The 115,121-nt window shown below is 37.8% G+C and overlaps 1 long non-coding RNA gene across 1 annotated transcript; it reads left to right on the top strand.

Annotated features, from left to right (window-relative positions):
• The first annotated feature begins 2,105 nt into the window (after positions 1-2,105).
• LOC308066561 lies at positions 2,106-92,152 on the top strand. Its single transcript, XR_013929200.1, has 5 exons — positions 2,106-2,168; positions 5,789-10,989; positions 80,525-86,980; positions 88,322-88,375; positions 88,940-92,152. It is a non-coding gene; the product is annotated as an uncharacterized lncRNA (long non-coding RNA).
• Positions 92,153-115,121: the final 22,969 nt, after the last annotated feature.

A 115,121-nucleotide genomic window follows, 5' to 3' on the forward strand; every position in this document is an offset into this window, starting at 1 on the left:
CTGTGAATCTGTAATTGCTTTCTTAATTTACCAGAAACAAGGCCAATGAAAGTGGGAATGCCAAGAAAAAGCAAGTCATGTGAACTGCGTTACCTGGTGGTGCCAAATGTATTTTTGCATGAGAGGCTTGCAGTTTCATAATTTCTAACATGAAGCTGCCTCATTGTCCAGTTTATGTACGGAATAAACTGGAAATATTTTATCTGTGTTCCTCATGAAATTTCTCATTAAAATGTATGCATCTTCAAAGAAAAGTGCACTTTACACTTATTTCAAGGGGTCTGCATGTGAAATTGTCAGCTTGACGCTCACAATGCTCTCCTGAGAAACCAAAATCCCTGCCAAAAAAAACCCCTCAGAGCAATGTCAGCAAGATTTCCATCACTGAGGCCCCATAAACTTGGATTACCCATTTAGGGAGTTAAACAGGAGCAATTGTTGCTACATCTGTCTTAGAATGAGCGCTCCCCCCGCAGCGACTCTGACAGCATGAGAGCATTATTTCTCAGTGCCACCTTCTACCGTTGCCTTATGAAGAATTTATATGTTTTGAGTTTTCCTTCGTGGCAGACGTCCAGCGGTGCTGTACTATAAACCTGCCACAAAGAATGAAAAAAGTGCAGTTTTCAGTTCAATTGGGGGCCCAGACTGATGAGCTCAGACAGGCCAAACCTCTAAAGGTTAGTGAGTCTGAACCTCGGCTGATTCACTGAACACCATCAAATTATGTACTACTAAGAAGGTAGCAAACATTTTTAAAGACTAATTACTCGGGAAGGTTGTGGAGGGTGATTAATAGACCCAAATCCTTTATTGGAGTTCTCTTGAGGAACCCTAATGAAATAACAAATCCAGAGAGAGGACAAATTCTTTTCCTTTTTTGGCAAGTAGTTTTTTAAGCTGAACAATGCTGCCAGCTGAATGCATCATTAAAGGGATGGCTTTACCATGGCACACCAAACCCCCCACTGTGATAAATGGCAAATAAAACACGTCTTTCATCCACACATCAAGGCAGATGAAGATGAGCAGAGCAGGGCTACCAGGATCAGTCTGCTTAGAGTCATCGGGCGTTGATAGCCTGTAGAGGGCTCTCAAGGTCCTCTGCTGAAGTTCTTAACCCAGTTTCACGGGCTGCAGCTGGAGGTTTTCTAAGGTCACGGAGGTCTTTCTCAAAAAGGCTAAACAAAAGGATCCTTCAGCATAAGCGTGCATTTTTTTCCCTTTTCTATGGCCTTGCTGTTTCTATGCACTATCTCCAGCCACAACTTTGCCTACATTATTTGGTTTAGCAAACAGATGTTAGAAAGCCACTGTTAAATATAAGTCTCCCCTGTAGGGATCATTGTGAAGGGAGTGGGAAAAAAAAGAGAAAAAAACCAACCATCAAAAAACTCAACAAGCTTGGAATAGGAATGAACGCTTTCAGCATTTTCTGCCTACTGTCAACTTCGAGGCAATTGCACTCTAGGCAAAAAACACAGGTGATATATTTTTTATATATATATATATATATATATATATGTAAATATATAAATATATATATATGTAGTTAGCTCATTATCTTCAGTTCCTATAATGATTGGGGACATGATGGAAAAAAACCCAATGCATTGATTATATGATTTCTTTAAAGCAGACTATACTGCAGAATACATGTCATATTTGATACATAAAAATAATAGCAGAACCAGTTACACAGGTTACTTATCAAAATGTTCACATTAAAACCTAAAACCAACCTGCAAGTAAGTGCCATATGTGCATAAGGACACGAAGCCTGCAGCAAATTACATTTACATATATATTTCATGGCAATTAAACCCTTGTATTTGCGAGTTAACGACATATTTTAATTGCTTGTAGCCATGGTTTTCTTTCTTAAAAAACAGTACTTGAGGAAGGAAAATGCCCTTTCCCCTTTGACAATAGCTGTATTTTCAATTCCCAGTTCTTGCTGTGATTATCTGCGCATGAAGAGCTGAAAAATTCAGAAGAAATAGATTATTACAGCAACCTCAGTTCCTGTCTTTTCTTGTCTGGCTATACTGAAAGGAAGAACCCTCTAAAATTAGGATAATTAGGTTGTTTTTCATTTCTAGTAGGGTTCCTTTACGGAAGGACATATCCTGTAACAGTCCTTGACGGCACCTTCTGGCATTTGCCAAGTAAGTTTGTTTGCCTTTTCAGGAGGAAACGGTCTTTTCTTAATATTTTACTACCTTTACTTCATGTTCCTATTTCTTTTCCTTGTAGTACCAGGGTGGCTCTAGCTAGGACAAAAGTTACAGACGAAAACCTTACATCCTGTTTGTGTCTCAGTATGTAGCAGCACAGCTGTAGAAGTAGTGTTGTAATTTTTCTTTCTTACTGGGTCTCTGAATAAGCCATTGAAAGTACCAGTTGGTTCTATTCTCCTTAACTGTAGTGGCAGCTGCCATTGAGTTTCTGAAGCTGAGTTTGCTGTGACTGCAGTAAGTGATGGAAAGAAAATGTGCGATAATAACAGAGAGAATTGTAGGTAGGTGGTACAAACCGAAAATCTCGAGGATGCTGAATGACAGCCCCCCCCCCCCCCCCCCCCCATCTTCGCCCCCTGTGACAACTCCTCAAGTGCTCCCAGCTTCACAGGATTTAACCATTTTTTCTTGACTTTAGGTCAGGAAAACGTAGAGAACTATTGCTCTTCATATTCAACGGCTGTAGGCAGCGAAAGCTGTACATCATAGGAATGGGACTGTCAGGTACATGTACAAACATTATTCCTTTGGACTGCTATTTGGGCATCTGTAAGTACCTAGGAACTGGTGCCATTAAGTGGTTTTTCAGTCCTAAGTCTGCTATATTGCAGAAGATCCTGCAAAACCTCTAATCTCTTTACAGTGGGGGAAACCAAATTCCTTTAAGCTGGCAGGTTCTGTACACGTGAGGAGAAGTAAGAGACCTTCCCCATCTGCCATTCCTCAGAAGCCATACAGCACATGCCACTGCTGGATGCTGGAAGAGACAGAATCAGGCAGTGGCTAAAATTTTATGAAAATGTTACAGTGTATGTAAGTTTTCCTTGACATGTTCTGGTTTTTTGGGGCAGAGATTTTCTATACAAAGATTTTGAAGAATTTATGTTTTTTCCAGGATTCCTCACTGTCTCTGGCCCTAGCAGGTTATACTCCACCAACCAAAACATGTGGAATTCCTCAAAATATTACAAACCAGCTCCATGTGGATCAAACCATCCACAGATGTGCAATGTGGTTTGTTCTGTGCATGCCCAGGGGGTTCAACATGTCCTAAAAGTGTTGGATTTACTGTGCATGTGTAGAAGATATACGCATATAAACTTCGAGACCAGATGTACTGAGATGCAATACACTGACAGTGAGAAAGGTCACACAGGAAATTTTGACTCTGCAGAGCTTTGTTCCGAAGGGTGTTCTAGCCTTTGGTGCTTCAAGCACTTGTACCTCCATGTCATTTTCTCTAGGCATTTTCTTGAAATGTCAGTAGTCACCAGTGAGGTCCTAATACCAGTGAAGCTGCCTAACACCTGTACTATCACTATAATTTTGTGGAGTGTCGGAAGCAGAGAGATTCAAATTCCTGTTATTTCTACTTACATTCAATGCTCATTACCCAATACTTTATTGGGCATTAAGCCCCACTGTCCTTACTAAATCACAGGGAAATGAACATTGCTTCCTGGAGGCATTTGCTCAGGAGAATATAATCATGCAGGTTAGAAGAGGCTGTAGGAGATAGTCCACCCTGCTGCTCAAGGCCAAGCTGCTCAGTTTGGTCTTAATAATCTCTGAGAGACTGAACAGCTTCTCTTCCAATGCTCAGTAGTCTTCATGGAGAAAAAAATTCTGTTTATGTCAGGTCAAACCATCCCTATTTCATTTTATGGCTATTGTCTCATATCCTCTTGCTGTGCATCTCAGAAAAAAAACCCAAAAAACAAAAAACAGCCTTACCTTCTTGGCAACATCTTCTTTAGTACTTGCAGGATGCTCTTTGCTGCCCTGCAGTCACGTCTGCTCCAGGCTGAAAAGCCCAGCTCCTTCAGCCTCTCCTTATGGGGCAAGTGCTCCCACTCCACATCATCCTGGTGTCCCGCTACTCAATTCACTCCAGTTTACTGGTCTTTTGTGAAGTGGGAGACCCACGACTGGACACAGTTTTCTAGATACGTCTAAAGAATGTGGGGTAAGAGGGACGAGCCCTTCCCTTCATCTACTGCGTGTGCCCCTGCTAACACAGACCAGGAGGCAGCTGGTTTTCTTCGCTGCCAGGACACTGGTTCATGCTCAGCTGTCTGTTGTCAGAGTGCAGCAAGGGCTGGCTGCTCCCTGAGGGATGGGAGGCTGGGAGCTGAGCTCAATGCCAGGGCTCACAGGGCGGGACCTCTCCAGACAGTGTCCATGCCACACTGCTGGAGAGAGGTGAGCAGGGCAGGTCTGGAGACGTGTTTAAACTTCAGACACAGCCTGGTGGTGGCCACACAGGTCCGTGGTGAAAAGGTAAGTCCTAGGTCAAGCTGGAAAGTCAGTTGGGGCTTAGCTGGATTGTCTATCAGGTCAGGTTCAGCGGGGCCATGGGCAGGTGCAGGCAGGGCTGCAACGCGGCTGAGGCTGTAGGTCAGGCAGGGGCCAAGAGCGAGAGCCTCGGCTGAAAGCAGCTCCCAAGGGACAGAGGGGGGAAGCCCTGCCATGACTTCCTACAGCTCCTTCTCCACAACAGCTCTGCTCAGCCAGCTGGCCTTGAACTCAGCCACCTCTGGCAGCCAAACCCCAGGAGGGCTGGGGAGTACGTCCAGGGTGCTGACAACTGCCTGCTGAGGCCCCAGGTCCTTTTCAGCAGAGCTGTTCCCCAACCAGTCTTAGCCTGTACAGTTGCAGTACATTTTTCCATCCCACGCACAGGAGTTTGGATTTCTCCTTGTTGAATTTCATGGGGGTTTTGTTGTCTTATTCCTACAGCTTGGATAGGTACTTCTAGATGGTGACCCAATGATCCATGGAGTATCATCCACAGGCTGGATGAGGGTGAATTCCATCTCTTCCAGATCAGTGAAAATACCAGTATAAACTCTGAGGAGGTAAATTTGTAACCAGCCTTGAAGTGTGAACCATCAGCTCTTTGAACTCAGTGATCCACAGATCCTATCTGTCTGCAGATCCACACTACCTATCCATCCAGATCATAACATTCCAGCTTGGATAAAAGGGTACTGATGGAGACTATATCTAAAGCCTTGCTGAAGTCAGGTTAGTGACATCTCCCAGTTTCTCCTTAGCTACAGAACTAGTTATTTTATCACAACAGACTGTCTTCTCTGTTACTAATCCTGTGTCATGCTAAACACCTCTGCTTCATTCTTTACCTACTGTCCTCTTTGTACACTTGATAAAGGATTTAACTAATGTGTCCTTAGTAATTTTTAGCCAAGTTATGTGTATTTTATTCTTCTAATATCTTCTTCAGAAAAATACATAAGGGAAAAAAGGGAACAAGAGATAAAAAAGGAACATCTTGTGATAAGCTTTTTAAGCTTCTAAATTTAATAAAGAATACAACAACATGACTTTATGGATCTTGCCTTTGTAATTCACAGATTAAATGGGAACACTCTTTCAAAAAGGGTAGGATGCTGTTGTATATGGTCAAGTTTTGAATTTCATTTTAGAGACTGTGAAGAAAATTCCTCCTTCAGCCTGAACGGTTTTTAATTTCACTTTTCAAACCTTGAATTCTAAAAAGTGCATAACAACATCTCCATTTCTTGTAGATATTCAGTACTAACTTCATCACCAAAGTTGTGATGGAAAGCCCATTGAAGTCAGTAAAACTCTTCCTTTAACATCAATCATTTCTGGATCAAATGGTAACTGACAAGGCATGGTAAGTTCATTTTTAATTCTTTTACCTATGGCTTTTTGATGAGTATGTACAAAGCCGTGTATAGGATGCGAAAGAAAAATCTGCAGTGAATAGCAGCTTTCCTATATGTCCCAGATGCCTGAGCACAGATGAGTTTTCTTGAATTACTTGTAACTGGAATTTGACTTTAATGTTTGTATGATGAAGTTATTGCCTAATCGTTCTCTTGAATATGTGATACCTGATGTCTACAGACAGAAATCTTCTGCCTCGTTGTGAGTAGCCATGTTAGCCACATGTTGTTTCTGTTCTCTGATTAGAGTAGTACAGCTTACAGTCTACTAACACAATGAGTCAAGTGTGAGCCTGGGATATAATCAGGAAGATCATAGATATCTTACAGACAGCAGACAATAAAACAGCAAGGCATTAAAAAAAGTTAAGCTGCTTAGGGTTTGCCTTTGTAATCAGCTGCAGTTAGCTGTCTAGTGCTGTGCCTGAGCTAACAAGCCCTGTGTAGAAGAGGAACTTAGTTGTTTAAATGACACCAGCATCACTAATTGCACTAACAGAACGTGATTCTTGTCTGGTGAAATTGCAATAAGCGAATAGTATCTGCACATGGCCAAGAGAATGTCTATGGTGTGTTGACCATATAAAACAATGATAGATCCCCAAAATAATGTTCCAAGAAATATTGTGCTACTTCTGCCTCCAGTGATTTAGAAAGTGTTATGAGGAAATATACATTGCCACACAGATGGCAAAAAGGCAGGATTTCTGCTTTGCTGGGTTGTCTTCAGAACTAGAAACACGAACACCACCAGGTTCTCCCTAGCCTGGTACTCTTCCAGGAATTCAGGCAGGAATCCAGTGAGGTCTTGTCAAACTGCAGATGCATTGGATGAAGTGTTTGGGTTCAACAAATCATCACATTCCAATGCATTTTTTTTAAATTGAAAAATTCCCATCAGCTCTGTTGGTGAGCTCTACTAGTTCACAAGGGGTAAATTCCAACATTGTCAAAATTGCTAAATTATCATGGAGTTTCAGGAAACTACCATTTTATTTATATATATATTTTTAAGCAATGCCCAATACCATCAAAACATCATACTTTTGATACAAATATATGGAAGTACAAATTCGTATTTTTCTCTAACAAGCATTCTATGGACAAAAATTGGAGTGTGTCTGAAACTAAGTTAGTTAGAGTACTGAACATTTTTTTGGGTGCTAGCACAACTATAGCATATAAACACTGGGTTATTTTACTACAGTACAAGTCAGTTTAAAAAACAAAACAAAACAAAACACTAGGCATTCCTATCTGGATTTGGATTCATGTTTCAAATAAATACAAAGTGATCATGATTTCTGGAATTTATTATGCATAATTGCTACCAAAATATAGCAATGGCCCAAAACCCAAAGCTGTATGCCATTTCCAAATTTTAAGTCAGCTATGAGTTCAGCGCACTTTTCAAATGATGTTATAGCTTGGCACTGCCTTTGAATAGGGTTTTTTGGTTGTTTTTTTTGTTTTGTTTTGTTTTGTTTTTGTCCTATGGAAGCAACCACATAGCTCTCTTTTCATTTAAATTCAAATAGCAAGCTCTCTGTGACAGCTGCGTGTCCATGTGAATGCTGTTAACGCTGTCAATCTCAGTGCCATGAAGTTTTGCGTTTGTAGCACAGCACTGGATAAGAATTCCCTGATGGAGCTACTCCAGGTTGTTATGTGTGGGTCAGACCATATTAGGAGCCTTGGGAAATTCGTACATTTCCCTTGAGCTCAACAAATGGCAATATGACCTCTCCTTTTGAACTTGTTGAGATATGTTCAGTGGAGATTATTTGTTAATCTTCCTTTGAAATAGCATACCGACGCTTTCAACTTTTGCAGACTCGTGGAAAAATGGCTTCGTGTTTTTCAGGAAAAAAAAATTGGGGGAAGCACACAACTGCAGTAGATTTTGCAAAAGCTAATCAAAGCGTGTTTCTGCCTTACAATGAAACGTGGTGCTGAGTCTTGGGATAATCATTATATAAACCAGTATTTGTACACCTACTAATGTATCAGTTCAGATCCCGGAAACAATAGTTGAGCCCTGATGTTAATTGGCTATTTTAGGGTTGTGCTGCTACGATTACTGTCTTCTCCTCTCTGATTTACTTTGGGTCAGTGCTAGCTTAGGCACTACACATCATATGCATGTGTGGGTAAGTTCCTACATAAGTAATTTTTGTTTTAATTACTTCAAGGGATATAACTGATTTAGAACAATAAAACAAATAACCATTAGCCTCTGATTACTTTCCTCAGTTTTCTGACACACTGTGAGATTTGGACATAGTCCTGCAAGTCAGTATTTTCTTTTATTCTTTTACTTTTCTTTTCAACTTCTGGCCACGCCAGAAATGTTTTAGGGTATTTGTGAAATGAAGAATTTATATTTCCTGTGTTATCTTTTGGAAAGGTCCTAGAAATTCTCTTAGAAGTCCCCAGCTATAGGATGTATAGAAAATTTCCCCTTTGCCACATTTTTTCTTCTCCAGACCACACAGGTTTTTCTCCTTGCTTATACCTTTTCTCTCTTTTTGCTTGAGGTTTCCTCTCTCCTGGCTTCATGTGAACTTAGAATGCAAAATAATCTCTCTGTAAAAAAGCCTTTAAGCACTCCTCTCCCAGCTTCAATTTTTTAAGAGCTGCTATTACTATCCTCCTTCTTTCCCCAGCTCTATTGCTTCAAACCCAAATCTGCATTTCTCATTTCTTAAGTCCCTCTATATAAACAGTGTCCAGTGGTCCTCTTGCCTTGAGAAGACCGTAGCTGAAGATCTTTAGAAGATCTTTGCTGGCATGTGGCTTACTCCACAGCTAAATGGCCAGTCACTAACAGAAGAGTTTCATGCTAACACTGGAGTTTTTAAGTCCCACTAACCGATTTCTAAAACCATCATAGTTTCATGAACAAAGAAAATGACAAAGACAGGAACATTTCATAGCCTCAGAGTGAACAGCTAATGTCTAATAGTCATATATGACAGAGCACATATTTTTACAATCAACTTGAAATTACTGCATGCTTTTAATAGCAAATATCTGTATACAACAGTCAGCTAAAACATTCTAATGGACAGGACTGGAATGTTTCCTTCCCTGCTTTCATCAGATTGAAATGAATGAAAAAAGCAGAGAGAGAGAGAGAGAGAGATATTTTCTATCTAAGCAAAAGTGGAAGATCCCTTTCTAGATTGTTTTAAAACATTGAAAAAAGTCTTGTGACTAATCTAATTCCAGTGACAAACGTTAGGACAAACTGTCTTAGGCCTAATACCTTAACCTCCCCCTGACTTCATTGCTTATTGCCTGAGGGCGCCTTGGGTGGCTCTGTAAGGGAGCAGCCCGACTGCTGATTCACTGGGCGAGCCTCGGCATTAGCCTCTTCACCGCTCTTAGGACTTGTGTGTGAGTACTGGGAGAGAACAAAAGGCTGCGTGCGGCAGCTCTCACTCCTCTAAATCACACCATTTAAATCAATGGCCACTCCGTGTGAGCAGACCTCAGGGTGATGGGGGAGGATTGCAGTGGCAATACTGAGCTCAGGTATTTCGGTAAGAAAAGGTTGGCATTGATGAGCAAGTCAGTCCCTCATATTTTTTCTTGATTTCATCTCCAACTTGCTGGAGGTTTGAAGGAAATAAAAAAAATCCCTTAAAACAATCTTATTTTTATCTACCTTATGATTTTCATTTATTGACAATGGCTCCAAAACAAACAGTTTTCATGTCCTGTATAAATATATTTCTTCATTTATCTTTTATTTGCCATATTCACTTTATTACTGAAACAGCTGCTCTTGTTCAAAGTTATGGTAATTTCACCTCTATGGGGAAAAAGAAAAGATAAATATTTGGTATTTAAGCCTGAGTTTGTACTCAATTTCTACCATCATTTTGAAAGAAGTGTGAAGAAATCTTACTTTGGTGATTCTCAGTCAGCCAAACACACACAAAAAAAAAAAAACCCAACCCAACCAAAACATAAAAAAGGTGATCTGTGCACAATTATTAAGTATTATGACTTCAGAGTGCATCTTACAGCATCATCCTGTGCTGTGACAGGGAGATTCCAGGTAGTTCCAGGCCAACTAGTGTAGCTATCCAACATACAGCAGCACCTTGCAAAAAGACTAGCCCGTGCATGTGAGTCAGTATAGCTGATTTATCCTATCCTGCATACTTGGGTTAATTAGCCCAAATTAGAGCCAATTAGTGAGCTAGCTCAGGTGAAACAGTATCCTGCTGCAGCTATCTTGTTTCTGGTTCTGAACCAGGTTTGCTCTAAGCTGGCTCAGTGCTCTTTGCTGAGTTGCGTGGTGTGGGCTTGCCCTAAATAACTTGCTCCAGGTTCAGCTGAGTACATTTCAGAGCCAGGAATAGAACTGCCATCAGTTGACTTCATGACCTGCCTGAAACCATGCTATTGTTGGTTTTCTCAGAGTTCTTGATTTTATTTTTAAAAAACCTTCAATTTTACAGCTGAGCAGCTTGAGGCATAAAGAGGTCAGTCAATGGCACTACTGGGAGTAGCACCTGGTATCCTGAGAGCCTATTCCCAGCTCCTTGGCTCTACGCGGTAGAACATGCAACCTCCTTTAGACTTATTCCAGAAATGATCTATAAATACAACAGCGTCAGGTTTGTTTTGAGCCCACACATAAGGAGTTTATTTGAGGGCACCCTCGGGCAGCCGTTTCAGTTATAAAATAAATTCTGAAGTAACTGCTGTGTCTGAGGCTTTTCAGATATTCTCCAGGTTATACAGTGAGTAATATGCAGCATTAGTTGCCATTTAAGGGTCCAGAATGGGGCAGGTTTGAAGGTCTGTAGGACAACAAGGTGCGTTTTTCTTCACTGTATTTATGCATTCTGCCAATTCTCCAATTTTTTTTTTTTAATTTTTATTTATTTATTTTTTTTAAATTCTCCTCTTTCCTCCCTTCACCCTTTCAGGAAGGAGAGAACCAACAGAAAGCAAGGAGGGTTCTTGTGAGGTGCATCACAGCCAGTCCTGTTGATGTTTGCTGTTAAATGAAGTGTGAAGTGAGTTGTTAATGGACTTTTTTTTTTTCCCTCTTTTTTTTTTTTTTCTTCTGAAGGATTAGCTTGTCACCTTTGTGATAAAATAATTTGCATACATATCACTGTTGTGATCCAGAAACACACAGTTTTATATATTCTCTTTCTGATCTCAGTTGGACAAGTGAGACTTTTTTACGAGGTAAGGGTTAGCAAGATGCATAGCAAATAAGCTTTCATAACTTATTTCATTTTTCACTGGTTTCAGGGTAGCTGGTGGCTAAAGCCTTACATTTAGCTACATTACCTGAAGCACTGGCTAAGTAATCCTTTCACTGGTGCACTCAAGAAACATGTGGTCTTATTTGTCTTGGAAAAAATAATAGGAATGAAACTACATAATAGCCAAACATATTGTGCATTAAGTAGCAGGTAAGTTCTTGTGACGTCTGCATTGTGGATGAAATGTTACAATACTATTTCTAAGTAGAAATTTATTCAGTTTAAGGATGTTTTTGAATTTAGGTCTATGCACAAATCAGCTGAAAAGACATCGTTACCTATTTTAATACTTTGCTAAACAGAAATGGACTATAATTTTATGCCCCTTAAACTCCATATTTTATACTGAAGTTCTGCTTCTGGCTATTCCAGAACACTGACAGAGCACACAACATAGTGACTCAAGTGAATCTGACTGGAGGATAACAAATGTAGTATGCATAATTAATTAATAAGAGGAGGAAGGAAACAGTTTGGACAACTATAAAACAATTCGCCAAACCTGTTTTATGCAAGCTTGCAAAAAAGTTTGAGGGGAAAGAATAATGAAAGATGTGGAGTTTTGTGGAAAACTGAGCAAATACTAAATTAGATCGTTATAAGTAGATCGTGTTAATTTAGCCAGGTGTCGTTCATTTATAAGTGAGTTTTTACTTTTAGGCAAGGGAAACGGTAGATTTAATCTACCTCTAATTCAGCAAAGTGTATACTATGCTACCACCCAACAAAAGCGATTAGTACTAAAATGGGATTAGTACTAAGACTGGAAAATAAGCATGAGACTGGCTGAAAAGAATGTGACACCAAATTACAATTAAGAAAAACATGGAAAAAAATTATGACTGAAGTTCCTCAAGGATCAGTCTTAGAACCATCCTAACAATATTTTCATTGATTTTCTTTTTGTGCTGAAGTCACTATGGCCTGTTAAATATTGTTGAAAGTGCGAAGTTGGTAATTATCATCAAATCAGAGGTGGGCTGGGATATCTTGCAGGAAGAAGTAGATTACTGACATAAAAAGAAAATTATGGTAATAGAAATTAGAAAAAATATCAAAATACATAAAGAAGTATGTGTGCTGAAAAGCTAAAAAGAATTTCTGTTCAGGGATGATCAGTGAACTAGCAGGTACATATTACAATAGCAAATAAAAAGAATCTTAGCTTAGACTCACAGAATGAAGTCTGAGAAGAGATATGATTGCTCTCTGAAAATGCATCAGAATGGAATAAACATCAGGGAGGGAGAAGAACTAATTAATCTAAAGGACATTGTTGGCACAAACCCAAAGGGTCATTATAAAATTTAAGTTAGAAGTTAGAGGAACTATCATAGGAATGAGAAATGTCCTTCTGTTTAAAGAAATGCAATCAATTAATTTTAAGGTAAATTTTACTTAGTTTATAAAAGAGATTATATGATATGGTTGTCTGCAATAGCAGACTGCTAGACTGCGTGAGTCAGTAAGCCACTAAGAATTTTGCACCCAACCTCCTCTTCACCAAATATTGAACTTTCTAGAAGTTCACAGAGGTAAGACACAATGATCAGCCATCATTCACCAGATTTAACTTGTTTATAAAAAAAAAAAAGTACACAACTTTTTTCATATGCTGTTAAACATGTTCATGGACTTCCCTAGAGGGAGGATGGGATCAAGGCAGAACATTTCCTGGAAATAAATGAGAAAAAAAAAAGGCGGGGGGGGGGGGATCTAAATTTTAATTTGATGCAGAAGAGCCTCATGAAGTCAGTCAGTTATGGACATTAATATTTGAGAATATACACAAATTATATTAGAGGACATATAAAAGTGGAAATCAGGCTTGCAACTTGTGTAATATTTTTTTTCCATTCACAGAAACACATATTGTCTAGGACTCTGTCTGTTCTATTCTACTTATCCTTAAACCTTTTACTTTTTCTATCCCTTATTCCCAGTAGTCTTTTTTAAAAAGTTGGCTTTGATCTTCTATGGGTGGGATGAGGACATTAAAAACGGGTGTTTTTTGATTCGTTGTGCATTGAAAAGCCAGCACACAGAAAATCACAAAAACCATTGTCATGTTATGTGTCTTTGTCTAAGCTGTATCTGAACTGTTTATTGGTGTAACAGGTTGTTTGTTTTTAAATAATAAGATAGAAAGCAATAAACTCTTATTTTCCTTGGATGAAGTGGTTCTTTTCTGTAGAAATCAGAGATACTGTGCCAGTTCAAACTGGCAGGAAAAATCTGAACAAGCTCAGTAATTGCTGCTGAACAACATTTATTCTGTGGCTAAACAAGGTTTTGGTTTTCAGTGTGTCAATCTGACACTTTCTGCAAGTCATACATTGACCTTTACTGTAAAACTTTAATAATTTATTTCCTTTATTAACTGTAAAGATGTCCAGCCTTTGTCCCCAGTTTGATTCAGTGTTTAAAAAAGGAAAGCAAACAAAAAGAGTGTTGATCTGCCAGTCAGAGCACATGAACTGACCCTTGGATGCTCTCTTGATCTTTATGAGCTGGCACAATAACAAATCAGAGCTATGATACTACATAAACACTGGTAAATGCAAGACTTCTGAAATTATTTTTTATCTTCACCCCCTTCCTTCTCCTTTCATTCCTTATCCCATTCATGTAGTTTTGAATGATGCTGGTTTTGTGATTCCCATTACCATATTTTCTCTGACATATTTTTTATTGAAAGTAACATCCTAGATTGTGTAAATTTTCGTAAATATTCTATATTTCATTATAAACATATGAAAACTGTGTACATACAAATATTTTAAGATACACATATGTAAGAATAACAACTAAAACCAATTTAAGGTTTTTAAAATGTTTCAAGTTATTCAGAAATCTTATCTTGGAGATTCCAAAGAATTCATTCATCTTCCCGCCTCCCCAGACATAAATGAAAAATGGTGATGGGAGGAGAAAAATCTGAAACTATTGTTGCCATGCAGAGACACCTCTTAATTAACAATAAAGTATTTACTGGGTTGGGTGTTTCATTTTTCAGGGATTCTAGGTTAGTATCTTCAAAGGAAAAACCTGCATGAAACCCCCATTGTTCTGCCTAGGTTTTTTCCTACTTACGCTCTATATTTGCCCACTCTGTACAGTAATTTTCACAGAAAAGAATATTTTGATCACAGAGGTTTCACTGTGAGTGAGAGATGCAGACATTACTTTCAAAGGGAGTTCACATATTATTTGAAAAGTCCCGAATTAAAAAAGACAAAGATCAGCTTTCTGGTGTTCTGTTACTACAGCTGCTGGCTAGAGGATTACAAAAGCAAAAGGTCTGATTTTATCATGAGACCTGAATAGGAGGAAAAAAGTCCTAAATTATTTTACAAACTTGAATTATGATCAATCAGTTAAAATGGAAAGTTCTTTTAAAAAGTTCATATTGCTCTTTTTCACGTGTGTTCTCAGTACCCTTTAAACCAATTTTTGAAGGAGGCAGCCTCCAAGAAAGCTCAGTCCTAACACTGGACAAAGATGTGCACTGAGCTGTGCATGTGAACTCCTCTCTGCAGATCAAAACAAGTGTCAAAGAGCTGAGAAATTTTTGTGTTAATTTTGATTAACTTTTAAGAAAAAATAATTATACTATTCTCTATTATACATGCTCATTGTCCACATTTCAGTAGGTTGTGATCATACTTGAAACATAAAAAATATACTACATGGTATATAAGAGGTCCAATTGATAGTGTAATTGAAAGGTGTTTGATAAATGAATGCACTATCTTATGAATATTGTGTATTACGGGACTATTGGAGTAAATGCACTTGTAAAAAAAATAAATGTGAAAATAAACAAACTTAAGCTGACCTCAACTTGTGTTCTATACTATTCAGCCAAATAGTTGTACTGGCAGAAACCTTGCCATTATATAAACTTGGAATATTTGTGGATTCAATCAAGATTAAGACTCTGGCCAGAGTGCTTTTTGCTGGAATGTGAGAAGGTTCAATAGCTCTAGGAAAGGATTTGCAACAATGCTTAAAAGCACTTACTGATCTAGTATATAAATGAAAGTAGTAAAAATACTTAGAAAGTAGTAAAAGTACTGACATAATAGAGATGTGATACATAAATATTTGGAACACTGTGTTCGGGGACACTTGAGATTGCTGTGTGCTGACTTTTTAATAAAAGATGATATAACATGAGAGAATGCTGTTTCCAAACTGTGTATTAATGCAGCTGTTTAAGCTGATCATCTCACTATTAAAACCAAGTAGGAAAGTGGGGAAAAAAGCCTGATAAAAGCTTATGGTTTGTTGTTGTTATAGCTGTTCCAATATGTTTGGAATGCAGCAAAACTGACTTTTAGAGGTAGATTTGGGGTGGTTGGGTTGGTTTTTTTGGGTTTTTTTTGTTGTTATTTTTTTGTTTGTTTGTTTGTTTTGTTTCTTTTTGTTCTATTTTTCCATTACACAACAGAGGTCTGTGGTAGGCTTCCAGATATTGACATTCTAGAAAGGATAAATATGACCACTTTGGACAGAATGGTTGGCAGGTATTTGGGATATCCCAGATTATTCTCAGAGGAGAAAATATTCCTAGAGCCAGACATTTTTTCATGCATATTAGTGTATTAAGTAAGAGTGTAAAAAGTCCAGTTCCTTACACACAAGAAGACTCAAACATCAAGAGATCAGTCCCAGTTTTTCAGCATTCCATGTCATTTGTTCCTGGCCCACACAGGGCTTCCTTCCAAAATTACTCCGTCCTCTTGCTTCTCCCTGTTTTTCTTAGTGTCCTAGATATTTTACCATTGCTTTCATTTATGCAGTGACCTCAGAACATGTAAATGGATGGATACAGTTAGTTGAGTAATCCTCTAGGAGAGCGAAGGCTAGGACTTCATTCTCATTCCAGTTAAGGGAAGTGGTATAATTCCCCCAAATTTAACAGTACTGAAGCAGTGCATAATTGCCTCCCTTAGCCTTTGCAAAAATTTTATACAAAACAATGGGAGTAAGAAAAATAGAATTAATTACCAGGTTTGATCCAAGTCAAAAAACAGGGTTCACCTATTATAAGTGGGAAAGAGATAGACTGGCCGCAATTAGCCATCCTATTGCAATTTACATCATCAGGAGACTGGTCCAAATAAAAGGGCATGTTGGAGTACTAGGAGCAGGAGGCAGAGAGAGGAGCTCATAAGGTTAATTTTGATCATAACTTTTTCTGCAGTATTGTATGGAAAATTATATTTGTCTGAGGCAAAATGGGAAAGCACGCTTGTCTGCTTCACAAAGGTAAAGACTATTTTCACGCAGGTAAAGATTATTAAGGAATGTTTCTTCAGGCCTACAAAGATTTACAAACGTAGTAAAAGGCACTTCCATGTGCTTTCCATTACTCTAATTCTTCATGTTTTAATTAAGTCAATAATGTCTCTCTTAAATGATAGGTTAAGGATTTTGAGCTTGGTTTTGTAACTATTTAGCCATATGTATGCGTGATTAAAATGCAAATGCAATTGCACGCCTAATTTCTACATGTAGGCAATTACCTTAACGGATATACAGACAGGATAATTATATCTGCAAATGTGCATAATTCACTGTGTCTGTATATACAGTTATCTGATATGTTCATGCAACTGTAATAATTGTGCATGCATACACTTCTATGTCTGTCATCTGAAAAATTTAGCCTTATGGGTTTTTTGTGACTTCCTTTAATTTTATTATCTAATTAAAACAAGCATTGTGTAAAACAATGAATATGTGATAAAAATATCCTGCATTGTTAAATATCAATCCTTTCCATATGATTGTATTTTCCATACTCCAAGCATAATATTTGAGACCATTGTTAAAATGTTAGGTATAAACAATGGCAGGCTTTGCTTGTTCTTGAAACTGGACAGATCTCTATTGTCCTGGGCAGATGTTTGCTAAGGCACACCCACACAATATTTAGGTTTCTAAACATAATCTATGAAAACGATCAGGATTTCCTACACCTTGATGCTCTGCTAAAGAAACTGCAAATACTATTTTTGCCAATGTCTTTCTTATTGATTTTAATTTCAGCTGAATTCAATTGTGAGGAATAAATCATAAATAATTTCCAGTTAATTTGTGGTGGTATGAAAAGTCAGGTGCAAGCACTTTGGGGTCACTTTATTTTTTTCTTTTCCTGTGTGCATCCTAAATAACTATCTGGTAGAACTTTTACTTTGGTAGACAAGAAGTTTGAAATCATATCCACAAGGCTCATATTTGCTTTGCATACTTGCAGAGCAACCAAATGCATTCTCAGCATAACATCTTTAGGTAAAATTGCTAATTTTCTTTGCTAGGTGCTCTTCTCCTTTTAGCTAAACCTGAGGTACCCCTTACACATTGCAAACTCATTCAAGTGTAAAGTGATTCAAGTGTATCAGGCTAAAACTTTACGTGTGTTTAAAATTGTTTAGGAAGTGTGGCTAAAGGATTACTAGATATTTTGCTAAATAGTTAATATCCATTGTTTTGCAGTCAAGCTGTAGATTACTTAGAAGAATTTCCAGGCTGTTATTCACATATGTACTATTCATTAATAATTTATTTATTCTATTTTCTTTTTTAAAAGAAAATTATCAATATTGGGTGTGAGAAAGGAGTTGATAGACAGGTGCTGACACATTTATTTTAAATTCTTACCACACTCTCTCTTTCTTTTGGTATTATTGGTAATATAATGCACTGGACACAAATAAAAAATATTTATTCTAGAAAATCGCTTTTTTTTTTAAGCTTAAGAATATCTTTAATGTGTGAAAAAACTAAAGTGCATGGAAAAATAATATTAAAAATGGAGAATACAAAGCTGCATATGATTTTCTTGGTATGTTAACATAAGGGAGGAAGTAATTGATAGTTCTTTGCAGAGCCTAATTCCATCTATCATGCAGAAGATAAAAATCTACTAGCAGGCAGAGGCTGATGAAAATATATTGGTGGGTTGTAACTATGCATTTTTGTTGGTAAATATTTTTCTGTTTGTTCATTCCACTGAACACTGGAAAGGCAGTACAGAAATTCCTTGCATTCCACATCCTGGATGAGGTCCATGAACTATTTAACTCATATTAAAGCAACTATTGTTAAACCTTTCCTTTATTGTCCTATTTAGAGCCACAAATTAAGACCAGTAAGGAAGTTATCCAAAACATTTTTGAAATTATTAGCATTCCTTTATTGCATACAACCTTACATGCAGACAAAGAAATATGCATTGTATTATCACATCAATTGAGCACTTGAGGACCTCAGCAGATTGATGTTAAAGGAAAAATTATAAACTTGAAATTGCTTGTGCTTGCATATTTTAATGGCTAAAAAATCTTTAGCTACATCTACTTTAACTGCTGGCCAGTAGAAATTCCATTACAGTTTTCTTCAAGATCTGCATTCAGTTCACAAGTTTTAATTTGGTTGCCATTCAGTTCCCATCCTTGTTTTATGTATGTAAAGTTTTATGCCCGTTTTGCAAAGTATGTACATGAAGCCTTGACTAATTTCGTAGGTAAAGGTGCAAACTTGAAGGAAACAAACTCAGTGTCTGCAATCACATCTATAATGTTTTTTAAATAATTAAGAGATCTAATTTGTAGTGTCACCTCAACTATTTTGAAATATCTCCAAGGCAGGCATGTGTTAGATATCAGTATGTACATGCAACTGGGAATCTGAAAGACACTGTAACTTTGCACACCCGTGGAATTAAGGTGGGTCTACCTGAAAAACCAGTTCATGAATTATCAGTATTTAGCTATACATCTACAAAAAAGCAAAGCAGAAAAAACCCAAACCTGAATGGACAGTTCAAATGGCTTTAATCCAAGCAAAAGCTGCTCTCCATTTGTATCTGCACACTTTTTGCTTTGCAAATAACTTTTCCTGTTTTAATCTTTGCCACTAACCCTCCAGAATTCAAAGATTAGCTGCTATTTGAGTAAGTATGCAATCTGTGCAGTCTGTTTTCAAGTATTTTAATATTCCAAATGTCCATAAAAATGACTGAAGTTACAAGATAAGAAATTGGTTGCTAGTTTTTCAAAGCAAAATGGAAAGCATAAAAGAAATGAAATAACATCCCTAGTTGTTCTTCAGCTCAAGACTTGTGCCTCTGTGAAAGATAAGTGTTCGGTAGAACAGAAATTGTTGAAAACTGTACAAGAATAAGGAGCTGTAATTCAAAGATGTGTGTTATGCAAGACATCTAATGGGGCCTTTTGGCCTTGAAAATATGAATCCATAAGTATAAATCTCTGAAACATAAAATGAAGTGTTCTCAAGGCTTTGTCAAAGCAAAATATTTTGTCATTTTTGCACAATGTCAGCTGCAGCGTTTTTCTAGAATATAACTCTCAGGGAATTACCACTTTATTTGTGGAAAAAAAGTTCTCGCTTTAGCTGGTTAATGAAGCATTGTGTTTAGAAGCACTTCTTTTTCAGTAAGCTGCAAATCTCCTTTGCTTAAAGGGTTATAAAAACATTTATCCAGTGTGTGAATTCACGCTTCCAGGTATTTTTGAAATCTGTTTTCCTCATCACTATCTCGGAGAAAAAGAGGGAGGGAAAGGAGGCCTTGGGGACATTGCAGACACTCTGTGGTATGCTTATTCAAAGTGTGAATGGACATTGGCATGTCCTGGCCATTCTCATGTATCTCATTTGCCTTTTTGACAGTATGAGGTGGGCAAGAATGACAGAAATCTTTTCTGTAAATGCACATTACCCAGACAGCCTGCAGTCCTACTGGAACAATGGAGAGGTGTAACTAGGTTTTGGAAAGAGCTCTGGCTTAGACTGTAGCTGAAACTAAGCCATACAATTAAAAAAAAATTTAAAAAAAGGATGTGGCTTGCTGGGACACAAGTATAAGAACTATTCATAAGTTCTAGAATGCAGATTTTACTGTAGTGCCTGTCCAAAATATCTCATACTTCATGCTAGCATTTGTATTTCTAAACATATATTCCTCTGCTGAGCCCTCTTGACCAAGGTTTTTCCATGGCTGGTGGGCTCTGCAGTAGGAGGTGTCAGTGAACTTCCTATCTGAAATCTTGTGTTTCTCACTGCAGTGATAGAATTTCATCTGGATTGGTGGGTGGCATCAAACTTTGCAGTCTGAGTCAAGCAGGGCCACCTCCACCAGCTCCTCAGACAGCTGCCAAGGAGAAGGAGGCTGGTCATCCTGCCTGAGGAAAGGCTTGGACACATAGTTTCAGAGACAGCAGTCAGATAGAAAGCCCAGTCTTGTATGTACGCAAAAGTCCAGGAGAAGGGCAAAATTTCATTGTTCATACTTTCTAGTATTTTTTTTTTTTCTGATCAGCTTAGTCCTCTGCTCTGCTCTTAGGGCTGTCATGGTCCTGTTCCCAGCTTGTGTCCCACCCTGGTCTTCACGGCATGTGTTGAACAGCCTCTGCGGGATGAATTCCAGGACTAGAGCCACAATCCCAAATCTAACCATAGCCATACCCAAGACTATGCATCATTTTATGGCCCAAACTCTTTCCAAGGCTAATTTGAGAACTGTTTAACTGGAATTTTAATGACAGTTGGTTTCTAGAGCACAAATATTAAAGGCCTTGACTTATAATAGAGCTGTTTTAACATACACATTTATGTATTTGTACCATTTATAGTATATAATATTTAAATTATTGCATATAGCATATACACTATTTTCTGGAAATACTGACTTTTTAGGAAAATCTTACTCATTAGAAAAGATACTAATATTATGGGGACACAGAGTAGGGATAAATACCTGTGTGCCAAATCTGCCCTTCCCCACCCAAGGCAAGAAGAGTCTTTTGTAGAAAACTACATAACGCAAATGTTTGAAACTATGGTTTTATTAAAGACAAAAGGAAGTTACCACTTCGTGTTAAGAATAATATGCAGAGATCTTCTAAATCAGAGAAAATAATGAAAATACAAGCCTGAGAACAGACCAGCGCCTTTCTTTTGTCTACCAGCAACCTCTGATCCCCAGTATAGGAGGCTGCAGATGTTTCTCCTTAGTGAGAAATTGTTTAAGACCTGTACCTCGTTAAGAATAACACTGAAAACAATGTTAAGAATAACAGTTCAGTTACCACTGGACAATAGATTTTCTTGTGGTTAGGTGATGGCATGTAAAAGCCCCCAGGAGCTAAAAGCAGGCATTTTTACAATGTAAAGCAAAAAGGAGAGACTAGACTACATGTTTTACCTCAATATCACGGAGGAATTTCACCCAGCAGGGCATGCTCTGGGCTGACTCAGGGGTGTTGCTGAGCCATAGCTTGTTTTTTGGGTCAAACTTATTATCCAGAGACATGAGCAGTTACAGAATGCAACTTTTCCCTTGGTAGTTTCCTTCATTGACTTAGCACTGCCAAAGTTACAAGAGTGTTCATAATTTCTCATTTGAATTTGTATGGTTTCTGGTTTTTGCTCTTCAGTATATTTCTCCACAAGAACGTTTTGTACAATACATTTGAATCACCTTTCAGTCTGCTTTTTTATAAAGTAAACAGACAGATTTGTTGCAATCTCTCACAGTGAGGCATGTCCTTCTACCTTTAAATATCTTTATGGCTTGTTTTCTGGATGATTTGTCAATGTCATTTTTTAAAAATAGCAATAAGAAAATGTCATGCCATGTTTCAGTACTAGCCTCAACTGACTACGCAGTCTTATAAATATGCCTTTTTCTACCATCACAGAAGAATGTCAGGCAAACCACTAAGAATGCATGTCAAATTGCTCATCCAGCACTGCCCAGCTGAATCTCAGCTTTCCAGGATATAGTCCTTCATTCTGTAAATATAGTCTGCCTCTTTCTAGATTTTTCACTTTGCATTTAGCAGTGTTCAAATGTATTCTGTGAGTTTACCAGGCAATACAGGAATGCTTTATATGATTGTCTTGGTCCACTAATTATCCGTGTTCTTTCTGAATGACTTGCAAAATACATTAGAATCAATACTGTGTTTAATTCTTGATCAATGACAGAAGTGCTGAATAACAGAGTACTGATCATCACTAAACTGGGATCCCATACTGAGATCTACCTACAAACAATTCATAATCTCTTCAATGTGCATCTTGCTGATACCATATAAAGCTTTTTTTTTTTTAAAAAAAATATTTATGCAGTAATAAAGTTAAACCCCAATGCTCCTGACAGCTTATGTTATGCAATTCAGAGACAGATGGAAATAAAAACTGAATGAAAAAGATCTTTGTCAGGCACTTTGCCTCAAAATGAACAGCTGAAAAATCATGTTGATTTGATAAAACATACTTTCCAAATAACCATTCTGACTGACCCTAAGTAAATCCTTATCTTTCAGGTTGTTTTTTTTAGTTGATTCCCACACCAGCTTCCGTTACTCCTTTAGAATATCATAAAATACCTTAAATTGGGATTATGTACCTTAAATATAGGATTAAACCTTGTTTACTTTCTGGAATGCATGGCACACTTTTTGATCTCTATCAGTCATAAAGAAATATGGGATAATTGACACTTTCAGTCATACACTGCTGACTTAAAATAGAAGTTTCTAAAAGAAACATGAGAGGGATAAAATAGGGTTTATAACAAATGTTTTATGTTCCTTGTAAGAAAAGCTCTTCTATGCATTTCAGTTAACTTCTTAATTTTTTTGTTGCTGTTTTGCAGATTATTAGCAAATGTTCACTGTAGACAGTGCAAATCCAATTCCCATTGGCTACAATGACCAAAAATATAGTACTGTGGGAGACAGAGAATCATTAATGTGATACAATACTGGTTTCATATGGGAAAATACCATATACTGCTCTCCTCAAGCTGTAGCTTCACAATATGTCAGCTTCAGTGACAAGAAGAGTTTAAAACATTCCCAGCTCCTTCATCTCCTCAGCTGTGCCAACACAAGCTCTCATGAGGTTGGGCTGTTGGCTGAAACAATGATACAATGCAGGTCAAAATCACCACAAAGGAAAAAACCACCTTGTTTTCAAGCCAAGTAAGTTCAAAGATCATGGTGACAGTGCAGCCCCGCAAAGCATAGCATCAGCTCAGCTGTGCCTGGGGGTGCTGCGAGGGCACACACAGGAGCAGCTGGGACGGGGGTGCATGCTGGGAACCCCTTCCTCTGCCCACTTGGGTACTACAAAACCAGCAATATAGAAAGCTGTGTAACTTTTAGTGAAAGTCAGTTACCAGCCAGCAGCATGGCAAATGCCGGCCACGCACGTTTCAGAGCAGGATTTGCCTCAATTTCTGGGAGGGAAATTTGTGTTTCAATTACTATCAGAGCTGAGCTGCCATGCCTGGGTGCAAAATGTAGAGGTTTGCATTCAGCTGTGACGCAGCAAAGAAGCAGCACAAGTCTTTCCATCCATCTGTGTTATTTAAATCACTCAGGTCATATAAAGCATCTCAGGCAACATCCTCAGCTGTTTTTCTAAGTTAGCATTGTCATGCAGTGTAAATTCTAAGTGTGGTGTGAATTTGGCAGCATTGAATAAATGTAGCTTAAAATGGATATATATAAAGAAGTTAAGGTCTGATTCTGTATCTTTCTAAATTTCTGTGTAGGTATAAAAGAAAAAGTCCTTAGTTTAACTGAAGTAGTTATTCGTGTTTGTCTATAAACTAGCCCAAAATACATAATTTGTATATAAGACAGTGTAAAGGTATCACAGCATGCATTTCTACCTATTTTCTGTCTATCTTTTGCTAGATTGTAAGAAGGTGGTGTAGGTTTCAAAATGTAAAACCCCAGGATCAGAATTAATGTTGGCTCCAACGTGTCCAAACTATCCATCCCTGTTTCAAAACATTCACATATATTTAAAGTATTTTCTAATTAAGCGGCTTTTCAAATCCTTTTTCAGATTTCAACAACGTAAAACCTTTGTCCAAAAGATGCTGTACGTATTCCACCTAAATAGAGTGCACATGTATGTGTGGCAAGATAGGTTTTTACTCCTTCCTGTCATCTAACCAAAGAGATGGATTCATCTAGTAGGTGTCTTAACCTAAGAGGCCACGTTGTAGCCATCAGTTTACCATACTCCAATCGCCTGTTGATTGCTTTTTTTTTTTTTTTTTTTCAGTTGCTCAAAACAATTCTGTGAATTAGCATAAATATACATTTCCTTTATTTTGCCAGGCTTCATCACATAATTCTTCAGAGTGATGTTAACTACAGTGTCAGAGTGATTTATTATAACTAGTCTTCTCCCCCTGTCTTGATTTTTATATATTACTATTATGGTGCCCTTTTCCACAATGAAATAGCTTTGTCTCACCTTATGTGAATTCAGCCACCTATCCTTCTTTCAATTATGCAGTAAATATTAAAAATAAAATTGGAGGTTTGAAACAATATTTAAACCATGCATACTGCATTTATTCATATACAAAATAGAGCCACTTCAGTGATAACTGGCAGTGACATGTGTAGGATGAGCAAACTTTAGCAACATAGTTTTTTCACTTTGTAACACGTTTTGGTTTTTTTCTTCAGTTTAGGTAATTTAATGTCCATTTTCTTACTGTTGTTTGCCAACCTGTTTGCTTGTGTAAAACACTACAAATACTGTTTCAGCATATTGCTGTAGCAATTGTTTTGTTTTCATGCATGTAATAGAAGTATGGTAAGATTATGAACTACCATATAAACCGTTTTGAAGGACAAGGGTCTGAGATGTAGGATCAGAAATAAGAAAGGATTTGTGCATTCTACACTTCTATGCTGTTTTATTACACTACCGGTCCTGATTTTAACCACCTTTATGCTTAATAAGAGCCTCATTAAAATGCTGCCCGTTAGAAGAAGCAGAAAGCAGGCTGAATTTCACGATCGGCCCTAATGACACATATAATGGTTTGGTTTCCATCCTTACCCCTCTTCAAATCTGGGATCTGTGGGTTCAAAAGTGCTACATGCAAACGCTTGAATTCTTCTGCAGAAGTAGCTAGATAGGATGGTTGCTGTTTAAAGGTCTGACTGACACTGTGATGACTTATCTATGTGACAACTCTGCTACACTGGAAGTCAGGGGGAATACTCAAGTGTGTAAAGACAAATTGCAAATTCTTGCTCCATCACAAAGTAGTTTAACATAAAGAAAGGACTGCACTGTCAAGTGGAAAACACAAACACTAAAATGCTAGCATCCTGGAAAGAGCATCAACCAGAAACTACTCACTCAGTGCAGCTGATCATTATTTCAATAATTTTACCAAGTGAAAGGAATCTCAGCCAACAGTGAGTATGGAAATCCTAAGTAGGAATTCTAAACTGTGTACTTATTTATAATGTGAAATATGTGGATAAATTTATTTTTGTGCTTTTGGGTATTTTCCAGTTAGATGCTTGTAGGAAGATTATTATACTCTTCCTAGTCAAAGTGAGGCATCGGGGCTATTTTTACTATAGATCTAGGCAAGATCTACACCCACCTAGAGAAATGCAGTCCTGTGGGGTGTCACTGCACCTGAACTGAAGTCATGTGGGTATCAGTATATTTTGAGACAATAGTATGGACAAAATCATAGCAACACCTACTGTGAATTAAGGATGTGGAAACATTACACTTGCTCAAGAAGGATAAAACCAGTGGAGCTTAATCCAGCAGTTTGCTGGCCACCTCAGCATGAACTTTTGTCTTCATGTTGGTGCTGTGGAATTGGAGAAAGGATTTGAAGGCTTTGCCATTCATGCAGTGATAATCACTTTCTTGGACTTTAATGTAGAAGAGACCATTTAATCATCCAGCCATGCCGCCTGTACGAGACCATTGTATTTCCTCTGGATCTCCCTTCAAGAATAGTAGCTGTGGATTATCTAGCAAACACCTTTTGGAATTGCAGGCAATCTTGATTTTTAAAATTCTAGTAGAGAAAAACACACACATCTACTGGTGAATTCTTCATATCAAACATCCACATTTTCTTTCTGTTGATTGAATCTTACTTAAACTCCCCCCACCTGGATCTTGTAATGCCCGTTACTGTTCAGTCCTCTGAACAGTGGTCTTCATTGAGGCTAGAGGCTTCGGCTGCACCTCCACACTAGGCTGTTATAACTCACATTTTTGTGTTTCTATTTTTTTCTTTCAGTTGATCTGCCTCAAAATTTTATTTTTTGTGAAACTTTCCCTGCTTGAGTCATGGTCAGTGCTGCTCACTACACTGTATGCTTCTGTTTTTCAAGCAGGTCCCAGCTGTCACAATCAGTTTCGTATAGAAGTAAGAATATCCCTTGTAGAAATTTCAAGAATAGTCAATGCAGCAACGTTTCAGGTAGCAAATCCACTGCATCTCTCTGACAACAAATTTCTTTAAAATAATGTGTATATTTATTTTTTTCTTTTTTACACATACTTCATGTAATGATACAGACATGCTCATCTTGTTTTCTTATGTAAATGGGCAAGCGAAAGGAAGCGGTAAATCTGAGCCCATTTAACATTTTACCTATTTGAGCGTGACCTGTAAGCATCGCTCATGGGTTGTCAGTGACAAGTAATACCACTTCATGTTCTTCCCTCCTTTTGCCATCTGATCCCTTCTAAATAGCTGAAAGCAGATGTTTCTAACTTTTTAATCACGTGAAGCTTCCCAGCAGAATCAAATGATATTACGTGAAGTTACAGCAGTGAGTAAGCAATCCTACTGTCTTTCCTGTTCTTTATATTGGTAGATAGGCAGCTAGAACAGTTTGGGGATTTTGTTTCTTTGCCTGGGTGTTCTTGCAGTTCCTTTCGATGAACCTAACATTCGGGTAGAATGGTAGGGTTAAGAAGCTGACTGTGCAGCAAAGTGGACACCTTACTGATGGCAAAGAGGGCACAGCAGCTAATGTGCTAATGCTGGAGTCACTCACCTTCCAGGGAGGCTGAACACATGCCAGAGCTGCTGGAGTTGTGAAATCTTCCTGAAGTTGTCACTGAAACTCAGTAACACAAGCCAGCAAACACTCAAGCACCTGTTTCAAGCAGTTCTTTGCTTTTCCCTTGCAGACACACCTGAAGTCAGCCGTGGGAGGGACAGGTGAGCTTAATATACAGTATTTGGGTCAATGCATTGGAACGTGACAGCTGTGGAATTAGGAAATATGAAAAGCAAGACAAAAGGGATGAACAGCAGGATAGACGCCAGATTATCTCCTGGCATTTTGGTGATCATGTTCAGGACAAATTTCAGGAATCTTTCCTTAGCAGTAAAAGCCGAAGCCTTGAACGAATAGTTCTCAAAATACATTTCATAACAGTAAGGTATTGTACGGCAGGAGAACTTTCTGATTATAGGAACTGTGCTGAAAAATGCCTCACCGTGGACTGGCCAAGGATGGTTTAGGTGGTTTTATTGTCTTTCACTCACTAATGTGACATATCTATGTAAAACATTTACAGATTAAAATGTATTAAAAATCAGAAAACAGGAAACAGAAAACATTCTACAGTTCCTTTGAAATGTTTTCAGCTTGGGAAATAAATCTGAGTTAAAAAAAAAAAAAAAAAAGTATTCTGACTAAAACTGTTGAGGCTTTGTCCTTTTACCTTTCAACTCTCCAACCTCACTTAGAGACCAGCATTTATAAATTTGCAAGAAGGCAGCTTTTTATACCTGTTTCATGTAAAAATCAAATGACTTTCAAGATCACGTCATAACAAAGAGTTTTCAACTGTTACTGATCTCAGCTGTTTACCAAGTTATTGAAAGGGTTAAGTAGCATGTTATCAGTCATGCATATGAAATTTGAAGTGAGAGGACGCAAGTGGATTTGAGGTTGTTCTCCTTCAGTTCATTCAAGGTTCACTGAACAGGAAAGTGAATTTTTATTATCACTTCCTGTGAAAAGAACAGTTGACAGGACTCATCAGGGAACTGCCAGAAACCTCAAGAGTTTTGAGTATGAAGCCCAGAGTCCACTGTAAAGTTTCCATGACAACACACTCATTAAAATAAAAGGAAATAGTGCCTGATATTTACAGTTTTCAGCATACAGTTGAAAGCCTTGCATCTCAGATTTCCAAAGTATTTACACCTGGGACCCAAGAATGCAGGCTGTCAAGAAATAAAGGGTAGTTGTAACATTTAGCTGTGAATGTGGAAAGGTTGTTCACAGGTTAGATTTAGCATCCTTAGATTTCTTGAATTGTAGTGAACGATTCTTCTGTCTCTTCCTTGGTGTGCTAAAGGGTGAAAGGGACTTAATGCTAGGCTGGGAACAGTCTTAAGGGAGTCTTTTAGTGAGAGCGATTTTACTGAAGATAGAGATATTCTTCCAAGAAAAGGTAATTAGTTCTGAAAACAGTAAAATGAAATTAATTTAGTTACTACTATTTAAATTGCAAAAGATAAGTCATAACTGATACTTCCTGAGGCTTGGTAGCAGTCACCTATATTGTAGGAAAGAACCACAGTGATGAAGAGAGACAGTAATAGCAGAGGTGGTTTGCTTGAGTCTCCTTCAGCTCTTTCCTTTAGTATCCCCCACTCTTTAAACTGCCCTTTTTCACTCTCTCCCTTTGCAATTATGTTGGTTCCCTCCATGTGTTTTCTATGCTGAGTTGTTTTATTTTTACACAGGAGGTAAGAAGGCTTGAAAAGGGAATAAAATAACTCAGTGAAAGAGAACAGGGATGCCAGGGTAAGGTTGATAACAGAACTTGAATGTTTTGTTTGACCTGGGCCAAGAGCAGCTCTTGTTGGCCCTGATTTTTTCATTTCTGCAGCCATACAAGAGCTCAGGCTATATAATTACTGTGATTTATTTTGACCCTAAAATGGATGAACCTCAAACTGTTCAGTGAACAAAGCTTCAGGTCACTGTGCTGCACACTAGGGTAGTTGGGTACATTGCTCTTCATAGGTATCATCACAGTCAAAGAAAAACAAAACACCTTGCAAAAATGCACAAGCACATGTAAACGTACTTCATATTGCATCATTGCCCTGTATATTCCTTGGATATTGTACTGAGTCTTCACCTTCCCTGATTTTTCATGTATCTTTGGGCAGGCTGCTCACCCAAATGGGTATCAAATCGCACTGCGTGGATAATGCCTTAGATGGACAAAAGCATCAGTGAGGCATGTGTGTCAGCTGCCCGGGAGGATGTGTTTATTATGTTAGAAATAGCCTGTTTATAGGTACTGATCTGGTAAATTGCCTGTGAGTTCAGGCAGTTGGACTCCTGTCTTTCCCTTGGTCTCAGCACTTGGGCTTTGACTTCTTCCAGGACTGATCCGGTACAGCAGCTTTTTATTATTTCCTCTTTGCATCTGGTCAGTTGTATTATGACAGAGGTCAGCAAGTGATCACTGTCCCTGCCTCTGAGGTGTCACCAGTTATGTGCCTTCAGGGGAAGGGACAGTTTTTGCTGTCTTCCCGTTCATCAAATTTAGTAATTCCCACAAGCAGTCCTTGAAGGAAGCTTGCAGTTAGTTTCTCACTTCATGCCCACAGCTTGTAGTCTTCTCATGTTACCTGGAGCTGGTTTTGTTCATGCTAGAAGCAACTGCTTTCATTTCTGTGGCTTTCATATCCAGTCTTCTTTCCCTTGTATGCTGTCACAACCTTCTCTCTCTCCCGGCTTTGTAGAAAACGTAGCTTTAGTGTCTGGCCGTAGGGTTCATCAAACTTTTGTAAAATCAAAACAAGTTGTTGCGGTTTAGTCTGAGCAATGTGTTACTTACTGGAGGAAGGCAGAAGTCCTTCTAGTCTCAGGATGGCCTTTTCCTCACCAGTATACTGGTTCTGAAGGAAATTACTCTGGCAGGACCCCCATACAGGCGTGGTCCCCTGTAATTAGCCCATGGACCCATCAGGTCCTCTTGTCAAAGTGTGCTCCAGCATGGTCTTGCTAGCAACCTCCGTGGTTTTAGCTTGCTACTTTTCTGTAGGAAACAGCTGAGCAGGATCAGTGCTCTTCTGTTTTCAGTGGGCACTTCATCAGCCTGACTATATCTGTCCCTGGATATTTGTCCCTGGAGCTTGCACAGGTCTCCTTTCCTTGGTTTTCCCTGGAGAGGAGCACATTAGGAGTACCTGTAGGGTTCAGGTTGGTGTTCTTTCAGTTTCATTTCTTAGGCAAGTGTTTGCTTGTCCTTGGCAAATGGTAACTGCAATGTACCACCTTATCAGTGTCCTGCAATCTTGGCTGATCAGGAACAGTAAAAAAACATATAAATCTTCTTATTGTCTAAAGACAGTGCCTTCATTTCCTTCTCTTCCCTAAAGCTTGCTTTTACATTTTAAGCCCTTATTTCACTCCTAAGTTCCTTGGGTTTTATTCTGGCAATTTACTTTATCCTCTGTATATATGCGTGTAATGTTGGTCCAAGTAATTTTCTTGGTGTCACCACCTTCTTACTATTAGACCACAAACCGTATCCACTGTATCAACCAGACACACCTAACATGTGTGGCACACTTTCCTCCAGCATACAAGTGTGGCGCTCCGGTTCCTCAGACAGGAAATATGAGGCAAGAATACACTAAAAGCTGTTGTGATTGAGAAAAGAGTCAGCCAATTCCGAAAACCCAGCTGCAATCCCAAAGTGTCCCACAAATTGGATCTCACAAATCAGCAAATAACCAGTTCTCAGAGCAGACATTATTGGCAATGTTCTTCCATTTCGAGGCCCTGTGCACAACAGGTTGTATCTCACGACTCTCCTTTTCATTTCAAGACTTGGCTAATCTCTAACAGAGCTCCTGATAATAATTCTTATAGGAGCTAAAACCCCTGTAACCGTTTGCTTAATGCTGGCTTTTTTTCCCCACTGTATATGAAAAGCAGCATCATTCTCTCTACCCTTCAGTCATAAGAAATATATCCTTGAGATATGCCAGAAAAGAATAGGAACTGAGCTTGGAAAGACTAAAAAAAAAGTGATGAAAGGTAGAGCAGGAAATGAGCTAGTGGCCATCTGGAGATTATTAAGCATCAGAAGGATATTTAGAAGAAAATAACAAAAATATTTGGTAGGCTTTTTCAAAAATTCAAGTGGGGTTGAAAATAGCAGAAATACCGACTGTTTCTTTAAATGTTCTTTAAATGTTTTTCGACACACAAGCCATTGACTGTGTTGAGGGGAGAATAAAATATACAAAAGAATTAGCCATTATTTAGCAAGAGAAAGTGAACATTGGTACATGAGGCCTTTTAATACAGTTCAGTTGTTGTTTTTTTTAAATTACTATTGTCAGGTGAAACCATTAAGGAACCATTGGAAAATATTTTTGCAAGTAACATCAAGCAGAGCTAGTACTAAAATACCTATGTTTTCTTTTTACAGTGATTCCATTGTCTCGATGGTGTAACTCAGTGCAGACTGAGTTTCTGTTTTCCCAGCATTATACGTCAGTCTTGTGGAAGCGCTTTACACATTGGGGGAAAAAAAAATAATTAGAAAGCTTTAAAAGATGACAACATAGTGAAGGGATTCACTGGCTGTACCACTGTATTACAGATGTTGATAGCTCCTTGAGCTCCAGTGTCCGGCTTACTGTTCACTGTGTACTCTTGACTAGCATCACCCACTCCATCGCACTGGGCGAAAATCAGGAGTGCACAGAGAGTGGTTGAATAGTAACTTGAAAGATTAAGGGTTTATAAAGTTCCTGAATAAATTCTATTCTGAACACTATCACGGCGCTGGGGAGGTCAATAAATATTGTAAATATGTAACTTGTGGCAGTGGACCTGCCGTACTGGCTGTCAGCAGACTTAAAGGAAGAATGTAGTGGCTGTCTGCAAGGTCAGGCGTCCCTTTGCCAGCACCTTTGGAAGATTCCCTGTTTTTTCCACCAACACAGTCACCTAACTTCTCTGGGATTTGAGCTTTCTTTTCATCACAAGCACCATGTGCCAACACCTAGCCAGCAGCTTCTAATTAGCCCCTTCACATACTAAAGGCACACAAATCTCAAAGAGCATCCACCCGACTCACAGGTCCCGCTCTTGCCTTTGTGCACAGCAGGTTCTAATACAAATGTCTGCTCCTCTTCTTCTTTTCTCCCTTCTCTAGCAGAAAGCTGTCCACAGAAGTCTGAAGTGATTTGAGTTTGTGTTTTTGGACCACAGAGTAAACAAAAGCATAAAGGTGATGAGAATCAGAGGGGTCTCACCATCTGAAATGAGGTGACACACACTTCATGTATAGAAATCCATGCATACTGTCTTCAGTTGTCTTCTGTGTATGGTGGATGGTTCTTACAATATTTTCCTAGAATTTATTTTATAGAGCAATGATTAAGCTGATGGACAAATTATCTCCTTTGTTGGTAAGATCTGCCCATTTTAAACTGTAAATGGGCTAGGAATCCCATTTGGATACCCTTGTGGATAATGCATGATTATAAGCTGTAACAAAATCTTGATGTTACAGAGATATTAGTAAGGGAGACTTCTGCTAGGATTCCTAGAGCCTCAGCCCCTTCCCCAGACTGTGCATGTAAGGAGTAGGAGGCTGTGGATGTGCAGAGGTGTGTAAGTTCTAGAAACGCTGGGACAGCTTTTCTTTGGTGTCCTCTACCCATAGCTATACTGTGGTGCAGAATCCTTCCCGCTGTCCCCACAATTACACCGCAGTAGTTGCCATCTGATTCAGTTTACTGGTGCAGGAGTGGGTGACCTGTCTCCTATATGGCTGGGTCTGAAATGGAGGTGATGGTTGCAGGAGGGGGTGTGCTTAGCATCATTGCCTTCAGAGGGAAATTTTTGGGATGATATGCTGTGTCTAAGTGTTTAACATAAAAACTAAAATCTATTTTGTCATGAACTTATTTTTGAGTGTATAATGTTCTGGATGTGTTTTCAAAGGAAATTTTTGAAAGCTTTGATTAAAAAGTGGCAAACAACCTCTCAGCACCAGCCATCCAGTCCTGGTTCATGCTGAATGTGTCAGTGCAGCTTGGGAAAAGCACTGTTCAGAGGAATCAGAGAGATTGGAGCTGGACATTAAACCCCAATACATAATTCCAGAATTTCCATCATTATTATTTTGTATTAAAAGTACTAAAGCTACCAATTTTGTCTCTGGTTTCTCTATGCTTTTAAATAAACCCATAGAGATCCAAGCTTTGTTTGCTATTATTTTTCTTCTCTCTTTTTTATTTTTTTCTTCTCTTTGTGCATGAACTTAAGATCTAACTAAACATCTATTCACACATAAGGACTTATGCATGTCATTTTCAACACACACCACTGTGCAGGCACTGTGAAGAAAAGTAGTCCCTCTCCTTACATTATTTATGGCTTTCTCATGCAGAGAGGTGAGACACATTAAATGGTTCAATAACTGTCTTCTATTTAATTGTGTCAGCAAGAAGAGTCTGTTCTTTCCTGTACTTTCCATTCCCTGGTTCTCTAGTTTCCTTCTGGCTGTCTTTGATCTGTAAAGACACAGTCCTGTCTTACTGAAATTGTATCTTCAGCAGGGATAGCAGGTGAATTGAATCAGATAAAATAAAACCTGATCTGTACACAACACTAAAGCTCAAGCTGAATCAGAATGCAATAGCTCCAGCTGCCGACAGTAGCTCTTTGACCTTCAAGATCAATGCACTGAAGAAGTTATTACATACCTAAATTACATGGATGTCATTGTTACTTAAGCACATTTGAAACTATAAACATACACAAAGTAGTTTATTAAATTTCTTGCAGACCCGGGAGCTCAGAGTAAAACCAGCCATGGAAATGTACTGCTGATGAACCAGAATTCTCACGACTTGGGAGAAGGTCAACAGACACAGCAAAAGCATTAAAAATCTCCCGTGGTACTTTTGCTACTAGGGCCACAATCCTTAAAAAAATACACAGGAAAAAACATTTGTTCTCTTCCTAATGGAAGAACCTATTTCCTGGCCAGCATCACACTGCAGCCAGTAGCCTCCTCCCTGCCTTTATCCTCACCGTTCAGGGTACTACTGTAATCACTAATTATTGTCTTTTATTTGAGACAAAGTTATATTTTTCTATGAATAATTCCAGTGCTGTATCATCTGGGAAATCCTGCTGTAAGTGGTGTGTAACTTCACCCATTCCACTTTTTGCATAGTGAGGCAGTCCTGGAGGTGGGTCTGGCAGGTGGTGTGGCCTCCTGTGGTGCCCCACCGATGGGATTCCTCCAGCAGTGCCCATCGCAGGCGTCCTCACAGTGGGACAGAAGGAATAAGCTGACAGTCACTCGGTGACTCTGGCTTCACAGGAGCTGATGCGTGATTGCAAAAGCTGCCCTAAGCACCAGACACGATGGCAGCCACCTGCCTGCTGAACCTGGGGTGGCCGGCTGACTGCCCAGCCACCCTGGGGGCATGTGTCCGAGGTCTGCCTGCTACCTGGGTGCACTCGGGCATGTGGTCCTACACGTCCCCTGGGCTTGCTCTGCCACACCACAGGCAGCCTTGCAGACACAATGCATCACAGCAGGAGGACCAGGTCTGCAGGCAGCCTGAGGGCTTCTCTTGGCCAGAAGAGGAGAAGATGGGGTGTATGCCACGTGTTAAACCTCTAGTTTTGTGATAGACTTCTTGTTTGCTTTTCTTAGACTGGAGCTTAACGGCTGGTGAAAGCCATCGTAGTGCCCTGCCATTCAGTAAATCTCCATTCTGCCTATCTTACTCTATTTAACTGTACATCTTACTTTGTTTCACAGGAACAGACATATGTATTGCTAAATATTTCTTTTTCCAGCCGCCAAAAGCCACGGTGTTAGCTAAGTAAATTCATCAGTGTGTAGGATGCTTTTTTTTTTTTTTTTTTTTTTTTATGAATGAGAATGAGTAAGAGCACAACTAATAGATCATAAGAATAATTTGAAGAGAAAAATGTGTGATTTTATTTTGCTTCATTTGACAAATATTTAAACAAAAAACAAACATGTTTGTGTTTATAGAACCTGTTAACCAATCTGACATTCATAACAATAATTATAGTAATGATAATAACTATAATCACTGTAGTATGAAATTAACAGCAGGGAAAAAGGCTGTTCTAACAATAATCACTGGTATAGACAACCACCAGAGCACATAATCTAACAAATCACTAAAGAAATTACTGTAACACTATGTTTGGATCGATAACACAAATTGTTTGGTACTCACAGAAGTGAAAAGAATGAGAGCAATTAACATCATTGTTTCAAATCATTGATCAGCTACTTGAAAAAAAGTGTCAAATAATTTTAGAACCTCAAATGTGCCTTTGTATCATGGGTCCTTTGAACTTGTAATGAGTCACTAAAATTTGAGGTATATCTTCAACTGATTTGAATAAATATAACTCCACTGAAGTCAATGGCATCATGTCATTTTAGATCTAGGTCTAATTACCTTCAGTTTTGATAGTGGAGCCTAGAAGACACCACTAAGTAGATGTTTCACCTCATCTTTGCACGCAGCTGCTGTCTGAGTATTGTTTGTCTTGTTGGTTAACAGGGTGAGTTGGAAGATTCAGAAAGGCCTCTGAAATCAGGAAAAAAATGTGCTAAATGGATGCAACAAAGTGAAAAATAATAGAAAAGAGGTAGCATAAGTGAGGGAGAATGAGGGGCAGGGGGGAGTGAGAGGTCCCTTAGGGCAAGACTGTCAAAGGCAGATATCTTGGTTTATCTACTTACCACAACTAGGAGTGTGATTTTCAAAAAATGTATAGCTTTTGGGGTGGCCACATTAATAAGAACACCTAGGTGTCTGAACTCCGTGCTTGGGCATGGCGTGACAGAGGCTGGGGCTGGGTGGACTTTGACAAGTCACAGCAAGCCCACTGGTGGGTCAGCTTGGAGAGATGCTGTCTCTCTCTTCTCACTTGTTTTGTGGGCAGGGCAAAGTTTGGTAGCACTTGGCCTCAGGATGTAGCCGTGTCTGGGGCTCAAGCAGAATGGGAATGAGGCAGCACCTGGCATTTAAACAGCTGTGAAAATTCAACACTTTTCAAGTCTAAGCAGCACCTGAGCAGTGGCCTGTGGATTTAAAATCTGGGGTTATGTTCTGAAGTGCTAGCAAGGTGCACAAAGTCTCTGTGGATCGTATCCCCAAGGTCTTTGAAAATACTGCAAAGTGCTTAACATTGTACTCAGATTTGGTTTGGAGCTTTGAGACCCACATAATAAAAAATAAATGCCTTAGGGAAAGATCATTTGCTAACAAGTCCAATATGCTTATGTACATTATTTGAGTGAGAGTGATATTAAAAACAGTGTTTTGTTTTAAAGGAACATGTGTGCATAGATGTCTTACAGTACTTCAATATTTTCAGCTACTGGCTGTTATAGATCTTTAATGTAACTATCGATCAGGCCAAATTGGTAAAAAAGTTAAACTTAAATGGCAAGGGATTCAAGACCACTGATTGGGACAGCTGTTTTTTAACAAATTTTCACAATGAATGATGTGGTAAATGATAATGCATTATACCAACTACAAATCAGAACCTGTTTCAGTAATTTCTATGAGTTTTATAGTTTCTTAGATCCTATGTAAGTGTAATCACGCAGTGTTCAGTCCTGAATAGCTTTGTCAAGAAGAGCTCCTACTAGCAGGGTTCCCCTGCTATAAGAAATTCATCACAGTGGGAGGTGGATTAGATCTAAATTGAACGGGTCTTTCATCTATGTAAAAAGACGTCAGACCCTGTCACTGTGTTTCTGTAGTGTGGAAGACAGAAGAGGTAGAAGTCAATGGTACTTTTGCATCAGAGGGGACTTACCTATACACAAATTACCAAGGTAGCAAAATAAAGCTGTAGGAGAGTCTTTACAGTAATTCCGTTAGTTGTGTAATTATAGCAACGAGAAAAGAAAAACATAAACATTGTTACAACAGGGCCAAAAGCCTTATTCTTTCAGACATATTGGGTCCAAATATTTAACAGAAAAAGTGTTTCTTTTTTTAGCAGCTTTCATAAGCAACCAGGATTGACAAAGACTAGAATGGGAAGCAAAGGTAAAATGAGTTGTTCATGATTACAAAACAAATCAGTGGCACAAGCCAGGAATAAGACAGTCTTCTGGCTCACAGACTTCTTTTCATATTGTCTATCGTAACAATAGCATACAATGAATAAAACAAACTAGCAGAATGAAAATTAAGTTAATATTTGTAGGATGACCATTAGCAAATTGCGCATACTTTTTTGTCTAATACCTGTTACTTATTCTAAATGTAAAAAAACCTGCTTTTAATCTGCTTAATCTTAGAATCTTGATTCTGTGTATTGGAAGTGCTGAAAATAAGAAGACTGCTAAAGGCAGTTCTCAGCTGGTTAGATCAAAAATCATATTCATAGAACTTTTTTAGGTATTTATTAGCTAGGATTCTGAACTCTGACATCCACCTCTTACTGTTTTATTAGTAGAATGTGTCGGTAAATGAAGGAGAAAAGAAACAGCAGCAACAAAAAGTTTAGTGACTTGCTGATTTAGGGAGAAACAAATTGTTCTGTAAGCAGTCAGCCTAAAGAAATGTGGTTTCCTATTGATTTGTATCCTTTAATGTTCCTGCACTGAACTACTCCAAATCCCATTATGTTCCTATGTTATCCTCTCTTCCTCTTCCCTCCAGGCTCAGCTAAAACTATGCATCAGCTGATTAGGCTGCTGTTTAGTGGCAAACAAAATGTACAATAAGGAAGTGTTCTTTACCTTTTCCTTGGTGAAAGCTGAAATTGGGGTTTATTTCCCATACTTAGCAGTTTTCACAAAATTTTTTGAAGTGTGACTTTGTGACTTTTATCCCTCCCAACTAAAATTACCCAGAGGGTTCAAAAGCCGTTGTAGACAGTTGGACAGGTGTCTGCTCAAACCACATAATCACAGCAATATTATTTCTTTAGGAAAACATGGCAGAAAATAGGTCTAAGAGATCTTGGTTTATTTTGGCATTTTCACAGTTTATTTCTTAGTTTGATTTTGCAAGTGTGAATCACAAATGTGTGGTGATCACTATTCTCATGGAAGAGTTTGTTTCCATCTTATTCATGCACTGGAAGATCAAAGTGGTTTTGGTTTTGCAAAGTAATATCCAGGGTGATTCAAGTCCAGCTGTTGTTAGATTATACAAAACACTAAAACTGAATTAACTCATTATTACTGAAAAAATATGAAAGAAATAAATAACTTTATTTTGTAGAGGCAATGGCTTAACTGTACCATGAAGAGTTAAGTAACCAAGAATGGAAATAACTGTTTTTCAGCTCAGTTTTCTGCTTTTATTTAAAAAGAAATGTGGACCTTTTCTTAAAATATGGACCAAATATTTTTTTCAGTTCTTTCATTTTCATTCTTTTTTGAATGTCTGGAATTTATCTCAGGACCAAATGTGCTAAAATAATGAGGGGATGATACTTGACTGGTATTGAAGCCTGAGCCTTACAAGAACATTGCATGACACTTCCAGCCTCAATTTGCCAAACCAACACTTACTGGTCCCAAGTTTTAAAAACCATATAAAATACCTTTGGTTTCCTGAGGGCGGGGGGATGGGATGGGGACGGACGACACGACTCTTAATGGAGGTGGCATCCTGAAATTTAACTGTTTTTGGAAAAAATGGGATTTCACAGAACACAGGAAAATAGGGGCTGAGAAAATAGGATTTCACAGAACACAGGAAAATAGGGGCTGAGTACAATGTCATATTTACTAGCAATAGACCTATTTGGCAAAGTAATATTCTGTCAAGAAGAGTGGCAAAATTAGACTGGACGAAGCACTGAAGAAAGTATCAGAGGAAACAAGACTCTTTCAACAGGAAGGACACGATGATCTATCCAGTGGGCATTTCTAATTGTTACAATTCAAAGCAGAGTCTGCTGTTAACTTAAAATGTCTGGAGTCATTGTGTTCCTTTTAAAAAGACAGAGATGCTGCAATTATGCCAATTGTCCTTTCAAAGTACTATGTTCACCGAAAAACTGTAGCACTTCCTTTGATATCTTTGAATAGTAATACACATGTTTCTCCGTACAAGACATCATTTATTTTTCAGGTGAAAGGAAGGGAAAAAGCAGCGTGGAAGAGAGACATTTCTGTTCATGTACACCATATCTCTTAAAGGTGTGGACAGGGCAGGGAGACCCAGGAGAACAAATTCAGAAATAAGGGGTAGAATACGACATATATGATCAGTAGCTGATTCTGAACCTGCACAGGAGAGTTTCATTCTTGGCAAATCTTTCTTTATTGTTTAAATGCTGTCACCATTGAAGAACTGAGGTGAATGCCAGGCTCTTCAATGGGTAGTTTTAAATAGTGATCAAAGAGGTCAGTCCCATACAAAGACCTGTACAACTGGCCTTTCTTTACCCTCGTACTGCATTGCAACAAACTCACCAGCATTCCCCTGCCCCCAGCTCCCTAAGGCTCCTGTTCTTAAGTTCTCACCGGCAGCACAGTTGCTATCAGGTGGTTGCATAGCTTGCACAGCCTGATGGGTTCACAGAAGCTCTTTCTCACACAACGACAGATTAACCCCACTTTCTTTGCTCTGTGATAACTGCCCATGCACAAGATCTAGTGATGAGGTGCCTGTCATGAAACTTTCTCTGTCCATATGTCAGACACCTAAAGTGAGTCATTCTGGCTGTCACTATAATCCCTAAAGGTACAGGGACCAGCAGGGGACAATTCATTCCATTCAAAAATAAATGTTTAAATGAAGGGAACTGGCCTGAGGATGTGAACATCTCTGCTCCCCTGATTGTAGAAGAAATATCTGTGTCTGTTTGGCTGTCTCCATCTCCATCTTCATCTCTCTCCCCTCCCCCCGCAACCCGCATCCCACTCCCACAACTGAATTAGATGATAACAAAAAACTTTTGGAAAGTTAAAGCTACCTGAGATAAATCCAAGCCTTATTCCCATATCTTACCTTCCATGTAAAATAATTTGGGATCACTATAACAAGAGATGGGTCAAAATGGGAATTCAGAAGTCCTGGTATGGCAGTTTGGAAACCCTGGTTTGCCTCTTCTCTGTGCCATGTGGAAAAGGGGTCATATATTCTTTTGGGCATAAAGTGGCACAATGAGAAACTGGACCATTTCCACTGCTTCATGCAACACTCAGTTTCTAGGAATTGCATTGAAAAGACTTTCTAAAGGGCAAAATGATGGTGAAAAGCAGATTTGCTTTCACATAATCTTAGATAGGAAAGGAAATAGGTCCAAACTCCTCTCCAGTCAACTGGGAAATGAAAAACAGGAGCACAGAAATTAGGTTAGCAGGGTAAAGATATTCTGATCACAAAGAGACCTTTTACTTATAAAGTAAGGGCACTGCTGAAGCCTGAATCAAGGCTAAAGTAAATTTGACCAGTCTCTTGGCCACAGACATGCTAATAAAAGTGTAAAAGTCTCATGTTAGCAATCAAGAGACTGTAATTTTCAGTACAAAATAAATTCATGAAATCATAATGAAACTTCAAAACAAGATCTCATTCAGAGTTTCCAAATTGCCTTCAGTAACTTTATTTCCTTTACAAGGGATAGAAAACTGTAAGGCATTGAAGCAGAATAAAAATGATGAAGGTTTTTCAATGGACTCATTGTAGGAATAAAGAAAATAAACTATCAGACTGGTCTTTATTGTCAAGGTAAAGAGCCATTTCTGTGCTGGATGTTTCTACACTGATTTGTGAGACACACTGTCTCCATGTAAAGTTTACATCTATATACTATTCACATTTTGGTCCTGAAAGCAGCAAGAAAAAATAGGTTAAAATAACTGGGAATTATTCTCCAAAAAATTATGTCACCATTACCTCAGAGTAAATGTGTCTTTAGGTTTTTGTTGCTCCTTAAATAGCTGTTTTGTACTGCTAGAGTTTAAGCACTGCTGGAACTCTGTCAATTCTTGACCTTATTTTTTTTTCTTGCCTAAGTAAGGAAAACTCCCAGCTGATTGTGAGAGTGCTCTGTTGCCATCACAAAAGACCCTCTTCTTTGGGAGAAAAGCTGAATTTCCGGTGTGAGATCATCAGGTTCAAGAAAAGGAGAAAAAAATGCTCTTAAAAAAATAACTGAAGCAGACAGCATAGCAGGAATTGGTGATTATCTGGCACACAGTCAGATCGTCAGTCATGGCGAGGCACGAGGAATGCTGGTTCTGCAGCTGCAGGCTGAAAAAAATGGCTGAGACTAAACAGTGAGCATTTATCAACAACTGGAAGCATTTAGACAAAGAAACTAATTTTTCATTGTCCTCCTTTATAATCAGTTTTTGCTACATTTTTCTCCAGTCAGAAAGGCAATTAGCATACAGAGTTCTCATCAGTCCTGAAAACTTTCTCTCCTTTCCTGGGTTGACAAAGTAAAACTGATCGTATATAAGCAGGTTTTGGCCTGATTAAAAGATCTGGGGGCAAGACAGATACTCTGCATAATATATTTATTTTTGATGGGATGAAGCAGGCACTATTCCAAAGGAGCTGGATCCTAGTGATGGAGAGGGTGTTCCTCCCCAGTTACGCTCTGCACTCAAAGTACTCTGACTGTAAAACGCTCCACCTTGCAGAAGTTTAAGGCTTTGCCCAAAAGATGCTTGGTCCCTTTCAGCTGCTGCGGGCTATACTGCTGCAACAGTGAGAAGCAGTGCTCACAGATAGGCCTCTTTTCCACAGAAATTCAATTTACTGTCATGACAGACATTGCAAAGCTGAGAGAGGCAAAAAGCGGGGACAGATGCACCCCAGGCTTGCTCTCTCCTCTTACTGCTGTGGCTCCTCAGAAGGAGGTGTGCCGCGGAGCTGGTAAAAAATTGGGGTAGGAAGAAGCACACAAGTATTGGAAAGTAAGTTATAAGTGGTGGGATGTTGATACTAATGACAAAATGTTTTGCTTTTGATCTAGTCAAGAGTAAAAAGTCAGAGACGGGCTCACACTGTTACCATGGGATATCCCTGTCTTACACCTTTAGGAGCAGCTAATGATTTCTTTTGGCATGTGGGTAGCACAGGTATAATCCATCCCCATCCTCAGCATGCAATGGAGGACTTTTTCCTTTGTTTTCTTCATGAATTCAGAGACTGTACGTATAACATGGAGGCAAAAGGCTTTGAAAAGTGGGGTATCACTTGCAGGACAGAGGGAAAGCTCAGCATACATGTGAGTACATCTTAGGCAAGAGGGTAACCATCATTGGCAATATGTTCTCTGAGGCCTTTAAAAGAAGATTAGATAAACACCAAAAAAACATATAGCAGAAAACAAGTTTTCCCTAAGGGAAAAGGGAAGGCATGTCCTAACCATTTTTATTATCTCCTGTCAGATACATCAGCTGAGGACTTGGCCCTTCAATTCTACTGATTGTATATAACTCATTGCATGGAGAATTAACTAGGTGGCAGTAATCACTCAACCATCTCAGATGCACACATCATAAACCTTACAAGTTTTCCTGTCAGATTAAAATCGGGGGTGGGGGACAACAGATATGTTTCAGCTCTTAAAAGAATATTTTGTCTTAACTGCACTTTGCAGCAGCTTATATAGCAGATTTATGGCTAGCACAAAGAAAGCATTCATGGATCCTGGTTCATCACTGGTGTTGCGTGTGCACAGAACCTTTAATTCTATGTGCAACAAAGACCTGCTGAATTTAGAGAACTTTCTATTTAGTTCTCAAACTCTTAACAGAAAATACATGCTGTGCAGGGCATTATCTGCTGTTGTTTCATCCTCACTAGTGCATCAGCATCCAGCTATTCTGTACGTTAAACAGTTGCCACATAGGAATGTATGGGGAGAGAAAAATAAGAAGAACGAGGGGGAGTTCTGATGGAACTGAGAAAGGATAATTAAAAAAGAATGCAAAGATATGATGTAAACCTTCTGTGTGTTGAAACAAGCCTCTGTCTCTTAAAAAGCATTTATTATGAAATCACTATAGACATGAAGATTTTGCTCCAATCAGTGTCAGCAGCAGCAACTGAGAGGACGTGAGTAAAACTAAATGTGAGCTATTGCAGCTTATTGAGTGTGCAGCTCCTAGGAAAGAGGCTCAAGCAGAAATATAATTCTGTGAAGATCCCACTTCAAAACATTTTGGTGGGAAGATAGCCAGTGTCTGACTGTAAAAACTCTAGGGTTTGTTTGTCCCTCAGTCCTGAGTTTCCTCCTGAATTTCAGAGACTGATTGCAGTTACAGGCACATTTGAGGTCACTTGTTTTTCAGTGGTATGATTTTTTTTAGTTTTTCATATTTTGAACTGATGTGGTTCAGTCAGTATCTGCTAGTCTGGGACTAAATGTTTTCAAATGACACATACGGGTTCATGCTACAAAGCTCTTACTAGTTCTGTGGTGATGCTTAAGAATGTATAACTTGGCAGGTATGAAAAAAGAAAACAGAAATACAGTTCACCAGACAGAAAGATGGGCAAACATACACATTCCACCGAAGGAATGTGAAAAAAAAAAAACCCTACACTGATACGAGGGCAATGCCTTATATTCATGACCGCCTCTCATATGAATGGAAGGAAGCACAAAATGCAGATCTCAGTTAGGTCATTAATCATGAAAACTCTCTTATTAACTAAGTTATGATCATATTTTGGAACTGACTATACTCTTTCTGTAATATGAACCCATGAAATTATTTTTTTTTTAAAATAAGTGTATTTTGCTCTAAGTTCAATGGTACAATTCATCATTGGTTGTATCTGTACTAAAAAGTAGGAAGTTGTGCCCAGTCTCACTGGTAGTGGATTTCACCAGATATCTGTGGAATGAACATCCTCAGAGTTTTGGCTCAGAAACAGAGAAGGAAGAAGAGGGGAAATACGTTGACTCTTTGAGCTGGGGAAAATATAGCTGGTATGCACTTATGTGGAAGAGATAACAGCCAGAAGTAGAAACAGAATACTCACACAATTTGCGGCATGTTAAGTGCTTTTGGCTGATGCTATCAAAAAATCAAGTGTGATATCTAAGTAAATACATACTAAAATAATTCTTACTCCTAAGGACCTTCTGTGAAATTCACAATAAAACTCCAGAGTCAAAAGGGAAAGAATCAGAAGTAAAGGCATTTATGAAAGCTCTAAAAAGGGAAGGGAAAGGAAATGATATTGTTAATGTAGCGGATTCTTAAAATAGTGGGTGACTGCATAGAAATACTTCTATACAAGGACTGAAATGTAACAGAGACACCCACACCACTGTAATGCAGATTTCCCCCTCTCACGTTATTCTTGGTTGAGTTATTTTTTTTTTCTTTTTGTCATAACAAGATCATCAGAAGTTCTCTTTATTAAAAGGTATTTTTTTCTCCTTTATTCATACATGTGAGCCACCTATTTTCCCACTGATTATAAATGAAACACTGGTTGTGCTTCACCAATGCTACGTGGAAATTGAAAGAAGGATCTTTAGATTATTACTAAGAAATAAAAAAATATTTTAAAAAAGAAAAAGCTTACTAAATAAATATAAATATTGTATGTCAAAGGCTGTTTCACTTATTTATCCAAGGCCCCAAATTAGGGGAGAATTTACAAGGATCAGTACAGAACCATGGTGGTATAAAACTGACAGGGAAGAAGTGAATCTCAGCCAGTGCTAAAGCGAAGGGGGAGTAGGGCATGAGGGAAAAGCAAACTCTGTCCCATTCCCTTTGACTTTGCTTTCCACTTTATGCACACTGACTTATTTACCTCAGAGCATATCTGTAAATTATCAGGTGAATTTGGTTTCACCCCCAGTGGACATCAGTGTAGTTGACTGCACACAGTGTAAAGCAATGGAGAGGATTGCTACAGTCTTTTATTGTACCCCAGATCCTTATCAGTGTGCTACAATGCGTGACATCTTAGGCACTGGTTGAACACAGCAAAGATAAAACATGTATTTGGAGGAACATACATGATATATGTACGTATACAAACATATATTTGGAGGACAAGTGACGGGCTTTTTGCAGGTGTGAGAAGGTCTTGAAATCTGAAAAGATCTTTTGCTCCTTTTTTCTTCAGCTTTTGTTGTTTTCTTTTTAAAGCACTAAGATTCAGAATTTAGATTTGGAGTTCTATTTTTTTAAAATGTTGCAGTGTAAGTAATATACTTACCCAAGTGCTTGATTTATTTTTACCACACAAATCTTTTATATGCTTGAAGTGAAGCATTTTCCAAAGTATGTGGCTGAACAAACCCCTACATATTGCCTCCAACCTTGGAAAAAATCAAATGCCCTTACATTTTTACTTTTTGTCCTAATTTTGATATAAGGTTCATATATGACATTTATCATCTGTTTTCATCTTCCTTTTTCTTGAAATATCTCTGTCACAACCTTCCCTCTCTTGTCTAGCAATTGGCCAAGTTAATAGAAATCAACCCAGTATTTCCTTGTAGGATTTCTTCTTAATCGAACCATTTAATTTCTCTCATTTGCAAAATAGAGAGAATAATGTTCCTTTACTTATGGGAAGCTATATTGCTTAATTATGTTTAAAGTGTTTTGAAATCAATGGATTATCCATGATGCAAAATGTTAAGAATTTTAATTTTGGTAAAATCTTAATGGGCTTTATCAATAATTTTCTAGTGAATACTCTTCTACACTGCTGAAATCTTGAGATCATGTTTTAAGTACTCCAAAACTAATTGCTTCCTGTTTATATAGGTGCAGGTATATAATATGGAAAACACTATGTATAAATTCATGTGAAGTTTGGTATCTCCATTTGAAAAATCCAATAATGTGGTCTGATAAAAATGTATTGGAACTAAACCCTTATGTGAGAGGGAATTCAGGTAACCTAAATGATCAATGTAACAGCTGAAATAGAAAGCCAGAAAAGTAAGACGGTACCTTTTGATAAGATGGTACCTTTTGATTTCCATTCTCTCTCTCTTTCTGTCTTTCTTCTTTTTATTTTTATTTTTTTTTTCTTTTTCAGTCTATGCTAAATCACTTTTGTTCATTCAGTCTTCCACTGTGGATCATGGATTCATCAACCCCTAATAATTTCTTATTCCCTCAGTTTAGTTCTCTCCACTAGTTCTCATCTTTTAAGAGCAGCCAAGCAAATGCTGACGCGGAAAAAATATCTCCTCTAGATAAAATTACAAAATTTATTTCAATTGGCTAATTATTTCAGTCTCAAGTGGCCAGTGAATAAGTGAGATTGCATCTGAACATCTTTCCTTTTCAATGTGCATGTCGAGGACTCTTCAGATTGTATGGTGTCTTTCACCAGCAACAAAAACAGTGTCATAACATAGATAAAAGAAATAAAAGAAAGTAGCCTCCTGACAGTGTTTCTGCAATATATATTATTGCAAACAAAAACTTTAATAAAATGTTAGGATTAACATACTAATTTTATACAATTTAAGTATTCCAAAATGTCTCTTATGTCACTCTATTACAGTGAAAACCCAAAGATATTGCAATAACAAACCTTAATTATAGTCCTTCCACTAATTTCTATTATATATTTTAAGTCTATTCGTCCATTTGTGGCTTTTTTTTTTTTTTTTTTAATCATGAGACTTCCTGCAAGGAAAGAAAATTGGACTGGATTCTGGAGTCACCCCTGTTAGACACTGTTCTCTTCTGGATCTACTTTTCAGTATTTTGTTGTTAAAGCATTCAGAGATCCCTGGAGGGTCATCCATTTAGTATTAAGATCTCCATAATATCTGCAGAATTTTGAAGGCAATTTTATTGTCAGGAAATCCTACCAGGAGAGAGAGACACAGCAAAACTTCATTTTTCTTCTTGCTTTTTTTCTGAATCTAAAATAGACACTGTTCTGACTGAATGCTGAGTACCTCTTGCTCTGGAAAAATATTGCTGAGAGTCAAAGCTTCCCCTCTACACTCCATGGATCACTGCAAGGGTGTAGTATTACAGGAGAAAGGGAATTTGCTGAATCTTGAAGTCCAGCTTGCAACTGATTTTATGCCTACATTTTCCTTTTTAAGAGTTATTGCTTATTCATGAGTAACATGTTTTGCACTTTTAAGTGAAGTTTCCAAGTTGAAACAAGTAAACCAATAGAAGCAAATCAAGAAATCACCGAAACCTTCAAACCCTACACTTGAAGCCATCCATTTTTTGTTTATAGCGGTTAGTTTTGGGGCTGCTATATTATTAATTACTTATCATTTGGGGACCTTATTATGTGATTCTGTACCTTGGAATTAAAAAGTTGTTGCTGTAAAATGGATTGACAACTTCAGGCCTACATGGAATAAAATGTACCAGGAAAATCCTAGGATATACTGGATTATTTTCTTTGGTAATATTTCCAGATGAATTTTCCATGCTGATAAGAACTATCAGTAAAAATTAGCAAGTTATCTAATAATAGATTATTTTGTAGTTTCAGCTTAACATGAATGGATCTGAAAAAAAGGAACTGCTAAACTCAGCAAGTCACAGCCAACAGATTCATACTCTGCTAAAATCTAACCTGAATGAATAATTGCAGATTATCTGTATACCAAATTTTAATGCATTTATTGAATACATATCAGCATTTTTCAAGACAAAGAACAGTATGGTCATAAAGCACTCATTGTATTAGAGGTCCAGAAGTTATTCTTTGAAAGAAATAGTTGAATAAGTTAGTATTTATGATTTCTATGGGAGAAATTATGTTTGAGGAGGGATTTGGAAGAAAAATGGATGAATGCCAGTGGCACTAGTTTGGAAATTATTTGCAGTTTATTATTCTGATCTTTCTGCACCAAGATTATAAATTGTTAAGTTACTGAGATTCATATAAATTATATACAAAATCTCCAAACAAATCCTGCCACATTAAAACCCCATGAAAATTAAAAAAATGTAATTCATGAAACAGAAGAATGTTGCTACTTTAATTCTATCCTTGTGCACTAGCGTATTACAAAGAAGCCCTAAAATTACATGACCATTCACTAGTATAGCCACAAGACTTGGATTATTCAGCCCATTGGGTCAGGCTGCTAATTTACGTTCTTTATTTTCTCTCTGTGCTGTCTGATCCAGCTGCTGCTCCATGTAATGTACTTACCTGGTTCCATACTATGCTCATCCCCTGATTAACTGTTTGGTCTCATATCTCATGTTACCATCAGTTTGGTCTGACTTTCTTTTATGTTTACTACACTTCTGATTTTAGAACCATCTGCAGAAGTAATAACCATCTATCTCTACAGCAAGTATGTACGCACAAGTCAGCTTTTGAGCTGTTGGTGGAGAAGGAACTAGGCTTGTCTTAATGAATGGGTACAAAAAGCCTAATTATGTCCCTTACTCTGGAAAATGCAAGCAATAGAAATGTGTCTTTCTTATTATTGATAGATACTGCATCATTGTGAACAGAGCCAGTCTGGGAACCAGAAGAGACTTCATGAATAAACTTTGAATGGAGAACCATTATCTGGAACTCTTTGGACAAAAACAAACCAAACCAACCAAACAAACAAACAAAAAAAACCCCAAAATAAAGCAAACAATCCTGTGCTGAACTGTTTCTTTAATGAGGAAAATTCAGGAGAGAGCAAACACTTTTCCTTAAGCAGCAGGTCATGGTTCAGAAGTGTGCTTGGGAGGGTGATAGTTTGTTGCAGGCATCCACACACGTAGGTGCAAGTCTGGGCTGCCCGTCCTTCAGGAGTGCGGTTTGCTCTCCAGCTGGTTAGCATTTATGCAGCAATCAGCAGGAAGAACTAAGTGGAGCTGCAAAGTGTTCCTGTGCAGCTCAGCAGAAAAATGTTCTCTGCTCTGCATTCTTTTGGGCTGCTCAGATAAATTCTAATCGACAGGCTTCAGCAGCAGTGGCCATTACATGTGCACTCACCATTGCACTGGTCAGGGGAAGGCTGAGCTGTATGTAACGTTAGCAGTGAAAAAGGCCAGAAGTATCTTGTGGAGGTGCAATAGTGAGATTTCTCTTCGCAAAGAAGGATTATACTCTTTCACTGATTTCCATGAAATATTTAAATGATATTTTTTGTCAGAATAACCAGGAATGATCATCATAGTGCTTTTTTTTTGGGGGGGAATGGTATGGAAGCAGCTCTATTAATTATTGAATGTCACATTGTGGAATTCATAAAGGGCAAGATAATGTTCCTTTTTTTTTCTTGAAATAAAAAATAGAATCCCAATATTTAGTACTGTATGAAGTTAGAAACAAAGCAGCCAACAAGCACCAAGATGATAAAAAGGACAATGCCCTATGTCTTCTGACAGGAAATGTTTTTGGAAGTAACTTAAACAGTTCTGAAAACCTCCACTTTCTATATCCAAAGTTTATGTAGCAGAGACCTCTCTTTAAATGGTTTAGATCAGCTGTCTGTAAATCAAAGGTCTTCCAAGTCTAGTCATGTGCCCGATAGAAGTTAAGTTGCATGAAATGGTGCTTATATCTGCATGCAGGTCACAGAGAAAAAAAGTAGGAAACCGCAAACCTAGAAAATTAAATATGGAGGTTTTTCATAGTCCATGGAATTATAATTGGAATAAATACGTTCAATGACAGGAAAAAAGTGGAAATGGGCACAGCAAAGCAATAGCAGGATTTATACAACAGAGAAATTATTTGAAATATAAGGACAAAAGGGTCATTTAGACATTACTAACTACAGTATGAAATAACATTGGAGGGGAGAAGCAATGCACAATGTGAGGAATTTTCTTTTTGAAATAGAATTCTGCATTTTGGTTATGTCCAACTGAACGGAACAGCACTGGAAATTGCTTTAATTCCTATTTCCACTGCTTGCAAGATCTTTGACAGAGAGAGGTAAATAAATAAGGTTGGGTCACTGACAGCAGCCTACAGAAAGAGAATCCCTTGTGTATATTATAGAATAAATTTATCAGAAGTGGGGAAATTTGTGAGAAACTTTGTGCTGGATGCCCACTGAATAAAGTCCATTTTGTGCTGGGATCCATCACATTTCTGACTGAGCCTTGTTTCTTGTGAAGCAAAATATTTTTTTAAGGTATTAATAAATGAAAGGTATTTATGTATGTGCCTTCTCTAATTCTTCTTAGATCTCACTTCTGCAATGCAAATTCCTGATGCAGTTCTTTCCTACATTGTGCTTTTTGTGTACAGTATCATATTGGTTTTAAGCCTCAACATTACCTCAGCTCTCAAAACCTAAGCAGAACCTCACATAAAAAGGACACACCTGTTACCGCACTAACACGGACAGCTTCCTTTTGACCACCATAACATATAAACTCTGCATACAAACTGCTGAGACAGGGTGATAATCTCCAGGAGCAGTGTAGGGTGCTGGAACACTTCAGGGCAGCAGCGCATCCACCACAACGACAGACGAAAGCAGGAAGCAGTTCTGACCATGCCCAGAACCTCACTGCACCTGGCCTTCCGCAAAAGAGAACAAGTTTCTAACAGGATTTGGGATCTACCCAAGAAGAATCCTTTGAGTTTTCAGCACCACTGCATTGCCTTCTTCCTTCAATCCGTTCATCATGAGACCTTTTGCTCAGTTCTTCCAGAATGCAAAAGCATTTCTCTCTGGCTTGTAACTGCTTAGGATAAATACTGCATTGAGTATCAAATCATCCATGTGATATTTCTACCCAAATGCAATGGATTAACTTAAACTGGCTAACATTTAGTTTCACATAATCCCTAGATGATTTGAACTGAAATATTCTAGGGAGTGATTGCAAGTGGTTTATCACAGTATCTGAGAGGGAAGTAACCGTAATAGAAACTGTGTATTTGACAGAATGGAATGCTTGTAAAATGCAGTGATTATATCAGTTACACTTGAATACAAGACAAAATTTATTTATTTCCTTTAAATGAAAATGGAATCTCAATGCAAAATCTTATCTTGGTGTTAATTGGGTTTAGTTGCTAAAAGGCTGGATCCTTACACTCCCCACTTAATATCTTCCACTCTCCCAAAATGTTGTAAATTCTGCAGAATTAACCAGTATCCTGACACTATGGACTATAAAATTCTTGCCTCCCGGTTTCACTTGGCTACTTTTTTTTTTTCTTTTTTTTTTTTTCCCTTAAGCACCTAGATAATGACACATTTACTCTCAACCAATATAATTCATGCTGGCTTTCTTTCACTTTTGTATTGGTTTATTTTATTCTTGCTGTCAATCTTTATTGACTACAGAAGGAAGCACTTATTATTATTGGCATTTAAGCCATTGCAGTTTGCTGAGCAAAGTTTTATCACTTCCTTTTTTTAGAATTTGCAAATATTGGACACTTTGTTCTCTACAACTATTTTGTGTTCTCTGTCTCTCATAATATGTAATTACACATTAAATGGGTGCTGTGGCACAAAGAAGCTTTGTGGATATACTTACCAACACCATAAGACAGTTTCTTTATACCTTAACAATGGTAAGAGTGCACAAGAGTTCAGGGTTCATAGATCTAATGGCTTTAAGTGGCTTTCAGTTAGAAGTCTAAGTGCTAGCTACTCACATTTTTATAATGAGTCTGCAGCTTTGAAAAGGAAAGTAACTAATGATTAGCCACACTGTATCAGAGAATAAAGAGATTTCCCTCTGTGGGAAGAATATTATAGTTGCAGGAGAAAAAATTAAAGGTTTAATAATGTTCCTTGTTGAAAGACTATTTCAGGAAGCCTGCAGTCTGGAATGTAAAAAAACCCCTGCTATAAATATTACAATGTTTAATCTCTAATATGTATAGAAGGGAAACACTTTCATCCTGCTGTCTGGGCAATTAGACACACCCCCTCAATGCACTCTGTAGAAGAAACTGTTCTTATTCTCCTCCATTGATTTCTCTGCTAATTCTCACTGCTTTGTACCCTGATGAAGCTGTGGGTTCTTGCTCTTTACTCTTTCAAGAACATATAGAATTTCAGGTTTGTAAACAAAGCAAAACAAAGAACTCTCATAATCCTTTTCATGGTTGGACTTGATGATCCCAAAGGTATTTTCCAACCTACATGATTCTATTATTCTATGGAGATATTATACTGTATAGGTATTTTGCCTGATAGGTAAAATTTTCCTAGAAAGGCCAAATTCCCCTGATGTGTAGGCAAAAAAAATCAGAAGGGATAGCTTAGGGGTTAGTTTCCTATCACTTACCATGATTTGTTTGACTTTAGGTTTACTGTTACTTAAACAGAGACTGGTTTGCGTTTAATTCCTAACACTGTTGTTGGCTGTATTTTTTATGTCTGTGACACTGTTCAGAGCCCTGGGCACATTGTTACCCTGTGGTGCTGGCAGTGTGGACACACAGAACAGACAGATGTCTCTACAGCTCTTCCAGGGACCCTACCTTTACCACCTATTGCCTAAAAGAGACAAACAAAAGGCAAATACAGGTTAACAGAGAAGCAGAGTGTGTGCTGATCCAGTACTGTCCTTGGCATATTGGTAGTTTAGCAACTTTAAGTTTTTTATATGTATTACAGAGAGCTTTTAAGAGGAAAAAATGAAGAATATTTGTGGAGGCTTACAGGGAACATGGAAAAAAACCCTAAAAGTTTACAAATAAGACAGGCAAAATAAGATGATCACAGGCTCCTATGAAATGAATGAATGGTTGCAAGGACAGGAGACACTGCAAAGAGCTTTAAGAGCAGAAACAAGTATCCCTTCTTCAGTGCAGCAGAGAACATGTGCAGAATTGGCAATAGATGTGTAGTCTATGATAAAGACTTGGAGAATGTTTTCGATAGCTGCTTTATGGATGGCTGTGTGCATGGTAAGATTGCATATACCAGTGACAGAGTAAACAAGCTACCAAATAAGGACCAGAGTTTGACATGTTTAGTTCCATGAAAAGATAGGATAGAGACTCCAATGTTTAGCCATAATGAGACGAGGAATAGAAAAAGATCTGAATGTAAGTTTTTATTCTGCTTATGATCTTCAGCGGCAGTCTGCCAAATTAAGTTCATACCAGTGATTAAGCAATGAGATAATTAAGTTTAGTCATACTTTCTGAAGCAAACTTTTTTTCAGTATTTGATACCATCTTTTGAAACAAATATGCTGGATATTTATGCTGTTTTCTTCTGACTGAACCAACAAGCTAGTGAGCACAATGCTTCAAGAGGTAGTTACGGCTTCCAAAACAATTTTTTAGAGTATGATCTCACTGCATGCACAGACTTTGTCATTAAAGGAGTAGTAACTCAGATGGCATTACTGTGAGATATTAAAAAGGGTTGATATGAAGCACATATGGCTCCCTCAAAGTTGCTGGTGTTATAATCTGTGATGGTAATAGACTCTGTCCCACTGTATGTTTGGTGTCACAGCTAAAGCATTTTCTGCTTAGTCAGGGAAAGATGCATGTCTGGGTTAGGCCATGCCAGCTCAGTAGCAAAAAGAACCCAGAAAATATTATAAATGATAATTATGTCATTTTTTCTGTTATATATTGAGCTTCACATACAATGGAAGGAATGAAAGTGTAAACATCTCTTCTGTTGGTTATTCTGGGGCATCAGTGATAAAGAGAGATTAACAGCTTGCTTTCTGCAAGGCATGCCTCAGATGTGCACCCTGTAGATACTACCAGTGTCTGGGATTTCATTGTGATGGAAGGTCCTTCATTCTCTAATGTCCACCGTTAGACAGTTGTGCAACATACTCAAATTTCTTATCGAAATCTCTATACAATGTAACATTAAAATCCAAGAAAAGGATACGCATATAGACATTACGCCTGGTCTACTAAGGTTTTGCTAATATATCTCTGTAGACTAGAAGAACTGATCAGATTGTACAGAAGTTATATTGATGCACCTTATTTTTTCTTCAGGAGAAGGTGGTGGGCTTGATTCTGTAAGTTAACAATAGTTTCATTTCTGGTTGAAACCCAAATCAAAACAAGATAAATGAAACATGCTGAACAACAACTGTGAAAAGAATCTCCCGAAATGAACAGTCAACTGGGAACTCTGAATAAGGTTTTAAGTAAAGTCAAAGAGGTAAACGAAAAACTTTGCAATTTGGAATAGTCCAAGAACGTTGTGAGTTCAGAAATCAATGTATAGATTATATTGATCTTTAGATGACAGTAATATTGATAATATTCTCCCAGCTTCATAAAAATTGCAGAATATTTTCATGAAGTCAGCAGCTTGTTTTCTATTGCATTTCTTAGTTGGTAAATCCTCTTTAATAAAACAAACTATTAATCTAAACCAGCATCATCTAGGACCCCTCAGGATGGGCAACCGTTAATTTTGATCAAATAATTGTTGACAGCAATATTTATAAAATTAATAACGAAACAGAATATCTTCATGATTAACTGCCTGGAAACTTCAGCTGAAATATATGAAGAAGATATATCACATGCAGTGCGGAAAAAAAAGAATGTGTGTGGCAACATTATTGTAACACGCAACTGAATAAAGAACAATTATGAATAAGGTTCACTTTATTTATATTTGCCCTCCTTCAACCCATATTTTTCTCTTCAACTGGTGCAAATGCATCTTTACTACTACAACCTCTTTATGTAATTTCAAACTTTTTATATTCTATTTATCACAATTAAATAATGGCTCTCTACCATGGCTTGGGCCCTTTATACACATTATGTGCACATATAGATCATAACTGTGGGATAGAATGTTGGGATCATCTATCAGGAACTCCTGGGTGATATAGGTAATGGAGAAGTAGATTAATCTGTCCTAATTCAGGCATTTAAAGAACACACTCTGTGGTCCATGGGGAGAAATAAGGGTATCCAGTGAATGATTAATTTCTTCCTAAGTCTGAAACAGATCAAATGTATCACCCTCTAGTGAAAACTGTTTCTCTCCATTGACTATCATGGGAGTCCGGAATGACTGGCTGCTCCTTAAACATCTCGCATGAGGTGAGAGAAACTCATACCTTGGGACTCTCCCTGCTCAAGGAAATTACCTTATCACTAAGGTTGTCTTTTCATTTTTGCCCACTACAAAACTATTTTTCAAATCTGAAATTGGAATCAGCTCTGATCCCTAGACCCATAATTCCTTAAAATGCTTCTCTACAAATCTCAGGAAGTTACAGATAGTGTTGAACAAGAGAACTGGAATGAAAACTGGGAAAGTAGAACCAAAAACCAAGTCAGGGCACTATATCAAGTGAGGATGTTACAGTCTAGGGAGGTGGACAACCATATGGGTAAAAAAATGAGTCTGTGATTGGAGTCAGAGGACAGTGGTTAATGGGCCATTGTTTACCTGGAGGTTGGTAATGAGTGGAGTATCGCAAGAGTCTGTCCTGTGACCTGTCCTGTAGTCTTTATCAGTGACCTGGAGGAAACTTTAGCATGCCCTTTCATCAGGTCTGTAGATGACACCAAACTGTGGAGGACCAGTCAAGATTCCCAAGAGTGGGGCCACCCTCCGGAAAGACCTGACTAGGCTGGAGAAATGCACCACCAGGAGTCTCATGAAATTCATAGAGGACATGTGCAAACGCCTGCACCTGGGGAGGAAGAACACCCTGCAATAATACAGGCTGGGGACTGAGAGCTGTGGAGCAGCTCTGTAGAAAGGGACCTTGGGGTCTGCTGGACAGAAAGCTGAGCATGAGCCAGCAGTGCCCTGGCAGCAAAAAGACAAAAAAACTCTCCTGGGCTGCATTAACAGGATTAAAACCATTACACCAAAGGAAGGGATTATCCCCTTTACTTTGCTCTCATCAAACCAGATCTAGCATACCGTACCCAGTTTTAGTGCTCCCACTACAAGACCATCACCAGCATTTGGAGTCAGTTCAGCACATGGCCACCATGATGGCTGGGCAGTGAGGAGAGGCTGAGGGAGATGAGTTGTCCAGCCTGGGGAATAAATGATACTTGTGGAATTGAACTGCAGCACCCAGTAACCTAAGGGGAGGATGTTAAGAAGGTGGATCCAGGCTTTTCCAACACTGTGTAGTGAGAGAATGGCACTAAAAGGGCATAAATTGAAACAAGAGAGATCCAGATGGACATAAGGAGAAACTTTTTTCCCGTGAGGACAGTCAAACACTGGAAGAAGTTTCTCAGAGAGATGACATAGACTTTTTCCATTCTTAAGGGTTTTCAGGACCCAACTGCAGGTTGGACTTCCTGAGCTTCTTTATAAGCTGAATAAATCTATAAGCAGTATCTTTTCCTGAATATACAGTCAGAAAAAGAGATATAGCTGGTTGCCAAATAGTTAGTTAATCTCTACTCAGGCACATCATGAATTTATCCAGCTCTATAAACTTATCAGGTTCTACCTGAAAAGGTGCTAATGCTCCTATCAAAAGGCTGTTTCAGAATATCCTTGCTTTAATAGTTAGAAATCTCTTTTTTAATTTATAGTCTAAAATTATTCATGGTTTTTATGGTCTGGTTTTGTGCCAACTTAGCATTTAAACTTAAGTGACTCTTGTTCCTCCCTGGTATTTTCCTGCTTGGTGTGTTTGTAGGCAGCAGTTATGTTACTTTTAGCTTTCATTTTGTTGGGCTAGAGAAAACAGGCTTTTACATACTCCCCTTAGAAGAAACTTTCTTCAGTCCTTTCTTCGCACTGGCTGTTTATTCCAATAGCTGCCCCATTCGTTCTTCCTGAACCAGTGGCCAGGACTGGGTGCTGCTCCATGTGCTCCTGGGAAGCTTTCGGCGGCACAGGGTGACACACGCTGCCCTCCCAGCCAGCCGATCTCTTCCTGCTCCAGCACTGGCTTACAGTTTCACACAGACATTGCATAACACTAGGTGAAACTAATCAGACTTTGGCTCCTCAGCATTTCCTCATCGCTTAGCCTTGTGCGCTGCTTTAACAAGGGAGTGCTTGAAACTATATGTGGAGCCTTAGGGCCTGTCTCACATCGTGAATTTGGACGCACCAATATTTACGTGTTCAGCATATGAGCTCACAAAAGAAATAAACCATCTTCTAAATGTGTCATCTCACAAGAGAGGAACCCTCAGTATTTGGAACATTTTCATCTACATTGAAAATGTCAGGCTTGCTCCAAAGCCAGAAGTAGCTAGGAAAGAAAATTACTGACGGCACTCACAAATCAGCAGGCATCCAGATTTTCTAACCTCCTCAGTAAGTTTTGACAATCTGGCATGCTTTTGAATAATGAAACATCTATTGTGCAAGCATGACAAGCCCAGTGACCAAAACACTTATGACACAAGTCCAAGTTAGCAATGTTTTCTATTGCATTGGCAAAATGCTAACATATAGAGTCCCTTCTCCTCCTAAAAATGTGTAAGAACAAGATAAATTATTCATGTAGAACTTATCTGAATTGCTTCTGATTCAGTTCTTTAAAGCCTGAAAAGCACATCTGGACATGCATCAGTAAATAAACAGGCTAGGCTTCCCCTGAAACAGCTTGTATTTTGGAAATAACCACATAATTTGAGATGAGGATGACCCTGGTATTTAGTTGAATAACATTAAAGCATCCCATCAACAGGAATTAAAAGATCCAAGCTGAGATCAATTTGCTGACCTGGTGAAAACTGGGATTTGCAATGCTGATTTGCTATAATGGCAACAGCCTTACCCAGTTAACTGCATAAATGAATTTATTGGTTATCCCCTTTAGTACCTCTGTTGGCCTTAAAAAATCTCAAAACTGGGGCATTTGAAAGCCATTCTGGAAAAAATAATAGCTTGCAGTATTCAAGCATGTCAGCATACCTAGAGGCATATCGGTATGTCCAAAAACCTAAGATGAAAACAGAAACTGTAATCAATATAAGCCTACCACACTCAAATATGTTTAGCCTATGTAAAGTCTAGATTGTTTGCACAATTTTGTAATTTATCAAGATAAAATAAAATTCAAGAAGGCGGCAAAAAAAGATACTTTGACACATGATTTGAAATTTTCAATATTAACTTACCTATATTCTTATTTTTACACAAAAGGGGGAAATTAGTAAGTCACCTTATTGATTTTTTTTCAAGAATAAATATTAACATAACTTTTAAGAAAGAAGGTGATTTTTCTGTGTGCCTTGGATTTTTTCCAAATTCTGTACTTTAAGACTATTTTAATTTTATAATGAAATAAAAGCTAAGGGCTTAAAGACAGTTTAGTTAGTAGTGTTGGTAAAGTACTTCAAAGGCCTAAAGCAATGCAGGAGCTTCATGGGTTGCTAAAATCAGACTCATGGTTCGAAAAGTTCTTGCTCAGTTATCCTTTTGCTGTGATGTTCCTCCTTTTTGAAATTCCTCAACACTTCATACTGTATTTTCATAGAGGCATATGAAAGCCTAAATCTTGCAATACTAGTTCATACCTGAGCCCTGATGGAAAGGACAGACTGGATTAATCCTCGCATAACTCAAAATTCAGTGTTTCGTTGCTGGTTCATGAATATCTAATGTCTTCTGAGGGGTCCTGAAGGTATCCAAGACATCCATGCAGAACTTTGGGAAAACGTTTCTTTCTGGAACAGTATAGGGAAACCACGAAGGATGTTGTAGGACATATGAAATGACACTACACACTTTTGTGTAGAATAATGTGTAGACACACTAGATCTTATTCAGATCTTATGGGTGAGTTCCACTTCCTGAAACATCAGATGGAAGCCAGCTAGGAGACCTTACATTATCTAACATGGTCCTAGAGCCCCATGTTTAAACAACTGATTACTCCCCTAATTTCCTAAGGATGGGCATCTAGTGGTATTTACTGTGGCATAGAGTGTCCTCTAGCTGGCCCTTAACCTGCCACTTGAGGAGGATGCAAGTTTTTCCTAAGTCCTGTGTCACACTGTCAGGCCAAGGAGGCTGTCTTGGACACCCTGTGACATCTCAGCACTGACTGCTTATGTTCAGGTAACTAGGTCAAGCCCAGACTGTGGACACTGTGAGCTTAATGTTCAGTCTGAGATGAACGCTGCATCTATATGTTAGTGTCAGCCTGTGAGCTGGATATCATGTTGTTGGTCTATAATTACAGTCAAAGGAAGTCCATGAGTCAATGAGGAAATCTAAAGCATAGAGAGCCATTTGGCTGACCACAGGTAAGCACTACTCAGCTGCTCACGTCAATGGCTAGTGTCTTTTGAAATGTCTTAGGATAAAAAAGATATCAGCATGGGGCTGAGAGATTTGATACAGGGTCTATGGGAGGTCCATGCTGAATGTCCCATGGGATAGCTTAATGTATTTGGTGTTTCAGTTCAGAGCTGATTCCCTTGCTTGAAGATAATGTCCAAGGTTTGAAGATATTGTCCAACTTGATTTTAAGCTTTTTGCACAGTCAATGGAGAGAAAGAGAGACATATAAGGTCTGACCTGACTATTTTAGGTATCTCCTGAGACAAGATGAACTGCATCCATAAAAGTGACAGCTGGTATGACTTTAGGTACCTATCTTACCGGTGCATATCTGCACTATAGACATGTATGAATATTGCAGGTGTTTGAAAAGCTCCATCTGAGAGTTCTCAAGCTCTCCTGGGAACTTTTAAGATGGTGGCAGCTGCATCACTCCTACAGCTCCCTTGCTTTCCTCCAAAACCATTCTAGTCTACTGGATAAAATGAAGTTCTTAGCTGAGCTTGGCCTGAGACAGTTTGCAACCATAGCTCCCACACCCTGAGCAGATGCTTACCCTAGCTGTTGAGACACAGGCAGTGTAGGCTGGCATGCAGAACTCCTAGATTCAGTAGAAAAACACATCACCAACACAAATAGTTATCAACTGTGTTTCTAAGTACTGCAGCCTGGATTGTTCATAGATTTTCTCTGGATTTTTTTTTTTCCAAAGAACTAGTTACAGGAGTCAATAAATTGAGGTTATTTCTATTTGTTAGAATGAACTGGTGTATTCATAACACTGTTTCAATACATTTTCTTTCAAATCAGTGAGACTAAGAGACATTCTCAGAACACATATATCACAAGCAACGCAAATTATTTCAACACTGATTTAGAATCATTGAGCTGTGTTTGTGCAGGCTAAAGTGCAATTTACTTCCTTCTCTGTGTTCGGCAATTTAGGAGGCTGCTTCAAGACGCTAATCAATAGTGGAATGGGCACTCTTCAGGACCAGTGGTTTAGTTTAGATCATTGTACTATAGCCCAACAGATATATTATACACATATAGAAATATGTATATATATGTTGTTTAAAAATGAAGGAAAAAATTTCAAGAGGATTGTAAGATACACAGTATTATAGTCAACTGTTTGATAGACAAATCAGTATTTTCAGCTGATCTACATTTATTCAGTACATTTCCATGAAATCTTTTATTATCTGAATAATTGCTAGGATACAGCTAAAGGCAGTGCAAGATTTTGCCTCTTATAAAAGAGTTCTAATGTACATTTTTAGTGTATAGTGCTGCTATTTTGTGAGTATGCTTCTCTCTTCTTAAATGTTTTAAATCTTTTAGATATGCGCTGTTAGAAGACAGGCAGTAAACTATCTTACCTGTTGGAGGGAGGAGTGGCACTTTTGTATCCACCTGTATTTTTCTTTGGTTGCTCTTAGACATAAATAGGAACTACTGTGTTTACATTTTTGAAATGCTGAGAGTTTGTGAGCATTTGTAACCAGATGTAATGGATTTAGTGACTGGTAGAGTCGCATTAGGATACATGCTTTTGTGATACAACAGTGTTAGCCCAACAGAATAGTTAGCACCTTCTTTTCCTTCTAAATTTGTTTGCATTTCCCCTTCTTTTCTAAAAACAAAGGGTAAGTATCAACCAGTTGTAGGTATCAAAGACTAGAAGATAGTTCTAGAAAGTTTAAGAGAGATACTTGACTCTGAGCTTTCAAAATTTTCCTGATCCTCATCACCTCTACTTGTCAGCATTTGGCAGACCATCACTGAATGTAATGATTGTCAGCGTCTGCAGTTCCTATATCATTTGCTGGAATCCATGCTTATCATTATGTCACTATAACTAAATGTTTACCTTTCCAATTAAGAAGCTGAATTATGTTAGAAGTGTTGGGAAAACATTTGCAAGATCTAAGACTTTGACTTCAGTATTCATGGTTCAATGCACACTGTGGTGGGTTGACCTTGCTTAACTGCCAGCTGCCCACCCAGCTGCTCTCTCACTCCTTCTCCTCATCAAGGGGAGAAAAAATGATGGAAAAGCTCGTGGGTTGAGGTAAACACAGGGAGATTGCCTACAAGTTACTGTCATAAGCAAAGCAGACTCAACTTGGGGAAAATTAATTTAATTTCTTTTAGTATTAATTAAAATAGATTTGGATAGTGAGAAACAAAGACAAAAATGAAAATACCTTCCCTCACCCTTTTTCCCAGGTTTAGTTTCAGTTCTTTACCTCCTTCTTCTCTCACCTTCATGCCCAGAGGGCTGTTTCTCACACTTTTTTCCTCACTCCTTTCTCACACAACCATTGTGCAGTATTTTTTACACTTTCTTAAATACTTTCCCACAGTTGCCATCATCTTGGCTGATGGGCCTAGCTGTGTCCTGCAGTAGGTCCACTGTGGGACTGGCTGGAGCCAGCTGGAACCATCTGTGTCGAGTACAAGGCAGCCCTGGCCACTCCTCACAGGGATCACACTGCAGCTCCTGCTCCCATCACCTGGGCATGGTCACACAACACATACACATACAGATAAACACTAAGAAGAAATAAGATTTTAAAAGGTGCTGAAAAAATCATCAGATGCAGCTTCGGTGCAGCTTGCAGTAGCCAAAGGTTGATTCCATTTATGCCAGTTCAATCCATCCTCAAAAGATTAATAAACATGTTTTGCTCTAGGAACCTTTTCTGATGGCTGTTTAAGGCCTTGGAAGGAAAACATCTCTTGGTTCTCTACGTTGTGGGTTTCCAGACTAGACGTGTTCTCAGCAAGTTTTTAGAGATGTTTGCACTATCTGTCTCAGTTGCTTCCGCACTTCCAGATAGTCATACTGAGGTTCTGAAACCTCTTTCCGAAGCAAAGCAAGCAGAAGCGGGTGATAAACATTTGAATGTGTACTGTTTCCTGTGGAGAGGAAATCAGGGGTGCTGTGATCAACACACGGTTTAAAATGCTTGCTTAAAAAAAGAAAACCACAAAATTTCAGCTCCAAACCTAAGTGCGGATGGATACTTCAGTTTGATTTGCATATCCTAGCCTATTATCTCTGAAGTTGTATTTTGTCTTAATAGTCAAAAGGTTATGAACCCATTCAGAAGTGCTTGGACAGAAGTTAGAAATACCAGCATTCTGGGAAATCTAAATCTTTAATCTCTTCATGTTATAAGTGTCAAAATATAGTATAGTTTATTCAAAATTAATAAATAGTATACATTGGGAAAGCAAGTTCTGTGGAGCATAAAACAAGTGTCCAAACAATAAACTTTTTATCAATATTGCAATATGTTCATAAAACTTTTTAGTAAATTGTGTGTTCTGACCCTTGAAAAATGTTGGAATGAACTGCTGGATGACAAAAAAGAAAGTTTCTGAATTATATGCAATTTCTCATGACTTTAATATGTCTTTAAGGCTTACACATGCATTTAGAACAGTAACATCTGTGTTTTAAAATAATTGGAAACATATGCCATTCATAATACAATAATTATTTTTTTCATAAGAGCATTTAATTTGATGAGCAAATGCAGTGTAGTGCAAATGCAAGTTTTGGGGCTGGATCAAACAGCAGCTGTAAACCTTTCCAAGTAGCTGCGGCTCCATTCGGAGCTTAATGGAACATGAGTCACTGCCTGCCATTTGAGCCACTCCCACAGCATAGAAGCTAAAGAACTTCCTGGCACTGGAGTTTGAGATAAAAGAGACATTAGGATAGATACAGAGAGCAATTACACATGCCAATGAAATTATCCTTTGTGCTTCGGATACTTGGGTTCAAAGGTAACAGACAAAATCACCTCATTCTTCTGAACCTCTGCTGAATCTGTGTATAATTGCCATATTTTTTCTATATGCAATAGTGTCCACATCTGCTTAAAATAGGATGAGGTTTGATCCAGTGCTCTGTGTAAAGGCATTGGCAGGCTCTCAAAGACACAGATGTGGTTCAAGACTAAGATGTACTGAAAGCATTTCTCAGCATGCCCGTGAACTACACCTATTTCCTTAGCTCTCAAAGTTTGTTTGTGTGTGTACATTACACGCATTGCTGTTTGTGGCTTTTTAGCAAAACTGATAAAAATTACACAAAATTCTATCAAATGTGGAAGTGTCTTCACAATAAATGCCTCTAACGAATGTTAGGAAGGTCTAGTCAGAGAACGTCACGGTAGTAATTTCATAGGCTCTACTAGATCTACAGATCTACTCCTAAATCCCACAAAAGTTTATAATCCACAATGTATCAAACAGTACAGACTGACTTGATTTCAGGTTTGCCTAACTTTCTTAGACTTTCCAACATTTTTCCTAAATGCTTGGATTTAGGTGCCCACACACCAGAAGCACTCTTTTGTGGGAGGACAGATTCCTATCGCCCATACACCTTTGCAATGATGCAGTCTGAAGTACAACATTGTCTGAAGACTGCTTAATTAACTTGAAAAATGTGTATTATGGACCTGATGCCTAACTTTCCTAGAATGTCCTTAGGGCCCACACTGACTATAGAAAAGAATTAGGTTATAGAGCCTTCAGAGTTTCTTTATCCCTGTGGTATGTTCTAGGTCAAAGCAGTTTTAATTCCTTTCAAACCTTAATGTTTTTGTTAAAGCCATTTAAAGACCTCTCTGTATCTACTAAAAGGTTATGGGACCAGTTGAGAAATGGAAATGAGAAACCATGGCTAGACTACAGTCAGATCACTCATATTCAGCAGCCAGCATAATTTGTAGACCCTGGGGACCTCGAGCAGAGGAAACGGACACTCTGTCTTTCTAGGACTGTTTCATGGATGCATAGATATACAATCCAGCATATAAACTGTAGCAGCATCTGGATTCCCAACTTGGCACTTTGTAGATAAGAGTTTGTTCCACCCAGAGCTCTTTGGTACTGACTGCAGGGAGGCCAGCTTCAGCAGTGGGGATGGAGAATCTCTCCTCTCCTGGTAATCCTTCCATCTCTTTGATAGAAACAGTTAGACTGGTTAGGCTAATATGCAGAAGATATATTGCTTCTATGTAAAGCCAGCGGGAACAGGCTCTAGGTAAGTTATATCTGCATTAGCAAATAGTACAACTGAAAGCAATTGTATCTGTAGAATGAAAGAGGTGATGCTGAGGTCCCAGCATCCATCCCCACGTGTTTCAGGATTTCTTACTTAGGCTTATATCTACTCAAGCCCCACAGACTGGATGCTCAGCAGTTGGATTGTGTAAGGTTCACTCCAGGAGTATGTCATTTGACTTTGGTTCCTCCACTCTCTAAGTCTGCTCTGCCATGCAACCAGTGCACAGTAAATGGGGATGACAGAGATTTTCTTCAAACTCGTGCTCCTGGTCTAACTAAAATTCTAGCTAATGTAACATCTTAATCACTTGTGAAGAGCTAGGATAGGTGTTGTGTTGTCTTCTAAGGACTTTAGGCTATCAGCCTGGTGTGATCCACTTGCTTAGGGAGGGGCATCTAATGCCATTTAATTTGCCCTAGGATATCCTTTCTGTTCTTCAAATACCCGTCCATTGTGACACAGACCTCCCATAGGTCCTGCGTCATATTGACCAGCCCCACCTGGGTGTTTCAGATACCACACGGCATTTCAAATGCCAATAGACACCTGTCTTTAGGCAACGGAATCAAGCCCCTAAACACTTACCCTAAGATGGCTTGATCACCCTTCCCCTCTTTTTCTGCAGGCATCGGAGTTATGGGCACAACTGTATGTGTTAGTCATGCTGTATCTCAGACCTTAATTATAAAGACACTTACCTAAGTGCTGGAGGCTAAGTTCAGCATCTTCCTCTGACTGATCCAGAATATGGACAGGGACCTTTAGTCACTTTCTTCTGAAAGAGTTTCTTAATGATTAAGCTATAGAGTCTGCTGTACTCAGATTAAAGATGTGTATGTAAGATTAAAAAAATTACTAGAGGCATCTGAAAATTATGTGGGAAAAGACTAAGTCTTTTAATCAGAAACAGCAACTGCTTATACCTGCCCCTATCGCCCAGGAACTCTAATTATGATTTGTCTGTGGATGAGCAGTAAGTATTTTGAAACTTTGCTTTCACCTTGTATAACATAAAAAATAATTAAAAAAAAAAAGCTTTACAGTTGTTTTTAATGATGCTGGTATCAGCCCCCCATCATGGAAAGAAAAGTTTCACACAGCCAAATTAATACAGACAATTGCTGTTACAAAGAAAGAAAAAACCACAAACAACTGTATGTCAATGGCTGCACCTGCATTGAAGGGAAAGGCATGCAACTTTGATATTTCTTCCCCCTCAGATACCCAAATCATGCAGGTTTGCAATGACAGACAATTACTCTCATTCTTCAGGCCACTAAAATGAAAGGTAAGAACTACTTATGCAGAAATTAAAGCCATAAAATGTGAACATTTGTCACTTTGTCTGACAGTAGTTGTGTGCCTTTGTGCTTGCAGCTGTGTTATGGAATTTACATTCTTCTCAGAGATAATTCTGCTGGTGCCAGACTACAGCTATGGAGGGACAGATGGATTAGCGGAGCATACGCATAAAATATAAAAGCAGCATGGGAGCACACCATGCATTACAAAATCATAAATGTATGACTTTTCCTTTTATTGTTAGATTAGAGCAAAGGTTTGAACTCTTAGGTCACGTTATTTCAAACCAGTAAAGAGTTAGCAGTGTATTCCTTTAGAAGTATTTGGAAAACACTATTGTTCTTGTGTATTAGGGCAGAGGGCTTTTGTTTTGTTTTGTTTTGTTTTGTTAACAGAATGTGTAATATTCATTCTCATCACACAGTGAAATAACTCCATGAAGAAAAGGACTTTTAAAAAACATATTCAGATTTGGCTGAAGTTTTCATTTGTTAGGTGATTATACCTCCTTAGCCATTTATTTTTGAGGAGAAATGTAGAATCTGTGTACACATAATATATTAGATCTATGAAAGATAGGTTTCATGCATAAAGCACAAACTTCCTTTGTACCTTGCGAGTTTTACTTTAACAGTCACGTTCAGTTTGCTCTAGCAAGCACAAAGGGCGCATTTTCTAGTTCTGAGCTGTGGTGGTCACAACGGATACAATTGTAAAAGGGTGTAGCACACAATTGACATTAGGATGGGCCGAGCTGTGCAGAATCATGCTCTTTAGATAGATGGATTGAAAGTTCATCTTCACAAATTAATTCAGCGAGGACTGAGCCAAGATAACAAAATTGCTGAGAGCTCTGCAACCCCTCATAATTGCTGTTGTGAATCTCTTTTTCCAGCGACGGTTCTGTCTGTCAAAAGATTAGTAAATACCAATTTAATTTAAAACGTTTTTTTCTCACATGTGTTTCAGATTCATAAAACATATTTACTGGTGTTAAATTTCAAGTATGAAACTTTTTTTATCCTCTAGGAAGTAAGAACAGATCTTTATTCTGTTAAAGTTTTGTCTTCACTGTAAAACATCACCTCAAACGTGATAAAAGGTGGGAAAGAGAGGACCTTAATTCTCTTTAACTTTTCTACATCGCCAGTAGCAAAATGTGGAGTAGTGACGGCTTAGAAATTCTTGCAAAAATTCCAAACCAAACCAAAGACCCATCCCACTTAGTGACACCAGACTATTTACAAACACATTTGCTGTGTTATTTGGAAATACCTTGTCTTTGTGTTCTAGATTGTTATATGAAGTTATAAATTTGAAAGGATTAGACTAAAAACCTTCATGATCATCCCTCAGGTTCCTTTTTTAGTGTAGGGGTGTCTGATTGGCTGTCATGAAGGCCCATAAATTAGCCGTATACCTAAAATAAAAACATAACTTTTATCTTTGTGTTGTGTTTGGTTTTTTAATCACTTGATTATTGTTATTTTATTTATATAGGCCATTTTTATCTCCTCAGAGTTTAATAAAAACATTAAATGGTTTACTTTTTACAGACTGAACAATAAAACTCTTTGTTAAAATAATGTGTTATTTTAAATTTAGAGAGTCCATTGTTTGTGGTTTTTTACTGCCTGTTACATGTAATGGATGGATAATTGTTTCCAGTAGCCTGATTTGAGACCAGAGAGCCTTTTGCAGCCTCGCGTTTCTTTAGAATCCTCCTACAAACAATACACTGAAAACAAAAAACTATGTTTACTAGACACTTTGAAAGATGAATTTTTATTAATGATGTAGAATAGAGCATTAAGACTTTTTTGTTTGTTTTTTGTTTGTTTTTTAAATTTTTGGAGAGAGTTAGTACATGATCAAATAATCTGTCCAGTTTTTCAAGAAATGAATAGAATATGGGAAGATATTTCCATTTTCCAAAAATAGTATGACTTTAAAACTTTTATATTAAATATTGACATGTTCAACTAAAGTATTATGGAGATTTTAACTTCTATTCATTACAGTTTTTAGAATTGGGCTACTAATTGATGATTAGAATCACCAATATGAAATGAAGCAACCAAGGAGGAAATCCTTCTAAATTAAAAGCTTGGGTACTGTTTACCATGCACTACTTCTTGAACCTAGGAATGCTAAGTGTAGAAGAATGAAGCTGGGTAAATTAGCATTGATAATATACAACTGTGGGTTGGCTTCAAGGGCGGCAGGTTGGCTGATGTAGATAAGGTGCAGCTGTGGCTGGTTAAGTGAAGTGGTTGAGAGTCAATGAAGAGAGAGTGGCTGAGGAGGAAGCAGAGGGAGGAAGAAGCAAAAGGAGGGAGAGTGGGTGCTGGAGGAGGTGAGAGGAGGGAAGGCAGTAGAGGTATCTGGCATGAAGAGTGTGCTGGTATGAGGTAGTAAAAGACCTTGTTGCAGCTTGATTGTTTGGAGCGTGCTGTGACTGCTGAGACACCCCCCCCCCCCCTTTTTTTTTGGGGGGGGAAGGGTGTTGAGGAGTGGGGGGAAATGGTTTTTTTTAACACTGATGGTGCTTAGGCACAAAGCCTCTGCTGAGGGATTGGATACATATACAAGTAACCTGTGTTGTGGTCTTTAATATACTAAGAGGAAAATCAAGAACAGTGCATGTAATTAAGACTTCCTCACTCCTGCAAAGCATAGCACAGCTCTAAAAGTGGGAAAGAAGGAACAGAAAATATGTCAGGCAAATGAGTGATTAATGAACCCAACAATATGAAACCCTAAAATGCTGCATACGTGAAATTTCAAGAGAGGCCCTTCCTTGTTGTCACTCACTGCAGACTCATCACAATCTACAAGTGATCATCTAAGCATGTCCATCAACTTATGTCAGTCAGTCTTCCTTTGTGAAAAATACAGAAACTGATGTTCAGGAGAAGATTCAATGACCAGGAGCTTCTAGCAATGTACAAGCTTAAACAACCTCTCCAAGATCACCCTTCTAGTGTAAAATACCCACACATTGGGACTTGCTCAGGTACAGGTGAGGAGGACAATTTAATTTTGGGTTCTGCGGTGCTGCCTACAGATGTTCTTTTTGGGGACTGAGAAGGATACCCTTGGATTTAGAAGACAAGGGTAAATGAAAGACCTTCTACAAGGCTCCCACTTACATTACAGAATAACCTACCATTTAAAATGCAACCCATGTCTAAAACAGTTAAGAGAAAGAATGTTTTATTTTGTTATTTACATTTTCCTAGATTTTTGCCTATCAAAACCATAAAAAAAATCTCTAGAATTTGCATAATACATAAGGACAGATATGTTGCATGTATGCCGTGGTGACAGACATGCTGGAGAACCGTAGTCTCAAATCTCTAAGGAAACATTGTTAAAGATAGTAGACTCAAGAAAAAGAAGAGGGGTATTACCAGTATTTTGGTTTATACCATACACCAAATGTAAGAAGATTCAACATTTTCAAATGCTATGTTATTTACCCTAAACAGAGACAGTGAAATAACAGGTGAGATCCATATTCTGAATCAATCCCATATTGAATGTGACTAGTTTGCCAATTAATTTTCTTCCCTAATGCTACTTTCCTGATAATAGACATTCTGCAGGGTGGAACAAACCTTCGTAGTTCTATCATGTTTAGGTTATTCCTCAAGGAAAAAATCCATTAACCAGCAAGATGGATCCAGATGTAACTCTCAGATTCTCCTGTACTGGTGACATCCATGTGGTGGACAAAACATAGATGTTCTGTCAGCATTTGTGCTGAACCGATGGGATTTGTAGTAAATTGAAGCTGAAGTATGGTAGAATTCCATTTTAAGAGGTTGGTTAGATTCCTTTTCTGCTATATATAAAAGATGCAAAGAAACACAAACAAAAAGCAAGAAGGGAAGATTTCCCCAGTGTATTACAGATTTAAAGACAACGCAAAGCATCAAAGTAATTCACAATAAAACTGTTGTATTAATGTTTTGTTCTTAGATTAAAAGATTTATTTTCCCACTGCATTTTAATATAGGCAGTTCCGTAGTAACTCTTACATTATACTGAGTTCTCAGTGCCACCACCCAAAGAATACTTCTTTTAGAAAAGTCATAAAATTGAATGATGGCAGCTAATCTCTAAATAGTCTTTAAGATTTCTTTTATCATTTGATAGTATCTGGAGATTCAATCTATAGCTTCAGCAGTTGCTTTGAGACAAGAAGTTTCCACAGAGTGCTGGACCAGTGATTCATTTTGGTATACTACCTGATCTTTTCCAGTGGCTTTTGCTATAGGCCCCAGGGGAAGACATAAGAAACTACCAGATACACATTTGAAAGATAATTTGCCACAGGAAAAAGACCTTTTTATTTTATTTCCAGTACTTCGGAAGACATAACAGATATGCTTTTAATCAGAAGAAAGAATGTCCAATATATTTTAATGTTATTTAGATGTTCTTGGAAAGCAAGCTTGTCAAACTTGTTTTGAGTTGTATTAACCTTTTGATCTCAATGACTACTTGTTCAGGAGAACTGCGCAGCAAATGATGCTATCTTCAATGCAGAGAAAAATATTGAGGCCTTATTTTTCTTTTTTTTTTTTTTTTTTTTGGCAAAGGAAAGTAAGCAACAGCTCTTCAGATCTCGAGTCTGATTTGACATTCTGGTTCATTAGATATTGTAGTGGTTACTCATCAAAGTGAGTTCCACCATATTAATTTTAATGTGTTCTAAGTGTTCTAAATTGGTTGTTAAAACCTTGATGTTGCTATAATTTTGAACTGAATAAGGTGGGTGTGATTTTACCTAATTGTTGTGAATTAGAAAGCAAATTGAGTTTTATACAAAGAAAAAATGGAGATTGAAACAGTGGAGAAAGTATCTTTTTAATATTTCATATACTTAGGATTTATAATTGAGAAGATTTAATGATCTAGACGAAGGAAATTTTTATGAAGTACAGCTGTAATTTTGTATAGAAATAATAACATTAGCTACAATGTGAATGCCTGACAGCCACTTATAAACTATGGAATATCTTTGTAGCATATCCTTGATTTGTATAAATACATATTGGTCAGAGATACAGGGATATGTTAGACATAATAAAGACATGCTCGAAATGCAAATCTTCATTGTCTTTGAGAGTCAGCAACCTTCCAATTTAATAAAGCTAGTAATTTTTTGTTTTCTTTAGTGCAGACAGTATCAAGTAATGATGAAGTCTTTTTTATTAAAACCAGTAGATTAGACAACTTTTTATACAGCCCAAGTTTAAAGTTGTCTTGTGGGGGGAAAAAAGCAAAAATTAGAGATGGTCAGCAAAATCAGATTCAAAGCTGAGACTTGGTACAGGAGACCTAACTGAGCCTCAGAGTGCATTGACAGAGTAACCCAGTTTGCTTGCACAACCGTGATGTGCTGTGCCAGACTTTGATGCCTTCAATACATAACTGGCTTTCTGTGAAAAGAAATGGCACAATAGCATTTGTAAGTGAGCAAAAGCAAACAATTTGTAATAGCTGAATGATTTTGTGAACTAAATCCTATTACACAGTCAATTCAGAATAGCATGATTGGAAAAAAAAAAATCTATAAATGTACTGGATGAGTCAATAAAATCAAAATAATTGGATCTTCAATAGATTTCTTCATTGGAGCAATGGGCCTGCTAAAACAATAGCTTCAAAAGGCCCACAAAACCAATATTATGCTGGTGCTTCTAGTTAAAGGTTTCCAAAAACAAGGCCTAGATGCTGCTGGTCTCCTGATGGACGCATTTGGCTTGCTTACATGGCAGGAACAAAGCTGAAGTGTGATTCACAGTACTTCAGGTTCCATGAATGAATCACTGCCGGCAGCTCCGGAGCTTTCCCACCTCCTGCCTCCTTTTGATGCACCAACGCTACCCTCTGTTAATCTGCAGCCATGTCTAGAGCCATTTCTCTTCTGTTGTGTATCACGCCTGTCTATGGGCTTGCCAGCAGTAATCCACACTTTCTGTTCTCCAACTGCTAACAGCCACACTGTCAAAGAAACAGTTAAATAATCCCACAATGTAAGAACTCCTTTCCAAAGTACCTAAGAGCTTTAATGCTTCAAAGTCTATTTCTCACAAGTAATTAAAGTCTTGTGAGAATCTTGGGGTCTGTAGTACTGTCATGAAACAGAGAAAACACAAAATCTCTGTCTGAAGGAAAAGCTATTAAGGACATTCCTGAACAGCCTGCAGTAAACAGTAAAACTGTGTTAATTAAACATAAAAAATGTAATTCACAGATAAAGAAGTATTTTTTTGTGGACACAAAGATCATTCTTTCCCTTCAGTAGGTGTGTGTACATCCACGTATGCATGAACCAGTTTGTGAATCTGACCTCAGTCTTTAATACGTGTCCTGTTGCCAAATGTCCCTTAGGATGACAGAAGTTTTGCATAAAAGTTCTATGTTTTGCCTCAGTTCTCCAGTGAGACTATATTTTTACAGATTTAATAACAGAAAGCTATAGAAACTCCAGGAAGCTGACATGGTGTCCTAATGATAAGGTCACTGAGAATTAAGTTTCAATGTCCAGTTTAAAACTGATTTTTTTTCTGTGCCTTTTCTGTCTACGCCAATGCAAGTGATTTTGATTCTTTTGTGACTGCTGGCAAGAAAAGCATAAATTATGTACGTCCCTTCAGTGTTTTATTACTAAGAAGACAGTGTTCTTTGGTTGGGTTTTTTATTGTTCATGAGCAAGCAAAGATGGTGAGGAAGGAGTGCCATTCAGGAAATAACACTCGGAAAAGACTTGAGGCTGTCTTTACTGTGAGGAACTATTTCACAGACAGGAAGGCACAAAACAAAACCAGGAAAAAAGAAATGTTTTCTATCATATACTTTTTCTACTTAGACTGTATAATCCATTGTTCTTAATGTTTGCACTTTGGGAAGAAATAAGCAAGCAGAAAGACATTTGTGTGGAAAAGAGAACTATCCAGAAGTCAGAACTATTAACAACAAAATATTTTGAAGAGTTTTAAAAAGTCAATTATTAGCAATGACCATTAGGATTTCAGGGAAAATGATTATTTTCTGTTATGAAATTATTTGTGTTTTTCTTAAACATGGGACTTTTTTGTTACCTATAAAGTAAAAATGTTAAACCACAAACATTTCTTGTTATATCTTTTCTGTAATGTGAAAATATAAAATCTAAAGGAGATGTAGTGAAAATAAACTTGTTGCTATTGTAGACAGACCGAGAATACCAAGTTTCATCCCATAGCCAATTTTTATGTCAAAGCTAGAAAACAGTGAAAACACAGGTTTATAATAGTATCTTTGCCAAACCATTAACTCTAGTGAAGTGACAAAATAATACTCTGATAAAAGCTAGCAGAGTATCAAAACCACCCAAAAAAATGAACTTATGCACAGTGGACAAAATTTAAATATTACATTTATTGTGATTGAAACTTATTTACTTTTCATGTTAAAGTTTACAAGTTTCTGTTTTCAGAAATATTACATATATATTCATTATGTATTATGTTTTATATTATATATAATTAACATGTATTTCATATATTATCAGTCATCCAGCCAACAAAGGAAATATTTGCCTACAGTATGAGTCAGAAAAGTTTTGCAACACTAATTCAGAGTAAATGCTTTTGTTGGTGCATGGATGAGAAAGTGAAGATGAGGGAAGGGCCTAATTCTGGTTGCTAAAATAAAAGTACTCTTTATTGTTCGGTACCACAAGCCAAATAGCAGAAAAATTGTTTGTGTTTGCATTATGTTCATAGAAACATTGAGGACTTAGCAAGCTTCCTCAAAAGCCTAATTTAGCTCTCCTTTTCTTAATAAGATGGAATGTATTAAAGTTGAAAGGCCACCAAGTATTCAGAAATAATGAGCTCTGAAGCTTCCAAAGTCATCTAACCAATACTCAGCTGAGTTTTAAAGATGACTAACTAGGCCAATCTTTTTTTGGTAACATAGAGCTAGGGATAAAACTTGACCAAGCCAGAAGGAAAATGAAAGAGCAGCTTTGTGAGCCCGTTTACGCTCCCTTTGCACAGCATCCACTAGGTTGCTGTGTGGCTTCCAAGTCTGCTGAGCCAGGTACTCTGAGACTTCCCTCCCTCCCTGTTCTGTGCCTGTGCAATGCGTTTCCTGGCCTCAGGTTGTCCATTTACGATTTCTTCCCAGAAACAGGACATCACAGTCCAGCTGCCCTCGACTTCATAATTAAGTCTGTCTGCTCCATTTTCCTGCCATGCTAAATGTACCCAAGAGCTTATGTTCAGTTCTTCAGGGACTTGAGTTTAATGCAAGAGGCACCCATCTGAGCATACCAGTCCATATGAAACGAATAAACATAACTAGATGAAATATGAAACAGAGCTGCATGTGTTTGTGTTGTTCAGATAGACCCCCTGTTCTGGAGCTCTTTGAAGCTGAAGAAAAGTCAGTTTCAGATGTTCAGAAATTCTCCTCACCTTCCCCTTTTTCTAGTTCTCAGCAGTAATATCCAGCTCTGCAAAACCTTATTTTTTCCAAAATGCTTTTGCATCACAGATATGAGTTTATGAAAGTGCTCTTCACAGAATTGTCTCAGTACTTGCACTGCAGCCTACCGGAACTTGCTATGGGATGGTAACTGCCATTTCCAGAATGTTTTCCCATGTGCAGAAATGCCTCTAGTATGTTTTAAGGTCTCCAAAACCGATCAAAAGCACAGTTTGACAGATAATAAACAAAGACAGTAGAAAGTCACTGGGGAAATGGATGGATTAGGTGTCATAAACCCCTCCTTTGGCTACCCCGAGTTAGTATGATGTGTGTTGATGCATATCTTTACATAGACAACCAGTTGTAGCCCTCATTTCAGCTGAGTCATAGCATAGGTTGCAGTTCAAACAATGACCAATAAACTCCTCCCTACTTTCCATTGAGAAGTAATTTGATTTTCTTACAGTTATTTTAGGTTTCCTCCATGCCAACTATGAAAAAATGTTAGAAAGAATACTCATATTTTCCTTGGAAAATTCTAGGAGGTTTTAATGATGTTTGTTATTACACCTAGTACCCACCACAGTGTATAAGCTTCCTCAAGCTAAGAGGGCTACATATTTAAAACACAACATACAGGTTTAGTTACTTGAGACCTTTTTAAGTCAGTGGGAGTAAAATATTTAAATCCTCACATACCTATTTGTAACTTTTTTCTAGAATGCAGTGGTAGCTTTATTGATTCAGTGCTTTAAAGGGGGCAATTATATGAACAGAAAATGTTTTCTGTTTTGATTAACTTGATGCTTGCAAAGGCTATCTGGAGGCAGAAATATCTCTCTGTTAAGCATTTTTTAACAAGTACAAATCAAAATATGCACATGCTATTAAGGGACAAGTAATATGTAAAGATACAGTCAGAAAACCGCGCAATTACACTGGATTAACTTTTAGCTAACCTGTTTGAGTTCAAATGGAATGAATGGTAACAAAAAATTGTAAACTATTGAATCCCTTTAATTTGAACTCCTGTGAGGGAGTAACCCAGCCTCTAGGGTGTTATGTAGGATAACCAGGAGCTGGAAAGGAAATATGGCAACTTCTAACAGACATGAAGTTAGAAATTTAACTTAGTTTGCTTTGTACTGAAGTGGAAAAGAATGGCCTGTAGAATCAGAGATAGCTGTGCATTGGGTTAGAAAGCTAACCCATAGTGAAATCCCACTGTGATATAAAACCAGACACCGTAATGTCTTGGACAATACCATAGGAGCTGAAGATGGTTCAGGTCCTGTGGAAACATTGAATGTGATCACATTCAAAGTTTTTCTTTGGCCACTAGTTCAACACGGATGTGTTGGTCACTCATAGTGGAGATTTTAGGTAGATCTTCAATGATCTTAAGGGAGTTACTCTAGAACTTGCAACATAAGTCACATAAAGGGTATTACATATAGCTTTCCCAAACAGATTTTTTAACATCAGGAGGGATTCAGCTCATTCTTCTCCACAGTGAACGCTAATTCAACACTTTTAGTGTGGCTCACAGAGTGCATTGTGACTTGCCTTGGAAATCTGTACAATGGTCCACACTTTTAAAAGCAAGGAAGTGATTAGTCTGTCTAACTTTATAAAAACACAAATAACATTGTGCAGGTGTATTTTCCATTATATGGTCAGTCTCAGAGATGTTTTACTAAGTCCCAAAGCATGATATCATGGCATAAACACAGAGGTTTGTTTAAGAATCAGTTTTAGACTAGTTTTATTGAGCAATATGTCCAGTATAAGAAGCACAGATGTTATGACCTCAGATTTAGATTGCCAGCCCAGCACATAATAAGTCTGTCTAGACCTGTATCACCAGTGTCAGACATACAGTTGATAGCCAAGTGTGACTTACAGAGGACTTTAATTTAAGCTTCCAAGTAATTTCCAGGTCCTTCTGCCAGTCCTGCCAGGCTGTCTTTCTCTGCTGAGGTGAGTCAGCACAAGTCAATGCCAAAGCAAAAAACAAGTTCTCAGGAATGATATTTTTTAGGACAACTAATCCAGGAAGACAAGAATAGAAAACCCAAGTTTTAGTTGGGATGGAGTTCATTTAAAAAAAAAATATATATATATATCCCAAATAGTGAAAAAACAGCTGAGGTCTGTTAATTTGCTTAACAATGCTGACATGATTTTACATCATGGTTGGATGTTAATATCTCCTTTCTAACCAAGTAAAAAACCTGAAAAAAAATTTCTCTGTTTCAATCAATCTTCAGACATATCTGCTGGGAATGATATTTGCTATGTTTATATCCCTGTTTTTTAGAAGCTTCCCAATATCTATTCTTATTGCTGCTTTTAGAGAAGGTGTATAGAACTAGCTTAGCAACAATTCCTCCATCATAAGATACCTTTGACCACCTCTTCTTAGGGAACCATTCTGGACTGGAGAACCCATCCCAGCCAACTAAAGCTCAAGCTTGGAATTATTGTCCCTGGGAGTGACATTTTTGTGGGGTTGCATCACCTTTGCTTTTGGTGTTATGCTGACATGGGTGACTGCTGAGCAGTCACTGACCTTGGCTCTGAAGGAAAAACTGGGCCAGCCAAGGCCAGCTAACCACCCCTTCCATGGATCACCTTCATGATCAGGCCAGTCTTGTCATCTTCTGCGTCTGAATTACTCTTACTGCTCCTAGTGACCTTTACTGCCTGAGGTATATGGAACTTGGCTATATGAAGATTATGATATCTGATTTGTAGAGTCATTGTTGTTCCTACTGGGCAAATCTCTGAACCCCCAGGGGTCAAGAAGATCAAAAAACCCCATTACACCTTTCTGTTCTACACATGCTGCTTCTACTCTTAGAATCATAGAATGGTTTGGATTGGAAGGGACCTTTAAAAATCATCTAATCCAACCCCCCTGCCATGGGCATGGACATCTTTCACTTGATCAGGTTGCTCAAAGCCCCATCCAACCTGACCTTGAACACTTCCAGGGATGGGGCAGCCACAACTTCTCTGGGAAACCTGTTCCAGTGTCTCACCACCTTCATCATAAAAGATTTCTGTCTTATGTCCCATCTAAATCTACCCTCTTTCAGTTTAAAACCATTGTCCCTTGTCCTGTCACTACAGGCCTTGATAAAAAGTCTCTCTTCATCTTTCTTATAAGCCCCTTTTAAGTACTAAACGGCTTCAATAAGGTTTCCTCAGAGCTGCCTTCTGTTCTCCAGGATGAACAACCTCAACTCTTGATCTTTCTTCACAGAGGAAGTGTTCCAACCTGCTGATCATTTTCATGGCACTTCTCTGGAGCCACTCCAACAGGTCTATCCTTTTCTTGTACTGGACACTTCAGAAATGGATGCAGTACTCCAGGTGGGGGTCTCATGAGAATTGGGCAGAGGGGGAGAATCACCTGGGCTGCAGGCATACATTGCCGGCTTGTGTCCAGTTGTTCATTCATTAATACCCCCAAGTTTTTCTCCTCAGGGCTTCTCTCAATCTGTTCATCCCCCAGTCTGTACTGATATTGGGACTCACTTGACCCAGTTACAGGACCTTGTACTTGGCCTTGTTGAACTCATGATGTTTGCATGAGCCTGCTCCTCAAGCGTGTCAAAGTATCTCTGGATGGCATCCCTTCCTTCAAGTGAATCAACACCACTGAGCAGGTGTTATCTGCAAACTCACTAAAGATGTACTCAAATCTACTATGCCACTGATGAAGATATTAAAATAGTATTGATCCCACTATGGACCCTTGAGGGACACCAGTCATTATCAGTTTCCACATGGATGTTGAGCCATTGACTAACTCTTTGGACATGCCATTCAGCCAATTCCTTACCCATTTAACAGTCCATCCATCAAACCCATATCTCTCTAATGTAGAGATAAGAATGTTGCGGGGGACTGTATCGAAGGCCTTACAGAAGTCTAGGTAGATCACATCCATAGCTCCTCCTTTGTCCATTGATGCAGTTGCTTTACCGTAGAAGGCCACTGGATCACAGGCATGGTTTGCCCTTGGTGAAGCTAAGTTGGCTGTCTCTAACCACTTCCCTGTCTTCCATATGTTTTGACATATCTTCCAGAAATTTTGTTCCATGATCCTATCATGCATGGGGGTAAGGCTGACTGGTTGGTAGTTCTCAGGGTCTTCCTTTTTACCCTTGTTAAAGTGCAGTGGCATTGACCAAGGGGAGCTGCTGCCCGTCAGTGAGGCCAGCCACAACCTAAGAGTTCAGCCTGTTTACCAGCTGGTTCTTAAATAAGGTCAGCCCAGTGTGAGTAAATAACCAATTAGGCTTAGACTGATGCTTCAAAACACAAATATAAAGACATACTGTTTCCTCAGGTAAAAGATGAATTACATTAACTCAACACGTACTACAAATGGGCAAAACTAGTGCTATGTGAGATTTTACCAGGTCTTAAGTTTCACTTATAGAAGAACCTGAAATCTAATTGTTTCACAGTGCAATGCCTTAACACAGTGTGCCTTGGCCAGGACCTTGTTTCTGTTGGTTCTTCCACACTCTTTGGCCTTACTCATTGCAGGCTACTATGGCCTACCTCTGCTATGCAAAACTAATTTCTTCCATCCAGTCAGGGTCTTTATAATATCTGCTACGAACAGTTGATCCCCACTTTGTATTTTTATCTATTTATTAAAGTTCAATCGAGAATTTCTCAGTTTTGTTTCTTAGCACTGATTTAGTTACCAATGCATCCTTTGCAAGTAATGAAGCTTCTGTTCCAAATCAGCTTTTTCGTTTTTTGGCTGGTAACTTCCTGGCCAGGTTGTTTTGGCTTTGCAACACTTTCTGCACAATGATGGCTCTCACTGTTTGAAGTGTGTTGCAGCTTGTGATGTGCTACAGAAGACATTTAAGACTATCTAGTTCCACCACATCTCCTAGTATCCCTCTATTATCTCCACACCTCCTTTATTGAAACCCAGCCTGAACCATCATATTTTCCCTGATTTTTTTAAACTTCTTTCATTTCTAGAAGTGCAGAGACATATCCTGTACATATCATCTCTTCAGAAAGTTATGCATATATCAGAGGAAAAAATCTCCACAACAATCCAAACAAAAATACTCACAGATCTTTGAACTAGAAAGCTGTATACTTTTTTCCTGCATATTTTATCCTGTCAAAATACAAATTTGCTGGAAACTTCACAGGGAAGAGATCCGGGTTTATTTTTTTTCTGTTAAAAATGGGGTCAATTTAGATTCATAAAACAAATGGCAGTGTAGAGGAAATAATTGGGACTAACAAGATGCCTGCTTAGCTTTCCACCTGGTCTCTCAGTGACTATCTTCCATTCTATTTCCCTGCATAATCTTTTTTATCCATTTAAGCTCTTAGCTTCTGGGAATCTGCTATATCAGGTATTTGGAAAAAAATCTGGAAAAGTTGAGCAGGTCTACATTATCAGAAATAATTAATGATGCCTCTGCATGCTTTGGAACCATATGAATGATACACAAGCAAACAAAAAATACAAATGGACACTACTTTATCAAGGAATTGTACTCAGTATGTTTCAATTGTATAGTTTTGTTATAATGATACAAAATACTTCTAAAAAAAGGGTTATTAAATATCCGCCTATATGCTAGGAATGAATATTTCTCTCCCTGTTATCAATCTCCTTCCTTCTACTTCATTGAATATGTCTCACTTTTTGTATGTGATCCACTGAAGCAATTTGTTGTGTGATAATGAACAACGTTTGTGCTGGGGCTTTAAACAGATTGCTGTAGTAGTGCTTTGAAAGAGAAACAGATGATCCCAACCATAAAAAAATCTATAAGGTCATCAGCCATCTATACAGATGCAGCATGTGACTCAGCTGCTGATTGATTAACTCTGTTTGCATTATATTGATATATATGTGATGCTTCTAATATTAACTAGCTCTGTTCTTAGGAGATACACAATAACTAAGTCTTTCTCCACCATGTCTTCTAAGAGTTTCCTGAGTGACTATTAAATATTTGACTCCATTGTTTTGATTACTGGTTTATTAATTGAGGTTACTCTACATGGTACTGTTATCCTTGGAGATTTATTTTGAATTTGAATTTATAGCTTTTGTTTCTATAAGCTTTTTTTTGTTTCTAAGAGCCCAGAGGTTAATTTTCTTGGGAGTGTGTACAAAATAGTAGCAGAAATCCTTCACACATATTACTTCACAGTCAATTTCCTATCTCTGTTAAAGATTGTCCTTTTAGTTATAAACAGTCAGAACCTCTCCTGGTTTGGTCTATGTCTGTTGCTTCTTGTTCTTCCACGATGCATGTTTGTGAAAAGTCTGACTGTCTTCTTGATGCTCCCTTCATAGGTGCTAGAGGGCAGCTGCCTGGTCTGCCTGAAGCCACCTCTGCTCCAGGCTGAACAAGCCCTTCACCTTCAGTGTCTCATCACAGGGTGAGTGCTCCAGCCTCCAGCCATCATGGTGGTTCTGTGCTGAATTTCTTCCAGTTTATCAATGTCTGTTTTGTACTGGGGGACCCAAAACTGGGCACAGTGCTCTGGCTGTTGTGTAAAGAGTGCTGAGCAGAGGGGGATAATCCCTTCCTTGTGTGTACTGGCTCTGCTTGTGCTAGTGTAGTCCAGGAGGTTGTTGTCTCTCTTTGCTGCCAGGGCATTTCTGGTTCATGCTCATCTCACTGCCTACCAGGACCTCCAGGGTCTTTTCTGCAGAGCTGCTCCACAGCCTGTATCATTGCAAGAGACTCCTTCCTTCATGTGCAGAGCTTTGCTTCGGCCTTGCTGATTTTCATAAGGCTCCTCTTGGCCCATTCCTCCAGCAAGTCTAGGTTCCTCTGGCTGTCAGTCTTGCCCTTGAGCATATCAACTGCTCCTACCAGTTTGGTGTCATCTGCAGACTTGCAAGACTGCACTCCAGTGACTGCTCCAGATCATGGGTAAACATTTTCAACAGAACTGCTCTGGTGATAGACCCTTGAGGTACTTTACTTGTTACTGGCCTCCAGCCACATTACACAATCCATCAACCACTACCAACTGAGTGTGATTATCAAACCATTGTTTTTAGCAACTTGGTTGCCCACCAGTCCCATCTGTAACCTCCTCATTGGGATACAAAAGTACTGTGGAAGACAGCACCAAAAGCCCTTCTAAAGAACAGCCCTCCTCCCTTCATCCACAAATCCTGTTGTTTCATTGTAGAAGACGTACAATGGGAAAAGAAAGTCTTTTGATTATTCAGTGATAAAGACAGAATTGGATATGTGGAAGTGGTGGTTTTTCAGAGCTTTAATTGCACTTTTGACTTGCAAATGACCAGCATGGTTCCCACATACAAGTCTAGCTGTTAAGTCCCTAATTCTGTGACATGTTTCTGTGGGCAGGTCTGTGCGTATATAAAACCCCTTTGAAATTGGTGGCATTGCCTGCATCTGCAGAGATCTGTTTGTGTGGAATGAGCTTTTTGAACAGGGCCTAAATCTACCACAATTCCTGGTTGCTCTATGGGTAACTAATATAACCATTCTTTTTGCTTCAGCAATGGTTTATGTTTAGGTTTGGGACACCTGTTCCCTTGATGATAAAGAACATTTGGTTGTGCTCAAGTAATATGACAGGAAGAGTGGCACACTTTTAAAATAAAATCAAATAAACCAGCTGCAACTTGTTAATTTCAAAACTGCTGGTTACGCCAAATTTCTTAATTTGGAAATTGTACAGCTTAGCGCAGCCAGTCACTGCTAAATATGTACATTTAGAGCCAGGAAGTTTGCTATTTCTTTGCCATCAGCTATATTTATCCAGTCTGAGAGAGTTATTAAAACTTTTTCCACTTTCTGAGGTTGGCTTTTTTTGGTTGTTGTTGGTTTTGTTTTTTGGGTTTGGTGGTGTTTTGTTGTTTTTTTGGTTTGGGGTTTGTTTTTTTTTTTTCATTCTGCTTCATTATGGAAAGAAGAAGATTAATAACATCTAACAGTCCTCAGAATACTTGACTAGCTTCATCTCTCCCTCTACAATGAATTCAGGTTTCTCCATCTCACCTTTAAAGTTCAGCCTGATGTTTCACTAAAGTATTGTTCTCACTTTTTTGTTGTTTGGTGGGTCATTCCCCCCTCTGCCCCACCCCCTGCCATTTCTGTACATGCTCAAAGCAACCTCTGCTCCTTCTTTTAACAAGTTGTTCTATAGACATAATACACCCGAAGTCAGCTACTTATATCAAAAGCCTCAGGCTTAAGTACTGCAGCCTAACTATATGTTCTTTTAAGCATCTGTATTGAAAGGAGTCAAATAAAAAATTTTCCAAGTCTTTAAGATATTTTTATTCAATGGCATTAATACATTCAAACTGCTAGCCAGAAGACCTGTGAAAAATATACCAAAGAAATTGGAAAAACAAAAGAAATAATAAAGATAAACCTGTTTATTGTTGTCAATTGTGAAAATAGACATATTTTAAAAGATGAAAAGTAAACCACATATGGGCTATCTCATTTTAATTAATATTTCTGAAATCTGCAAAGATAGGCAAATACTAAGTTTCATATGGAGGTTGTCCTAAGTCTAGTTTCTCTAAATTTTGGCTTGCAAGTAGAAGTAATACACCAGTGCAGCCATGAACTTAAATAACAATTTATGTACTCACTACTAGCAACTTAAGAGATCAAAACCTTGAAAAAAATTAGATTAATTTCAGCCTCTTGTTATTCAACACAGGAACCTGCACATCATAACCTGAGCTAAGATGGCCAAGATTTGTATGCTGTTATACAACCCAGCCATGAGCAGCAGACACAACCTCATGCTGTAAGAACAAGTATGTTGTATAATACCATGACTCTTGATGTAATACTGCTCACCATTTCCAGTCCTATTTTAAAAATGATGTAATTAAATTCTTTCCATCTGGGGAAAAACTGGATGCTGTCATCAGTAGAAAAGTATCTTCTTCACTGTATTAGTTTTCTGACTCTTGAATTTGGAAAGAAAATAGTACTTTCAGATGTCCTATTTCTTTTCAACACTTCTGTTACTATATCTAAAACATTTGGCTTTGTACCTTTATTCCCACATCTTGATTTTAGTTAATCAAACATGTATGCACTCATACTTGTATCAATTATTCATTTTGTCAGTACAAGTGTGCACGCAAATTGAGGTCAAGCTTCAGGCTTTCTCTGCAAATATAACCCAAATATTCTGTTATAGAATAATGTTTGAAATAGCAGTGGCTTTTAGCCTACCCAGGTTTACAGCTGCCTGTTGACAGTACTTACAAGTTACCTGACTTTTTTCCTCCTTTTTCTCCTCAGCTAAGTGCAAGGTGATTGTATAGAGTACTGACGAAGGCGTGCTTCTGTCACAGGGTCAGAAAACTCTAAGTCCAGTGTGTACCACACTGCCTTGGCCAAAAGTACATCCCACTCTAATAACAGTCCATGACCTGACAGCTTCTCTCCTGGGCCCTTGTAAGGCCACCTTGGCTCTGAGTGAACGGACAAAGATGTCTTGTGCTTTCACTTTGGAAGTTCTCTAGAGAATTTTTTGGTAGGATTCTTCTTGCCAGGGATTGCTTTTGAAATGTGCAAAGGAACACACAGTCAAAAAGAAATCATTACCACAGAAGTATGTGAAATGTCTATTCTGCTCAAAGTTGTTGTATTTCCTTGTTCTCACTGGGCAGTATGTACTTTGCAGCAAGGCGGATAAACAAAAGAAATAAGTAAAATCCAAGGGATCCAAAACAAGGGTACAAACATTCAGGTTACATGTAAGGAGAGCTCATTTGGGCATAAATTACCTCCTGAATTTGATGGCAAAACATTTCAAACTTGTATACTTAATGAGAGACACTAAGATAGCAGATGCTACTGAAAAATCATGTATAGTCAGAAGAATTTCAAACCCTGAATAAACAACTTCATTTGCTATAGCTAATTTATTATCATTTCATGAAGGGTTTGTCTCCCTTGGTATTTAGAAGAATATTTGAGAAGAAAAATCCTTCAAAGTACTTAGAAGAAGGAATAGTAAATCTTCGTATTTCCACTACATTCTTCTCATGGTTTAACCCAGGCCAGTGACTAAAGCCCCACGCAGCCACTCGCTCGCTGCCCCTGCGGTGGGATGGGGGAGTGGATTGGAAAAGAGAGAAAAGTTGTGGGTTGAGATAGACAGTTTAATAGGTAAAGGAAAAGCCACGCATGCAAGCAAAGCAAAACAAGGAATTCATTCACTACTTCCCATGGGCCGGCAGGTGTTCAGCCATTTCCAGGCCAGCAGGGCTCCGTCATGCATAAGGGTGACTGGGGAGGACAAACACCGTAAGGTTGAATGTCCTCCATTTCCTTCTTCTTCCCACAGCTTATATATACTCACCATGACGCCATATGGTATGGAATATCCCTTTGGTTAGTTCAAGACTGCTGTCCTGGTGTGTCCCCTCCCAATGTCCCACACCCCTCCAGCCCTCTCACTGGCAGGGCCTGAGAAACCAAAAAGTCCTTGACTTAGTACAAACAATTCCCAACAACAACCAAAAATGCTATCAACATTGTTCTCACACCAAATCCAACACACAGCACTGCCCCAGCTACTAAAAAGAAAATTAAATCAATCCTAGCTGAAAACAGGACAAATCTTCAACATTCAGCATTGAGTGTTTGGCATTCTTCAAATGTCCTGGATACTACAGGTTACAGAGGCTTTTTTTGTTTCACTTGCTTGTTCCAATAGCTTTAGGCTCTGAAATCTCACAGTACTAGTCTCAGCAAGTTATTCCTCATTTTTGTGGGATGTTTAATGGCATTGTCTAAGGCTCTTGCATCTACCTGCCTGAACCTGTGGGGAATTAGTAAATAGTAGGATAGAATTAGGTAAGGTCTGCATGCTGTCATCCACTTGAAGTTTCATTAACTCTTATCAGTTGGTATCCAAAAAAAATATTTTCCCCACTCATTTTTTTTCTTTTTTTTTTTGAATGAGTGCTGCATCAACAAAAAAAGGAAAAAGTTGAAGTAACATTTAAAAAACCCATTTAAGTGCATATTTATGTAAGTGGATTTAGGGTTTTTAAGAAAAGTGCAGATGTTAGTGCTAGAAGTAAAGACACGTTTCCCACAGTCACACCACTCATGACACCTATTTCCACCTAGTCCATGTATAAATAAATGAACTAAATTTATTCATTCTATAATTTCTGATTTAAGAGTAGATCCTTCAACAAATTATGAGTTAAGATTTGATCATATGCATGAACTGAAAATTTCCAAACATCATAGAACATCTTTATAGTTGCACTCCCATTAGAATTCCCCAGATTTTTCTCTACATTTCAGTTAGAAGAGAGCTCTCAGTTAGCAGATCCTCTCTAAAATGCAAAAGACAAGTCTTTCCTCATGTAAAAGTCAGGCTAGAAGTTTAAGGACAGTTCTGTCCTTCAGCAGACACATGGGTTAAATCCAATTGTAGGTATTCAATTGTATTGGAACACCTCTCCCATAAAGAAAGATCAAGAGAGTTGAGGTTGTTCATCCTGGAGAACAGAAGGCAGCTCTGAAGAAACCTTATTGAAGCCGTTTAGTACTTAAAAGGGGCTTATAAGAAAGATGAAGAGAGACTTTTTATCAAGGCCTGTAGTGACAGGACAAGGGACAATGGTTTTAAACTGAAAGAGGGTAGATTTAGATGGGACATAAGACAGAAATCTTTTATGATGAAGGTGGTGAGACACTGGAACAGGTTTCCCAGAGAAGTTGTGGCTGCCCCATCCCTGGAAGTGTTCAAGGTCAGGTTGGATGGGGCTTTGAGCAACCCGATCAAGTGAAAGATGTCCATGCCCATGGCAGGGGGGTTGGATTAGATGATTTTTAAAGGTCACTTCTAATCCAAACCATTCTATGCTTCTATAGTTCTACGATTCTATATTTCAAACCCATTACTTTATTTGTGAGGCAGTGTTGTCCTGGTAAAGTAGGTCCATTCAGTTTGAAAGCTTTTTAAGTCCTGATGTTGCAGTAGACACTAAATAATATTTCACAGAATCCTGGTTATAGCTGCTAACAGACTTTTCACAGTGTCTAATTCATCTTTCTCTTCCATGTGTGTGTGCACACTCACAAAATATCCCCCCAAGCCTGAAGCAGCTGACTCACCCCTAGAAGTCTAAAAGAAGTCTTTTACAAGTTATGTATAATGTAGTAATTATATAACTTTTGTACATTGGTCTGCATTTATACTCCCTTATTATCTACTGGAATAGCTCTTCTTAGCAGTTCAGATATTTCATGTAGCTATGCAATTAAGATTTTCTCAATATACAGAAAAAATATTTACATCATTTCTAGAAAATAAAAAATAAAAAATAGCGCCTATGTTTACAGCAGCTCCCAGAAGTGCTTGGCTGTGGTTTTCAGTATCATTCAAATGGCTCACGAGGGAACTTTTTAATTCAAGAAAGAGACAAGGAAAGGAGCCATCATAATTATAGAAGGCACCAAGAAATATGAATACTGAGACCATCTCAAGGGGTCTTTCTTTCAGGTCCTCATAACATTTAGGAATGTAACTGTTTAGGCTGAAAATATTCATGTTTAGTTTCAACCCACAGACCTTTAAAAAGAAGGTTTTCCTTCTTTTTAAGAGTCATAGAGGAGAAGCAGAAGAATAATCACATCTTTGTTCACCTCTGGCTCCCTCTCTGTATTTAAATACCTTCACGCATAGTTTTTCCTAGTTCATCTGCAAACAACTGCTTATGTGTTCAACCCACTCCATGTGAGTTAGTCTACTAAGGCTTCACAGACAGGTAAGGTTTAGTATAAAACATGTAAAGAGAGAAAAAAAAGGGATATAGTAAGACCTCTAAGAAAGCATATAACTCTGACCCTGCTCAAAGGAAGAATCAGCTGTACTTGAGCATCTTTTACATGCCTATTTAACATATTCTGAAAAACTTCTGATTAAGTACATCATAAGGATTTCAGTAATTTATGCTATTTTTACAAACATTCAGGATGCTGTTACAATATTTTATTTGTTATTCTTTGAACCCAATCAACTTATATGTCCCTTCATCGTATTTGAACATGGTGAGTCCCCACTCAAATCAAATGAGGTGTTAAATGCACTTAAGCATCAACTTCTGCTAGCATATATTTTTTTAAAAGGAATTATATTATTTTTATTTGTATCCTTGCTTGTTGCAGATCAGAAGCAAACTTAGAGAAACTTGTGAAATTTCTGTTTTTTGGCTATATTCTTAAATATACTGTTACTAGTATAGTCTCTTACATCCACTGCTGTTTTCTGGAAATGCTCTTTCAGGTGCTAGTTACCTATCTTAAAAAGAAACATAGCAGAAATATCTTTTAATCCAACTATAAATACATCTAAAACATTGTTTTTTGTTCTGTATTCCTGAAAGTTTACAGGGGAATCTTGAAAACAGGTCCATGAAAGATAAAGAAAAAAAAAAAAAAAACAACCAACAAAAAGCAAACAAAAGAAAACATCAGAAACAAACAAACAAACCAACCCCCAAAAAAATCTCAAACAAAACCTAATGGGAAGTTCAAATTTGCCATACAAAAGTCTGTATCTCTGGTGAAGTTTGATACAAATTTGTTTACATCTGCAAATGATGGATGGAATCCAAAAGTTTTCAAATTTGAGAACTATTAGAATATACTTCACTTTATGGAACTTTCTTATGTAAATGATATCTTTCTGATATTACATGCTGACTCAGGCTTTTCCTGAGACAGCTCTCACAAAGATTTGTTTGTCTCAATTAATTCAGCAGCTTTCCTTTTCCCTTCTTATTGCTAAAATCCACTTGCATATTAATTAGGTTTGCCTTGAGTTAGATATCTTGCCTGCCTTAGAAGGAGTGGGGGATGAGTTTTCTTGCCAGGCAGAGTTTCTTAAGCTCTTACCACTCTAATTATTTCTCAGAAATGTTTACCAAAGGGAGCAAAATTTAAACAAAAATAAAAATCACACAGATGGTAGATCAGAGGAAGAATGTTTCTAAAAATAGCATGTGAAAATGGTTACAAGTTGTCTCTTGTTAATCAGTACACAAAACAGTGGATAAATATGTGTGTTGGCATTTTCTCTGGTTAATTCAGTATTTTTCTGTTAGCAGATACTCTTGAACCCTTATGCAAATTCCAAATATGAATGACCTCAATCAATGAAGGTAATAATAAACATAACTGTGATTGTGTGTACTTTTGCTTTTGCATTATTTAATTGAAGATGCATGACAGCTAAACTGTAGCATGATAAGAAATTAAGTGTAAATCTATTTCCAAAATCCTTCATCATTACTTCCTAAAAAAAAAGTTTTTCTAAGTTAATTTAAAAGTCTCTTTTTACTTGAAAGATACTGAAACTTATGTTTCCATTGCCTTTCTCCTTTTTGCCTTCTTGCTCATAGCATTGTAGAGTAAGGTCAATTTTATGATCATTGGAAATGGCTACAAGTCTCATTAAGCCAATGAAATGCACCATGATAATATAAAAAAAATGCATGTTACACCCATGTCAGTAAAATAAATAATGGAAAATGTCATCATAAATACCATACCTCAGAAGACTAAGCAAGAGTTTCGGGCCAACATTGCAAATCACCTGTTGTAACTCATCATAACCCTATTTCTTAAACCAAGTTATGTAAGCTTAAAAAAAAAAAAAAAAAAAAAAGAATCTGAGATTAAATGAAATGCCATACCTTTGTTATCTGTTGTTCTGATGTCCATAGGTAACTTGACATAGACCATTTCCCATAGGAAAAACTATGTGAGAGATGACATATGGAGTAATTTTGCTGTGATTGGAACCTAATGAGTGCTAACCCATGTGATCTTCTCAGGAAGAGATTTGTTCAGCTGCTCAGATTTCCACTATGTCTCCCTGTCAGATGCTCAAGGTGGGGCTATTTCTTCAGAGATGTTCAGAGGTCACAGACTTTCCAGACATATATCAATCAATAATAAACTGGGTAGTGTCATTAAAGAATTTAAGTCATTGACATCCTTGTACCAAATAGCTGAGTAAATGTTTTTGCTTGCCTTCCAGTTCTTTTTCCATTACATGCATCAACAGAGCAGAAGAGTTGAATAGATGCTTTAGAATGATTTCTAGATTAGAGATGTGCCAAACTATGTACAAAGCAGTGGCAAAGCCAGCACATTGACACACCTATTGTTTTACGAAACTGCTTCTGGTGTATTAAAGAGCCAGGATATCTCTACAGACATCGTGCAGCGTAACAATTGAAAAAAAGGACTTTGGTCTTTGTGCAATTCCTGTGGGACCTTGTACATTTGTCAACCTAGTTTACAACTGTGGCTGAAAATAATAGAAAAAAAAGATATTGCATCTGAATATTTTTTTAAACTTTGTGCATGCTCATAGTATTCTGTATTCAGTATTCTGACTGGGGCCTTTGAAAGCAAATCTGTAACACCCCCATTGAAAACCTTCAGGAGTGAGTTAATCTTACCTGACTCTACATGTACAAAAATTAGACATCTAAGTTGAAATGAATCACCCCACCACTGGGAAATTCATCTGTCCTAGCTTAAACACCTACATTAACACCAGGCTGCTTGTTCTTTAGACTCACATCTTTCTCTTCATTGATAATAAAGAATCTAGAATGGCTAGCTTAGGGTTTATATGGGTTTAGTACCTAAATTGGAACTACTGAATGACACCCTGAAATTCCTTCAGTTTATTTCACAGATCACTATGTCAGCTGTACCTTTCAATTTTCATCAGAACATAGGCAATAACACGTGTGTTTATACAGTCATGTAACTTTATATCAATGCTGATGCATAGCTGCTGTTATTATAGATAACATATATACACGATAAGATCTCAATCTTAAAAATAGTTATTGTTTTTCCCAGTTTTAATCATATTCTTATGCAGTATAAAATCAACATACCTTAAAGTAGTGCTTCTATAGATTTAAGCGCTGACTCCATTACCCATAGACCTCACAATTTTCAATGTAATTACTGCAACAATAAGGGGCAAAGAAGAGTGGCCTTATCCTTATTTACAGACAAGGAACTGAATATGTTCATAAAACAGAGATAATAAGACCGATTGCAGACAGACTAAATAACTTGGTTAAGGTCACACAGGAAGTCTGTGGTGGATCTGGAGCTAAATCCAGGTCTTCCTCTGAGATCTGTGTCTTTAATTCCAGACACAGGAAAAATTCCCACTGAGATGAGTAGATACTTTGTCTGAATAAGGACACAGCGTTTGCTTCCTAAGTGGGAACAAAAACCAGCTTTTTAAATGCGGTTTACTGTGATTAACCAACTGAGATTAGAACTATGGATATAGGCTCATGTTACTTTCCGCATATAAGAAACAATATTCCTTAATGTAACACTACCACTGCACAGATTTATGGGGCTCATTACACACCACACATCAGCAGAAACATCTGAATAAATGTGGTTTAAATTTAGCTTTTTCTTGTCTTTCCAATGTGTGGCATTTGCTGTAGATTTAATTTTTAAAACTTGCTACCCACAAATGTTTTAGATCACAACTGGAAACTTTCAGGGTAATTACTGGGTCACATTACAGACATGAAATGGGTGGTTCTAACCAAAGGCAGAAGCATAAAATGCCTATTTCTTTCATTATGAAACTACTAAATGTTTCCATATTTCTGAGATTATCACCATTCAAGGAGAGGCTGGGAATTCCTTTTGTTTGTGACCAGTTACCTTTGCCACTGATTTTGAATACAACAAACTTAACTCTCATATCTCTGTTATCTGGGTATATCTGTTTGAGTATCTGTAACATATGAGTAAAGGCCATACTGCACAGAGGAATTCCTACAAAGGAATTCCATGTGCAATTATGTAAAAAAAGCAGCCAATCCCTTTAAAGAAAAAAAGGTCAACCAACAGATGTAACTCTAGTAATAGGTATCACTATTAACACTTAGCACCTGTCTCTGATAAAAACTAAAGCTGGAATGCAACCAGATGTACACTGAACATTTTCCTAATACTGAAAAATTGCTTTCTTCTCGCATTGGTATTGTGTTTAAGATTTTTCAGATGATAGAAAATACCTATTATGATGTTCTGATACTGCAGCTCAAGGACCATCTGATAAAATTTCTCACCTCATTTATTTCTTTTTTAAGAATATGGTGTTAAATAATCTTTTCTTTATTTTTTTTCTTTTTTTTTCCCATTGACAAAATTCAGAATAAACCTTGAAAGTTCAGGCTGACAATGTCTTTCTTTGAACGAGCTTTCTCCCCTGTCAGTAACAAACTGTGGATGCACAGAGCTGGGTGGCCTGGAAAACTTGGCCCAGAAGTCAAAAACAAATTTAGAAGTTGGCCTTTTCTGGAATACATTCTTCCATGACTACATTGCATACCATATTCTATCACAATGATTTAAAGCTTGCTTAGATAAGCCCAGGCAAGGTGCAGTCATGCTTTTGAATTGAAAAGCTGTATTTCTATTAAATGTAGCCACAGTGCAACATAAAATATTAATTAATCAGGAGTGCCACAATTAATTTTTTTGAACTTATCACTTGAATGTCTAGTGCATTGCACTTCAATGTACAGCCACTCAGGGAAGTACTTAGATCAAGTTCAGGCATCCTACTCAAGGCAAAGGAGCTCAGTTTGGGTTTTTCGGCATGGCAATGTAGTCAGCATTGACCCAAGCATCCAAATGGAAATATTGTACCTGCATATGGAGTGTATCTATGTTCCATATGCATTATCAGTGTCAATGTGGTTACATTTTGTTTTCCTCACAAGGTGTCTGTTGCCTGATTACATCCATTTGTTCATGCCGGACAAGGAACACAGCCCTGTGGAGACAAGGCTATTGCAGAACTGTAGGTAGGAGAAGAGAGGTGTTAGTTTTCTGGACTTTTCCGTGTTCTTTTTGCATTTTTAGTATTACTGAATATCCTAATATTTTTTTTTTTCTCCTCAAAGAAAAGTAATCAAACACAAGCTTTGATAGGATCCAGATGCTGTGCTGCAGTAGAAGGCTGGCTCCATGTAGGAGCTAAATGGCATTCATCCAAAAACAAGGTAGCCAAGAAAAGTACAGCATCTAGAGAATGCCTGGCTTGCTTTATCCCAGCACCACCTGTAGTTCCAACTGACTGTAAAATGCATCCACAGGTCAATGAGTCTTTATTCTTTGAAATTAAGCTTTTGCAATTAAAAATCTGTCCAAAGTTACTTTGGAGTATTAATTCTGCTTCCATTAAGGTTTATTTGGAATTTTCTTTTAAATGCACGTTATCTTGCTATATTAAAGACTTTAAAAAAAAAATAAAAAAATTGTTCTTATCCCTGGTAGTGAAAACCAGGTCTATTTTCTTTTTCTGCAACACTGTCTCCAACTTAGAATCTATAAACCTCATACAGGAGCCTTGACTGCCCTGTGACACAGCTAAACCATAGGTGATATCCCATGTATCCTAAAACCAGTTTTAGGTAGAATATGTCTGGATAAACAACAAAAAATGTTGTAATAAAACTGAATTAAATCTTTAAATAATTTTGAGAATCAAGAGCCTTGGTTTCATGCCACCTTCCTTTCCACTCTAGTAATGCAATTGTTCTGCAAGTGTTGAGTAAGTAATGGTTTTGAGTTGTTAAGGGGTGTGGGGGGGTGGGGGTGAGAAGTTTAAATAGCAATTAAATCTGTGCAGTTTGATGATTTTTAAATATTCAGACTGGCCAGAAAATCGATAGAGAAGCCATTTAAGGAAGTTCTCTGAGGCTAAAGGGTGAAATCATAGTCTTTCAGTGAAGCTTGGGGAAATAGAACATCTTTGAGCTTGGTGAGTGCCTCTTTTAACGTGCAACTTCTTTAGATTCCCTGTGGCTTAGCAAGCAAGACACAGAAGCATTCCTTATGTTCCACTCTACATACACTTCCTCATTTTCAAGGGGAAAAGCCTATGATATATTTAAGTATCTTTAAGTAAACTAATAATTCTTTTGGAAAAGATTTTAATTATAACAACACTCATCTTAGTTGTACACAATTTTTCTTGAAGGTTTTAGGTTCCTCTCTGCATATAAATTAGCGCTCCTGCCTATCCATAGAAATTAAAAGTTGAGGTTTATCATATTTTTTAAGGTAAGCTTGAGTTAAATTTCTTTGAGACGTTTTGGAAAGGTCTTCATTCGGTGCGTAAGTCAATGCATATTTAATGGATCTTCACTACAGTGACATGGTACTACAAGTCTTGTTTTGTGTGTGACCAGCTGACAAAGTGAATTGGTCCTGAATTAGTAACTGTTCATAGTAGGTGCTGCTCTGGTGAAGCAAGAGTGAGTTTTTAAACACCTGAAATCCTGCTGTGTACTTGTGTTTGCTCCATCTTCAATGGATATCAGTCAAAACAGTTTCTCAATCACGCATGATCCTGCTCACATTCTTAACAGCTGCAGACTAAACATCTCAATTGACTTCAGTCAGCGTGCCAAATAATGTAAGCGCTACTAAATGTGTGTGCACAGACATTTGTTTACAGGTTTCTGTTTGCAAAATCTTTGGCTCTTCCCTTCAAATAATTAGTTTTCTCCTTCTCTGAGCCTAATGCATGACATACAGATGTCACCTCTGCCTTGCAGAAATACCCTTGCTCAAGGAAACAAGGGTGTTTACAGTAGCCAGACTTTTCAGGCTTCATCCTCATAAACAGATCAAGCAACAGATTTCTAGGGGTTCATTCCATTTTCTGAGCCACCCTGAGGAGAAATCTCTCCTCCTTAGCAGTCATTGACCCTTTAGCGACAAGTTTGTGTCAAGAGGTCTGAGCTGATGGGCCTGGTCATGACTCCGGTTAGTTCTGGGAAGAGTGAATTTGCTTCTGGAATGGCAAAACGGTCTCTGTTTCCTTTCTCATGTTGACAGAATTTACTTAGAAAATTTAATAAAATTATATTTACTTTGTAAATTATCTTTAGGATTTGCTTGCCAGAACTGTTTTTGAAAGACAACACAAAAATTCTTAAGACAGACTTCTTTAAAAGAGCTACAAGGTTTACACAGTTAAAAAATGATATATTGTATGGGACTTAGCAAACATTAACTGAGAATTGATCTTTTTGCAATAAGCGACAAGAACCACTCTTTAAACAGTTTCCAGTGCAAGATATTGGTATAAACACGTATTTAATGTATTTTCAAAATGAACTGTCTAATTAAAAAGAAAAGATAGCCTAATGATATTTTCAAATTATATTTAAAGATAAATTAGAAAGAAGTTTCCTTTCAATCAAATCAGTGTAAAAATGTCTCTTCCAGGTTTTAAAAAAGAATATTGCAAGAAATCCTGAAAAGCAATACATGTTACAATTCTTTGCTGAGACCTGCAATTTTGAGCATCAAAGATTTGTCTGAAGTAATAATACTATGGTCTATTACTCTCTTTCTCCATCACCTAAAGGCAATTTGCCATTACCTTATTAATTTTCTTTCAAAGAAGTGAATAGCAGTTTGAAAAAATACCAGCATGTTCAGTAATACTAATGCTTTGATATGTGCAAATACTGTTTTAATATGTTCAGTGTTTTGAACTTTAGGAAATGTTAATATCTTTGGCTCATATTTCACGGTTCTCTTATAAACACATGTATATATTTATTGTGTTAATAACCTAATTAAAATATCCCAGTCTGAGGCTGAAATAAAGCAGTTTGCACCATGTCTGAATCGGACATGACATATAGCCAGCTGTTCCTATCTGTATTTCTGGATTTGCTTCATAAATCCATATATTTTGGGAAATAAGTAATTTGTAGAATATATTTTGGTAAGAAGCCCACTGAAGGGAAAATGCCTAATTCAGGAGGGGATTCCACCTTTGCTGGTGATAAAACCAGATATCCACAGACAGTTACAGCATAGGATCAGCCCCAGAGATCCGAACAAAATTTTATTTACACAGCAGTTTGCATATTAAAATTTAAGTTTGAGATCAACAGTTTATCTTTCATATCTGAAGGCATGGTACACTTCTCACACAGCTACACATCTCATTCTAGTCTGTCAAGAACTGAATTAGCTGTCACTTCAAATGCACTGTACTACAAGCAATCATAACAGTTCTTGAGGTTTATTTAAATATTTTATATTTCATCTCTGAAAAGGAAAAATGCTGTATATATTCTGTTATTCATCACACATTTTTTAAGGTATTAACATGTCAGTTATTCAACAATAGTACTTCAGGAACAAACACTTTCCAGAAAATAAAACATCAGCTACAAGGGTTTACATTTTCAATGCCACTTGAAGGATTCAGAACAATGGCCATCAGAATAAGTGCAAAATATGTTGTCTATTTCCTTCAGAAATAGATCAACTAACGATGTTGAGAGCATGGGGTTTTTAATTACATGAGATGAAACAAGGGATATATACACTTAAGCTGCTTGAGGTACTTTTGGAATTTTTTTTGGAAACATCATTGATTGTTTAGAAATATCGCATAGCTTTAACAAAAACAAAGTAATATCACACAATAAACTCCTCAATAAACTCCACTGAACATAAGCTTGTTCAAGAAATTGGTGAAGATGAAAAATACAGCTGAGAAGAAACCATATTAATTTTTATGGTGCTTGAAAAAATGTTACAAATTTTGAAACTTTTTTTTTCTTTTAGATCAAAAATACATTATTGTCTTTAGAACCATGGAAGGGATATGATTTCTTTCTTTAGTGTTTGGACATTCTACCAGATTCTACCATTTTGTAATACAGTGCTCATAAAGTAATGGAGTGGCAAAGAACAAGAAGAATCACAGCTGATTTTTTAGATAGTATAGTCATATTTTTTGTTCTATGTCACCATATAAAAACATAATAATGAATTAGAGGTGTCAATTATGGGCATTGCAGGAACAAGTTTTTTCTTGGAAGGACTTAAATAGTACCCTTGTGTAATGTTATCAGGCCTTTACTCTGCATTCCTCCAGCATGAGAAAAAGATGCAGCTTGACTTAATTTTTAGCCATCCAGTATTGGCTAATTGCAACCATTGATAGTCTGAATTGCATTATTTTTAGAGGAGCTCAGTGATGTTATGCAAAACCTGGCCAAAATTGTTTAACTTTAAACAAGCAATAAGAAGGAAAGATCAATAGCTTTGCTAGTGAAGCTGGAAGTTTTTGCTTTGTTTTCTTGTGCTTTGTTTTGCATGTTTTGGTTTGGATTGCTACATTTTAGTCAAGCAGGCTGAAAGTTACAGCTGCTTTGTGCCTATTTAAAACCTTTCATGTAGCAAAGATTTACATGTGTTCTAAATTTTATATACTTTGAATAAAGCCATTATTTCAGCGAACCACAAGAGCACACATGTAGACAACCATAGATAAGCACGTATATAAAACTTTTATAGAATCAGAACCCATACGAACCCACATTCTGTAAAATTCGTGGTCCTCTGTTTAAAGTAACGCTTTCATTAGTAATGCATAATTTACACGATTTCCTTCTTGTAAAGCATGGCTTTCATGACACTTGTTAAACTCTGAGAGGAATAATGTTATCAACACATTTACCTGAGTAAAACATTTTCTTTTTCTGTTGTAAGGTCATACTGAACCCTTTCACAGACCAGACTCTTTTTCTTTCTTCATTTCTCTGAAAGACATTATACATGTATTTTTCCTACTCTTTTTTTCTTCCCTTCCTTCTCCTTTACTTTTCCCCTCACTGTCTATTCTACTCCCCCAGCCCCCTCTTTTCTATTAAAAGTTAGTTGAAGCTGAGCTTCTTACATCTCTGTGAAAAGTCAAAAAAGAATGAATCAAATACACGTTTGAAATGTTCCTGAAATTTTTACTGTATTGCTGTTGGCTTGGCTGAGAAAAAGGTACTGGAAATATATGGAAGACTTACATTAATGGCTAAGAAAGTAAAATGGAAATAAAAAAAAAGGGAAGAAAAAACTCTGAAAATGTATCCCAACTTGCTGAAGTTAACTTATTTAGATATAATCTCTTTCAAAAATTGCCCAGAGGTTCACACTGAATTGCATGTGATTTTATTCCTCACCCTCTTTCTGGGGGAAACAATCTCTACATGTATTGCATCACCATCCAGGCCGCAGTTGCTACCTAGAACTTGCACCATTGTTCTGTGTGATAAATACAACCATTTTCTGCCTGGGGCTGTTCACGATGGAAATTTTCCACCCACAAACAATCTTGTTAGTTTCATAATTGCTTCCCTCTTCTAATGAATGCTGAACATAATGAATGCCAAGCCATTCTTTTGGGTTCAAATCCAGGGATCTTCATCAAGACAATGAATGTGCATTCATTAAATAGAACCATGTTGAAAGTGCTTTTGCCATAAGTACAGTATAATACATTTTCTTTAATGGGAATGTAGTATTTTAGTACATTACTTAATTAGGGATGAGCAGACAAATGGAGTTAATTCCTTCAGCTTCAGTGAGTGCTGCAGAAACAGTACATTTTCATTCATTGCTTAGGAAGCCATTCATTACATAAAGCCACAGGCTGAAGAAAAAGGAAATAATTTAAAATATTATATATGGTAAAGTATAATTTAATAAATTTAATGCTTACTGAAAGGGTGAGTCTGGAGGTGACATTGCAGATCTTCCTCTTAGGTTTGATCTCTAGGGAACAGAGATGAAATTTGAGATTATTTTGGCAATCTCAATTCTCTGTTGATGCAAAGCACTAAACAACCACTCAATCTGGGAGAACAAAAATAGCCAGAATCATGCCTTTCAGTAATTAAATGCATTTACAAACCTGTGTGGGAAAGTTTGAGCTGTACAAACTAAGACTAATTCTGGCACAGGCTATCCTTAATAGACTGTCATGCTAGTTAATGTGAAATGTATTCAGTATTTAAAAAGTTTAAAAAATGTATTTAAAGTCAGCATTTTAACTGAATGTAAAATGTCCCACGACTATTAAACATTCTCATGTTAAATTGCTGTTACTCCTTTATGCAAGTATCTTGGCCACTAAATATGAAAAAATGTAGCTAAGAGAGTCTCTACTGTTTCCTCCGAAAACAGGATGAGGTATTACTACAGTAATTTCAATAAAGTGAACCTCACATGCAGTGAAACCTGTAGAAGGAGAAGTCTACACTCTGTGCTCCACAGTATGTTAGGATGTCCAGTATAATACTTCCTATAATAGTGCCTTTTAAGGTTATACTACTTAGTCCATGGGAAAAAGTATGTTAAAATGATCATTCAGGAAAGTTTTTTTAAGGGTATTGCATATGATGTAACATAGCATTTAACAATAGTAAAATATTCTGAAAAACATGATCTAGCTTGTTCCACATTATTTTAAAATCAACCTTTACTTGCTAAATAATTTCATTTTGGAAGAAAGGGACCAGTATGGTAAGAGTGTCCACATTTTGCTAACAGGTCAGAGCACTTCTTTGTACTGAGAACTTGCTTGTTCAGGTCCTTCCTCAGGGGATCTGAGGTCATGGTTCCCCCACGTCTCCATGACTGCCCTGTTTTCTCTAGGCTGTTGCGGAGAAGCAATGCATTCTACACTTATCCTGTTAACGTCCTTCTCCAGTGCACAAAAGCCTGAACATCCACTGAGGTCCAACTCTCATCTGCCATGTGCAGATAGAGTAATGTCCACAGAGCCTTGCTGTCAATGTCAGTAACTGCTCAAAATACTGCACTTCAAATGGGATAAATTAAGCTGGATAATTCAGAGTACTTTGTCTCAGAACACCTCATAACTGGCAGTAAGAAAATAGACAAACTTTGTTTAAACCCGCAGTACAATCAAACAGAAAGAGCTTTAATTTGGAGCTGTGTCTGCTCTGGAGTGGTCTAACCTTTAGGATAGAAGACACTCCAAGGGAAGGTACCTTTCTAAAATGTTTCACTTTCTGTGAACTACTTAAATAATCACTGACATTTATGCCTGTCTCAACACCAACCTATGTTTCCTGCAGCATTCCCCAAAGTACATATCAGATTCACTTCAACTTAGGGTAAGTTTGTCTCAGTATAATGAGTAGGAGGTGAATTTGGATTCTGACTTGCTTTAAACTATAATGTGAATGGATTCCAGTGTCTGCTGCAGTGGCCATGTAAACTTCTTGAGTGAAACATCAGTGAAAGAGACTGAAAACAGTGTCTTATTCTACCAAAAGTAGCTTCAAAGGACTGAAGTCAGATGAGAGTTTCACTCTATTTATTCTTGATATGCAGATATAATCTGTTATTGTTTCTGCAAAAAGGTCCTATGCCAGGTAATTTCTTTGAAAAGAGCTGTATTTCTCAGCCCGTTGGATCAAGTCTATTCAGGTGATCACTAAATAAATTTCTCCTGCTGGGGCAGAGGAGAAGGCAAGACCGACTCATGTCACACTCCACTGAATGCTCAACTATAATAATGATATAAAATAAAATAATAAATCTGCACAAATAGGACTATGTGGCTGTAGGCTTGAAGCCAGTGGTGTTCCCCAGGGGTCAGTGCTGGGTCCAGTCCTGCCCAACCTTTCCCTCGGTGCCCTGGATGAGGGGACAGAGGCACCCTCAGCAGTTTGCTGGTGATACAGAACCGGGAGGAGCGGCTGATCCCCCAGGAGGCCGCGCTGCCCTTCAGCCAGGCCTGGACAGGCCGGAGAGCTGGGTGGAGAGGGACCTGATGGAGTTCAACAAAGGCCCGTGTGGGGTCCTGCACCTGTAACCCCAGCACCAGCACAGGCCAGGGGTGACCTGCTGGGGGGCAGCTCTGCGGGGAAGGGACTGGGAGTGCTGGTGGGCGGCCAGTTGCCCATGGGCCAGCGGTGTGCCCTGGTGGCCAGGAAGGCCAGTGGGATCCCGGGGGGCATTAGGAGGATCGTGGCCAGCAGGTCGAGGGAGGTGATCCTGCCCCTCTGCTCTGCCCTGCCCTGGTGAGGCCACATCTGGAGCGCCGTGTCCAGTGCTGGGCTCCCCAGTTCAAGGGAGACAGGGAACTACTGGAGAGGGCCCAGCGGAGGCTACAGGGATGGTGGGGGGACTGGAGCATCTCCCCTGTGAGGGAAGGCTGAGGGAGCTGGGCCTGTGTAGCCTGGGGAAGACTGAGAGGGGATTATATAAAAGTCTACAAATATCTTAATGGTGAATGTCATGAGGATGGGGCCGGGTTCTTTTCAGTAGTGTCCAGTAACCGAACAATGGGCAACGGGCACAAACTGCAACACAGGCAGTTCCAGCTGAATATCAGGAAAAACTTATTTTCCTTGAGGGTGGCAGAGCACTGGGACAGGCTGCCAGAGAAGCTGTGGAGTCTCCTTCTCTGGAGACATTCAAAGCCCACCTGGACGTGTCCCTGTGCAACCTGCTCTGGGTGAAGCTGCTTTATCAGGGAGTTAGACTAGATGATCTCCAGAGATCCCTTCCAACTCCAACCATTCTGTGATCCTGTGATTTTGTGACTGAATTTGTGGTGACATACATGGATATGATTATTCCTACCATCAGTATTGGCCAATATCCTACTATGCTAATTCATTATTTTTTTATCATTTAAATACCATGTTATTGGGCATAAAAATCTGATAGGTAGTATGGTCATCCCTCTTGTATGTTGTCCTCATTCATAAAGAGGTCTCAATTCCTCCATAAAATATTTAATATAAAAGTATTCAATTAATAGGCTTTTTTTTCTGTATTGGGATTATGATGTTCTTTTGCAAGAGTGATATTAAATTACAATGTTTCACCACTAATAAAAGCCTACTAACTGATATGCCAGTTCTTTATTATTTTATTTACAGGAAGAGACAATAAAAAGTAGATTGTTTGCTTCCCACAGCTAAGTAATACTTTTAATAAAATTAATAGCTCTAAGCAGGAGTTCTACTAAAGGCTTTAAAGTTACCAGGGACTTTTATGGGAAGAGAACCAAGCTGTGTCTCAAGGGGCTGCAATTTGGTTATGGAAAAGTGTATAAGTAATGAAGGTGAGAATTTGCTTGTTTGAAATTTACATTATTTATTTGAATTTAGATTAAAATATTTAGAAGCTCATTCTGGAGGAATTTTCAATAAAAAGGTAAAATAAAATATAACACTTGATTTCCTGTCTTGCACTGTGGTTCATCTTACCCTGAATGCTGGAGAATAGATAATATCACAGCTATGACTACAGTTCCAATGTTAGATCATGAAGATGCCATTTATCAGTATGAAATGAAATCACAGCTGCAAGGAACTGAAAGTTCCCAGTGATAGATCACATTGGTTTACATTGCCATGCCATTCTTGAATGTATCACCATGATATGTATGATAGTTCTGGATGATTAAACATTGAAAATAAACATAAATTGCATCAGCATCAAGATCTATTTAAATGCATGAAAAGAAATTCACTCAATTACTGCTCAGCAACTTAGCTAGTTGAGAAAAGAAATAATTGTTAACTGGGATCACAGAATACACATTCATCAAATGGAAGGTTGGAAACTGAGCTTGAAAGGCTTCTCTTTTTTTCTGTTGAGGGTCAACAGACCACAATGTAGGAAATCAAATACCAGGTGGAATTGTTATGAAAATATTCATACATTTATATTCATTCTACAAGTTAATTGAATGCAGAGTAGCCCAATACATGTAGAGAAAAGGCTTAAGTATTTATTGAGACTTTTATTTCTGGAATTTTCTAACTTTTAAATACTTGCTTTTACAGTTAGAATATCATTCTCTTCTGATGAAATGCATAATTATGTGATTTCACAGAGTTCTGAAAACTGTGAAACTCTCTTCTGTTGACATTCACATGATTGTGCTAGAACCTCTGGATTCACCACCCAGACTTTGCTGCCCAGCTGGTGGATATCGGATTGCCCTGCATCAAGGGAGCACTCTAACAAAAGCAGCAGGTCCCTCAGGTAACCACTTTTGGACCCATGTTATACTTGCCAGCTAGTTAAGTCCTGACAGTGTTTGCAGACCACAGAGAATGTGAGCAATGGAATAGGCAATGGGTTTGTACTGGGGACAGTTTGGGCTGCACCAAACATAGGTGTTTTCTGTCCAACAGAGCAAAAAACCAGCAGCATTCAGACTTAAAGAAAACTGAAATAACGAAGTATCTATAATCAGCCTAGTGGCAGATACTCACCAGTAACAGGTAGAAGTGTACATCGCAGATCAGGCTCAGAAGGGCATCCAAGCCACTCAGACTGAAACATCCAACAGTATCATGTTGGTGGGATATATTCGCTGTGTAGAACTCAGGTTTGGTACTTTGATTCCCCTACTTTACATCTTTTGACTACCTTATTAACTGCAAGGGTCTTATTACAGTGAGTAATTTGTTTATATCAAGGTTGTATACCTAACAGATTGTGTGCAAATTTGATGGTTGCTGATCACTGTGGGTAGGAACGAATGCAGGTAAGTTTGTGTGTATGGAGCAGTGGACTGCTCCAGAAGGGAACCCTTTGGCCTCAGGCTACACACACATCTGCAGGTCTTAACACCATTTGTAAGTGTTGTGAAGTCATCACTGTGGCACTTTTGCTATAGCTTTGTGGTTTAGTTTTGGCTGTTTTAATTTTAGTTTTTAATTTTCCTCTTAGTACCCAGTACAGCACTGTGTTTTGGATTTAGGATGAGAATAATGTTGATAACACACTGAAGTTTTAGTTTTTGCTACACAGTGCTTACTCTAAACCAAAGATTTTTCAGTTTCCCGTGCTCTGCTAGTGAGGAGGTGCACAAGAAGCCAGGAGGAGGTACAACCAGGACAACTGACCCAAACTAGCCAAAGGGATATTCCATACCACAGAACATCATGCTCAATGTGTAAACTGGGGGGAGTTGGCCAGGGCCTGCTGATCACTGCTCAGGGACTGGCTGGGCATCGGTCAGCAGGTGCTGAGCAATTGTATTGTGCACCAATTGGGTTTTTTTCCCTTAAGTTGTATTTTTCTCTCTCCTCCTTATTACAATTATTATTGTTATTGTTTTTAATATTATTTCAATTATTAAAGTGTTCTTATCGCAAACCATGGGGTTTACATTTTTCCAGTTCTCCTCCCGATCCCACCAGGGGGGCTGGGGAGGAGGAGGGAGTGAGCAAGCTGCTGCGTGGGTTTTAATTGCTGGGTGGGGTTAAACCACAATGCCTTGGAAAGAGAAAAATTGACTTGTGATCCAAGGCTTAGGTGTTGAATTTCAATTCTATCACCTGTTGCTCAAGAGCTGTGCAGCAGAAAAGAAAAAAAAAAAAAAAAACTCAAGCAAACAAGGAAGTATGTCTGGTACTTTCTTAACCTTTGAATGGTAGCAGTTTCTGTCAGTGAAAATTTCATCCACGTCTCCCAGGAAAAAAAATTGGTTTATTCGTTATTCAGATATGTATCTATACTGAGGGGACTAGATACAGAATAGTTCTTCCATATTCTTTCATGATACTTCTGCTCCTCTTTCCAATGGGCCTGTGGTCTGCTAAGCAAAATATTTGAAAAAATCCCCATTATCTGAAAGAAATATGGTTTAATGAAATACAAAATCATTCAGAATAAAATTCTATTTACTGCTGTTCTTCCCTCAGCCTTCTACCTTAAAATACAGAATGATGTGATGAAATACTGCATACAAAGTTACTATTTTCAGGAATTTAGCAACCAGAACTAGTGGAAGTTCTAGTTCACCCTGCTCAAAGACACATTATGTGGACTTTTTTTGTGATAGGTGGGAATTTTACTCTGAGTAAAAAAATTATAATTAATAAAAAAAATTATATCTACTTCACATAATTGTTTCACATGCCCCTAAATCTCTGCTTTTTTTTATGACTTTTCCCTTTTTCTTTTATTTATCTTTGTTAATCTGCCTCCTTTTACAATGCCTTGGATTTTCCCTTGATGTGGATGAAAAGCATATACATATTTTATTGGAATTCAATTGAAAGACCTCTTCTATATAATTTATCAAAATCTATTTAATTTTTAAAACATTATCAATGTATATGATTCCATTATAAAATTGCAAAAGAAAAGTTTAAAGATTATTACCACTAATGCTTCTGTGTGCTGTATGAATCCGTTACATGACAGTGCTTGCTCAGGACAATCTCTACAGTTTTAAGCTATCCTATGCCCTTCAAAATGAAACACGTTTACAGAAAATGAAACATCTGACAAGAAAACAAATTTCAACCTGTAGCAATGCTTTTACAGAGAAAAAGCTCTTAGGGATATTTCTGTTATGCAGCAAAAGCAATGTGGTACATGAGTGTAATTGTAACAAATAACATAAAAGAGTTTGTCTTCATGACATGAAAGGAAGTAATTGAATTTCACTTTAAGAAAGACCAATGGGCAGACAACACGTGAGAACTAGATTTCAAAGTACTTCAAACTGGCAAGAAATATAATTTGCTCTGGGATACCCTATGTCAGATGTTCCATAGTATAGGTATGTTACTATAGTAGTACTGAAAGTGCAGCATTATTCAGGGAGTGAAAACCTTTCAACAATCCAATGGTCATTTATGTTCATAGCAGCTTGAGGATCCATAATCTTGGAACTAATTATAATGTTTCCAAGCAGTGTTAAATCTAAATAGAAACTTAAATGGTGTTTATTGTAGTTTAAAACTCTCAAACAGGTTAAAATGCTTCAAGACTTAAGGAAAATTGTCAGATAAATTGCAAACTCACAGACATGGAATTACTTTTGCCATTCATTTAAATTAATTAATAATTAAAAGTAGCAATCAGTATTTCCCAATATAATAATTTTACATCAGGTTAAATCAATAGGTAGGTGAAAACTTCATTAAACTGTAGTTAAGTCAGTAAATAAGGTCTCTCTCTTACTCAGTTACTTGAAAGAAAAGTCCTCAAACAAAAAAGCATCATATTTTTGGAAGTTTGTAAAGTCCAGCACTTCAAAGTCAAGATTTCTGGTCAGAAAATAAACCTGCAAAATAATTCAAATGCATACTTACATTTAGTTAACATCTCTGCCTTTCTCCTGCAATCATAATTTGATGGAAAGATGTAGTAATTTTTATCAACAAGACATGGAAAGAAAATACAGAAATAAACAGCTGATAGCGAGGGATGTCTGTTTGCACAGCATTCCTGAGGGCTGAGGTAAGAGGATTTGGTGTGCCTAAGTGTAGACTACATTAGTGTGATTACCTGTCACATTCTGCCTCTTCTATGTCATTTTTGCTTTTACAGTGACTCAGGTTGTTGTAGCAGGTGGTGTGTCTATGTTATATCTGACAGCTATCTTAGCATATACTTTTACATCTTCAGCCTTGTCTTTTTATAGAAGACTTTGGTGGTTGCTTTGCAGCTGAAATGCAATGTTTTCAATTTTGGCTAAATTGCGTCATAGTCCATCCAGAACCTGACGCCACTGCCTGCAAAGTTAATCTGACACTATTGAAGCCACAGGGACATAGTCAACATGTGTGTTTGACAATATTTCAGAAGCAGCTCAAATGACTTCTCTTTATTCATAGTATTGGTGACCACTAGATATATCAGATACTCAAAAACAGATTGAAATTGCTACTAACATTTTGTATTTCATTTCAGTCCAATACGTGAGCCCAGACAGTTTCACCTGTCTCCGTGTGTACATTGAAATCTTCTGTGAAAACTAGCATTTAGAAATTAAATTATTGACAATATTTTTTCCCTTTAAACATAGATATTCATTGTATTTTATTCTCACAAAGTCAGTGCTACTGGAGACAGGTTTTTTTCAGCTGAAAACCCTTATTAAAATGTCTTACACATCGAGTCTGTTGCATGTTGGAAAATCTCCACTGAAGTCACACGTCACTGCTAATATTTTAAAACTACCCTTTCATGTAGAATCCTCTAGTATTACCTTATTCAAAGTTCTTGGCATAATTTTTTTTTTGTCTTTACAATTTGATCCTTGGAAAATCATTTATCTCAATGTCTTCTTGATTCAGAAGCAAGCCCCAGAATGTCTTTTCCAGTTGCAGCAATGTCTGCTCTACTTCTTTCCCTTTTTCAGCTGTGTTAACATGAGAAATTACAGAAAGCTAAAATCTTGCCAGCTGAAGGCTGCAACATCTGATGGAACCTTCATCATGGCCCCAATTGCTGGTCTTAATGAAAATTGTTCCTTAATGCAAGCACAGATAACTTGTATATTCTGTTCCATAGAGTAACTATAAGCCCTGAAAAAAGATCTTTTATATGTGTAGAAATATGAACCATTGAGAATGGTGGGAAGTGAAGCCAGAATCTTTCAGATATTTGAAAATAAACTTTCAGGACATAAGACAGAGGAAATTGGGAAAATGGGACCAAAGAAAATTTTCATGGTCAATCCTTTCACTACTAAAATTCAAAGGGCAAGATTTAGCTACACTAACAAGGGAAAATTACATGATGTTGTTATTTCTCTAGTAGATGAGCTGCAAAAAGTGCTTCTCCAGACTAATCATGGAGACATAACTTTTTAAAATACTTTTTTCAGTTTCTCCCTTCATAAATACTGGAACTGTGAATTACACTCTGCAACGTATGGAACAACCTACTTAATATGCAGTCTATGAAACAGGTTTCCTTGGCATGCCCCCAAATCTACTGGGCTGGTAGTAAAAAACTACCCAAGAGAGAGGACTAAAGATTTCATAAAGATCCCTTTGCTGTTATCCTTATTGTAGAAAAAGCTTTTTCATCATTTATTTTCTTTCTCTGGTGATATTTTGTAGCTGGAAGCAGTAGTCTAAACTCTACTCTTTTCATTGTCTCAGAAAAAAACTAACTGCTTTTCTTTCATACTCCCAGAACCTAACCTATCTTGAAGTCAAATGTTTTCCTTGGAATTGTTTCTACTACCTCTCAGTTGCTATCTGTAATAGTCACTGATTCTCTGTCTACGGTGACTGACCAGAAAACAATATTCTTTGGAAAGATTATGAGGTTTGCCATGAAATGCTGGTTTAGATATGCTTACCCTTCACATCTGGTTTAGCCCTACCTAAATAAGGATATGTTACAGTGAAGGAAAAGCCTGTCTAGAGCACTTAAAAGCTCTGTTTCTCTGTGAAACAGAACATGTTTTCACAGTTTCAGAGAAGGCTTTGTGTTAGGATAAGGACTGATTAAGATTTAGATAAGGTTCACATCCATTTTCTTTTATTTGACTAAAAGTTTCATATGTATATTAGTTATAATTTTCACAGTCTGTCACTCCAGGGTCTTTTAACTCTTTCTTGTTTATCATTCTCCTTCAAGTGAAAAGCACTTTGAAGTATTATGCTTTCATTTTAACCCTCTCCACAACTTCCTTTCTAAAGCTATATACATTTAGGTTAAAATGCTGGATATATCTTATTTTGAAGTAAGTCCTCTGAAATATTTGAATATTTGTTCTGTTCACTTCATCCTACTCTGAGTCTAAAGGCTTTTTATCACAGGTATTAGATTAAGCCCATTTTACTCTAAGCTGTAAGCATGACCTTTAGATTAGTGTTCTTTTTGTCTGGCTAAAGTGAATAAACATCACCAGGAAAAATGGATTTTTTTGTCCTTCATAAGAAATTAGCAAACAGCCAGTATTCCTAGACACTAGCATAATTTCAACCTATGTGACTCCAACCACATCATTTGTCCCGTCAAGACATACAAGCAAATTTCCAAAATGTGGCTTTATTTAAATCCATTCATTTAAAGACTACGCACTTTCTATGTCGTCAGCTGGCTGAATGTGGTGGAAAATATTACTGAATGTGCGAGGGCAGTTATGCAGTGTTACAGTGTATTTAGGCACAGGGCTCTGCCTCTGCCTTTCAAAACACCACAGGTCCTTTGGGGCTGCAATACTTAGCAGAAATAAGATTTTCTATTCACCTTAGTGGCTAGCATTTATTTAACCAGAGGATCCAGAGTTAGCTATGTTTGGAGTCTTACATCTCACCCATACTAATCATCACAAATCCAAGAATGATAATTTGAGACAGGTTGACACAGAGTCTTTTAAGACCGGTATGTGGCAGTCTCAACAGACTAATTTCTGATCCTAGAAAAGAGTAGGCCATCCAAGAAAGAGGTTCTGTTTGCAGATTGCATGCCTGGCCTTTTACAATGCCCAATCAGTAAACAAAGCCTGCATTTTTCTGCTCATTTAACATTTCTTACAAAACCTCTAACAAATCTCTACTCATTTAACATTTTCAAAGACAGGGATTTTGCTTGAGAACTGTATGAAGGTCTTCTCTGACTTAGTATTTATGCGTATATCTCTCTTAATATGGCATCAAAGAAGGTAGGAAACATTATCTATGTAAAATGTGAACCTGTTCAGATGATACTAAGAATGGACACAAACCATTTCTTAAGCCATACAATTAGGCATATGTCTCTGCAATACAACGTAGTGTTGTCTGAGGTACTTCTGCTAATTCTGAAGGCATTGCCTTGTATATTGGAATTTCTGTAGCCAATTAGAGCATCCCATCAGCTTAATTAGCACTGCTGAGAAGTAGGTCATCTTTTTTTTTTTTTTTTCATTAAAAACAGCATTTAAAGATTCCTTTACAAAGTAGGTATGCAAACTAGAAACAACATGATGATGGCCTGTTTAAGACCTCTTGAAGTCCATGCATATGTATGTGCACATATGTCTATCTCTACACACACATACACTTTCTATATCACCTATATCTACCTATATTGTGCTACAAACATATTTCAAAATGCTATGTTATAAGAACTGTATGATTGGAGATTCAGAAGTAAGAAAGCCCAAGTTAAGGATCACACAGAATATTCTTTTGTCTAGTGACATATATGTTGTCCCAGTTACTAGAAATTTTTAAAGTTCATTTACTCAAAAGGGTCCTTGGCTTCCTAGAAATTCAGTTTTGTTTTTCTGTGTTGACAGGGGGAACCATACTATGCTACTAGGACTTTTGGTCTAGGTAAACAGAATCCACACCACTAATACTTCATATGCATTTTCTCACCATCTTTCTTTTTTAAGAAATTCAGCGTTTGGTTTTTTACAACTTACACTTAAATCTTCATTTCCCCCTTCTCTTATTCTGTTACTATTGCAGCTAACTTCATATGAAAGCTCTACTCAAAATCAGAGGATTTTGAAACAGAAGCCAACATGAGCTCTACTTTCTTTCAGTCTTGCCTCAAAACTCTTATCTCACTCTTAGCAAAACTCTTTAGGGGAATTGTTATAGTACCATAATTCTTCAAATCAGTAGTGAGATCTGCTTCAAAACTGATGGCATAGGATCCTGAGAATGGCATACAACATACCTGAACGCTGTTGCTTTTAATCAGCTGGCGTCACAACAGAGCTGTGTCTTGTAAAGGACCAGATAGCTGCGTTTACGTATTTTCAAATAGTGGTGGCTGAAGCTGTAATGATTCTTGTTTTGCCACCATAGCCTCTAATGGGGTACCTTACATTTGAGCTGTGGTGTCTTAACTCCTGTTACAATTTGTGTAGCCCTAGTCAGTACTGTCAGTAAGGCCTGGAGATCTATTCACCTGAAATATAGATGGAGTGTTTCTCTAGTCTCTATCAAATGCCATGGAAACTTAGAGATCTAATTCACTTACAGTCATAAAAGTTCAAGTTTCTTTAATACGTCACCTGAATCTTGCTGTGAGTGTTGGTCAAAATTCCTGGGGTAAGCACAGCACGTTACTTCTTCAGGACAGAAAGTTGCCAAGGGATTGGCAAAGGGCGGTGACTGCCACTTCAGATTTTAGCCTGCAGCCATTTGATTGCATAGTAATTCTCTACATTTAGGGTCAGACCTTAACATTTAATATTATTGTTAAAAATAATTTTGCTGTGCATGTGGGGTCATTTCTTCTGATTTCTAATTTAAATGGAATTTAGAACCATCTGCTTTTTATATTCTTCTAGTTAAAATTAAGATCACAGGTGCTTATTATTGATCTTGATTTCCTGGAGTACGTTCTAGAGTGAAGCAAGGAATACTTCTAGCTTCTTTGCATGAAAGACAAGCCTTTATTAACTTTTGTTGCCAACTCTAACAGAATGTTTCAGTAATTTCATGTTTAGTGTTTTATTACTTTGGGTTTATATATCATCTTCTTTTCTTCCTTTTATTTTAATTGTGCTTGGGCTATAGATGTGTGAGAATAAGGATCAGAAAAGAGGGGTCTGAAGCTAATTTCCATTGAGTCCATACATAGCAGGAGCATAACAGTTGTTTCTTTAAAATGCATGTGACACACTTAGTTAACTCAATACTACTATAAAGCCTGTCAGGTAGTATGTTAATGTATGTGAAAAACATGTTTATCATAGGGTGTGCTACGTAAATAAGAAAAGCAATGGGTCTCTAACATATCCAGTGTTTTTGCTAGAAAGTTAATTTATACCTAGGAACAAGTAACAAATTATTAAATTTTCTATAGGAATTGATTACTTTATAGGTTTTGGCTGATCATTCAAAAATTGTTTCCCCTATGGTAGGTCTTTCTATACTCATGTATCTACATGTGAATTGATCCTTAAATATAAATGCGACTTCAGACTTTGTACAAAGTAAAAATAGAGAAAATCAGCCGTTGAACTCTTGGAATCAAAGAACTCCCAGTTCTCTTTCTTAAAGTTACCTATTGATGGGATTGATATTTTTTATTTTATTTTTTACGTTATTACTATATCAAAAAAACATCTTGATAATCACAGAAGAGCAGAAACCATCATTTCTTTTTTTCCAAACATGCTGTCTGCCACTACCCAGAATCAATGGGGGAAGAAGACACCAACAGGATTGGGATAGGTAAGCCAAGGGTTGGCATGGCATCACCAGAGGGTGGCAATCCTAGTGGCAACATTCACACTTCTCCTGGGAGCACAGAGGGCTCAGGAGCGTATCTGAAACGCTTGTACACAGATGCGTGCAGTATGGGAAACAAGCAGGATGAACTGGAAGCATTGGTCAGCTCCCAGAACTGACTGAATTGGTATTAGTGAGACTTGGTGGAGTGAGTCCCATGAGTGAAATGCTGGGATGGAGAGGTGCAGGCTGTTCAGGAGAGATAGGCAGGGCAGGCAAGGTGAAAGTGTTGCACTATACATAAGTGAGAGGTTTGATTGCACACCCCTTACAGTTAGTGATGATGTGGTTGAGATCCTCTGGGTAAGTATTAGAGGGACGAAAAACAACAGATATGTGTACTGTTGTAGTCTACTGCTGATCACCCAGCCAGGATGTAAGCACTGAGGAGTTATTCTATAGGCAATGAGAAGAATTTTCTGGATTGGTAGCCCTTGTCCTTATGGTAGATTGCAATTTTCCAGACATCAGCTGGTAATATACTTCTGTGATGAGCAGGTCTTGGAAATTCTTGACGTTTGTAACTTCTTGTCACAGGTACTCAGTGAGCCAATTAGAAAAGATGCACTCCTAGACTTGCTATTTATGAATAGAAAGGACTCATGGGAGATGTGATGGTATTCTATTGTATTCTCTCTGCTATACTGTACCTGACAGGAGGATGTTGTGAGGTGGGTGCTAGTCTCCTTTCCCAAGTAGCAAGTGATATGGCGAGAGGAAAGGGCCTCAAGTTGCACCAGGGGAGGTTTAGATTGGATATTAAGAAAACTTTCTTCAGCAAAAGGGTTGTCAGGCATTGGAACAGGCTGCCCAGGGAAGTGGTTGAGTCCCCATAACTGGAAGTATTTAAAAGATGTGGAGATGTGGCACTCAGGGGCATGGTTTAGTGGTGGACTTGACAGTGTTACATTTATAGTTGTATTCTATTATCTTGAAGGTCTTTTCCAACCTAAATTATTCTATGATTCTATGATAGATTTCAATTACTATTTCATTCCCGGATCCTAGCAATAACATGACTGTATACCTGATTTCAGGTCCCAAGTACATGCATTATATATAGCTGATAGTAACCAAAAAGACAGAAGAATTAGTTCATATTTTCAAATTAACACAGTTACTTACGGATGAATGATTTATCAGGATGCACTGACAGTTTTTATCAGGTGCATTCTCTCTGCCTCAGGCTTGTTGACCTCAGCAGACATCTGTCTTGTTATAAATGACACCACAGTTGACCCTTCTCTTTGGAGCCTAAGTAAAAGGTGAGGACTCAGTAGGGCATGTGACAGAAACCCTTCCAATCCAGGAACTGTCAGGCTGTATCTATGTATCTATGATTTTCAGATCAAATACAATCTGGTTTCACTGAAGACTACAGGAATTTAGTAAGGTCCTATGGGGTCAGAAATAGTCTCTCAAGAATAGTGAACTTATATTTCTGAAGGATTTGTTACCCCAGGGACATTTTGGAAGAGTAACACTGGTAAGCTCTGTTCTTTCTCAGTTATTTTGGTTTGTAAAATATCAGCACAATGCAAATCAGATAAAAAAAAATAGAAAGACTTTGAGGTCCATCTTTTGGCACAGATTCCTCCTCCATTATTTCATCTTATGTGTGCTGGGAGAGACATCTTTACAGCAGCAGAACTTGTTCCATTCTTCTTAAATACAGAAAACATAAAATATTTCTCTTTAGTCTTTCAAAATATGCATATTTTTTAAACTTTGAAACTTGCATGATAATAGTGTTATGAAAAAGAAAATTATAACTATATAAACAAGTAGTTCTTTTTTAAAATGTTAAGCAAGTACACAAATAAATACTTATTAAGTTTCATTTCTCCTAATCTCTGATTGTTACAAGTATATGCCATTATCAGAAATAAAAAGGACTAAGAGCGTTCAAGAACTGTAAATATAATTATTTGCTGTCTTTATGATTTACATATCTTTTTCTTGTTGTTAGGATTACAACTGTAGTATGATAGTTGGAAAATTGGATAATGGTATTAATATCTAGCTGGATGTTCTCCTTTCATTTTAAATGTTTACTACCCAACTATTTCTAACATAGATCAATGGAAATGACTTATATTTGAAGCACAACAACTACCATTATCAGTTCCCAGTCTCCCAAGACTACTATGAATAAACTGTCCAGCATGGAGTACATAAATAGGCTTGTATAGCTTCAGATAATGCTTTAGCTCAATCTGCAAGAATATTCTAAAATTCCTGTATACTCACAAAGCCTGTTCTCTTGGCATGTACATGCAAACATCAGTGTACATGTCTTTAGTTCTCTTTATTATTTTTAACTTAGGTACAAAAATGGCATCTTCCCTTAGTGGTGTTTGCTGTGAAAAGTGTAAAACCTTTAAATATGCAAATATTCAGCATACACTTAAATGAATAACTAAATCAACAGTTGTAGTGTCAACCTCTTTGCAAAGCAAATGAAGACAATTATTCAATCATTGTTAAAAATTATAATAGAAAAGAGGACTAAAGTCTGCTAATTCCCAGACCTTTGAATCTCTATATTTTTTGTGGGATCCGTCTAAAAGATATTTGTTAATAACCTGGGCAAGTGTAGAAATGTTCAACAGACAATCAGAAAAATCAAATAGATGTTCAGCTACCTTTTCTATAGGAAACTAAATCCTTTCACACACAAAACTGATTATATAAACCTGTGTACCTTGAAATGCAACCAGCATGGTTCTTGACACATATATGCTTGCAACGTAAGAACAGTCTAGTGGGGCTAGTTTGTGCAAAGCAAAGCACATTTGTTAGTGTAGAATCACTTCCCAGTTATACTACATAGTTGATTTCCAACAGCAAAAGCCTATGACTGTAGTACAACTGAGACTTCATTTTTGTAGTATGTGTTATCTGAATGATTCTTTCACTAGGTCACAGGAATACACTCTGTAAATCAAACCATAATAAAACAAAATGAACAAATTCTACAGAGATGACTATGGAAAGTCAGCTGGGATATGAAAAGAGAAGTAGAAGCCAAATTCCCTGTTCTCTGCAGCATTGCTGTGGGAAAAAATAGGTTAAATGTCTGCAAAATTGCTGGCTCGATAGCAAGACAGTGGAAGATTTTCCATAATTCTATTTTACATTCTGTGTGTTTATATCTGGGATTTTTCCTTTAAAGAAAGTCCGGGTTAATGAAATAAATATTAAGTGTGGGTTTCAGTTCATATAATGTTTTGATTTAAAGTTTAAGTAATCTATATCTAACCTAATCATTATATGGTCCCACTGTGGTCAGTAAATTGAAAGAAGTCTACAGAATTTTTAGGCATTTTCAGTTGCCTTTTTCTCTGTATTTGTCCAACTTTTTCCATTGATATGGAGAAAGCCTCAAAAAGCTAGCTTAGAATTAAATGTCAAACATTTGGGTGCCTAAATTAAGATGAATGAAGCCTACCCTTAAGTACTAATAAACTTTTCCATTGTGTGCGTGTCCCCCATGATATATAATGACCTTGATTCAGTAGAAATAAAGCTGACTACTCACACTATCTTTAAGCACTGTTTTGTTTTTATTTCCCCCCATAGAAGCTCAGATTTTGCTTTAAGAAAGTATCAGGTTTCTGTATTAATTCTGGAATCTGCCACTTCAGTTTGGAAATAAACTTTCTCAATCAGAGAGAGTTTTGGTTTTGTTTTTACAAAACTTAAAACAAGATTTCAAGATAAATTGTTGTTTCAAATAATTTTTTTCCAAGCTTTTTCAACATGTCCCATAGAAATCCTGAAAAAAATCTTACTCAGTAACTTTCAACTGAAACATCAAATCCTAAGAAATATAGTGTTCTAACTAGGTAGCAGTACAATTTACTCACCTTTTTAAACTGACTGCTTAAGTTATGAATTATTTGAATGGAACCATCTCACAGACAAGGCATAATTTTCCTATGTCACAGTTTCTTTTTCTCTCTCTTCCTCATACTAATTTTATTTTTCTGTTTTAATTTGCCATCATTTATTCTACTTTTCCTTTTTATTCTCT

Source organism: Falco punctatus (assembly GCF_963210335.1).
Source record: "Falco punctatus genome assembly, chromosome: 6".
Classification (NCBI taxonomy): Eukaryota; Metazoa; Chordata; class Aves; order Falconiformes; family Falconidae; genus Falco; species Falco punctatus.